Genomic DNA, 101,067 nt, shown 5'->3' with positions numbered 1-101,067 from the left:
AAGATCTCATCTCAACATCCCCTCTGCCAGTTTAGACATCTCACTGTGTTTTCCCCAGCTATTTGCACAGCCAGGCTGCATGTGCAGTTGGCATTTGAAGTTTTCTTTCAACAGGCTAAGGAACAAACCCCAGGCAACTAAGCCCTCCCTTAGCAGAGGGGGTCATGTTGAGGCTATTTTCACTGTTGAAGACTTCAGGTATAGCAGGTAACTTCTGGAAGTTAAGGTGTGCTTATGTTTATACCTTAGCTGCACTTCTGGAAGCAATGTGCACCAGAAATAGTGTCAGTTCGGACTTGCTTACCTGCAAATTGGCAGTAGTGGCTTTATAGCTGATGAAATTGCTTTCAAATCCAAGAGTTGTCTTTTACAAATGGAACATAAACACATCATGCAACTTGGAAGGATGGCTTATGCCACTGGGGAAGGCTGGGAGCTTGAGCTAAGGCCTAAATACTTTTTCTTCTCTTTGATGTATACATTTATAACTTGCGATTGACTTTTTAGACTGTGCTGTGTTGCAGAAGCCTTATCAGAGGTATTGCTGTCTTTACATGTGTGTGGTTGGATGGAATAAGAAAAATAATTACAAAAGTGTTAAGTTTTAATTGTTTTACGAAAGAAGAAGTGGAATTTGGGAAAGAACTGCGATTTGACTGTTACTGTTGTTAAAGAAAAGGTCCTTATGCTCTGTCATCAGCCACAAAACTTGTTTCTCAAAAAGAAGCTTATTGTGCTTACAAAATGCCTTATCTGCACTTGCATTGCTATATTAAATAATTGAAGAACAGGATTAATGTTGTTTGTACTTTGTCTCTTGGTTTCATGCTTCTGTGATAGCACTAGTTTGGAGGTGACACATTTGCTTATGTATTTCTGCTCCCATTCTCTTGATATTGATAGTTTTGCCTAGAAATTGTTTGTGTGTTGGTCTACCCCATGGGGTGTTCTCTCCCCAGTTTGGAGAGAAGATAGTTTTTTTTTATTGCCTTTATTTGAGATGAGGTCAGACTGAAGAGCTTGAAATGGCCATTCTCTATTTTAACAGCTACAGCTGTGCTTCCAGATCAGGTGTGTTGTGCTGTAATTTCTTCACCTGCAGAGCAGACTCACATTAGGCAGGCTTACAAGTTTTGCTTATTTATGTGAAATAAGATATTTGCAACAAACTTTTAATAGTGAAACTCAATTCCTGATTTATTTAAAAGGAGAAAAAAAAAAAAAAGCCTTTCAATGCCTAAATTTTTGTAAAAGTATTTGTTTCGTTTCAGTCAGTTTAAATGAAGCACAAGGCTTGCTGCTGAACCAGTTGAATCCTGTTCTGTATTGATCTGTATTCGACAACATCCCTGGTAATGAGTTTTGAGTCTACCACTTACAGTATCTTCTAAAAGGTGATTGCACCTAAAGATAACCTGAAATATTCTAAAGCAGAAAACTCTCCTGCTATGTGCCAAGGTTTGCCTTTAGTAAATTTAAAATTTTGCTTCATTATATGTTGGTTTTTTTGATTTTAAAAGCAAACCCAAAATAAACCAGAGGCCTGATTGCAGGTGAGGGTCACTGTATTATCTAGCTGGATAAGCAGTTGGAAATGTATATATTCAAATAAAGATGATGGCATGTCAATCTAGACTTGCCCACTGCCATTTCTTATATTGGTGTGGTGTTATATTTCTTTTTCATTTTACTTTATATATTTGGTGATTAAAAAAAAAAAAAAATCTAGCTATTTGATGGTACTTTCTGTGTGCTTGCTGATAATAAAAAGAGTTTAGATAAAATGCCTTCCCTTCTGTAAACATTATTAAAGAACTGTTATAATTTTGTCTATTTGATGTTAGCTGTGTCCTTGATAGAATATCTTTTGCTGTGGGTTTTTTTAGTAATCTTTTTTTAGTGGCAGGAGTAGCAGTATTTAGATTTGCCAGGAGCATTAGAGGAGTTTTAGTTTGGTATTGTAATTTTTAGTATTTACCGCCTACACTACCAGTAGTAGTCTTTGCTACCAGTAGATGTCCCCTTCTGATCAGGGTTTGTAAATATTGTGCTTGAAACGCTTAGGGGCCTGAGAGAGCAGTAAAAGCTTCTGCATACAAATGTCTGCAAATAATCTGGTGTCTGTTAGTCTTAAAATTGGAGGTCATTGTGTTTCCCGTAAAACAGCTGATTGATGTTTTTTAAATTTTGTTCTTATTTTTCTATTTTAAGCGTTCTCCCCAGAGAATGGGGTTCATTAATATTTGATAGGGTTGCTTTGAAATGTGCAAATATATTTCAAATTGTGAAAATTGCAGTAACATCTGACTCCAGTTGGAAAAACAAACTTTTAAAAACTGCTTTACAAAAAGAAACCATTAAAATATCTAACAAATCCAGTGGAAATGGTTGGACAAAAGGAGTGCTTTAAGTGTGACCCAAATGTGAACATACTATGTTAGAACACAAGAGACTAAGGAACCAAGAAATGAAAGCAGAATGACTCTTTCATCTTCTGGCTTTAAGAAAGAAAAAATGTATACCAGTAGCATAAGGTTAGGGTTTACAACTGATCAAATTTGGTAGCAAAACCCTGTGTGAGCTGAACATACATTTGATTGTCATGGCTCTCTGCTGCCAACTGGTGGATAGATCTGAGTGTAGTGTTCATGCTTTGCCGATTGATTTACTTGCACTTGGCCTCGTGGTTGGTTCTTGGTTTGCTTGTGCAGTATAATGGCCTCAATATTGGCAGGGTTTCTCTCAAAGAGGGGGTAAGTTGTTCAGCTCTTCATTGCTGGGGATTGTAAACTACAGTTGGCAGAGTTCTTGTTGTTTTGAATCCTGTTTCCAGCCTAGTCCAGACCCACAGCTGCTGGATAACCTGGCACTGTGGCCAGATGTACAGGGACACTGGCACTTGCCCTCCTCCTGAAGCTGATTTCGCAGAGCAGGCTGGAGCTCAGCATGAGAAGAACCAGACTTGACCTTTACTTTATACCTCCATCTGATGTTCGGAATCATCCTGTGTGTATTAATTTCCCCTTGTCCTTTGATAATGTTGAGCGCCATGAACTGACAGTCTTCAGAAATTATCTTTATAAAGGATCTTATGCATGTTAATCACCAGGCGAAAGTGTGTACATAGCATCGGAAAAATTTTCATAAAAATGGGGAGGGGTTTTTACTGTTTAATATTAGATCTTCTTGTGTTGCTCTAGCATTTGCCACATTTTGAGACTGTCTCATTTGAGCGAATTCCATGAAATTAGGAATGACTGGGGGGATGGGGAGTTGTATGTCAATAGTTCTGCTATTTAAAAAAGTAAACAAACACACACTGTCTCCCACAACCCTTAGCCTTCAAACACGTGAGTTGTCTTTGTAGATTTTTGTTGCTTTGAAGCATTCCCTGTATTGAGTGTTGTGATGTTTCCCACACAGTTCAAGAATGAGTGGGGTATTTTTAACTCATTTAAAATATGAACATAACAATAGAACTATAAGGAAAAATCATTACCTCTGGAAGTGAGGAGTTTATGGAAGAAGCTTGTGTTTCATTAAAAAAAATACAATAAGCTCATTTTCGAGGTATGTTTTTAAGTGAAAGCATACATAAACCCCTAATTTTGACATTAGAAAGTCTAGTTTTAAAATGCTAGGGGGTTTTCTGTATCTTTTTTTCATTCTCCTTATTCCTGTAGGTCTAATGAGTACCTATTTTACTCAGATTTCTGACCCTGCACTAAGAATGTTGAGGTAGCAGAAAGTACAATGGAATGGTGAGAAACAGGAGAGTTTAGAGACAAGGTAGCAAGGTTGAGCTAGTAGCAATAGGATAGACTTATGGGAATGCAGCTCACCTTGGTCAGAGGCCTGGGGACATTCAAGGGGGACCTTTATTGCTTGTAGACCTTAAAGGACATTCCTCCCTTGTTGTTCACAGTTTACTTATTGCTCAACATGTTGCGTCACTTTTATTTTGGGAGTGCAGCTTTTACAATAGACCTGATGAATGTGCAGTTGTTCTGGTTTATATCAGTTTCCTGTAGTGGTCTCTACCTTCTGGCTTGGCTGTGACAATGTTGTAACTTTAGAAAGTTGCTTTGTTATTGCTCTTTGGTTTTAATCATCACCTGTTATCAGCACTTGATTTTCTGCTTGCTGGAGTTTGGGGAAAAGTTAATGTGCTACTGCTATGGCCTGCTTGTGCGTGTAGTTCCTTTTAAAATCACTTAGGATGCTTGAAAATTCATGGGAATGTAGCTTTTAAAATGTGTATTTATATGCAAAAAGCTTACAAAATTTTACTCTGGGCGCTTTTAGAAGAGTAATCTTAAAAGTATGCAAGGGCATGAGAGGTTAAGTGAGGAAAGGGTAGTTTGAGTCTCATCTCGAGTGTAACAGTTGTTGCTACAACTTAATCCCATGAATTCTTCTTTAAGCGTGCTCTGAAAATGTGGGTATCGTTCCCACTGGATTAGGTGTGTCTTTCTTTTGTTTGATGAAATGCAATCCTTGTGCAATCAGGAATTTTACTGTGAAAATCCACACAACTACATGGAATATTAATTGCAGTAACAGTATTAATTTAAAATGCCCTTGAGAAGGTCAGGATGACCTCTTTTGAAAAGCAATGCAGAAACTTAAAAATGTAATCAATTTTGCTTATTTCTTACTGACACTGAAGTAATATATGCCTGATGAATGGAAGCTGTGAGACTGCTTGCAGTGCTGTATGCTTTGTGTGTGGTATTTACCTCTTAAATCCTTCTAAAATGACTTATCAGAAGCCAAGTATGGGATCTGGAGCACAGGTTAGATGATGGTCTGCAGGCCATAAGCAGGTATATCCTAAACAAGAAGTAAGAAGTTTGAATTATGTCTGTAATTGCTCATGTGAATAATAGAACATTTCTCTTGCTTATGAGGAGGAAAAGACTTGCAAGGATGGCAGCTTCCATGTTTTCAGTGAAGTGTGACTTCTTGTCTCAAAATCTAATTTTTTCACTCAGCTAAAACATATTGGTGTCTGAGAGATAATAGCATATCAATGGTTTTATTAGAGTAACCTGAGCTTACTTTGTAAGAAGTGAGGCCCCAGAAAATAAAGGATTCTGAATTTTCAGGTTGTGGGAACAGTTTTGGAGCTGGGTTGGGAAAGAAGGTAAATTATAATGCTATGGACCCAGACACTGATGGTGGCATCACAGAGTCAGTGTGCTACAATAGGGGAAATTGTGAGTGCACTGAAGGCAATATTGAGGGTTTGTTACTTTGGATTTTTTCCTGTTCTCTTCACTGGCACCAGGAGCTCATCCAGTTCTTTTTGAAATATAACCAGCCTGAGGATATAGCACAGTGGTGTTGTAGTGTAGTAACTCACAGCTGAAGTGGGCCTGTAGACTTTCCAACTACAGGGAAAGTTCAATTTTGGGTATTTTGGCTTTCAAAGGGTACTTGGTAATGACTAAACTGTTTTGGCTAGAGGCATAAGGATTAATATTGCTCTTCTAAGGATTTAGTAGGTGGTATGATTTTCTGACTTGTTGCAAACAGGAAAAGCAGGTTGGAAATATGCTGAGGAGGCAGTCTGTGGTATTAACCAGTACTGTGGATAGGATGGAATGAGCTGGATGTAAAGGACATTACTGCTGGCAGACTGTTCTTGGGGTAATTCTGGACAAGCCAGAAATAGAGCAGTGAAAGTGAGAAGGAAGATCAGTCAAAGCATATTGTAGATTTAACTAAACCAGCTTTGAGCTGGGTAGCTTTGGAACTGACATCAACGCAGCCTCACCAGCACTGACTGTAGTTTTGTCAAAAAGCTGGACAAGTAGGGATGCAGCACTGAGGTTGTTCTGTTCCTGTTGCCTGTCTCATGAGCTGCTGTGATCATGAGTCACAACTGATGATAAAATGATGGACTCTAGATTTTTTTTTTTTTTTTTTTTTTTTTTTTTTTTTTTTTTTTGAGACATTAGGATAAACCAAAGTGAGGGAAAGGTAGCTGAATACAGTTGCAGTGTTTGTTGCATGTCTATCATTGAGCATAAACCTAAAGGTTTAGCCTTTTGGTATAGGATAGGAAATTGGATTTGTAATCAGAACGGACAAGGAAGAGCTGCTCTAATGCCATCACCTCAGTTTTCATCCTTGTAAACCAACACTTATTTAGCAAGAGGGAACATGCATGTCACTGTAGAAAGCATTTAACTTTGAGGTATAATTATGGAGCTGGTAATGAAATAGCACCTTTGGATCTTAGAAAGCTTGAGTTTGTAACTGGCATTTTGAGTCAGAAATTCTTCAGAAAAGCTACTGCTGAATTAGGCTAACTTTTGAATTCTATTTAGCAAGCACAGTGCACCTCTTCAGAAATTCTTCTCATTCCTATGTATTACTGATTTCAGAAATATTCCCATTCATATTAGGTATAGATAACATTTGCCAACTATACGGGACAAATCTGTTCGTGTTTAACAGGCTGTACCACTAAAAATTGAACTCTGCAAACTCTTCGTGCAAGAGGACTTGCATTTTTTCCTGAATGCTCAAAACCACTGCCCTCCCCCCCAACTTGAATGTTTTTCTCTATTGTTCAGTGTACCCAGGAAAAATAAGATTCTATGGTTTATAATTAATTTTTATTTTTTACCCACATAAACCATAGGGTGTTTTTTGAATCTCCTTATTAAAAACACTCCATTCTTAGTCCCCCAAATCAACAGTGGGACGCTGATATCTAAAAGGTTTCTTGGTACCTTTCTTGATGCAAGTAACACACAGTGCTTTGCAGATCCATGTTGTTTAGATAGCATGGCTGCTCATGGTACTGTGCAGAATGGTAACTGGTATGACAGTCTGCTTCACTGAAAGATATAATGTGAATACCAGTTACCCTCCCTTCTCTCTTAAATAGGTTCTGCTGACATGCTTTCGGAATTATACAGTAAAGATTCATGCCTTTCAATCACCCAGATTTCACAGATTTACAGCAAGATATTTTTCACGAATGACAAATAAATTCTAGGATCTGAATCTCAACCTTGCAACTTCTTCACCAGTGGCAAGATTTGAAAAATAGGTGACCATGAATAATATGGAGAATAATCCAAATTATTCCCTGTTAGCATAGTGGCTTTGCAGTGCTAAAAGGAATTTGTTTAGTATGAAAATGGAAATGGCAATTTATACCAAGGGTTACATGACAGAATTAGTTGAAAGGAAAGCTTTCGTCCTACCTTGTGATGCTTCTCAAACTGTGCTTCCAGAATGCCCTTGTGGCACTACCTAGACTGTTTTTGATCCAAGAGTCTTGCTTTTCTCTGGCCTGTTCTTTGTATATTCCCTCTTCAGTATATACCCCACTTTGTAACCTCTGCATAGCAAGCCTTTTGCATCGAGGTATCTGTTATGTGATTCTCTTGGACCTTTCTCTGAATGGTTTGCAGAAGTAGCCTAGGCAAGTCATCTGTCAAAAGCAGCAGCCACCACTGACCAGGTTTCCTCTGATGTGCCCTAAGTTGAGACTTACTTTGTGAAAAGAGCCCATCTAGTTTTGGCTACATTTGGGTACATTTGAGGCATGATTTTTACTTAGTTTAAAATTACACCTCCCTTTTCCACATAGTATTGCAACAGTGAATAAGATTGGTAACATTTTTTTGTAAGATTTTTTTTTTTTTTCTGAAATATATCCCCCCATTGTTCAGACTTTCCTTTAGCAGCTCAAAGAAACAAAATAAAAAAAAAATTTCTAGATGAATACAGTAACTGCAGTCCATTTCAGACCAATAGCCCAGCCACACATATAACCTTTTGACTTGAATGTATTAAAATATTGAAGATAATGCCCTATTGATGATGCTTCATGATGGGAAAGCATTCCTTCCTTTCAACAAGTGCCTTTGCATTTATCTTACTGCAGCATTCTCTAAAAGATTGCTAATGCGGAGCTTTATAAATAATCCTTTCTGCACTGCTGTAAGAGTAGTTTAATGGACATTTCTGGGAGGACATGCTGATGGGAAGATATTTATAGGAAGCATCAAGGCGTGCCTGACAAACTGAGGTGCATTGTTTGGCTTTCAAGTGAGGGGTGGGTGCGAGCAGAGAGGAGAGTATTGGTGCTGGTGAACAGACAGTTTGCCGCTGTGCAGCGCGAGCACACTCTGTGCCTACTGTTCCCAGCCCACCCACCATGTTCTGAGAAGAGCTCAGCTCCTCCTCTGTTGTAAACATTGCTCCAGCTGTGTGAAGCCAGTCCAGTGGCTACAGTAGTTGCTGGAAGGCCAACTAAGGCCAGCCTTAATTATGCAGCCTTTTCAGAGAAAATAATTTAAATGTTCCCAACATTGAGCAAACAACAAAGATTTCCTCTTAACCCTGCTGTAGCAGGAAACACTTTTCCTGAAGGACGAGTTTTTTCTTTTCAGAATGTCTTTTTTTCCTGAAAGCCCTCACTGAATCATCAGTCCTACATGGCTGTGCCTCCGAATCCAGCCTCTTTTGCCAAGTATCTTCTGCCTTACAAAGGAAGATTCCTCCATGCAAAATTCTGCACTACTTTTTAGGTAAATAAGGCTGTAGAGTTTTGGTTTTGTTGTTGTCGTTTCTCCTTTTTATTTATTTTCTTTTTTTTCTTTTTTTTTTTTTTTTTTTCCTGAGACATGCACTGTGATGCATTTGGGGACACCAGGAATCTGTTCTGTAAGATTTAATGCTGCCTTTCACCAATGCACATTCATGTGTCCTTTTCTTTAGTTGTGCATTTGTTGTGTGGAAATCACCAGATGTGTAACACTATCTTTCAGGGAGTACCTTTTGTGGAAGGGAGAGACTGAAGGCTTTCTGTGCAGTTGTTTAGCATGGCTGGTATTTGAGGCAATTGTTTCTTGTGGTTTGGATGGTTCTGTACTGTTGTAGGAACAAGAGAGGGACATTGAATTAATTGCTTATATATAAATTATTGATTACTTTTAAATTAATGAAAAGAAGAGAATTACGTGTTAAAAATTTCTAGGGTTCATCAGCCACCATCTGTTACTTAAATGAATTTGATGTTGGGGCATAAATAAGGCATTAGATGAACCTGGGTTTCTTTGAGCAAAAACAGAATTTTGGAGCTGAAAAGGACTGTAAATGCAAGATAATAGCAACCAAATGGAGTGAGGTAACACTGTAGTAAGAAAGCTGACAGGAGTCATGATTGCCATTGTGGACGTATGTTGCAGATAACATAAGCACTTGAATAGTTGTAACATGTCCCTCTCCCCAGGTGTTTGCTGCTTAGCAGCTTGCTTCCTTCACCTGTTGTAAGCCCAGCACTTGAATCTCTCTAATCCTGGCTTTTGAATTTGGGTTCCTAACTGGGAAGGTCAAAGGTGGTCCTCTTCTCCTCCAAAGAGGAATCTGATAGGGGTTAAGTTGCATGGAGGGGGAAAGAGCAATTATACTTCCATTAGCACTTTAAATTTCCTCTGGTTTGGGAATGACTTTAAATGATAACTGTCTCTGGGGGTAGGGAGGGAAATCATTAATAAAGCTACAAATGGTTGAAAGTTTGTGTTACGGGAAGGATCAGTGATGGAATAACTCATGATCAATATGCGGTATGTTGACAAATACTGAGATTAAAAAATGCACATCATAACCGGTAAGACTCTAAAATACTTTATATATGTGACCTGAAATGTCAACCAAAACATATATTGAATTCTGGGAACTGGGGATTGCAATACTTAACAGAGGTTTTATGTTATCTCTGTGGGATGTGATGGAAAATAACTTGATGGAATTCAAATGAAGATTGCTTAAGAAAACATTTACCATAGTGACTTGCACAAACTTGGACAATTATGTAATACCTACTTAAAACTCATCTGTATTTCAGCTATCTGTGATGTTTCTTATTTCTTGACTTCCTGTAATTAATAGTAAACACTTGCTGCATTCCAGATGAGTGGAGGTTGTCTTCTTGGTGAATAACAGAATTTTTTGCATTTATTTGAAATACCTCGTAATGGAAAGTGGATTAAACCCAAAATTATAGCATAAATTCTGTGATACAGCGATACTGAAAAATTAGTGCATCCTGACATCTTTGTCCATTTTGCCAAAGCTCAAGCAGTGCTGTGATATTCTGCTCCCTGAGAGCCTTGGCTATCTGAGCCTATCTGGCTCAGTAGAGTGTCAGCAATACCAAATGAAGATTTGAAGGTACTTGCTTGTTTTGAATGAATTTGAATGAATTTGAGAGCTTTAGGAATGCTTCCAGAACAGCTGAACAAGCAAGCTCCACACATGTCAATAATGCCATTTCTTATGTTTTAACATCACCACTGAGCAATTTTGATGTTGCATGATATCCAGTTCTGATTCTGCTTGCTTGGGTCCATCCGCAGCAAATCTCTACAGTCTGCCAAGTGGCCTTCCTTGATGCATAAGCTACCCAGTGTATCTTGGATGAAAGAAACAGAGTGTAGCTTAAAAACTGTCTTACAATCTGAGTGGAAAGGAAGAATTTAATTGCCATTTTCATTTTCGCTACTTTTTTTACGGAGGAGTCATAGAATCACAGAATGGTTAAGGTTGGAAAGGACCTTAAGATCACCTAGTTCCAACCCCCTGCTATGGGAGGGATGCCTCACACTAGACCATGTCACCCAAGGCTCTGTCCAGCCTGGCCTTGAACACTGCCAGGGATGGAGCATTTACCACTTCTTTGGGCAACTTGAATATTCAATGTCACTCTGTATTATATTATATTTTGGCTGTGTCCTTCTAACCAAATGGTATTTTTTCGTGTTACAATTGATTGAATTTTACTGGGCTAGTCTGAATATTGTTTGAACTGTGAAGAGTTCATATTCTGTTGGAAAAATTCTTGAGCATAATGTAATATATGTACAAGTGATAAAGAGCAACGAAGGCACAGTCTCTGCAGGGGAATGAGGAGTGAGGGCAAAAATGGAAATTGGACAACAGACTCTAGACAATATCTTGTTTAGCCAGTGATATGTTTAACTATTGCTTACCCAAAGGGTGCTTTATACAGCTTAACTGCTATCGAAAAAGAATTGCTAAGGATTTTGTGAGAGGTTTTCTGCTTTCTGCTATGAGGTAGGAGTTGAGGTTAGCCTTTTGTAGTAGTGGAAGACTGCAATTGGAGACAGACGTGCTCAGCAATCAAAATTTTTTTTTTTTTGTGTTTTCTTTTTTCCTTTTTATTCTATATGTTTTGTATTCTTTCTAGCTAAGGAAACCTTATTGGCCTCCAGTGTGGTTTCAGCAGCTGGATTAGTTCCAAAGGGTTTAGGCTCAGACAATCAGCATTTAAGACTCTCATTGGAACTCTGCTGACAGCCACAAAGTGTATGTCTGTCTCTGTCTCTCCAAACCACGATGTCATTCAGCCCAGTATTTGGCCAGTGTTGGATTGCTTGTTTCCTTCATTGTTAGTGCAACTTTTCCATTATAATCTCTGTCAGTGGTGAGGTCAGATGGCAATGATGACATTCTTGGCACAGCTTCTTTTTTCATATCCTTACAAAAAAATAATCCCATAGTAGCACTTAATTCCGTTTCAGTATTGCCTTATTTGTCCTATTGGCTTGATGACTTGTACTGCTCATCCAGCTACTGTGACTACAGCCAGGCAAATGTCACAGGGTGGTATTTGCTGTTACTTGAATAAAGTTATCCTTGACCTCTCATATTTTCTTTCTGTTCAAGACTTTATAAGTAAATTTTTATTCCTGGTAAGGGAAGAACTGATAGGAACATGGAATTGCACAAATTGCACAAATTGCTTACTAGTCAGCAAAATAGTAAGTGTGCCAATTAGTGCAGTAGAGACAGAAACAACTACTACAAGAACTTGATATGATCACACAGCACAGACCTGAACATGAACTGTTGTAAGTAACAACAGCACTTGCCAGGATTAATGTCTTATGAGTGATCAGTGCATGGAAGGACACTGCATGAAAAGCACACAGAGCACATGTTGAATTAATGGCAGTTAAACTGGAAATCTGTACATCTGCTGTGAACCGAAACTGTTTCTGATTTGTAAATGGTTACACCTTTATTATGATGCATTTCTTACAATGCCAGACCTTAAAGCTAAATCATAATTCATTAAATCATAGAAAACCACTGCTTTGGAGCAGGCTGTGTGGCCGCATTTAAGGCATTTGTTCAAATGACAGAAGACTGGAAAAATCCATTCTTACACCACACTCACAGAGAACAACCTTTGCCTACTTGAGAACAGTGACATACTGACTTCTGAAAGTTTGTCTTGACCTTTTCCAGCACATTGTAAGGACTTGGCTCATGGATAGACCAGGGAATTAATGGAATATTTACAAACAGATCATTTTATTGCAGTGGAGAAAAAATCATGATGCATGCAAGAGAACCAGAAGACTCAGCTATTCTGTGTTGTTCTGTGGCGTTGTTGCCATCTTGGCAGAGAAAATCCATCCCACCTTTTGTACCAACTTATATTAAATTTAGGAAGGCAACCCTGACCTTTCATGCCTTGACCTAAAAAGTGCTGAATACCAGGTTAAATCCCAAAAGCTGATGTTGGTGTCAAAGCCAGTGCTGTGCTAGCTTTACTCTTGCTGCTCACAGAACATCTAGCATGTTAAGAAGTTTGGCTTAGGGACTCATGTATTTGATACTAGGTGCTACTGCTGTTAAAGTGTAGAGGTGCTTATTGTTTTTTAAAGCTACCTGTTTTCTAGAAACATTGTCCTCCCAACTGTCAGGTTTTCCAACAGTCCGCTTGTCTTCTCTGATTTTCATTAAAAGAAGGGCCTTTCTGAGTCATCATTTCTTTCTCCTTTCCCAGACATGAAAACTTTTAAAAGTAGTTGCTCCCTTTTCCCTCTTATTCCATGTGATACCACTGATTATCCAACACTGCCTTCCCAAGCAATATTTTCAGGAATGTTGGAGTCCTCTTTAGCTGCATCACTTTTCTTTGAAAATTGACAGCATTAAAAATTACAGAAAAAAACAAACGAATCGTAGTTTTTCTCATATACTAGAAGTGGATAGGGAAGAGTGTGACTGCGTGACAGGAAGGAAGTGCATTGATCCTAGGAACAAAAGTGGAGTCTTATTACTACGACTGGTGGGAAAAAACCCCAAGAGCAAACACCCAACAAACAGCATCTGGGGTTCAAATACTCTCTGTCAATTTTTTGCAATATGAACTATCAGAGTTATCTTTTGGCATTAAACTTCTTGGTGCGAGGGCCAGACCTCTCTGATCAGAACTACTATGTATTATTTTCAGGCTGTCTTGCCTATCCATTTTCTGGCCCTTTAGCCCATGCTCCCTATCTTCTTTTACCTACAGAATCAGTCTGTCCAACCTTCAGGAATTTTCCATGCTATCCATCTTTTTGATTCCTTCTAGACCCGACTCCTTAGACTTTCATTGTTTCTTTATATCTTTATGGATAACCCAGCTCCTACATGCAGCAGTGTTTATCAATCATTAACATATTTGTAGGTTTTATTTGCTTTGTCATAATGAATCTTTCTGTAAGAGAAGCTGAACGGCAACATTGTCTTTTTTGAAATAAATCTGCAAGCGCTGAGGCCCTCAGGCATCAAATCATCCTTTGAGAGATATATAAATGTGTACAGAAAAACTACTTTTAACAGGACTGAGTTGGTGGATTAATGACCTTGCACCAAAACACAGCCTTGCCAACAAAGCAAACGGTGACTTGCTTTATCTTCCCACCCAGTTTTATTACCTTCCTCTTAAGTGCTTGCATTTCATTATCACCATGTATTTGTGACTGGGCTTCTGAGAGATGTTCTGAGTGTTTCTTTATGGAAGGTTTAACTCTTTCTGCAGTGTTTTAAGAGGCCAGGCAGGACTAAGGTAGCTTTCCATGTTAGCAAGCTCTGTTATGCACAGACAGCTCGAGGTGCCTTCTGTTCGTCTCACTTAGGCATGATCTTCAGGAGTTTTCTTCTGTCTACGACTGTAGGCATTTCTCTGTGATATACAACAATTGTGCCAACACTTAACTGGGTATTCCTATGAATAAAGGTGTCAAATGAGAAATGTCGTAGAATGGCTTTTTTGGGGGGCAGGGAGAGCCTTTGTAATGGGAGCAAGCAGGGACTACAAACACACTTCCAGCTCTTACCAGCAGGTGTCACAACGATGACAGCAAGGTTGGTTTGTTGGCTTGGGGTTTTTGTCTGTTTCCGGACAATATTTAAAGATAATAAATGTCAACACTAATAAACCAACAACAACAACAATAAAAAAAAAAAAAAAAAATCACTAAATTTGCAGAAACAGCTCAGATAGATAGATAACTTGTATAGCTTGACAATCTTTTCTAAAACAAAATTCATGGTATATACAAGCCTTTGCAAAGCAAGTATCCTATTTGGATTGCTTCTTAATCTTAAGGTCTGTTCATATTTTTTTCTTCTGTTCTCTTTACATGTAACAGATGTTACTGGTAACAAAGGTAACAGTAGGTTATTGTAAAATAATTTATTTCTTAGAAAATCTTGGCAAACCACAAAGCTTTTTGTGTGCCAACAATGACTGATAAACATTAGCCTTTTTAGTAGGCAGAATAAACTGCCATTATCAGGGAAGTCTATATGCAAAACTATGCGGTAATTTAAATATTACAATCCTTTTTCTCTTCTATGTTGTTCCTCTATGTTATGAGTAAACTTTTAATGGCCTTTCACATACCTAAATACTTTAATCACTATAGCAGTGGCTAGTTCCTGAATGTTCTTCTTGTAAATTAGTTAAAGCCAGAGGCCAAATAAAAAAGGTGGGGGGACCATTTGGAAAAAATCTCAAACCTCTCTAATTGCCTACAGTGGAGCAAGTGCCGGATTTGGAGCATGCAGTGGCATTGCGAGTAGGTAGCACAAGTAAAGCAGTGGAATGTTGTAAGGAAATACTAGCTGCAGTAAGAGAAGTAAAAGGCCTTGATTTCTGCCCGCACTTCTTTTGGATTTGGGTCCTAAATAAAGAGGAACTTCTGGTTACTTTTCTAAAGGAACTGACATTTCTCCTCTCCAATTACTTGAAATTACAAAACAGTGTTCTGTAAGGTAGAAGTGGTATTTCTGCAATGCCTGGAATAAAGTACAGCAGATCCATGTGTCAGTGTGAGTGCTCAGGGTTAGCTACACTCTGCTTTAAATGCCCTGGCGTGACTGCACATCCTATCATCTCTTCTGTCCCATCAATCTTGGTGAATCAGCCTTCAGCCTATTTACATCTGAAAGAAGACTTAAATTGACACTAAAGTATAAGCTGTCAATCCATGGATTATTACTAGTGCTGGTACATGCTAATTATATATTGGATAATCATACTAGAAAACATGTGGAACAGCTTGTGCTATTTTTAGTAAAACAGATATAATTCCTTTGTGTTCATTTACTGGCACTGCAGCCACCCTTTTCTGCTGTATTTATAGATAAGAAACATTGGTGAAGGTAACCAGTTGGGATGTGCACTTTAAATAAGAGGCTAATCCCAAACTGGTCTGTGTTCTCCCTGAGCAATGTGTGTAAATCACTGCGTGATCACTGCTCCTTTTTGCGTTCCCAATCGAAGGCCAGAGCTTCTGCTTCAGTGCTGAGTTTGGAACGCTTGTGTACATTAACATTTACTTCCACAGAGAAGTAAAAGACCCTGTAAACAGAGCTGTAAGGGAGATGATAGAAGTCTTTTCAGTAGCACTAGTATCACTGAGATGAGAGCGAGCTTTTAAGGCCTGACTCAACTGTACCATTCCCAGAGGCATTTCCCTCAGCTCTGTGGGTTCAGCTGAGATTTGGCAAATTATATAGAGCAATAGGAATTTTACATCTATTTCTGAAACAGTTTAACTGCATCATCTTCTCTATGGCACTATCCTTCAGGAATGGCAATTACTGTTTATGATGTGCTCTCCGAATAGTGATTTCTGGAGTAATTTCTCAGAATAACCTTGTGATCATCTAATTGAAACAATGAAACAATGCGAATAGGAGCTCTCCAGTTATGTGCAAACTGGCTTGCTGTCAGCACTGGTGGTTGCTCATTACATGTGTATGGGCTCACTGTTGTGGGTTCCAAGTTGAGCCTCAAACTCTTCTCATACTGCTTTGGAATCACTACTCTTCTAGGGGGAATATTACATGTCCCTCATGTCCTATGGCACAACTGCACATAGCTGTTTACCGCTGCATCGCAAATGGGGCATTTCTTCCCATCATGCATTTGGGTCTGCATTTTAAATAAATGACAATGCATTTGCATTCTTTTTATTTATTTGAACACTATGATTTAAGAGCCTAAATGCGAGTTTTTCCCTTTATTTCTGCAAGTAGCACTGCAATCATAACTTACAAAAATGTTTAAAATACAAAATGTACATGAAATTACAATACAAGGCTCTGTAAACATCTAGTACTTACTTAATCTTTATTGTCCCACATTTTTAAATATAAAACTTCAATTTGAACGGTTTCCGAACCTCAAGGAACGACATCCATGTGAGTATCAAAAATAGAGTTTCAAAGCTTTGTTTGTATAAGAACAAAACTGCGATGTTATTTCCATTCTTTGGTTTAAAAAGGATGGCAGTTCCCCTGATAACATGTAAGTTTTACTACAGAAATTCAGATTGCTAGTTTGTGGTGACCTCAGAAATCACCCCCTATCCCCCCGGATGAATATGTTACCCCCTTAACTTTTTGTTTTTAACGTTGACCTTTGACCCTCCTTATAGAAAAGCTACCTCATCATTAAGGCTTTCCTTCAGGATAATCTAAATTATTACAAACTTTTGGAAAAGTATTCAGGGAGAAGAAAGGACTTAAGGGTAAGGAAGTGGATGCCAACAAAATATCAACAGTTGTCGGGTTCTGTGGTTTAATTCAATTTGCATAGTCCAATAGAGATTGTGTGCTTTTTATATCACTAAAACTATACAAGATTAACAGTCTTTACCTACGTTATCACACAAGCTAAAATAAAATTAAGACCCTTGTATTGAAGCTTTTACAAGGCAAATACAAAACTGCTTTAGTATCCAAAGCTATATTTTTTTTTTTAAATTTCATTTTTAAATAGGAAAGCATCTCTATGTCTACAGGCATCAAGGTATTTAAAGGCATCAGAAAATTTAGTGCATAGCAACTCTGGTTTGTTTGGGCTCCTATATTTTAGGTACAGTGTGAATTCCAGCTACTTGGAGAACTTGCAAGAAGAGTCTGTACCAGCAGGATTAAGGAGCATAAATCCCATACAGTATGAAAAGTTGTTCAGTTAGAATTCTCCTACAAACAACGGTTAATGCAAAAGACCCAATACACGAATGAAAACTGGAACATGCCTTGCCATCAGCACACAGTCTGAAAACAATTACATCGACTACAGTGTTGTGTGGTTTGTTTTGTTTTGAAGGTGTTTGTTAAAAATGTAAGCAGATGTATTTCTGAGCATGTGAATCCTTTTCTAGGATCTTAAACGTAAATGAGTAGAGGACAGAGTAAAGCACCATTGCTGAGGGACAATTAAAATATCACACTTTTCAGACTACAACCCTGCCCATTTTTTTCCTGCAAATTTAAAGATTTGCACCATTGAACAATACATTCACAAAAAGGATGCTCAAGATTCCCAGCACGCACATAGTGGTCTTGCATTAAGTTGTCTGAAATTACTGTGAAACATCAAGATAGTAGCCTTAGGCTGCACTCTTAAAAGAAAGTACATAATAAAGAGTCATAATTTCACTCAATATATGGTCTTCTAAAAAGTTCATGATTCAGGTTATTAGAAAGATGCAGTTACAGCTACTTTAACGGTATTGCTCGGGTGCTGACTTAAATGTAGGTGTAATGTTCTGCCTGCAAAAGGCTCAACGGAAAGTTTTTCCCGTGACCATCTGCCAAAACGCAACAGCAGTAGAATCCGTGTTTGCTCTCACAGGTATTAGAATGCAGTTCTGGTATCCACTTTAAGACCATTTTACTGACATTTTAAGAATCTCTGGAAAATCTTCTACAGAAAGAGTCATGTGCTCCACATGTGTTAAACCCCTAAAATGTCCACAATTGTCTGAACTAGTTTCAATGCAAATACACTTTCTATATTTGGAAATTTTTGAGTGTATTTGGACTTCATTTTCATTAGAGCATCATGGCTCACCCAAATGGGGAACTAGAACTAACACCCTCAGTGTTTTGAAGTTCAGTGTATTTCTAATCTTACTTCACCATGATTGCTGTACCCTGTGTGTTCCATGTCAGGAAGCTCTGTAAACAACAGTGTCTTCTGGGGAATGGAAGCATTTGTGGCCTGCATGGGCAGTTTCAGATCCTCTCCTAGGTTTCTAATCATAGAGGCCTGAGATTTTTAATAACTATGTAAACAGATTGTCTTAAATGTATCAGATTATGCAGGTAAGGGAAATGCACCCTTTGAGCACAGCACAAAGTTTACTGCTGCTATGAATCTTGTGTGTTTCTTTGGTAGCTTCTGCTTCCCACATTCGCAATTAAACACGGGCAAAATTACACTCCCTAATCCCTAATTCACAGTAAATTACTTTTTAGCAAACTGACTTTTATAAACAGCTTAAATTTAAGGAACTGTAACTGTCATCTCCTCAGGACTTCCAAGTGGCATGATCAGGCATACAGCATATAAAAGATAGAGATGTGACTAAGCCATATATTGCATGGAAAACTTGAATGCCACTGAATTGGTGATTTCAAAACTGTATTCTGCAGGGACAACAGGAACACCTAGATCCTCAGCAAATATTGAAATTTCTCCTGTATCATGGCTTTGATGTTGCTGTTCTTTAATCTAAAATCCTACTGCTTAAATTCGATTACAAGTGTTTCTAAGAAAAAGCTATTTCAAGAAGGAGCCTGTGCTAATAAAGGACAGGAAGATTATCCACAGTTATAAAAGTTAAATTTTGGAATGTCGTTTCTATCCCAACACTTTCATGATGGAATGGTCTTTTTGCAGCCTATCAAGTAACATTTTCAGTTTATAAACAAGTGCAGATCTACATTTGGCTTTGCTTCCTATGAATCTAAGAAAGAAAACACTACAGTATTTGTATACACAATGGCTTCCGTGGCATTGGCTTCAGATGACAGGTATGATTTGCCACTGGAAGATTGTAGTAAAAAAAAAAATAAAACAATAGAAGCTTTAAAGGCTTTCAAAAATGACCAAAAGGTGTTACAAATCATCAGTTACAAACTATACTACCTCTAAGGGAAAGCAGCACACTGAAGATGTGTATTAAATCTTTTTCCACATTCAGTACTGTGAATATTATAAGAGCAAACTAACATCTCCACACATCTGAAGCACTTACAATATGAAAGTATTCTACTTAAATGCAAAAAGCAAAGCTTGTTTATAACTTTAAAACAGTTAAAATATCTGGTGTAGATTCTGTGTGTCCATTTTAAGAAGTCTCTTTACAGCATTTGAGGAACTATAATTAAAATGCTCTGTCTCTACATCAAAAATGTAACCCACTAAAAGGGCTTTGCAAGGATCCACTGTTCCAGTTCATAAAGGCCACAGAGTTGGAAGCACAGTAAGTCTAAAGAGGAGAGGACGAAGAAATATTCAGAGAAACTGTAAAGTTTTCATGGACGTTTAGTTGCAAGCTTATCCGTTACTGGATTCCATCAGATATTCTTGCCTCCAGAGATCCAGGACATGTACGTGCAGACTGGCTGGCCGCTGTTGTTCCATGTGACACTGAGATCTGTGACATATCTCTTCCTATGATCTCATTCACTAGAAAAAAAAGGAAAAAAATAAATTCACTATTTTTATGTTTTCCGAAAGGCAGACCTCATCAGTGTATCTATCTCTTTTAAAAAGAAATATTTCAGTGCTAAGCCTTGATGCAGTTAAATAACAGAGGATTAATGAGGAACTTAATTTCAGTAACAGTTGAGCAAGAGAAGGGGAGGAAGTCCTCTTTTCTTAGTATTACACTTTGCACTTAGCATAATCCATGTTGGAGAATCCCTAAAACACTTGACGAACATAAGCACATACATATTTATGACAATGAGATAACTGAAAGGCACAGCACAGGTGTCTCTCCACAGAACTCCTCCCGTTCAAGGGTGTTACAGGCACAACAAATAACTCCAGTAATTCTTGGATTTTTCAACCTACTTACAGAACCTCCTCAGAACTTGGATTTGGGTTACTCGAATACTCTTTTTAACACTAGATACCTATTTAATTGGTCAGTTTTCTGAATACTTCCATCTCTGAAACTGCAGTAATAAAATCTTCCTTAGTCATCAGCCAACTTTTCTCTAGTGAAGAATTAGGATCGACTAATAGCAGGTCACATCAGGTTGTGTGTCACCGTATGTGCATCAAATTCAGCAGAGATCAGTCAACTGTCACTATTTAGAAGTGATGGACAGCTGGTGAATATGACAAAGCAGCTCTTAAGTTATCAACAAAAGGCAGTTTTGAAGTGGTATGCTAAAGCCTGGGTAATTGATTGCAGTCCAATTGACTCTGGAAGATGACAAAAATAATTATTTTAATGCATATGCAGAAATACAGGCATATAAATGTCCATTTTACTAAATGGGCAATGGTAAGTTTAAGAAAAGGGAATAATATTTTAAGTGGAGATGAAAAAAAATCACATTAAATAGTAATGTCAAATTTCAGATAAATATTAGATGATAACCAAAATATAAATTATTTAATAGAAGAGGCAGTCAATCCTGTTGTTTTCCATGATTGCTTGGCAGTAGGTATACAGTATCTCTTATATAGCAGGACTATGAATTGCAGTAATAAAAGAAAACCCCTAATATGAGTTTGTTTGGACCTTCCATAAACAGGCATTTAATGGGATCCTTTTGTTGAGTAAGGACTATTCCTAGTAAAAATAAGAACTTTTGTTTTGCTAGTAAGCTTCTGTTTAAAATCTTAGCAGATTTGGAACCTAGGCTTTCACTCTTATTCTCCATTGGGTAGCCTTACAGAACAATACTGATATACTTCACCATCCTTCTTAATGCTTCCTTCATTTTCCATAGCAGGATTTAGCTTCCTACTAACCACTCCTGCTTGGGAGAAGCATAACAAAATTAATCTAAAGGTAGTGTCAATTGCTCTTAATGTTTATAGAGTGTTCACCAGTCTGAGCTTTGCCTTTTGCTGCAGCACTAGCATAAGTGGGCTTGGAAGAAAAAGCAGCAATACTGTGAATGCTCTGAAGTATGTATAACATACATAAAATCCAACTCTGAAACCAAGTTTTGCCTATATTCTTTTAGTTTACTTAGGAAAGCTTTAAAATCATCTTATGTCATACACCTGCATGTAACCATGGAGGAGGTACTTGTTACCTAAAGGTCAATCAACGGCAATGGTGTTCTCTTGCATGAGTGCAAGGACAGCTTGTTAAAAATACACATTATTGCAGCCCAAAGGCTCAGACGAGCTATGTAGTAACCAAATCCCTCCAGCATCACAAGACTTCAAATCTATTGGGCTTCAAAAAATCTTTCATTCAATGAACTTAATTGTTACTATGATACTGAAAATTGTGTGACTTCAGGTAGGATACTCTTTCAAGTATTTTTATTATGCTAACACAATGCATAAATAAACAGCTGTTAAAAAACGAGACTTTTTTGTTTTTTAAAGAGAATTTAGATGTTCACTTCCAAGAACTATGTTCCACTGGTTTCTGTTGGGCACTCTTAGTTTGCTCTAACCACAGGACCTCTCACAGCTATTGTCTGCTCTATGCGACTGAACAATTGCTTTGTGCAAATCAAATATTGCAGCTGTTCAGTACTACTAAAACTTTGATGAGTGGTACAATAAAAACCAACATTAAATAAAACCACTTTCTATATTTTGTAATTGGATGGTTACTCCCTTTAAGTTTTGATAGATGACATGTATCGGTACTGGCAACGTCAGGGCAAACTGGTCTATACCATTGCAACGCTCTGTAGTTCCCCCAGGCAAAGGTGTTTAACTGATCAGCACGTAGCCATGTGGCAGTAAACACATGGTACATCATGTTACACTGGGAATACAATAGCTGCTCATGTGGTGTTTTATTTGCCAAAGTTCTACATAATCCATTATGTAGAGTATTAAATTAAAATTACAGGTTAGTTTGTGTTGTGTTGTTTTGTTTTTAAAATAATCATCAGTTTGTTCACAAGAAGCTCAGTACAATGGCTCTGTCACACCTTTCCTTTTGCTGTTGGAGAACTTTTTTCTGGCAACATTTTTAGCATGTGGCCAATACAGATTTATTGGGTTTATTTGGATTTACATTAGAAACATCTACCACTTGTAAGGGAAATGCAGTACCTGGTCTTCTTCCCAAAAGAAAATTCTAGTGGAGTATTTACTTGCCACAGTGATTTTGTGAGGATTGCTCATTTATAAACCCAATCAGTATTCCAGTGTGCTTTTTTTTTTTTAAATTATTTTAATGCGTATCTCACTGGCTGTTTGTCAGATCACCATGGAGGCCTAAATAAAAGGCCAGAGTCCTCTTCCTGCTGTGTCTGGCAAAGGTGTTTTTCCTCTTTTCACAGACCACAGCCACCTGCCTAACACACCTCCTTATTGTATACCTTCCAAGTGTGCCCATTTCAGCTGTCTGGAAATCTGTAAGAAACAAATGGATGAGGGAAGCCTGCAGGCTTAGGAAGCTATACGTTGATTTAGATTATGTACAGATGATGGTAAAAGTGCTTCAAAGAAAGCCCTGCCTGCAGAAGGCAGCACCTGAGATCAAAGCACTCCAACGTTCGTGGAGCAGCAGCCTGGCTGCTGGGCAGGGCAGTGCTGGGCGCTGAGGTGACAGGCTGGGGGCAAGGGCCGGCTGCCCAAGAGGATGTGCCCAACAAGCTTGGGAGGTGTGGAAGGGATGAGAGAGAAGCTGTGGAGTCCTGAGCTAGCCTGCAGGCTAGCAGATGGAGAACGGGTGTTTAAACCAGGAGAGCAGCTGTTCCAGAGAAGGGTGGTTTTTACAGGCTGAGAAAAACATTGTAAAGAAGCCATATTGGATATTTACCAAAATTAGGCAGCCTGGAAGTCCTTTGTAACAGCTCTCTGAAGGGCTGTACAACTCAGCTTTAAGGCACCAAATCCTGAGATGCCTCCATGTATCTAACTGGGAAACATTTAGCTTTATATGAAGGACATCCTGTGTTTACCAGCATTGGCATAATTAACTTGTCTTTCTGCCAGTGGAGCAGCATAAATAAAAGAAGTTTAAAATGTAAATCAGATAGTCAGCAAGAAGAGTTAAAATCCTGCATAGCAATGTACAAGACTGGAGATGAAACCATACCTATTGTGTTTTCCTTTTTGTATTAATTTGTAATGGAGAAAAATCACTTTTTTTTAAAGGCTTAGATAAAAATCCAAAGGTTAGCATTTGAATGCAGGATATATTACTTTCTTCCACACAGAACATTTAGAGGTCTGTGATTAAAGCTGAAAACTTAACTTATGAGAATAAACACAGGTTTTCCGTAATATTGTCTAGTAAAATCCAAGTTTTTAGGTGACAAATTGGGAGAGGAAGTCAACTGCAACAGTGCTGAGCAAGGACTCAGGCTATACCAGTGATGTGTTAGAAACAAAATTTCTTTTTTATACTTCCAGAACACTTATCCTACCTTTCCTATTTTTGACTATGGGGTACATGGGCTATGCTGTCTTAGAAATATAGCTAGAAAGATTTCATGTCTTTTTGTTTAACTTTAAAAGCCATCCAGATAGCAACTAGATACTGGGAAACCAAGATGCATGGTGCTTTTAACACATGCCCTTATTTTTTTATAGCATTTCCTTTCTCTCTTCAGCAAAAGTTTCTAGGGGAAAGGCGGCAGAGTTTGTTTGGGATTCAGGAATGCAGATCTCAAGTTTGTTGCTAAAGTTCTGTATGGTCTGTCTGCCAGGTTCATTTGTGTTTGTTGTGTAATTTATACTTCTGTTGCCTCTTCAAAGAGAGCTGATCTCATGGGACTTGAGATGGAGGTGAACAGTTACGTGGGAAGGACCTTGACTCTTCCAGTCTACTGCCTTCTTCCTGCCTCCAGATTAAATTCCTGCCTGTGGGGTATGCTTAGTGCCAGGTGGTCTGACTGCTAACCCCATGTCCTGGAGCTCTACTGCGGAGAGAGGAGGATCCAGAAATATGTTACACACTGGATTTTACACACCTACAATTGTTTTGGATGATCAGTGTAAAGTGAGTAGATAACATCAAAAATGTTATCAAACGTTTTACGTGGTAACAGGCCAGGTTGCTAATCTTTAAATAATGAGTGGATCAAAGCAAGAGACAGAGGGGTGGCACACACCGTACTGCATAGAGATGTGGCAGATACTTCCACTGCAAAAGTGGTAACTGCACTTGGAGAACTTGTTTGTCAGAAATGGCATGGATCAAAGAGCAATACAGGGGTGTTTTACTATTTTATTTATATGAGGCTGTGAAATGCAAATGATTTTAACAGCTTTCTTGTGTCTATTTAACTGACCTCTCTGGCAATTATCCCAAATTTCAGATTTTCAGCTGCTACTTTATTTGCAATAGATTTATCTTTTTCTTCCCAGTGTTTACAGATTGTGTAAGCTGGCTGGCAAGTTTATACCAATAGTTAAAAATAGATTGCACAGAACAGAATTGAACATGGTGGGAAGAAAACCTTCTGCTACAGCCAGATTAGATTTGACCTGTCAATACTAGTGATCCTGTAGTCTTGTATTGGAAAGGGATTTTTTGTGGTGTTTCTCTTTTGTTTTGTTCTTCCTCTTCCGTGCTGTACTGAAAAGCCCTGCAGGTCATCTGCAAGCTCAAGCCCCTATAACCTCTCAAAAAAATGAAGCTGCACACTAACATCAGTACCAGCAGAAGAACAGAGTAAAGATAACTAGCTCTGACTTCCGGACCTGCTGTCAAGCTTGTAAAACCAGAGCAACCACCAATTCTGTTTGACTGGATTGTTCCCACTGTTTTGATTCCACAGTGTTCTGTTTGCTTTTTAAGTCCTTATTGACTGCACACATGCATGACAGCCTAGCTGCAGAGCTTGACAGAAACCTGGGTCACAGCTCCTTGGAGGCCTCCCTCCCTGCCCTTATCCTCAAAGCCAGGGGCTTTGCTTCTTGGTCACTGAAGGCTCGCTTGGGACAGCTGATAGTTGCTGTTCCAGCTGTTTGCTGCATGAACAGCCAGACTGGTCATGAAGATTTCTTAAAACCTGCAATTTGCAATCCAGAGTTTTAAGATAAACTAGAAGTAGGTAGAACAGCTCAGCCATCTGTGCAGTGAGCAACACACAGAGCTAGGGGTAGTGATCTTATCAGCTGTTCTAAGAGAGATGTGTTCTGTGAGCAGCACTGACCAACCTCACCTACAAAAGTTATCCATGTTAGCTGATTTGGACAAAACAAAGCTCTTGTGTTAGGAAGCATGACAATATCATGAAAGCTGGTGCTTTTAATAAGAAGTTGCTGAGTGTTTTGGATATATTCTGCTACCTGCAACATTCTGAGACAGTAAATTCTGAAGTTTAAGTAGGGATTGCTGTAGCAATGCTTTGTACGTGCTGAGCTTGCTGCATGATTAACGTGGTGGACACTTCTATTATTTTCTTTCCCAAGAAGTACTTTCCATTACCTTTTTCCATGCCACCCATTAACTTTATTATACTTGGCATATTCTCATTCATTTTTCTGGCTGCAGGGCCCTAGTGTGTTCAACATTATTTCTGTACCAAATCTTTGGCTGGGCTAGGTGTCCTTAACCAAAGCACCCCACAACAAAACATGTATGCATCTAATGCTTCTGGGACATCAGGGGCAAGATGTGGGCACATACAGAGCTATAGAGTAGCATTTGTTCATTCTCTGCTTCCTAAATATTCCTAGTATTTATTTACCTTTTTGAGGCTGCTTTTAAGACTACTGAGCAAGCTTTCATAAAATTGTGCATTTTAAATTCAAGACAGCTTTAAATGAGAACAGTTCACAGCGCTTGTCACTGTATGTATGGAATTAGGGAAGGGTTTATTCCTTCTCTTACCCTAATTTCCACTCCTTTAACTAACTGATTTTCTTTAATCACGAGGTCTTCCTGTAGAGGTTTCCAGACAGTTTGGGCTTTTTTCACTTGTCTCAATATCTGAGCAAGAGTAGCGTCACATTTACCAACTTCCAGCCCCCCAGCTCCAAATGAGATTTAAGCAAGAGGTTATACATTACAGTTAATAGTTCGACTGTTGCTTACTCAGCTGCTGTCTGGCACATCATCTAGCTGAGAGGAACTGTCACTGTCTGTTGATGTCTTTGTTCTGAAACCTTTTTACTGACATTTAAAGGGTGGCTATAAATGAGATAGAGACTCCTTTTTTTACAGGGAGTCATATGGAAAAGACTAGGGGTAATGGGCACAAGTTACTCCTGGGGACATTCCAACTGGACACAAGAGAAAAATTTTTCACTGAGAACAACCAGCCACTGCAATAATCTCCCCAAGGAAATGGTGGATTCCTCAACATTGGACACTGAAGGTTTGGGCTGGACAGAGTGCTGGAACATACAGTCTAAGTGTCTAGGTCATGCTTTGCCTAGTAAGGATGGACCAGATGATCCTTGCGGTCCCTTCCAACCTGGAATTCTATGACTTCAACTTGACAGATCCTGCAACACATCCCTTTTTCAAAGGACTTTGGCATGAGTATCTCTAGTTCCTCAACTCTGAACATCAATACAAAAACCTTTCTAAGTTCATTTGTCTAATTTTAAGTGAATTCCTGATTTGTCACCTGTTGGCCAAGTTAACCCAACACATTTAACCTAATAATCTCCATGTTCTCTTCTGTTCTCTGCATTTGGAAGCAGTTTGTAGTCTCTCTTACTGCAGAGTAGTTGTACACTTAATCTGAACCCTCATAAATAGTTCTCATACTGCTCACAACTACTTTACCCTTTTGAGCACCTGTTTTTTCTTAAGTTTTATTGCTTTCCTACAGTTCCCCTTCTGAAGTTCATCAGAGCCTGTAATGCTGAAACTGCTACTAAACAAAGAAAGATCTAAAAATTTTATTTCTTTTTTTTTAAGCAGTTCCTGTATGCTCCTTTGGACCAAATAAAGAGATGTTTCCCCTTGTGGGTTCTTCTCATGACTTAGTGCTCCATGAAGCAGTCATCACACTTACCCATTCTATAAAGGATGACTCAAGTATTCCATTAGTGTTTTTCCTGTCTTTGCAGATTGGCTGATCTCCTCTCACACATGATAGTTACAGTTGCTCTCCTGTTCAGCAGTATAATTTAGAAGCTATGCTCTTCCTACTTTAAGCCTGAAAGCTGAATCTGGAAGCATTTCGTACTAGTTGATACAGTCAGCTTGTCTGTTTGTTGCTAAGCATTCTTCAAGGTACAGAACCATTCTACTAACATTCCTGAGTGAACACATCTCTTGCATTAGTACCACACTGACTATCTTGACTATTTTTCTTACATCAAATACCTAAAATATTTTAATAGTGCCATGTGTCTCAACTGTGTTTCTCAGATGCTAGCAGTTGTGTGTAAGCATATTTCTCTCTGGGTCTGATCTTCTGTGTGTGTGCTCTTTTGAAAAGGAACCTGTTGGTGTACGTTTCATAATTCTGAATTTGGGGGTTGCCAACCTGTGTGTCACTCTTTAATTGAGGATACTGGTATTCGGGGGTTATTTTATTGTTTTCATTTTTCAAGAACAACTGGTCTTCAACAGTTATTCTGTATCTACCAGATTCTGAGTTGCACAGGACATAGCCTAGAACACTGAAATAACCTAAGCCATAACCGCTATCTTATTAATTGATTTGCTGTTTCAACATGTAGAAATGTCAACTAGTTTTGCCATTCTGAATAGTAGCTACTTGCCTTACTAGTAACATTTTTATATGTAAGGAAAGCAGAACCATGTCACTTTTTGGAAAGGTGGTAAAAGACCAACATTGTGATTTTAGTTTCATGGGCAAACTTAAGATCAGTCTACACACTCATTATGTGAGAGTTTTATAAAAGCTACACAGAAGCTTGGTCACTTTCCTGGTAACAATCCTGAATCTACTGTACACTTAGAGGTATTCCTGTTTAAAAATCTATGGGGAAAGTAAATTATGTTATATGTTCTTATATGGGGGAAGGGGGGGGAAGGGTCAGTATAGTTCTTTGGCATTTTAGGCATGTTTGTAATAAAGTGAAAAACACTTAAGAAGAATGAATATAAACACAAACACGACCAATATACCATGCATCAATTTCTAATATCATTATTTAAAAGAGACACATTGCATAATTATCTCCTTTATATGTGAAATGTGAAGCTGAAAGCATCTTAAAATAAATCCAAACAATCCTTCCCCTTTCAGTGCACATTCAACTAGAAATCTATTTATGAGTCTGTATTCCAAGTACTTGGATTGACAGTGCACAACACTGTATTCCATCTACTTAAATTGACATTGCTTCCTCTTTTTAATAAAAGGGGAAGCATTCTAGATTTCTCATAGTTAACTGATCTGGCCACTCTACAGCCTGGCGCGTATCTGGCTTAAGATTTTCATATCCTCTTCTGTTGTTGTACTAGATCCTACAGCACTCAGGAAGTTCTGTGGCAGCTACGTATACTGATTATGGCAATAATTAAGTATTACATAGCACTGTTCATCTGTAGATGTTAAGAGTAATAAAACACTTTCCCCTTTCCTTCGTGCTCCAATTTCAAACATTGAAGCATTTCAGTAAGCAGACTCACCCTCTAGATTTTCCACATAGGAGTTGGACATGAGTGCTGAATGTTGAGTCCATTTCTCTGTTGAACCTGATGGCTGGTATTCCAGGTCAGAGATAAAACTGTCTGTGTCAGAGAAGAAGACAGACATAACTACTGACTGGACTAAACCAAGACGTTACAGTTCACTCAACCAGGAAGTGACTTTCAATTTTCTTTTAATAGCACTAACTTTAAATACGCACTTTCATTCACAACTACTACATACGTCGACATAAGTAACTATTTATAAATTATCAGAGTGCCTATTAAAAACAATATCACTTATCTCATGTATTTAGTTACTTTTCAGTTAGCAGCCAGAGCCATAAAGGTAATGGTTAATATTTTTGGATATCTGCCTAGTTGTATCATGATGAATTTTATACTACATAAATTTCATTTTAGTATGTGTGTTAGTTTAGAACATTCCTTCTGTGATTTTCTCAATCTGCTTTACTTACTGTGGTCAAATTAAAAGTGCTTACATCCTTTGACAGCACCTCCACTGAACAAGGCAGGCAAAAGAGTACTAGCAAGTAATACCTTTATTTTTATTTTTCCTACCCTTTCGCCAGAGGAAACCATTGCTACAAACGTTAGCTTTCCCTTTACTTGTCAGGCTGTCTGCATGTTTTGCCCCAGGTACTGATCTGCAGTCAGGCCACACACAGGCTGAAGTGTTGGAAACCTAAGCATGATCTTGGTAGAGGTGGCTCTGGCAGACTAAGGCAATGTGAGAAACCAGGGAGGAAACAGAGAACTGTACTCCCTTCCACTGTTTTTCCTGAAGGAAAAATGCATGTAGAACAGTGTATTTATTACTTTAACCAACAAGTGTGTTTGTTCATTGTGATCAGTGACTATGCAGAGCGTGCAACAGTGTACTGGGTTGGGTTTGAGTTTTTTCCCTCAGCCAAAGAGAGAGCTGCAAGTTTAGTACATCAGGCTTTAATACAATTAACAAAATTACTCTGAAAGCTGGCTAATTTGTGCCTTCTGGGTAGAGCCACACATTTGCTTTGCCGGCACGATTTCTAAGCCCTGCTTACGGGTGACTCCTGAGAGAATGAGAGAGTCTATTCTCACTTCCTCCTGAAATTCAAGCAGTTTAAATTACTTCTTTGGATGACTTCTTATGCTTAATTGTTTAAAGTGTAAAGTTACATGTATTTAAACAGAACTGGAAAGCATTATCTGGGTTTCAATGAAAATGTCCACTGCCACTCTAAAATAAAGCAGCAGATAAAGGACAAATTCTTGTCAAATAATAGGAGATTAAGAAAATAATGTTTTCCCCACCAACTATGATACAACCAGCAAGAAAGTGACATTTAAATAAAGATCTAACGATGATGGGCAGAAAACTATCTTGGGATGAAACAAATGAACTTTTACCAGCAATCCTCTTTAAATCTCAGGCTTTCAAAGGAGTAGACAACAGTGACAAAAAGCCTCTACTGAGGACAGTGGAGCTAATTAGCTCTTGTAAGCAACAACCTCTGCACCATAAAGTCTATATAGCTTAGACGATAAGGATTATCTGTCACTTTAGCAGACAAATATGATTCGAAGCAATTTTTCTAATCAATTTTGTATATAGAGGCACTCTGAGGTTCTTGCATATCCTAATGAAGCTGCTGACAGCACTGAGGTTTTGCTCTTACAAATCCCTGACAAAACGTGTCATGTGTAACACATCTCCAGCCAGCACCTTTTGCAATGAAGCATGCACTTGCCTTGGGCACCAAATATTTGTTGTTTGTGAAACATGGTAAATAAAGCAACAGCCTTTTAAAAGCATGCAATATAGCATAAAGAGTTTGTTCAACACGCAATGAAGTTAATAGAACTTGAGGCACCAGGTAAATATAAATTAAAAATACCTTTCTACCTCATAATTCCATGAACATTTGAGAGAGGTTTTTACTTCCTTAAGCAATACTATGATGTGTTTTGTACCCAAAGAATATAACACTAAAATTAAAGCTATTACATTGAACTAAAAATGAAGAAAACTGACATCCTGTACATCTATCTATTTAACTGGTAAAAAATTCATGCTTTTATGAATCACCTCTTTGTCTTGTTTCCTCCCTTAAGTAAAGAAAGGTTAAGAAAAACTTTAATCTCTCAATTATCTCCAGCAGCTTTGGGTCAAAGCAGTAAGTCTAGTTAAAATTAACAGTTCTATTATGGATACAGTCAGACCAAAAAGCTACTAGAGTTACACCATTTTCAGGATCAATTCCTACAGGAGCCAATTAACTTGTTTGTAGCACTATTTGGATAAAAGTTTAACCTTTCTTTACTGCTACTGAACTGAAGCAGGATGTGTGGGTAATGGGACTTGGCCTAAAAGATGTACTGGTTTTAGAAAAGTAGACCACAAAAATATTCTAGAATGCAAGATTGTTTGCAGTGGCACTAGGGGTTTTTAATATGCTTTGCAAAAATAAGTTTGATATAATTGTATGGCAGATCATATCAACTGTCTGCGTTTCATAGTATTGCTGCATCCACCTTGGAGTTTGTGTGGTTTAGAGGACAGGTGAATGAATTGCTGTATCTACAGGTAATGAGGATCAGTTATCCTCAAAGAACGCCATGGCTAGACTGCAGTGCACACTTCCTTGGGGACAGGCCTTTGTTTGTCAACTCCAGATGGAACTTTATCAGCTGCATTCGTGTGAAGAATCCCTGCAGCTACGTCACAGGGGTTAGGGCAGTATATTTAGCCTGGTTTTGACTCCACATGACCAGCAACAAGTACAGTGTCAACTTTCCCTAAAAAAACCCCCAAAAGGCGCTGCCAGGATATAATTAACCCTCAGTGCTCTCTGCTGTGGAGCAGCCAGCTCATTCTGTTGGTTTGTGATCAAAACCAGTCTTCTGGCAGGCCGTGTTTGCAACAGCAAGCTATTGAGGACATGGTGGGCTGCCTTGCAAGTTACCATCCCAAGCCACAGGACAGGGTTTCTTTGAGAATTTCAGGTTCAACGTCAACTTTACTAAAACGTACTTTTTAGGCTGTTTGAAACATCAGGAAGAGTGTAGTTTTCCTGTATGTATTATATTTATAGCTACATAGACAGGCTGAATGCGCCTGCAGAGTCACAGCACAAGCTCTGCAGTTCATGTCAGTAACAAATATCCCTGTTCATGTCATCATTATGTCGCCACACTGAATTTATGTATCACAGTGAACCACCTCATTTCAGTCATGTATTTACCCTTTCTCTCATGCAAGAAGACAGACAGTCTAACATAGTAATTATAAGGCGTGAACCTTGGAGCTGAAGGACACGTGCTGTGCAGTGGAAAGCAGCAAGAAAGCATTTAAGCGTACTTTAGCTGGTGTCACCAAGGCATGCCTAATGCCTTCCAGTTCTGCTACTATTGGGAGTGTCTGCACCATGATGCAGACGTGCCACCTGCGTTCACAGAGTAAGTTTCTACTCTTATAAGTCTTAAATGGGAATCTTTTTGCAGTGGTGCAACCAATTGAGCTTACTTTGAATCAGTTACGAGGTGTTCTGGGGCTCTTGGGGCAATAGGAAGTTTCATACATTAGCTGCTCATAGATCGCTGAGGATTTATCTGAAGTTCTTTACACATCAGCAGTCTCTAACTGGTCTTACCAGCACTCACCACGTGCCTTGCTGGCACACATATTATGAACACAGTGAATGAATCTACTAAAAGATATGATTGTAGCATCCTTTAACCGCTGTCAGAGGATAACATCATCTTCACCTTTCCTCACTATTTCAACCTTTTCCTTTTAATCTGCTGCTCAGTCTGGATCTCTCCCTGGTTCATTTATGACACCCACCACCCATTTCTAAAAGTAGATTCTCATTCTCTTCCACTATGTTTCAGATTCTGCCTTGTCACCTCACTCAACCTCAACACCTCATGCTTACAACCTTACTAAAGAATTTACACTAGTGTAATTTTTGGGAATGCCTGTTATCAAAAGGAATATCCTGAGGGTTCTGTGTACAATGTAGGCTAGAGTTCTTGTCACACAAATCCTTCCAGGTGTGCTGCAAGATGCAACATTTTGTTCCATGCTTAGGAAACAGTAAAAAGAAAACCTGGTGTTGCAGACAAACATCTTAAGTTGGAGTTGTACTAGCAAGAAGACAGGGTTTTGAGGTGCTCTCCTCCATACTAAGCTAGACTTTAGCATTTGGTATTTTTTGTGTTTCTCTAGACCTTCAATTCTCCATTTGGCAAGATGCTGCTTTAATTAAAAATTACCTGTTAATGCATAAGTTTAAAATATAGAGAGAAATGCACTATACAGTCCTTCTCTAATACTTTCTTGTTAGTTACTACTGTAAATCTCCACAAGGGAAGCTGAAGCTACAGTAAAAATCTACCTGTGAAGACACACAAATTTTCTAGCAAAGAGCAGAATGAACTCTGAGCTTCCCAGCAAGAAAATTCATCAACTGGAGATTTATCACAGAACTATTAAAATGAATCAATGCAAATGGCTTAGAACTCTACATGGAGTATGTCTGACAAAGCAGACTTACTGCTTTATGTACACAAAACTGTTAGAGGATTTCTAGTTATGATTTATAATAAATCCACATACTGGATTTTCTAATCTTCAGCTTTATGTAATGGAGATGCAATGAGTAATAAAATGTAAGAGGATTAGTAGGAGGTCATCCTGATTTGCTGAATACAGCCTAACATAATACCTTAAAAACGGTTAATACAGTTGTACATGTTAGAAATCTCATCACCACAGAAAGCCATGAAATCCAAGGTAAACCCACTCCTAAACTGCAAAACACAAGAGATTAAATTTTAGATCAACAGTATTAGAATAGATTTAAATCTAAAACTTGACAGCATGATAGGTAAACCACCACACAAGGAGCACTCTTCAAAAGCAGAGTGGAGAAATCATGTAACTAGGCTGAGCCTCTTTGACTTGCTTTTTTTTCAAGTGGGGAAGAAAGGGGACCTATCACAGACTCATAGAATGGTTTGGGTTGGAAAGTACCTCAAGATCATCTACTTCCACCCCACCTGCCATAGGCAGGGACGCCTCACACTAGACCATGTCGCTCAAGGCTCTGTCCAACCTGGCCTTGAACACTGCCAGGGATGGAGCATTCACCACTTCTTTGGTGCAACCCATTCCAGTGCTTCACTACCCTCACAGTAAAGAACTTCTTCCTTATATCTAACCTGAACTTCTCCTCTTTAAATTTAAGCCCATTGCCTCTTGTCCTACTGCTATAGTCCCTGATGAAGAGTCTCTCTCCAGCATCCTTGTAGGCCTCCAGACACTGGAAGGCTGCTGTGAGGTCTCCACACAGCTTCTCCTCCAGGCTGAACAGCCTCAACTTTCTCAGCCTGTCTTGATAGAGGAGGTGCTCCAGCCCCTGATCATCCTTGTGGCCTCCCCTGGACTTGCTCCAACAGCTCCATGTCCTTCTTATGTTGAGGACACCAGAACTGTACACAATACTCCAAGTGAGGTCTCATGAGAGTAGAGCAAAGGGGCAGGATCACCTCCTTCGACCTGCTGGTCACACTTCTTTTGATGCAGCCCAGGATATGGTTGGATTCTGGGCTGTGAGCACACACTGAAGCCAGCTCATGTTCAGTTTTTCACCAACCAACACCCCCAAGTCCTTCTCCTCAGGCTGCTTTGAATCACTTCTCTGCCCAACCTGTAGCTGTGCCTGGGATTGCCCTGAGCCAGGCGTATATTAGGGGAACGTACAACAGTAAGGGCACAGAATGGGTGATGGATTTTGGAAAGGACAGAGATCACCAACTGCCTGTCTCTAGTCATTTCAGTTGCCTTGTTTACACTTATTTGCAGCCCTAAATATTCCTGTCCATACAGGGAGCTGTTAGCCTGGGGAGGTGGGCAGAGGGCAGACTTCCTGAAAGATGGTAAGGGAAAAAAAAGGTCCAACACAGGGAGTGCAGGAGGAGGAGGAAAAGCAGAGGGAACAAATAAAGAGCAAGAACTTGCTTTTATGTAGTTCCAGTCCAAAAGTTTACCAGCTTGTGCAGACTGACTACTGCAAAGACCTAAGCAGAAAAAAGTACTGTTTTTCAGAATACCTTATATACAGTATAAATTACTTAGCAATTGTGTTATATTTCAAATGTTTTCTAAAATATCATTGAAATTTCATATTTAGGTGTCCTCATGCATTTTGATCCCTTTTTTCTTCAAGTGAATTAGAAAGTACTTCCTGTAGGAAGCAAGTATGGGAAGAGGGGGAGCCAAACAAAATTCAAGGTGGAGATGAGAAAAGCCTAAAGACATCAATGAGATCCTGTTGAAAAACAAGGGAAGAAAAAGCCACATCAACTTCAGCAAGGGAAAAAAAGGTAAAAAGTGTATTTTGTGCAGATACCCAGGCAGAGGACCTGCCTTTAAATGATGTAACTCTTTTTCACTCCTAGTCTGACCAGGGACCAGCTTGCTCTGACTGAGGAAGGGCAAAGAATACAAAAAGTTATCCCATGCTGGTCACCGGCAAGCATGCCTGGCTCTGCAGAGAGCTGTAAGTGGTGAATCCAGATGTGTTACACCTTCCAGGAGATGCTGGATCAAGACTAATCCAGATGCTCTTGCCTTGAGCACCGATGTATGAAGCAGCTTTGTAGTTCTGCATTAAGTAGTGGATATGAGGGGTTTGGTGTGTTTTGAAGAAAAAAGCCTGAAGAGGCAGTAGGATTCACTTTTAGGAGTCTTGCTTAAAGGGATTTAGGTAACTACTACCCAGAATGTGTTGGTTGGTTGTTTTTTTTAAGAGAATTTTAAATCCTACTCCATTAAGCCATACAGCTTTAATTTGAGGACTAATTTTGGCATGAGGTAGCACTTCCATACTACACTTAAATTTTGTTAAAATGTCTTAAAATATTTTATTTTCTTAACAAATACAATACCTACTATGCTGATTTGGAAATAGTGCATGTTACTTAAAAGAAAAGAAGATTATTTATGCTGGCAGGGGTTTTTTTTTGAGGTTTTTTGTTTACTTTTTTTAAGACTAGTGACTTAAATATTTAAGATCAGTAATCCAGACATGATTTATACAGTTCACAGTTGGCTTTGCCTTAGTATTTTATTTTAAGAGGTTTATTTGCCCGAATTGCTAACTCTTAAAAATCTACTTTCCAACTAAATACAGCTTCAGTTTTGATATATTAGCTGGCAGAACATACTGTATTAACATTCATTTATGTGTGCAATTATGTTTGGATTTTTTCCTTAAGTGTTATACCATTAATGCAGAGTAACTGATTTGCTGTTTGTGTCTAGCTCAATCTGTACAGAAACTAAAATTTGATTACACACAGAAGAAAAATTTTGAAATTATTTTTTAAAGTGCACTAATCACTAGAGACATTATAAAAAAGTTTTCCTGCCCAAATGCAGTTTTTATTTAAAGCTGATTAAGCAGAAGAAGGAGTTACACATGTTGAGAGAACTGAGTAGCCTGTTTCTTGTCACTCTGCCCTTCAAGATTTTTTGAATGGCAGGTTTCAGGCTAAAAAAAAGGTTTAAAACCTTGTTCAGTTTTCCATATAGAAAGTTTAAGAAGGTCTGATAACTGCTGACTAAACTATAAACTTCTATAGCAAGAGTTATTTAAAAAAAGAAATCAGTGAAATTGCAGCCATCTGACTCGTGTGTATTGATTATACTTCTCTAAGCTACTAGGAAGTGGTCATGATCTAAGTATGGCTCTTGCAGATTTTCCCATGATACTATGTCTTTCTCAGCACAGAAACAACTTGGTCATTTCACAGTGTTAAGCAATGGGAATAGTTTCTAAAAGCAACTAGTATTTGTGCTTTGAGGGAAAAAAAAGTGGCTTTCTTTTTACTGTCCATTGATTTTAATTTTTGAACAAGTATAAACAAACTGCCAAGATGCTCATAAATGCCAAACACTTCTGCTTATGTTGTGAAAAGTTTAACTACTGTGTTTAGTTGTATTTTATTTATTTCTACATCTTTTTTTTGTGGGTGTGGAGGGAAGAAAGATGAAAAAAAGGTAGGTTCTAACATGACACTTCTTGAAACATTAGATTTTTCCTCATTCTCTAGCACAGAAGTAGAAAACGCGCTTCTTTTTCCGCTGCATTCTGTTTCACAAAGCCTTGCTCCTCTCCCCTCAGCAAGTCCTTGATAGAATCAGTCTCTTTTTTCTTTTCTACATAAAGTTGACTGATAAACAGTGTTTCTAAAAAGAGAGCTTTTCTTAATTAGGGTGGCCATTTAACTGAAAGTCCAACTATATTAATTTCTCCAATTTTCTTCCTAGTAAGCTGTTCCTTTAAAAGCATTTCTTACTTAATTTTTCTTTTACTGACTGGAGACAACAACAGCAAAGCTCCATTTAAGCAAGAACTGGGACTGACATTTAACAGATGGCCTACGCTTATGTCTTTACACTACTGCTGATGCAATTAAGTAATTACTAGGGATGACTAAAACAAAAAACAAACCCCTAACCCAACAAACCACAACAGTTAAAGCTACTGTAAAAAAGAGCTACTTGTAAGATTCCCACCATCAATACCAAACAGCTTTTACACACCTTTTAAGGCCAGGCCTTCTGTTCTTCCAGTGCTGTTAACATGACATGCTCTTTAAATTGCTTTGCATCTATGCCTCAAACAGTCTGACGTTTAGGATCTGATCTCTCTCTCTTTTTCACTTGGTTGGACATGTTTGTAAGTGAACACTGTCCAAGTATTTGAAGTAGAGAACTTTACGGCCTGGCCTTTAGCATTAGAATGCCCTTGTTCTGTTGGTGTTAAACAAGTAAATTTCTCAAAAGGGTGGCTAGAGTGCTAAGGAGAAAGCAAACAACCACTGTGAGCAGAGGTGCTAAATGATGACAGCACATCTACAGAATGTCCATGAAGAGACTAGGACAGTGACAAAATGACTGTGAAACATTTTCAAAAAACTAGCCTGCCCTTCACAACTGAGACCCCTCCAAGAAACAAGATTCCAAACTACATTTATTGCAACTTCAGATATATTATTATGACTCTCAATGAAACCTACCAACAAGACAATAAAAAAAAAACTTGCTTCAAATTAATTCCCATATGTAAGGTGTCAATGTGTAGGAGTTAATCCTCAAGCCCTGTTTTATGACAAAAACAAAGTCTACGGGCAAATTAGAATGAAGTACTCGGAACTGTGTAACTACAGACTTACAGCAGTTTTAAATAAGTTGTTGCTTTGGACACAAAAATATGATTCCATTTTGATAACACAAATTTACTGCTGTGAAGAGGAGTGTGTTCTAAACAAAACAAAATAACCCTCCCACACCCACTCTGTAGTTTAACGTAGATTATGTTCCAGTATTAAAATATTATATCCACTTACCATCATCTAGTGTGATGTCTTGTAGTCCTATTGTTTGAAAATTCAATTCTCGATCTTCAGGTTCTGCTTTAATGTTAATAGCTGCCCCATCTGGCGAGAATGGAGATGAATCGCATGTGGGGTGGTGCACAAGGGACGACGCTGCATTCAGACTGCCCAGTGCCGGACTGTGTGCTTGAGGGGAGTGCTGTCCCGAGTGACTTACAGCAGCTGGTGGGGAAGACGAGGCAGGTCCTGAGCTAGGAGACTGGTAAGGCATAGGTTGGAGCTGGGGTGAAGAAGGTCCAGACAGCGGTGAGTGGACCAAAGGGTGGGAAGCTGTTGGGGATGGGGATGAAGCAGATGCTGGATTTGTAGAATGATATGGGACTTGCTGCATCTGGGGAGAAGACTGCCCAAGGGAACGACTCATTGCAGATGGGATAGAGCCTTGGCCAGCACTTGGACAGTGGTATCCCATCGATGGCAGGTGAGAAGATGACTGTCCTGAATGAGCTGGGTGTGCTAGTGGGTGTCCTGCTGTACTTGGTGTTGACACAGAAGCTGGGCCTGAAGAATGAAACTGCATTGGTGGTAGGGCTTGGCAGCTAAGATTTATCAAATGAGGTAAAGCTGTGTCTTGCTGAAATGAAATAGCATCGAATTCTTGGCTGGAGGCAGAGTTCATAGGAAGACCAGACTGTCCATTGTATGCATCACTAGACTGCATAGGCTGGTAAGAAGGCCTCACAGGAGGTGCTGATGTTACCTGAAAAGACTGAACCACAGCAGGAGCCAAAACATGACATTCTTCACTTGGACTAAGGTTTCTGCCTTGCATATGTGGCAGGTGGGATACTGCTGAGGTCACCATGGCTGCGTATGGTGGTTGAACAGGACACACGAGGCTCCTGGGTGACGTAGACAGTAAATTGTCATGAGGATGCCCTTGCTCTGGTGAAGGCAATTGAGTTCGGATAGAATGCAGGCCCTGGACATTGCTTGTGTGAGGCAGGGCCAAAGATGGAATGGCAGACAAATCCACCTCATCCCTGTGCTCTTGCTTCATTATAACTACAAAAAGTAAAACACTGTATTACAAACCCAAACCATTTGTACCCTGTGATAAACACACAGAAATTGCTGCCAGGCTTCAAATTCTCCTCAGCCTCAGAGCAAGACAACTGCTGAAGTTTAGCAACACCGTTATGAACTAGCTCAAGTTGTGTGTGTTGTTTTAACTATAGCAGCTTTCAGCAAACTATACCCGATTTCAGTGATGGCAACAATTGTTCTTATAACACAGTTACGAACTGACACACTTCGTTACAGTGGTGGTAGGCTCATGAAGAGATACTGATTTTAAGTACAAATAGCAGAAAAATGCTAACAGTTAACTCCTAATTACTACTTTATAAAATACACTGTTAAATGAACTCTTATATATCTTTATAGATAAAACGTTTAAAACGTTTGTGCAATAATAGCTGCAGTTATAATTAAATTTGCTTTTTATTTAAACAGTGTCATTACTTAATTCCATCATTTAAATAATCTAAATACATAGTTTATATGGAAAATATAGTTTTAAGATGTATTTTGTAACTATCGTAGGAACTGATATTCTTAAGAATGGTTGGAAAAGACCCTATAAAAGACCCAGAGAACACAACATATACTTGGTGTACCAGATACCTCGCTAACATGCTTGAATTACACATGAAGGTAAGTAGGTAATTTTAGAGCACAAGTGAGCAAAACTATTTTAAATTGTGTAAACTAATGGAAGTTGGCTTTACCAGTATACACATTAGCTTTAGGAAGTTTATATTAATATCTGTATCTGTCTTGAAAGACTCCTTCAGATATCTGACTGCACACCCTCCAAGCAGTACTACAGGGTCTAGCCCCATTTATTGGGATCTTGTGAACTCTGACTACTTTAAACAGGTATGAATTTCTGAGAAGAAAGTACATGGCAGGCAAAGGAGCAGGCTTTTTTTTTCTTCCAAATCTTCTTTGTATCTAAACCTGGTTTGGGGTTTTTTTTTTTGACATTTGGGGAGGGAGGGGGGAAATGTGTAAAACCTTTTCTTCTATGATCTCACTGTCCACCATATCATCACTAGGGTTACTTAAAGAGCAGCTTCTGAGATTCATGATCATTCTTAAAAAGTAGAATGCAAATTGTTCTGCAAAAAGCGTTAACAAAAAAATACCTGGCTGTAATCACAGCACTGTAGTTTATTGCTCTGAATTCATGTTTTCAATTAGACAAGCTTAAGTAAGTTGTTTTACAAACAATTCAAAGCTAGTCTTACCTACCTGTCAAAAGTATAAGACTATCTGAATTACTTTCAAATGTCTACTTTAAAACACAAATTAAAATGCAACTTTTTAACTTCTTATTCAATACCTGGTGTATAAGTAAAACGTTGAGACTGGCTTTTTTTCCTCTTGCCATTGCAGAGATAAAACTGCACCTGAACTGCAGCTGTAATGGCTTTGTTATGGTATGGAGGAATTTCAAGTATGATGTTTGCCTGTATGAAAGTTGAAACAGAAACGTTTTACATATCAAATGCAAATGAAACTGCTAATAATTACAGAAAAACTAAAACACTTGTTGCAAAACTAGAGCACACTGATATTCTGAAATTGGTAAACTGCAAGTTCATGTGCATTACACAGTAAAATAGTACTATAAGCAAACTTTTATTTGGAGACTTTTTTTTCTTTTAAACACAAATGTTCTGAAAGTAATACTTTTAATTAAACAGACATATCATCTAAAGGATGCTTTATCTGCCAGAACATAAAAAACTCTAGCAGTCAAAAAAATGCAATTTGGATCATTTAGCTTTTGAGAAAAATTTCAATGCACTAGAAATTATTTGTCATCTTAGCAAAATTATCATCAGTTTTCTTTTCTCAATTTCTTTTTCCACTGCATTCATAACAAGGATGCTATTTCCAGTTCCTTCACAGCATCGCCTTAATGGCTACTTTCTAGTATTAAGCCAATTTGGAAGTCTCCAGTTGTCTGTCTGAAACAGTCAGTGATCTACTTCACTAAATGAACTCTAAATTTCAGAACAACAATGAAGATGTCTAGTTTCTCATTTTAAAACAGAAAGCTTTCTAAAGTAAGAAAAATTGTTTCTCACCCCTTGACACTTTTCCCTCATTATTTTCCCTTCTACCTCCCATTGAGGTCGTCCATCTGTTAAGAGAAATTTACAAGCAATTCAAGCAAAAAGCATTTTCTGAAACACTTACATACTTAAAAATACTTAAATAATTAATACAAATCTGCATTTATTTTTAGTCATAAAGAGGCCATGCAACTGACAGAGATACTGTGCTTTAGGAGTTTCTACAACGTCCACAAGTTGACTGTTGTACAGGATTCTGCATTTGAACAGAAGCTGCTGCTTACGTTCAGTTAGAGTCAATTCCAAAGGAGGCAGTGTGCACCGTAAGTGTACAGAGGGAATTTTTTTTATCCCATTTTTCTAAAAACCTTTTTGAAAAGTAGGTAAGTTACTGCTAACACCTGCGATTATCCAACAAACATGATGACTTCCAAGTCAAGTCACCCTGTGAGAGATAACACAGACCTTCATGTTCATACCTACAGGTTATACATGTAAAATAATAACCCTCCCCTGACCTGAAAGACCCTGTGGTTCAAACATGGGGCAAACAGTCTGTGTTGTGAGGTGTGAGGGAAGTAAACCGCCCAGTGATCCTCTCTCTGCTCTGACATTGCATAATCCCTCAGCCCGAATGTAATGCTCGGCACTCTATTACTGGTTTTTGAACGAGTTTGTCAGGCAAACCTAGCAGGAGTACCTATTTAACAGGCATTCATGTTGTGTGTTCAAATACATTATTACCTAAAACTGCCGGTTACCTTATATTTGCTAATTAAAAAAGATGCAGCTCTTTCACTTAAATATTTCAGGAAACAATGTGGAAGAATTAGACTTGGTTGCCAACTTTTCTTTTTAATAATTTACTTTTGCTACTGTTTTCCCAAAAGTTCAAATCAAGTATTCAAGTCACAGCAATGATAATTTCAGCTGTTCAAATTTTATCCTCTCTATATTAAAGGGACAATCAGGGAAGAAAAGGAACTCTAGGTATTAAGACAGCTAGTCTTAAGTGTTCGACAATTTTGCACGCATTTTAGTCTAAGTAACAAATACTAAAATCAAGTGTATATCCCAGAAGAGCTATAGAACCAGAAGGAATGCTGAATAACTGAACATCTTTTGAGTAACATGTATGTATGTACCCGAGTGTGTGTATAATACAAAACAAAGCTAAGAAAACTTTCAATACATTCATTATATCTGGTTGTAGTAAACTAAAAATGAAAGTATTTAATAGGGTTTTTTGGTGTTAAATTCTCTAGTTTGTGGAGTTGCACCATTATAAAAGTGACAGAAGAAGAACATGGATTTAGGCGGAAAGAAACCTCCAACTTTCAAACCCGTACTTGTATTTAAGGAAAGATGTTTTAGAAATACTCATCCAAAATCTGCAAGTTTCTTGCTTACTTGGAGATTCTGTGGCCTATATGTTAAAGTGAAAAATTTAATATTGGTTTCATTTCATGAGGTCAGCATGAAGCAGTTATAGTTCTCCTGTCACTTTCACTGCATGAAGGACACACTATGTCTTTAGTACACCTGAACTGAAATACAAGCCTGCAATATCATTGTGAACTCTACTATGCTAATACACAAGTGTAACCGCTGCAGTTCTCGCCTATGACTACATGCTGCCTAGAAGACTGAACTTGGATTCTCGAGAATGAGAATCATGTAATAAACTAACTACAACATTTCCGATTTCTTGGCAATTAAATAATTGATGGGTGTCAAACTCACCTGTTTAACACACATACAAGAGGTCACTACTGTTCATACTACTGCTTACTGTCAGTATTTTACCTACATGCACACTTGTCTGTTTGCAAACTGGTCACAGACATAGCTGAAGGATACACTGCACCCCAAATCTGAGCCAAATCTTGAAACTTGTTAATAAATGCAGCCCTGAAGAATAACTTCCATAGAAAATCTTATGCAAAGGAGGCTGGGGGGAGGGGACGGGGCAGAAATCAGTAGTATTTTCTAACTAATGTTTATTACATCAGCTTAGGAGTATGTCAGTTCCTGTGCAATAATTGAGATGTAACATAACATCAATGCCAAACAGTACATTTCCTTTTTTTTTTTTTCAATGAGAAAATACACAGTAAGATCTGCCAACAGCATCTTTCAAATACACACAATTCCAAGTTAGCTAGCCTGTAACTGTCTTCCTGAATCACAAGTAGTACTTCATTAATAATTGCCAACCAGCATACAGATCAATGCCCAACCTGGAGTTTCAGATTACTCCTTGTGACTATTTTTTTTTACTTTTAGAAACATCCTTACTTCCTAAAATCAAGCTCAGGCTTGTGGTTTTGGCTTTGTTTTTAAGCAAAAAAAGTAAGAGTACTTACCTTGTCCTTTTTCAAAAAATATAATTTTGGATTCTGGAAGAAAATTGGATCCTGTCACCACCATTTCATGGCCTCCATTTACTGAGCAACTGTTGATGCTGTACTTCTCAATCTGAGGGAGTTCTTGAGCAGATCGCTGAGCTTTAAAAAAAGACAATTAATGGAAAAATCATTATTCTCAATTTTAAGCACAGTGACATGTCTTTTATGACCCTAACTCGAAGAATCAGGGGTGAAACCAAACTGACCATCTATTTACATATATAAATCATGGTTTTGTATGATTTATCTTTGTTTTAAAATTATGCTGAAATTATATAAATATAGAAAAGAAACAACACGAAGCCATGAATCCCAACAGTCTCTACTGTTACAGCAAATTAAATATCTAGTTTAGGAATATTGGTTTAAAAATTACGTTGGTATTTTATGGAGAAAATTAATTCTAGAAGAAATTCAGGTTAAGGTCACGTTTTGATTCCTCAGTGCCAGCATTAAACACATGAACTCTTTAGAAGTTCAGCTGTGCATTAGATAATACTATATAAAGACTAGTAATGGTATAGACTCTTTAAAATGAAATGGTATTAGTTCTTCCTGAAATTAATATTTATTTTATTATTTTCACTGAGATGTGTCAGCTGCTTCTGCCGATATTCAGGAACCACTGAAGCTGCTAGCTGCATGACTGCAGCATTAGGTTTAAAACCTGTAACACTGGTTTTCCTCCAAACCTTCAGACTGCCACTTAGCGAGTCCTGTCTTTATATAAAGCTGCATTAATTTTTGGTAATTTAGCTCTTTACACACAATGCTTTTTACACACACTTGTTACATATAATTCTGACAATAAATATTGTCAGAATGACAATACTATTAACACATGCAGAAAACACGAGTATAAATGATGTATAGTTTAAAGCAATCTTACAGCATTCAACAGGTATGGAAGCAGTCTGCAGGGATAAGACTTTTCCACTAGGTTGTGGGATGTGAACACGAAACACAAGGCGCACTCTGGTATTCTTTCTTCCAATATCTGTCTCTCCTTTACGGAGCTCTATATCTGAATTGCGAAGTTTCAAAATACCAGCACAATCGATACTGGAGGTAAGTGAAGACAGATGGATCAGAAGAGAAATGGAAGAAAATAAATAAAACTATTGCCAAAGTACACTCTGTAAGCCTTTCTTTTGTTAAAGAATGAACAGCAATCTGTTTTACCCCATGTTATGCTATTTTAAATGTTATTTTAAATGTCCGAGATTAAAAGATCTGCTAGTGTCAAAAACGGCAGCAAGTACTCTGTTGAAACATTTTGCCTTATAAATATCTAGCTGCTGTTTTTTTGAACCTTTGAAAGATTATGCGTTATTGCACACTGTTTAACCTTTGGAGTAAATTAATTAACATAACGAACACCATCAATAATAGGAGCAAGAGGCCTATATTTAGTTCTGCCTTAGGAAGGACTAGAGAATGAGAAAAGTGTAGTTGTCAAATCCCAGTTACCATTCCACATAGCTCTTGGTTATTCATATGACACACACATAGCCTAATCAAGTAACACCCATACATAAACTGGTGAGGAGTGTTCTCTTGCACATCATCGTGGCTTCATAGCCTTCAATGGAAGTAGCATGAAGTCTGCAACTAGGAAAATGTAAACTGGCTTCAGAAGTCTACATAAGAAATATATGTGCTACATAAACAAATAATTGTGCTTTGCTCTGTTCACTGACCCTCCAGATAGAATGGAGCTATTTAATTGTTGGTATAACTTACCATTAAACTATTATTTAGCACATTCGATCTGGCAAGACCTGAAAAGTCAGATGAATGCAACTGCTAAAAATAAAATAATTAAAACAAGGAAAAGGCCTGCTACGATACCACAAGTTAAAAATCGCCACATTCAGTCAAGGAACAAATAAATAAGTTGTATGACTGTATTTTCATAGGAAAAAAAAAAAAAGTCTTCTGTCTTTGTAAAATCAAACAACTTCCACTGCCAGTAAACCACATGCAATGCTACAAATGTGGAGTCATATGTATGTATGGATTGTATGAGGAAAAATAATCCCACTTGGAGATAGCATTCATCTATCTCCTTGTCAATCTTAGGAGCTTCCCTGTCTGTCTCCTCCTTTTGAGCACCTGAACACTGGCATGTTTAAAGAGATGTATCTATCTCAATCATAAGCCATATTTGTGGAAAATATGCTATTCTACAAGATTTTCGTTTACCTTTGCACAAATGAAAAAGGCACATACAACTACCCAGCTAAATTATGCTGTGACATACCTGGCTGACATATTGTTTTCAGGAAGAAGTGGTATTTCCAGAACCTTTGTGCTGGCAATTATTATCTCTTGACTAGCTGTTGCAACTGTTTTTCCAGTGATTCGGTGCACCTGGTAGAAGGCGTGAGGTCTTAAGTACCGATCATCTGCTGTGCCGATGAACATCTGCAGGTTTACTGGCTTTTCGCTGAAGCCCAGGAGCTGGTGAAAAAGTAGGTGTAATATTAAAGTATTAGTTGACTCCTACTGCAGTTGTGTGTGCATAATATAAATACGTAACTAGTACAGATTTCAGAGTCAAAGAGTAGCATTTACTTACAAACTTCAACATCTTCAGAGACCCAAACACAGGCATCTGTCTGTCCTGCACTACAAGTATCAACAACATTTACCACAACAAACTAGTATCAAACTATCTTTTTACTTTTACATCCATCAATCCTTATGTACAGGATTTCTACATCAAAGCTATGCTATGTTATATATGTGTTTTAATAAAAGATAAATTACCAATTGTACTAAGATACACCTAGCTTCTAGAAATACAATAAATATTTTCAAGTTTAGCTTTTCTACTACAGAATGCAGTAATGAGTTTTACTAAAATTAAGAGATCTGGTGAATGCAAATGAATTGTGTTAGGAGATCATGTACGGTTTATTTCTAGCAAATAAGATGTTTTAAAAACCAAAAAGTGATCAATGTTAGTTCAGGCATCTTTCTTTTTCTTAAATATACTAACCACCATTGCACTCAGTTGTCCTAAAACCATCTGTTGCTTGAGCTAAAAATGGTAATTCTAGGCACAAAACACACTGAAACATCAGGAAAAAAATTAACAAACTGTAAAGGAAAATGCTAGTTTTATGACAGTACATAGGCAACAATTATGCAGAAGATTTAAAGAAACAAATTTAACCAACCATAACATGCAATTTTATATCTGAAGCTTATACAATGTCTTACACTTCCATGAAGTCCGCTTCCCCTTCCTGCAGCTGGCAGACTGATGCACACTGCAAGTTATGCAATTTCTAAAAAGCAATGGAGCAGATTTACATTTCATCCACTTGGACATCAACTGATGTTCAAAGGAAGGGAGGGCCAGACAGTCCTTCTTTAAATGTGGCTTTGCCATGTCAATATTTTTGTCTCTAGGGAGAGTTATTTGGTCACACAACAATACTATCCAAGCTCTTTACAGAGCTAACACTTCAAACCCAAACAAAACCATGTCAATTTAACCTACTTAGAAGAATAATTTAACACCGGTAGTCAGCAGAACAAAAAAGCAAAGCACACCCACACCCAGGAATAAGCAGCACCACTGTGGATTTCTTGTACCTTGATGTTTTACTATTGACAGGAAGTTCTACGTACACCAAATGAACGCCTGCTTTCTATACCCAAGTTACCTACCAGTCTTGTCACTTTTATTAGAGCTTTCTCAATCAAGAACACAAATTTGGTTTGCAACACAGTCTGGGACTTTACAGACCCATTCTCAAAGCTTTTAGCCTTACGTGAATAAAGCTTTTAACCTTAGGTCTAAGATACAATACTCCTTAATTAATCCATCTAGATAAAACAGCAAGGTCCTATTTCCTTTCCATCAATTTTAGTTTGTGTTCCTCCCGTTTGCCCAATGAGGTTAAACATGACCAGAAGCAGAATAGCCAAAATCCAGATGAAGATAAATAAAACTGAGCTTACTCAAATAAATCCAAACCAACAACTGTGGCTTGTTCTTTACCTCTTTGAATCTAGTGCACACACATATCTAATAAAATAATTCCGGCCTTCAAGAGGCCAGTCCAGCTCAACTTTTACCATAAAATGTAGACTACATTTGTACTACGTTTTACATAGACTACAAATGAGGTTGCACTAAAGCAGACTGGTTTCTGTCCTTAAACTCAAGGACTTCTCATCTGTCTCCCCACCTGACTCCAGGTACCACTGAGAAGTCATATATGCACAGGCGAGCCCAACAAACCAACTTAATAAATTAAGTCAGAAAGTCACATCTCTTCATGGGTTTAACAGTCTTTAACCTCTTCAGACCCTCATTATAATGATGGAAAAATATGTACCACAAAAAGCCAAGCAATCTAAGTCATGGCAGCTTTTATCACATACAACGTCCTGTCCTATAACTGACATATTTCCATCTATTTTTTTGCATGATCTCATTTATTTGTGATTATATATGTATATCTTATTTGCAGGCTTTTCGTTCTGTCAAATATGTAAAATCTTTTTGTTCTCCCTGGAGCTCTCAGTACAGAGCTAAATGCAACAAAAAACCCTCCACCAAACCAAATGAACCCCTCTGTGGAGACAGTGCAGGTTATCAGCGTTGCTTCCCATGTAAATAAATGTGATACTTGAACATTTACAAATGTCATAATGGAGACAAAGAACACCCTGTGCCCATGAGTGTACTGACAGTTTTCTCCCCCTTCATCTGTCAAAGTCACCTGTAAACTACAGAAACACAGCTGGACCACAATGAACTTTGCTCTTTATCGTCACATTGATAGTGGAACGCAGGGACTCTTACATCAATGTACATCAGATACAAAAATGCGTAACTACATCTTTCAAGAAGTATTTTTTTTTAACGGCAAATGAACATTTTCATATTTTCCATGAGTCTGAATTATTTTAGGAGTCTATAGAAAATTTAAGGACATGGATTAGTTTAGCATTCACAGCAACCATCTTGTTCCAACTTCTCAACATTGACTCTACCAGCCATTTTCCTCAGAGTTAAAATGAAATCTTACCACACTGGAATACACCCTAATAGACGTTCATTAAATGTGTTCACTCTAGTACTGGGCATTATATAAATTACAAGCCAGACCTATTAAAAAATTTGAATAGCTTCCAAATAGGGTCACTGTGACAAAAGCTGATTTCCCATTGAAGCTATCTTCCCCTTCCTTAAGAATGGATGCGTACACGACAGTTCCGAGAGATACGAGTGATATGAGAAAGAGAGGGGTGAGGGGTAGGCTGGTGTGTCTGCAGTCAGTGGAGAAGCTGCCCTCTACACGAGCCCACACACAGCAGGAGTTTAATTTTGTGAAGCAAAATCTACCCCATGCCAGCAGTGGCAATGGTATTGCCTATGGGACTGTATGGCCATATGCTGCATTTGAACTGCTCAAAGGCATGTCTAATGCTAGTTCTGCTTCCATTTTTCCTTGGTGCTCACCCAGATATGCTATAATGGGAGATGTATAGGGCCTGGTATATGCAAAGCACAGTGGGGGGGTGGAAGTCTGACAAAAAATGCCCACCCCACCAGCAGATAAGTTATGTATCAATAGGTTCTGAAGTGCATTTCCTGTACAATGTTCTTGCAATATAAGCTCTTGAGCTTGTTGATTGTCTCAACATCACTGCAGTACATCAGCATACCAAAGATGTAAAACTATGTTACCACAGCTTCAGAAGAAATAGTAACCCCCCACCCTCAACAAGACCCGCACAGTAGCACCACCTTTAGTCACTCTCCTTTGGTTTATGTATCAAATTAAATGAAAACAAACAAGAAATCCAGCACCCCAAGAAAAAAAATATAACAGAAGACATTTTTATAGTAATTTAGAAGAAACCTATGCATGTTATAGTACAGAAGCATAGAAATAAGGCATCTCATAATTAAAAATTATGTGTGATAACATCAGGACAAAAACCTGGAATTTCATATATACTTAAAAGCTGTAACAGTATAAAGCAATCTCCAAACAAAAAAGCCATACTATAGCTTACACTACAGCTGTGTCACAAATGAATTGCTGTAAAGGATCTGCAATGAAGCCTTGTTAAAGGTACTATATTATATGGTGTATATTCCAGTATCTATAAATATGTATATATAATACGGGTAGATAGAGTAGTAACACATCGGCAAGGTAGCAGAGACTTCATAAATTTATACTTTGCATTACAGAGGAGTTATTGCATTTATTCAAGGTTTAAAAATAATAATTTAAAATGCATTCCTTTCAAACACAGTTTTGTTCTAGTTAAAAAACCCCACAACCCATTGACTGTTCTTAGTTCCATTGACATTGGGGTGACACTTTCTTAATACCTCATCTGTTTTATGCACAATTCTCTACGTTGAGCAGCCCAAACATTTAAGTCAGTAAAAAAATAAATTCTAACTCTTCTTCAACGAAAATACCTACATAATTAACTTGAAAGAACCTAATGAAACCATGGTATCTGTAGCTGTAGTTCACCTTCGTAAAGACTACACAGTGTATACAAATAAGAACGTAGTGTCTCCATACAGACCATAGACAGTTAACAGCATTTACAACCTAGTGGTAAGTGCTGCAAAATCACCACAATGCAGATGCATTACAATAAACTGCTGCAATATCAGTGTGCCCAAGAGTCAGTCATGGGTCACAGGAAGACAGCAACTTGAATTACTGGTTGAGCACTAGGTATATTTTCAAGTATACCTTCCAGCACTTACTCTATTAACGTGCAATCCTACAGCTGCACATCAAAAACAACAATAACAAAAAAACCAAACCCCAAACAAACAAACAAACAAAACCCAAAACCCCAAACCCCATAACAAAACTCACTAATTTTACTTCAAAAGATATACCACTTTCCCAGGAGTAACAAACAGCATGCTGCAGACAACTACTAAGTTACTGCACACTGTCACTACTGACCTCTAGAAACCCTTCTCTGTAACAGAACACTGATACACCACCCACTGCTCTGCTAAGGAAACTCAGCCAAGTTGTTTTTGTGTTTCTATATCGTTTCCATAGCAAAGGTCAGTGCATGCGTAAGTTAAACTAAAGCTGGAAGGCTAGAGACTGAAGGTCACCACAGGATAAGCCAGAAGGGCTTCATGCCAAAGCAGTTCCAGCCATGTTACTATACTGCATACAGTAAACTCATGCATGCATGTCAATACTTAGTTTACAAGTTTAACCAAGGAACTACAAAGACAGTAAGTTGGTGAGAGAACTTTTGGATCATCAAGAAACTGTATTTTATATTACAAAAACATTCATACATTCTTATTGCACATATGGAAAATATTAAAAAAATGTGTAACACTTGAGACTATATAGAATAATTCTATCACTGAAGACCATAGCATTTAAACCTGGAACTTTGCAGCAATAGAGAGAACCTCTTCCTTGCTGAGGAAAGCAAATAGGTCACATTAAATGAGAAGCATCAACCTGGAAAAAAGAAGTTAGCATTTTTCCCAACTACATGAAGATTATGGCTCAGATCTCATCAGTTCCATGCTCTGATCTAAATGAAAGCTTGCAACACTCCACAAGCTTGTGAAAAAACTTTTTTTAGTCTCTACTACTTAGAAGTTTCACCTCCCCTGCCTGCCCTTTTTAAAAATTCAGAAGGTTCTGTGTATATTTTCCATTTATTGTTGCAGGCCAAGTATTACCAATCTTGATTCAAATGTAAATGTTCTTTATTCACAACTTATAATTTCTTAAGACATGTAACAAGACTTAGGAAAAATATCCAACAGAAAATACACACTTCACAGTAAAGACGTCCTTAGCAGACAATACTAGTATAACCCAAAGGGGGTATGGGTTTCGAAAACAGACTATTTCAAATAGTCTGTTTTCGAAACCCATACCCCCTTTGCTTATTTAAAAAACCCAATACCTAACAGTGTCACTGAATCCAGAAATGATGTTAAGTCATTAGTTAAGTTTTATGTTCAGCAATCAAGCAATACTATGATACTAATGACATTCAGACAGAGTCAAAACCCAGCTGACTATTTTTAAAGCATTTTTCCTGCAAAACTTTCCACCGTGCTTAATCAAACTTTCACCAGGCTTTATAAAATACTCATGTCTTATCTTCTATGTGCCTTTTCTTTGCTTGCTAGTTGAAGATAAATATTCTATCAACACTTTAGTGCTCCTTCACCTTTGTGCAATTAACTCACTGCTTATGGCATTACTGGATTGGTACAAGAGGCTGATTAGAAAGAAAGCTTTTACATACAAATAGGCCTTCCTAAATATAAGGCATAATCTTGAAATACAAGACATGTCAGGGGAAAAGTTTGAGATAACTTCAGTGAACAAAAGACTTGATAAACAACTCTATCTTCACCAAATGCACCAGTATTTATACAAAAATCCTCAGTCTTCCATGAAGAACATGGAAGGAAACAGCTGTGTAAAGAACTACAAGCTCTTACTAAGCATTTACTTGAGATGGACATTTCCTAGGCTTTTCAATACCTTGACATGAAAAGCACACTGTAACTAGTTATTTCCTCCTTGACAGACTCACGGCAGCTGGATGCATTTCAGTGACTTTTGTATTCCTTAGAACACCCCTAAAGTGACTAGGCAAGGGGGGCAGAAGAGGAGAATGGAGGCCCCTTTATAGGGGGGGAAAGGAAAGATAAAGCTTTCTCTTGAATTAGGTATTTCCACTTTTACTTTGGAAGACTATGAGTAAAGATACGGTTTAACTCACCACAAAACCTAAGCAATCATAATGGAAAAGAACTGCTTAAATTATAGCCCACACTTAAAGTAATATTTTTTTATTTCATTTAAAGATAAAAAAAACCAAAGCATGCCTTTGAAATGTTTGCCCTCTGAGACAACAGAGATGCAATCCACGAGCCTGGAATTTTTTTGGACAGCAATAACAGGGTGCATGGCTTTGAAGAACTGAACCTTTTCCTTCAGACATTTCTCCATCAGAATTTAATTTTCGAGTGATGTGCAGCAACTCTTCCTAAAGACCTGTGAAGGATGCTGGTTTAAACCTGAAGGGCTACTCTGCCAAGCTGAACAACACACCTGCTAGCAGTGACCTGGGAATAAAAGCAAGGGATGACAAAGATCTGAAGGCACAACGATGACATAATTTGAAACGAAAGACACACAATGACTAACACCAGTGGTACAATTTATCACGAATTTATCAACAGTTGCATTTGGAAAAGCTTGAAACAAACCATATATATAAACCCAAGAAATTATGAGTTCAGGGAAGTTATTGGAAGTCAGACTGACCACAGCCATCTCCTGTGGCTCACAGTGGTGCAGGCAGTGCTGACCTATCATCTTCAGTGCACCGTTTAAAAGAAACTGAAGAAATTAATGGAAGAAAACTCCATTCAGATCTACTAGGCAACACCCCAACCTCTGGCCCAGAAAGTCCTAACATGGGAATTTTCTTATTCATTCAGATTCTGCAAAGGTTATAATGTTATATAAAGATAAATGTCCAATTTCAAAGTTAAATATGTTAAACCAAAACAACATCTATTCTCCCTTCCTGACAGGCAGTACTATTTTCTATCACTTAATAATTTAATGTACCTTTCTGAGTACTGAGAAGGAAAAGCATGCTCATCAAAAAAAGCATCTTCCCTCCTCTTTTGCTAAATAACTTACTAAGAAGACTGACTTGAAAAATTTAAAATAGTACAGACATTTGCAATTTTGAAAAGAAGTGAGTCATAAAAGGAACTAACTTTAATAAAAATCATCACAAAAACAAACAGGTCCTGAAAACAAAGTAAAGCAAACAAGCAATTGCAAGTATTAGTGCATATTGGTCACGATACCATAGGTTTACACAATGTACAGAGCATCCTTCAAGGTTTAAAAACTTGGGACTTCTATTTCTGAAATCTCACTTTTACATGCTCACCCCCTGCTTGCAGACAGGATTGAAAGTATTTTAAATACTAATTTCAGGCATATTTTGAAGAGCGTTTTAGCTCAGACTCCTGTCCCATTCTAAACTACCCAAAAAAGGAGATCAATTCATAGCTAAAATAGTATTAGACTAATAGTACCACTTCACACAGTGCAGAACTGCCAGCCACATCTAACTAGCCATCACGATATACTTGCCAGCTGCAGTTTGCTCTACAGTCTTGAAAAAAATGTGCTATTCATGAAATACCAACTCCCAATGCTAAATTATGCTGCCACAGGTTTTTAGACAAGCATTGCTGGGATAGAAATAGGTTATTCCCACATAACCTATAGAAACTCCTTCTCACACTCCCCCCCCGCCCAAAAATCCCCAACAAAAAACCCACCATAAATTGATTACTACATTTTGACATTATAGTAAAGATATGACATAAAAAAACAGATGACCATGTCCCGTCCAGTGTGCCATTTTTAATGTTTTGGGTTTTTTTTTTCATGTTAATTACTGCATTTTCTAGATTAAGTATTCAAACATACAGTAGATGCATCTATATGGCTTTTACTATCTATTTTGGGAATTCTGGAGCAGAAGCTGCCTAAATAGTCATCGAACTGATCTTGAAAGATATGTACTTTTAGAATCTCAACCAAAGGTCAGCGTTTTTCTCAATACAGCCCACTACATGGTTCACACTGGCTGAGACTTACCTTCTGCCTTCCAGATCTGTTTAGAGGTTGTTGTCACCGAACAACAGTAGGCAGTTAGAGCTGGGATACAGCCTGCCTTCTAGTGATGTACAAAATAGGAAAGAATTCAAGAGAAAAATAAAAATTGAAACGTGAAAGGCCAGAAGAATGGGAAGGGTCATGAAACATAGAAAAACTGTGCTGTTTATTGGGTTTAGAGAACAGGAAGAACTCTGATATTATACCTGTTATTCAAGTAGTTACATGAATTTGGCAGACAGAAGACCTGGGAAAAGGTGACAGCCACAGAATTACAGGCCAGGAAACATACACTCATTTAGACAATCCTTCTTTCATTTATTTTCATTGGATCATCTCTGACATTGCTTGGTTAGATCCTCTCTTGTAGAGTACAGTTTCTTCCACTAGAACACAGGCAGAGCTTGACAGACTTTTTGAGAACACATTCCTATTTCAGAATTTTCAAAGTAGTTCAAAATTAGTTTACTTTAGCTTAATTAGTTTACTTTTTCTCCCACTGCAGCTCTTCAGTCATGACTTCCAAGCTCTGCAGTCACTTTAAATAGAGCTGACATTTAAACCCTCTTCCTCAGGTCTCCATTAGACCCCACACAGGAGATTACTGTTTGCTTGTCAGTGACTAGAAGTTTATAACCATTTAAACAAACTCGTTTTTACTTAGTATTTCCTTTATTTTTTATCTTAAGCCTTTCTTCAGCTGTAACACTGCTGAGCTGTCCATACGGATTACATGATGCTTCCCCTCCTCTGTTACTGCAGAATCAACTACAGTAAGAATTTTGCTTATGGCAGAGGAATTCATGAACAATTCTATCCTTAGACCCTTTGTAGCAGGGCAAAAACCCACTTCTGGTACAGGCCAATTCTTAATGGCTACCAGTGCCCCAAATCTGTCTTGCATGCATGGGGCCCAAGTGGCTTCTACACAGTATCTGTTGCAGATACACGACACATTTTAGAATAAATTGCCCTTATGGTAGCTCACATCTACAACCCCTGGCAAATGGCCACAGAACAGAGAAAACTTCTTGCATACAGAACCGTGCTAACAAGTAGCAGTTAGCTCAACAGTCCCTCAGTACATCACGTATGGTTATTGAGTATCATACAGATCACCTTCTTCACTAGTAACAAGACAAAAAAACAAAAATGGAATACTTCTTGTGCACAACACAGCTTACAGAATTTACTATCAGAAGATAACATTAAATTTAAAATACTTGTGAAAACTCAGAAGTCGACATGAATAGCAGGAATACAGCGTACAAAACAAGATTTTTTTCTTTTTAAAACAAAGTCATTTCAGATCAGAAAGCTAAAATACAGAAGAAAAAAAACAAACCCACAATGTATCCCTGAGAGATGCTTATCACGTGCCCACCTGCTCTACAATGCTTGTATGTTTTTGATCGTAAGTATTATCCAAGTGAAATCTCATGAAGAGCCCTAACCATTTTAGATAACAGTAAAACCTCATTCTAACAAATTGTAAGTGTAAGTATTATTTTGTTACATACAGTTTGTCCTATGGGAAAGGTGGCAAATTCAAGCAATGATGATCATTCATTTAGAGTCAGATGAAATGTGGCAGCTATTCATTTAAAAGCTTCGTCGATGGGTAAAGTACTCCAATCTACTGAATTAGAATGGTAAATGTAGACAGTGCTCAGAGGCTATGTCTCCTGACAATGCAATACAAAATTTCCACATAATTTGGATGCCAAAAATTCAACATGCTACCTTTCTCTTTGCTAATCATTCTGTCAAGTTATTTATTCCTTCCCTGTGAAAATTGTCAACGTTATGTTGCAAATTCTCTACAAAGGTAAAAGAAATTGTTCCAGATGACATGGATTAGCTGGAATATACTACCAAGAAAGCAGAGATTAAAATGACAGTTCTCTGCTATTTAGAATATTTTGCATTAAAATAGCCAAACACAAGTGAATTTCATTACAGACTTTGTTCCTTGAAGTCAATGGACTTACAAAGCAAAACACAATGCCCCACACATTTCATTTCCTCACATTTGGAAATAAGCTGATTAAATGTACTCAACAGATGATGCCAAATTTGTCAGAGCTTAGTCTCCTAGCAACAGGTATGGTACAGTATTAGTTTATAGATTAATGACAGGCACTAATAGATTAATGGCTTGAAGCTATGTACTATCTTAAAATCTAGTTTAACAGTTCAGAAATCAAATATTCTAGCTTTCTATAAAATACTGTTCAAGAGCAAAACAAACTGTGCAGGAGACAAAAGCACATAAAGGCCTTCAGGCACCCGAAGATGTGGCAGTTAGACTTGATGTTCGTTTTAGGTCCCTTCCAAACAAAATACTCTATTCACCCACATCCCTTCTTGTCTCTTGTTAACATACAGTTACTTCACACAAGAAAATGCTTAGTACTTTATTGCAATGACCACATACATGGAAGTGAACAGTATAAATGCTAAGAGCACCAAAAAGAAAAGTCAAATCAGAAACAAATAGTAATGTATATCGTAATAGCAACTCGATTTTTGTAATAAGCTTCCAGAAGTGCTGGGAAGATTTCACTTTTGTATTTAAATAAGGTGATTTTCATTTCATTGCTCACAGCAATTTAATATTTACCTTTCACCAAACTTGGCCCTCAGCATACTGCTTTTCCCAGCAGTGAGTAAAAAGCTATTACAAATGGATGGTTTGTTTCCTAACAACTTCCTCTGTCCCATCAAGCACAACAATTCATTTCTAATCCAGCTGGGAGAGTCCAAATTGGAAAATAGAATATTGATTTGCATTTGTACCCATTTAATAGAGAGACATAGCACAATCCATGTGTTTACGCATGAGACTGTCAGACACATAAAGATTATCCCCATTTTTAAAGCAGCATTCTTGTCATAGCAAGGTATTTCACAATTCTAATGCAAATAAATAACTCTCAACATCATTGGTGTAAGCCACATAGATTATAGATCTGTTTTTTTCTAGTAGTGCAGTTTAGAAGCATCTAGTTCTGTAAGCAAAAGAAAGCTTACATGTATGTGTCAAATCTTACAAGCATCAGTTTTGTAAGCTCCCTTAATGCAAACATTAGTGCAAGACACCCAGGGAAAACAAAGAAAATTAAAAAATTGAATGCAATTCACAAAAGCTCAGCAGACACTTATTTTGTCAGCTAGAATCTCTCAAGTTTCTGCCCTCATTAATGATGTGTTTAATTTCAGCACCAGCACCTTGGCACGTGAAAGGTGTGTCTACTTCTCTTCTCCACTGACTAAAGCAACACAATGCTCCACGTGAAGAAACGCACCCAGTCAACTTTCAGATTCCAGCCTAGTCCAGGCATCCTCAATTTTCTCTAGTTTGCAGCACAGACTTCCCTGATAAACACTTGACCTTGCCTCTACTGTGCTACAAAATCTATTAGGGTAGATTTCAATTAGATATTGGGAAAAGATTCTTCACTATGAGGGTGGTGAGGCCCTGGCACAAGTTGCCCAGAGAAGCTCTGGCTGCCCCATCCCTGGCAGTGTTCAAGGCCAGGTTGGATGGGGCTTGGAGCAACCTGCTCTAGTGGAAGGTGGCTCTGCCCGTGGCTGGGGGTTGGAACTGGATGACTTTAAGGTCCCTTCCAACTGAACCATTCTGTGATTGAAACTGTTCTAAGAGACAATAAAGCTTGCATGATTCTGTTAAGACAATGGAAATGACATCCACATACCATTCAACTGCGAGTTAATAATCTTTGGTTCATGTTGAAGAAAGAGTCAAGTTTAATTTACTCCAAATATTTGAGTGAAATTTAACAAAATTTACGGGTACCATTTCACAGAAATAACCTAACAAAACCAGAAACGAGGCATTTATAGGATTCAGAAGCTGTCTCAACACCAGAAGACAGATTATTTCCAATTCAAATGAAGCTGTATCATGTTTCAGTATAGCTCCAACTATTCTAATATTGTGACTTTTCTTACTTTCCCTCATGCATACCCCTTCCTCCTCAAAGTTCATGTTGAACATGTTAATACACTATTGCACAATGAATTCATTCACAAGCACAAAACTACATACAGCATGAAACTGTGATATGCTCTGTAACTGTAGCAAACTGTAATTTTTTAAATATCTAAAACTAATTTTTGTATTGAACAAGTTATATTTAAGGAAGAAAATCTTACCCAGGAAGGACTGTAAGCTTTCATACAAGGTAACAATTCACAGCATTATAAATACCAATAATTGTAGTTAAAAAATTATCTTCTATTCAAGACAGCCAGACTTCCTACCTTCACTACAGGGTGTCCTCCAGTAGACGCTTTTACTGCTCCTCTGCTTCCTTCTGTTTCATAGTGAGCTCTGTGATGAGTCTTAGGCTGGACTTCTATTTTCAGTTCACACTGCCCGTAATGACTTGGTAAAGGCCAGTCGAGAGGTGGCAATGAAGATGTGCTGCAATCAAGATGAGCACACTATGATGAAATGAACTATGCTGCCTGGCCACAGTACAAACAAAGTAACTTCACTGTAAAATACAGGCAATGATGTCACTTTCCTAACAAATGATGACCAAATAAGAATATCTATTAGCCTAAAACTGTTACTTGAACATTCAAAAATTTTGCTGGTGCACTGAAATCTTCAATTAAGTATTTCATTTGGGGATGACAGAGTGGAACTTCTTCCTTCTAATAACCAATTAAAAGAATGGCTCTGTATGATGTTACAGCCCCACATTACCAGTGCTATTCCATAATGGCTTTATACTAATTTTTTTATCCCCATACATATCAGCAAGCAAGTTCAAATGTTATTTAGAGAGAATAGTCTATAATCAACCTACAAGTCATGGAGTTATAATTCTCTGCATTATGATCGTCCAGCTTGTTGGGTTTTGTTTGTCTAAGATTGGTAAGCACTGCACTTTGTTAACTATCATTAAAACGAACCCTATCTGATGATGGAAAATTTTAAAGATAGTAGTCCTATCTAAGCATAAAGGCTTACCACAACAGACAACAAAGCCCCTACAGTACATGCTTAGCTTATCCATAGATTCTGTATACCCTTACACACGGTAGCAGAGTCACTCCAGGGAAGAAGGAGAACAAAATGCAGTAATGGAAGAATCTCAAAGGGAAATAAGTCACATTGTATCACCAGTGTTTTCATACCTACCCTTTTACCTGCATAGATTTATAGACTTTTGATTCTAATAAGATGAACAGTCAGATTCAAGTCAGTAATTACTTGGTAGAGTAAATTAATTTATGAACAGTTAAAAGTGAATGTTTATAGCATTATGTACCAAACAAGAACATTTACAGTAATAATAAGCTTTTATTAAAATAGTTTTGTACCACCTTACTCTGAGCCATGGGGAAAGCAAATGAGGTTTTAAAGAGATGAACAAATATAGTCATTTGAGAAAGCTCAAATCCATTTCTTTCCACTTCAATTGAAGTCCACCACCAATCCCTGCAAATTTCCACAAATATGAATAGCCACAGGTCCAAGAAAGATAAATTGTACCTTCTGGAGAATTTAGCCAAGACCTAAAACACATATCTACAGTCAAGAAAAAAAATAATTTTTGGACTGAATAAAAAAGAGAAGAAAGCTCTGCCTTTACGAAGTATCTGGATGGACTTGGGCTCAGCCTGCAGCACCATGTATCTACCTTTTACTACAAAAATCACTGAGCATGAGAGAGAATAGCAGTATCACTTGCTAGCCTCCTCCTACAGATCAACCTCCAAGCCTGTTGTCCTCCTGCTTCATGGAGAACCTCTTCTGTGCACTTTAGGAGAGAGCTAACATTGTAATAGAAGCCTTCTCTCCTGAAGCACCTTTCTGAGAGCAACGGGAGAACACGAGTATTTCCCTTTCTTTTTACTGAAAGGAAGAAACGTGAATAGCAAATCATCTCCACAAGTATTCAGTGTACAGCAAGGACTCTTCTTCCCCTAGTTAGGGAAGGACTGCTGATGACTGGTCCCTCCACAGCAAGAGTATTTACTGTGTAGGAGAGGACAGGTGACATCAGTAATAGAGAGGAAACTAACAAGAATGCAGTGTAAGCCCAATCCTTTCAGATACTTACCACAGGCCAAGACATACTGCCTAAATGCTACTACTGGCTATCAACTAGACCTCGCCGTTCGCTTTTATAGCTACTGAAGGAGAAGGACTCAAAGACTCTTCAGGCTAAAAACGACAGAAAATGTCAGGATTAGAAGATACTAAAAAAAGTTTAAAAAAAGAAATGTAGCATGCGAGAAATTCTTGTTCAGTATTCCTGGAAACCCCTCCATATAACCATATACTCTATGTCAAAATAGTTGGTATACACATTGAACATATAAAGGTCCCTAAGAGAACTTGGTGTAACATGCACACCACAGACTATGTACAAATTACTGGGAGGTATTACTGAAAGTTTATTATTAAACTCAGTCAAGTAAAAATGTATTTGTTGCTTGTGACCACTGTCCATACAGCCTCTCGAAGAGGTTTACCTCTTCTGCAATTAGCTAATAAAAACGTGGCACAAGCTGTATCAGACTTCCATTATCTCCTGAAAAAATATTTGGAATACTAGAACAAACAGAGAGACAGGAAAATAACTGAGTCTCAAGATTTTGTCATTCTTTGAAAACGAATAGAAAATATCAGCATGAGAGAGCAAGCAAGCACACAGCACATGCACAGATGCCTAAAACATCACAAAACTGGAAAGATTTCAAAACACAGTTCTCCAAATAAACTACACAGCCTTTGGGGCTGTGCTGCATCAAACTGATGTTTTCTAGATGTAGCTGCTTCCCTTTGGAGTTTGATGTTGGATATCCAAACTGTTGTTTCTCTCTGAATATTTTTGTTCTCTTCATCACCCTCAACTTCTCAGCAGCCGTGGAATATTAAAAAGTTTTAGGGTACACTGACATGCACCCTTCTGCTCTGTGAGGATTCCAGTTTAATCTATTTCTGCTTCCATATCACCCTTCCACATCTGTAACAAATGCTGTAGAGATACACATTTATCAGTGATCTAACTTTCGTCATTTTGAAAGGTAAGTTTTTGAATTCTACTAATTTATCAGAGACCCAGTTGTCTTCTTCAAACAGAACCAGTGGGAGGGGGACAGGGCGGAAACTTCCTAGCCAGCACTGTCACTTCTGAAAGTCACATGAACCTGCAAGCTTGAACACTAAATCAAAAAAATAGTCGAATAAAGTCTACAAACTCTTGGAGTTTTTTAATTCTATGTAGAAATCAATATCAAACATGAAAAATCATGTCAGTGTTTGGGGGGCAAGAGGTAACAAGTTTGCATATATTTTGAGCACTTTTCAGTATGAAGCAACACTATTTTTGTACCAGATGCTGAAAAGCTGCTAGCTTTACTGCATTTATGGGACTGTTCTCAAGAAAATACTGTTCAGAGTCTGCTCTATTAGGTGAGGATCAGCAGTAAAATTGCCATACGTTTAACTCACTACAGTTATTTTATCGGTTGTAAACTGTGCATTGAACTCCAATGAGCTCTGATAGCTCAGAACTTACCTAAGTTCAAAGTTTAGTGCTGCATTACTCTTAAAATACCTGGAACATGTTTAAGAATAAGCAGCTCAGCTGCTTCAGAATGCGCAAGAATTTGGCGTTGCAAAAACGTTAAAGGTTTCTGTCTCTCCCTGCTTACACACAGCACAGCAGCATTATTGATAAAGCCATTTAACTTTGTATTCAGAACCCAGAATCCAGATCAGCTGCTGACTGTGGGGCTTTTTTCAAAAGATCAAAAGATTAAAAGAAATAATGCCTGTTATTTAAACCCAAATCACTGTTACAATAGCTTGTGACTTAGTCTTTTACAGACTTTGCTCTAATTTTTTGTTTTCTTTAAATGAGTAAAAACCTTGTTAATAATTCACTAACCTACTAGTAAAATCATGTCAGGAAAATGAAATAATGAGTGACAGTCATCCCAAAACTTTAATTAAATTAAATCTTAGCATGTTGTTGAAACAGCACCAATCTATAAACGTGCAAGTATTTTACCAGTAATACCAAGGAAGTTTTATAATGTGATTAATGCAAGCCTCCAAAAGCTCATACTCCTATCACATCAACATTAAAGGCTTTAGAGAGCAGCAGCTATTAAAGGGAACTTAGAGAAGGAACCCTTCAGCAGAAGCCACTGCATTTAAAATTATCACTTCAATGACAATTTTATCAATATTAATTCAACAGATACCTTCTTCCTCTGCAACCATTATCTCTAAAACAGCAGAAGGACAGCCAAATGCGTGGGCTTCAGTATTCAGACCGGTAGAAGTCAAGGCCCAGCTCATGGGCTGATGATGCTTCCCTCATGCAGGAAGAAACAAACCCCAGAAACAAGATTGCTTGTTTGCATTTCACTGTGGCCCCACAGCAGTACATGTGTGACAGAAGGAAAATCAAAGCCTATGAGAGCCATTAAAAATAACTCAGTTCCAAACTTAAAATACTTACCTTTCATTTGTAGCACTCTTCCTGAGTAATTCATGGGACAAATAGCTGGGGCTCTGTGCAGACCAACTGCTAACACTGATACCTCAGCTGAAGCACACGTGCAATTAGCTCAGTTAGTCTAATGCTCTCCTAGACTCCCTGCTTAGAAAGCTTTTAAACACAGGTAGAACTGATACAAGAATTAATTTTAGACACTCTGTGGCCACAGAACACGTTCCTGCATCTCTGTAGTCACTAACTCTAGTTCTTCTTTCTTTTGCTGGTTGAGATGCACTTCTACAGTGATTCTTTATTATTTCTTAGTTTTAACTAAAGTAACATTTTCCACTTACAGCTCCTCCTAACACATCAAAAGGGGAAAAGCTCACTGACCATACAATGGACATACCACATCTTTTCTTCATCCCAATTTTTTGTAAAGATTAACAGCATATTCTGTGACAAGTCAATGCCGCAACACAGCAAACCCGCAAGAATCTCAAACTGTAACTATGATCCAATACTACTTGAGAATGCCTGTAGAGCCAAAATACTGCTGTGGATGCTCTTTGCTATCTAGAACAAAGCAACTTTTTCCCTGGTGGATTAATTTTGGAGTTAAGAATTTTGGGGTCATTCCAGTTGTCATAGTGGCTTATTAATAGACTTTTTAAACACTGTTTACACTCAAAACATCACCGTTCAGCTTCTAGCAGACCCACAGTTAACTGTGCTTTCCGAGTATTGATACAGTATACTGCCAAGTGAAAAATATATTCTATCATTTCACAACAAAGCAGAGAGCCGAATCACATGTACAGCTCAAAGGTCCCATATTAAACACTGCCTGAATTTCTCTGGACTCATTAATGGAGTGTAAACACTACAGCAGTAGCCTAGCTTATTAAAAATCTAAGAGGTTCAAAGTTCTCTTGTTGTCTCACTTAAGTGGTTCTTTATCTCCAAAGTCAGCGATTTGCAAATATTTTCACTTTAAAGTTTTGCTAATGTAGCATAGCTGGTATTATTTCTATTCATCAAAATAAGTACTTAGCAGACTAAGCTTGCTTATAGTCCACTCACATTGAAAGATTTAGTCTTCATAAAATCAAGACCAAAATCCCGTTATATTAAAAATAGAACCTAATTCTGTTCCTCTCTATTCCCTGACTTCCAAGAGGATTCAGACAAGAGAAGAAACTTTTCCAAGTATTTGACCATCTACCACTGCATCTAAACTCCTTTTTTTCTCTGCCAGAGTAAGCAACATTGCCAGCAATCCTAGTTTCCAGTAGTAACTGCCAGATAATTGCAGGTAACATACTCTCAAGTTGCCATCAAGTATCCATCACTAAAGAAATTCCTGGGCTATGGATACATCTATCAAAGCCTGTTTGTTCATCACCACTGGAACAAAGAAACTGCTTGATATCCCACCACTTCTCAGTGCTCTAGATTAAATTTGTGACACAGCTCTGAAGACAAACATCAGTTTACACAGTAGTTTTTAAATCAATGTGTGTCTAAGAAGTCCATGAGGGAAGACACAGTAAAAGAAATCAGGTTTTATTTCAAGATCTTTTGGCATTACTGAATATTCCCTTGTTATCTACCAGACACAGAAACATCATCTGTTCCCTGCAGGGGTTAAAGAAAGAAAGAAAAAGATGAACAATTTCAATTTACTACCCTGCAAAGTGCCTATTTGCTTGAGACAGAAATTAGATTGTCACTATTTTACAGAACCTGAAACTTACCGTTCCACTAGCCATTCATATTTAAGCTTAAAGCAAAAGAAAACAAACCAACAAAAAGCAAAAAATAACAGATCAAATAATTTTCAACTGCATCATTATTGCCTGTTCTTCTGTCAAAACGCCCCATGTTACCTACATCAGTGCTGGCCAGGTCTGTGACGGTTGTTAACTCCAGAACACCCCAACCATGGTTGTTAACATCATAAATCTTGCTGGTCTCTTAACGAATTGTGCTTTTAGTCACAAGTCCACCAAAGGCATTATATTATATTGATTGCTCAGCACAGGTTTCTGGTCATCCCTATATTCTTTTTATTCACCTTGATCAAGTTTGTAAAAGAGACTTTCTCACAGAAGCTATATATCTTGTAACTGAGAACATTAACTTCTGTAAAACAAATACATATATAACTTCAAAATATTATTTGCTATTCATCTTCCTCATACAGCAGCTTGGACTTGAGGAGGCTGGCTGGAATCTGAACAAGAAAATTTTAATAAAAGGGATCAGTCTTGAAGAGCTTCCCAATATTACATGGGTCCATAAATATTTATGAAATAGCCTCTAAGTAGAGATTTCATAAAGTTTCAAAGACTTAAGGACACACTTAAGATAATTCACATGAGCATACTAACCCCATTCAGATGGTGCCTCTGTGTGAGCCAGTAGATCAAATTTAGGTATTCGAATATGAACAAACTCTAGGAAGAAACACTTTCTCTGGTATTCTTCTAGACTATTTATAACTTAGACATAGTCTATCTAAATAAGAAAGTGAACTTGAAGCATGTTTCCCTTCCAACAGCCAATACAGAATTTGGGAAAAGAGTGAAAGAAAAAGAGAATCCAACTAATAAAAGAATCTGAAATAACCATATGTGAAAGCCCAGAAATGTCTCAAAGATATTTAGTGAGAAACAATAGAAACAATGATTTTTTTCTGCAAGTAAAACTCAAGCTTTAATAGTAGATGTGCAAGAAAAACTTGTAAAATCTGCATCTTTATGAAATGTTAGGGTAATAAGCAAATGGGGAGATCACATCTACCATCATTACATCAATTTACTCAAAAGAAAAGGATTTTCCAAGTGGAGGGGAGGGAAACATGAGACACAGAGATAAAGCCATTTCTCATCCATCATCCTGGGGGGAGGCTGGGGGTGGAAGAAAGAGGTACCTTAAATAACAGTAACAAGAGTAAATATGTAATAAATAAAATTATCAGATAACTTCATTGCTAAATATTCTGCAAAAGGAACAATTTAATCTGCCACCGAAGGAGTGCTCATCTACCCAGGTACTTGATTAACGATATCATCGACAGACACCCTCACTATTCCTAGATACAGGAGACACTACCTAGTTCCTTTCTCCCTATTTGAAAGGAATTGTTGCAGTACTGGTTCTGTCCATCCTCACTTGTCTAAACTTACCTTCGATAAGGGAGCTGAAATGTGACTCGGGGCACAAAATACACACACATTTTTCATACACTACATGCTGTCAGATTATGGGTTTCTGTGACCAAATAACGAGGTGTCATCTAACAAAATTGTCTGGATGGCTCAGAAGCACGTTCCACATTTTTAAATGTTGTTAAGTATTGCACACATACTGGACACAGAACAAAACAGGAAAACAGCGTCAGGACTTGACAGCTCAACTAGCTTACAAATTTACAAAATTTCAGATAGCATTCAAAGAAGAAGGTGCTCTCTGCACACTTCACCCTGTCACATGGCAGGCAAGTTACTCCCACTTCTACCAAGGGTCAGGTTATTGCTGCTGAGTGTGCACACTGCTTGATCAATACTCCAGTTTACTCCATGTACTACTTTGTCCTTGGCAATACAATCAAGACATTTAAAAAATGTATTAAATTTAATATAATGTTGTAATTTATGTAACAATTAATATGCTACTATATAAAATACATAATAAATATATAAATTGCAATTAATATCTAACTCTGTGACAACAGAGGTGCTTACTTTTGGTCACTGCCACAAACTATTTAAGAAACAGTGGATCTCCTTGCATTTAATTTTTCTTCATAAAAGATAAGAGTCAACTTAGCTCCTCTACTTCATAAGCAGCAATGTCATAAAATATTATCTAGCAGAATGAAATGTTTTAACATACTGAAGACGCATACCTTCAGAGCACCTGTGGAACAGGCTCCAACTGCTAAGTAATTCAACTTTTCACTGAGGATACAGCTGCCAGTGCAGCCATTTCCACTAATTCAATAGTCAGACTACATTTTCGGCAGCAAATGTATGCAGTTTAATAGTTCTATTTAGTTTACTTGTGAATAGGTGTAAATCTTTATTGTCTTCTGCCTGTTTGTGCATTTTACATTTAGAGAAGTTCTTCAGTGCCAACTTGTAAGTAAATTCTGATGTTTAAAAAAATATTTTTATTTCTTAAAGAAAACAGTAAAATTGATTTTTATTCAGTTCTGCTCAGTTCTCCCCACTACAAGAGGAAGGAGGTTTAACTGAGTATTTATTTTGGTAACTATTTTGGTCATTCCACAGAAGAACCATAGATCCACACCCCATCTTGCTACATGCCTATATGTTCATGTGCTTTTACCCTTCAGTGCTGCTCACCTTTAACAAACTATGTGTGCTGCCAAAAATGCCAATTCAGACTGCTGAGTACCCTACATGATTATAATATAATTCAAACCCACACAATTAAGAAAAAATAGTTATTGTTGTTTTAGTTAGAATGAAAAGATTCTAGCAACAGACTGAACACCTTTTATTACAGATGAGCAGACTGCAACAGAATTGAAAAAAACCCCAAAACCAACTTCAAGACAGTTAACGTATCTGTCGACACAGTAGTTTCAGATCTGGTAAACAGAATTTTCCACCTAGCAGTTTTGAGTCTTTCATGTTAAATGTCATGTTCATAAACAGGTATGTGGAATGACATTAAAGAAAGAAAATAAACCACTTCTACCCACTAAAATCAATACATTTCTGAGAGATTAAAATACATGATTATACAATTACGCAAAAATGACAAGAATGCTGAACAAGCACCGTTTTAAATATATTTAGATATTAACAATCTAAGACAGTTGACAACTTCCAAAGAATTTATACAAACCAGTCAAAATTCAGAGAAGCTTTGTATTACTAAAATTGAGCCTTCTGTGTGACACTGATCTATCAACACACAGGAATATGTTCAGTGGTAAAACTAAAATGCTCATTGTTAGAACTCAGACAAACATCGAAATCTGTTTGTATGCACTAGAAGCTACCCTTCGGGAAGCTCTTAAAGCTATTATTCACTTATCTTCCATTTGTTTTAAGGATGTTTTACTGTAGCCTGAAAGTCTTGGTTTATATCTCACCCATTTGTGTTCATAACTTCCTTCTCAGATACTCAATAGTAAAAGTCACAACTGAATATTTTGCACTATTTCTCTGCCTAAAGCATGCTTGGAAAGGGTCAGCTATAGCAATCTTTACAAGATGACTGAGTGCTTCTATATTGCACAAGATGGACACCCCTGAGAATATTCATGTACTCAACAGAGAACGGGAGCAGGTATTCCAAAACATTTTTTCGAACAGGCTTGTTCATCTGGAAATAATACAGCAACATGTTAAAATGATGCAAAAATTACATATGAATTTGGAAAAAGCTACTAGAAAGGGAAATTACCAAAAAACTAGCATGTTGCCACAAAAGCCAGCATCCTCTTTTTAACAAGTTGTGCTTTTGAAGGAGGTCCCCCCAAAAAATACTTTTTCAGTAAGCTTGGCTTACCTGGCAGTAGTTAATTCCAGTTCTTCTGCTAAGAATTTAAAACTCTGAGAGCCAGGAAAATAAACAAACATAAAACCCCAACCTCCTGTAGGGCATCTCTGTAGCTTGGTCAGAAACAGCTCTGTATTTTGCTTCACGTACTTTGGGAGAGGAGGTCATAGAGGGGAGGAAAATGTCAAAACCACTAATATTTTCTAAGCCATGCTTTCTAAAATTAAAAATACAGAGTGTGAAAACAAGTGCTTTGCAAAGATGACTTTGCAATGAGAACACTACTATGCCACTGACTTTCAGTATTAAAGCTTTGCCTTTTTCAAACGAAAGCATGTATGTGGAGAATCCCACCCTATTCCCTGCCCCGCACTTTAAGAAAGAGGAATTGCTTCATCCACTACATCCTTGAAGAGCAAATCTTAAGCACTGCCTGTAGACAGAACGATGCTATTTTAATCAAAGTTATTTAAAAATCAATACAGAACAGCATGGAAGCACTGACATTTAAACCTGTAATACAGCTTTTATACAGGTAATTGCACTTTACTGATATTAACTGAATGTACCTTTCTTACAAAATTTCCACACAAAATATGCCAACGACTCCCAGTACCTCCCTACCCCTTATTTTTAAAACCCAGCAGAGCAAGGAAAAGGTTCAGGAATCAAATGGATAACTTGAACGAGTAATCATACTATCTGTCCATCGAGTAGCAATGCTGCTTAAAGAGTTCTCATTTCTAGTCTACCTGCTGCTATATTGTTGGAAAGATCACACACCTGCTCCATCTAAAAGGTAATGGAATGGGAAGGAGGGTGAATTTTTCCCCAAAGTGAACTGGTTCCTTCATCTGAACCTCCACAAACCCTCCTGTAGACAGGACTACAATAGGAAAAGAGCTAGTTAACTTAGCACCACAATGGTGGAAATACCCTTGGAACTACAGCCCAGCAATCAATTCTTTCTGGATGATTTTCAGCACGGCATGCAATTTTTTTTCTCTATTCTATTTCTAGAATTCTAACAGCCCAAAGAAGCAAGTAAAAACAAAAGCAAATAAACGTCCCATTTTTTCTGTGGTCTCAGTTTTACAAACTCATGTAAGTCACATTTCTTTAGCTATATTAACACGTTAACTGCTCAGATGGAGCAAAGTGTGCACAAAATCTGCAGACCTTTCATTCAGCTGGGCTCTGAGCACGTATGCGAACAAACTAACTTTAAATGAAACTAATCTGATGTTACAATGCATTTATTGTATTCTTAAAAGAAGAAAAAGATGCGTGTTTGGTGTCTCAACTTGCTTTTTCCTAATTATATCATCTCCCTGCCTAGAAGTTTTCTTCAAGAAATCTTAATGCATCACTGAAATACAAGCACATTTACATGACTATTTAAGATGCACAGGAGGGGACAAATGGGAGGGAAGGGCTTTGCAATCACTTACCGAAATATAGGAGTATGACCAGGCTTTGGTTTGTTCCAAGTAAAGTGCGAAGGAACAGAAAGAAATTGGTCTCCAGGCAAATCTTTTTTCAAGGTGTGCTGAGATCCAGAGCAGTCATCTACTGCAGTTTCAAGGGATGACGATAAGTTACCCTGTTCTTCAGGACAGATATCTATTTTTCCAGATAAAGTAGCAGTCTGATCCTCTGAGGTCTTTCTTGTTTTTAGAGGAATATCAGTCTCCGTACAACACTGAAATGGTGAAAGGCCAGAATTAAGGCCTTGTACGTTATGGATGGAAGTGTTTAGCCAGGTGTCTTCTGTTATGCTTCCTCTGGGAGAATGGCCAGGTGATGGAGTTGGAGAATGGTGAGGAGAGAGAGAACCAGCATAGCATATCTCAGCACTGGAGTGTCGTCGCTTCCCACAAGGGGATGTAGGTCTTGATGAGGGCCTTGATGTTGGTCTAGGACTTAGCCAATTTTCATCTGTAATACTAGTTCTAGGAGAATGACAGGGAGACTGTCTAGGTGACAATGCATGCCCAAATCCATAAGGCTGCTGCCAAGATTCGTCACTGGGGCCTCTTGGAGAACCACCAGGGGATGCCAAGGGAGAGCCCAGGGTAAATCGAGCAGCTGCTTCATTTAGCTCCGAGTCTACATCATCATACACATGGGAAATGGATTCACAAGAGGAAGCATCTGAAAACCAACTTCTGGATGAAATGCTGCTGGCAGGGCTTGGACTAAGGGATGATTCCCTATATGATGGTTCAAGAGGAAGATAGAGATGGTCCCGTGAAGGCCTTTCCATATATTCATTTTCTGTGCCATTTGTGTGCAATTCACCTTCATTGGCTTCAATCCCTTGATGACAATTAGGTGAAATAGATGTAATTTGAATACTAGGGCACTCAAATGGTTTGGGTCCGCCTAGTGGACTATATTTGGATTCTGGTACCTCACAAGTTCCGTCGTAGTTCTTATGACTCTGAATTCTTGTAGGTGGTGAGAGAGGAGTGGAGTGAGACTGCAATCCATGGCGAGGAATACAAATTGGCTGATTTACAGAGGATGACGGTTGGTCTACATTAAAGATGTATATGGATGCACAGTCATCTGACTCAAGATCTGAAAACAACATTGATGAAAAAAAAGGAAGAGAGTCAGAATGCAATACTTGGAAAAACGTTATAAACAAACCTCTTTGTTTCCCAGGTATGGCCTGCTTTCAACATCCTGGGCATTTCTCATCACACTAGCCATAAAAAATAAAGCTAATTCTTCATTTAAAATTTTCCCCAGCTATATTCACAGCTAAATATGACTATGACATAGTTTTCTGTCATAAATCTTGTTTTCAACCAGATTCCACAGCTTATACACATCTTCAGTGGCTGAAAATATAATACACTCAGAAAATGGGTTTAAAATCTTGAAAGCATCTAAGCTGAAACACTCAATTCAAATTTTCTATATCATAACTACATTCCATTCATAAATAAACATTTTCAATCATAATCTATTAAAAAAATAGTACTTTGGACATGAACAGGACTATGATACTTTCTGCAAGCTCACTAAGCAATACTTAAAAGCACTGGAATACCGCATCCATAATATTTATCTCCTTTAACACCAAAAAGCATCTTATAATGACTCAAACTTCAATAAAGACTACAAACATTCAATCAAAAGAGACCTAACAAAGAACATTATTATAGGTATTATGAAGAATCTTACTCCAAAGATCTTTTTTTGGTTGCTTAGAAACTCTCAAGTGCCCATCCCACAGAATACCTTTTTTCAAGTGCAGTTTCACAAAGTTTGAGCACAAGTTCAGGGGAAAAACAAAACAAAAAAAAAAAAAAAAAAAAAAAAGGCAAACCAAAGTATTCTCAGATCTCACTAACTTATCCAAATTACAGGAAATATTCCAAAAGAAAAACAAGGAATTGAGAGGGAGTGCAAGTCCAGTTAATGTAGTCAGCAGCTTTGTCTCATAGAACCAAAGCAGATTTTCTTGCCCCACTTCTCAATATTGAATTAACTGCCAGTATGAGACATTTCTTTGAAACAAGAGTAGAAAACACAGCCTTTATCTTATTTTGTAACCACTACGCCTCCACTCCTGTTTCTTTCTCCTTGTAAAATAGAGCCTTCCCTCTATAATTACAGAAAGTAAGTATGCAGAAGACCCCTGGTAGTTCACTAGTCTATCATCTCTTAGCAGATGAAATTAAATGTTCTTGGACCATCCCCATTAGACACTGAAACTAGCCTCAAAATCTGGTAACAATATTGTCTCTACAAGTCAAGTAATTTGCTGAATCACACTGAGAAATTTTGATCCATCACTAACATTTAACTTCATCCTTAAAACTACACAGTTTCTAATGTTTTGCATGTGGAGTTTTACTTGTTAAAGTTGGGGTTTTTTTCAGCAGAAGAGGAATATTATGCAGAAGCATAAATGTTTCTGCAAACTAAAATGCTCCTGTGTCAAATATGATGATGAGAAATCATGTTCATACAACTATTTTCTATAAATCCAGAATGAATGGCATTAATTGCATCTCTGGTATTAGCTCTTTTTTTCTTTTTAAAACAGTTATTATCCTGAGTATCTGTAGAATATTTAAAATAAATCTAGTCTCTCTCACAATCAGATAAAATATCCAGACAGGAAGCCATGGATTTTAGGCTTTCCATGGCAAAAAAGAGTATGTTGATGAAATTCTATTATCAGTTTCACTTAATAGCAATCAGCTTAAAATTAACTAAAACAGAAAAAAAGCAAAACAGCATCTCCTCAGAGACAACAAGGGAGCATTTTCAAACGGAGAGAAAGCATATTGTTACCAAGGAATGGACTATGTTCCTCAAATAAAAATTTGATGAAGGTTCATGGGCGGGGAACAGCTCTATTAGTAATCTATCTTCTAAAGGAGGCACAAAATTGCATTCAAGACTAGTAAGTAATTTTACAAGCATTGTGTGATTTTATATATGTTGCATATAGTCATATTTAACAATTATCCATATTATATAATTATATCATTAGCTACTATTATATGTTTTAAGAGCACAGAAAATCAGTACAGGTTAATTTCTAAATACACATACACTAAAAAGATCAGGATACTTAGGAAGGACTCTTTTGTGTATTGTATGATAAATTAACACAAGCTCACTACACTGAACACCACCAAAACTGCATTTCCCTATCCTTTCACTAGGATAACAAACATTTTTTAAAACGTAAATTGGGAGTCTTTCTTTTTGACATTTCCCATCACAAAACATGAAACGCAGATAGTAGTTAGTTACAGGTTTTCCACATCTATCGGTGTATTTGTGTGCAAGATCACAAATGTTTCCTGACTCATTATTAGTATTAGAAGCCTAGGTGAAGAGATGAAAAAGGTAACCCTAATAACAGCAACTATTCAACTACTCCAAACTTAGAAATAAAATGGTTATTGGTACAGAAAATTTGAAATAATACAAAAAATCTGATAGGAAAACAACAGTTGGATGTCTTCAAGTCCTGTGCGTAACCATTAACTGTCATTAATGGCTTCTGGAACAGTAGCAGCACATTGTTTGTGCTTCAACTCTCTCCATTGCAAAGAGTCCTACCTCACTTGCAGCAATATTCAAGAAATCTTAAAATATTTAAGACAATTCATCCACTTTCAACGTCCCTGGGATTTACAAAAAGCAGATGTACATTCAAAATTTAAGTTTCACAGAGCTGAGGTGGAGAGATCAGACTAGCACAGAATTAACACCAGCTGGGAAGAGCTGGGGAAGAGGTGGAGAAGGCAGAAGAGCGCTCCTCTGACTCAGGCTTCTTTGGTCCTTCTCCACGACAAACAATGTCTAATGAGTTTGGCACTGTGCTCTCCCATTACCCTTCCCCAGCAGCATACACGCACACACTGAAAAAACAGGAAGCTAGAGACCTAGAGTAAGAACTATGCATCTAACGAACACCAAATCCCAAAAGCATGTTTAAGACTGTGGAAACAATATATTTGGAAGTCTAAATCATGCAAACCATTTTTAGACACGATCATTAAACAGGTAGATTTATTTCAGTTTGCACACACAAATCCTCCCTCTTACAGTCATGTGTTAAAATAACTTGTTAGTTGGTCGTACAAAGGACAACACCAACTACTATGACCTTTACAGTTTGTGTCATTAATTCTATTAGACCATTTACCAATCATTATTTTTGCCCTTTTAAAGACTGCAGAGAGAATCCAGTCTGGAAGAGCCCTCCAAGCAATTTGAAGGAACTAGTAAACATACAAAGATGAATATAAGTTGGGTGAAAGAAATGGAAGAAAGAAAAAAAAAAAACCACAAACCAAACCAAACCCAAACTAACTGATAACCCTTAAAATGGAAAGGAGTGAGAGTAGCTCAAAAAAATCCAACACAGGTATTCAAGAAACCAGAGAGTAAACAAATTCAGGCAAGTCTCACAATAGGCAAGGGCAAGGCAAAAAAAGAGTTATGAAGAAGCTCAAGGGAAAAAATGGAGTTATGGAACTCTGGTTACTGAGCAGGATGGCCATTACATCCAAATAATCCTACTGGGTGAATGAAGGCAGTAAAGAAGTCAAGTTGGACAAGTCATGAGGCCTTCAATGACCATAAAATGAAAGTGTTCAAGAAACTGAAACTAGGTCAGATTACTAAAGTAGAGCATAAAAACTACCACAAGCACATGGGGCAAGATGCTAGACAGGATAGACACAGCAAAATACAAAGACCAAGACAAGCAGTACCATTCAACATCAAAAGCCTGCCATGACCCTGAAAAGGCAGGTGTGTTAAATGCTTTTTCTTTAGTAAAGTCAACTGAGTAAACTGCTTACAAAGTTAATAGCAATGCAGAGTCAAGAAAACTGGAATAAATAAAAGGTTAAAAAGTACTGAAAAATTATGGGCCAGTAAGCTTAACTTCAGGTTTAGAAGTAGTATTAATAGTCTACTTGTTCCAGTAAGCATTTAAAAGGAGACAGAGAAACAAAACAAGGCAATGTTTGCTAAGAACAAAACCATGTCAAACAAATTTTGTTTTACTATCAAAGGAGGTCTTCTGGATAGCTAGCACAGAAAGAAACTCAAGCTTTGTTTTAACTTCGGACTTTTAACAGTACCATGCATGGAGAAACCACTGAGTCTTCAGAAATTTAGTGAAGCCTTCTTCCCCATTCTGCTGAGACCAGGTTTACTGCTGAGGGGTCACGAAAGTGAGCAGATGCTCTATGTTCACATAGTACCTTTAAGCTACACAAAGCTGCAGACCTCCAACCTTACGTCAGGCATCTCTGTCATCCTTAATCCATGAAAACCAGGAGGTCTGTCATTTTGAATGTACTTTTACTACAAAGAGACTAGTTTACAGAAGCTTCTGTTCAGTATTAAAACAACCCTGGCTCATCCCTTACTAAGCTGCTAACTATGCTTCAACATAAGCTGTCTAACTGGAGAATATAATTAAATAATATCCAGAACAACTGCTCCTAAAGTACATTTTTCTCACTATTTGCAGTATCAGACTGCACATTCAGGACTTATAATGTTTGCCCACCAGTTGTTCACTCCTCTGCGATGTACTAGCACATGTGTATGTGCAGCTGTGCAGCGAGCCAGGCTTCTCCACAGAAGGAAGGTCAATTACTATCAAATGTCTGAATAGGAGCCCTGTGCCAAAATTATCCAAACCACTTTATTATTCTAGGTTTGTAAGCCCATAAACAAACAGATTCAGACAACAGGAGATGTTACAAGGTACTAAGAAAGTGCAACACGACCTAGGTCTTATAAAAATACTACTGTGAAAACAGGATCATCAATCAAGTCCTTTAAATAGCATGAGGAAAGACTTGAGCATTGCCACAGACATCATGTGTGTTCTCAGGCAAGTCATATAATCCCAAATTTTAAAAAGAACGACAACCTCTTCTGTTTTTCAGTTGCCATGACAGTTACCATGATCTCTTTCTGAACACAACGGTATTATTACGAATGCCACAGAAGTACTGTAAATAAGAACAAAAAGCATATGCAACTCCATTTTTTTATTTCAGTATCCTATTGATTTGCAGCAGTTCATATACTTCTACGGATGGAAGAGGAGTCTAAATCTTCACAAAGAACCCAAAATACCAAATAGTCATAGTTTTCCTTTTCTGCATTTAAAAAGACAAGTGATCACAGTTCTTACTGGTACGCTATCCCATTAAAGCTCTCTAACCTCATATTTAACTCCAGTTTTCCACTGCAAGCTGTAAGTTCTCCAGAAACACTTCCTACAAGCTTAAACAGCAACATAAAAATTATATATATAAAGAAATAAAACCACAGCAATGCATTAGTTTGTAAGAGTATAACTGGCTAGTAAACCACCAAATATGGTACTGAAAAAGTGTAAATTGTGAAAAAAAAAATTAGGTAGCATTGCAAGGTGGAGCAGGAAGACACATCCTTACAGACCAAGTTTAGCAACACACAAAACAGCAGTGCAAGTTCATGCTTTCAGAAAAGGATGAGTTAGAACAACTGCCATTTTATGAAGCAGTTCTCTCTCTTCAACGATTTTGTGCTCTGTTTCATGGGCATATCAGATTACTCAGAAACGACAAAAATAAATTTTACTTCTGTCAATCACGTACACAAGGGGCAGCTCTGTCGTGCCCATCAGAACTTCACTCATTTTCTTGTGTTAAGGAAGAATACTGAAAATGTACAAGAAAAACAATCTTCTCAACAGTGGGAGCTCATCAATAAATCTTTTCCAAATTCTAGTCTGGATGAGAATTCATTGTCCTTGGTAGAAATGCATAAGAATAATGAAGCTGTGCTAGTTTAAGCAAGTGAATAATGCAGCATAAAAAATGTTTACAACTGACAGGGAATAAAATAAGAACATACTAGCTCTCAGGGTGTAACTACGTGTTACTTTTTTTTCAGCAGCAACTACCCTCCCACACACACACTTGACACAAACGGTGAGGGGAAACGAGAAGGGAGGTATTTTTAACCCAGATGATTTTGGCAATCTGATCTGCAGTGCACTAACGTAAACACCTGTATATATACAACTGACAGAATGGCAAGCTTTGGGACATGAGGAGAAACCAACCAGGCCAGGAACTGCAGGTGTTTTCACTATCAAATAAAAACCTAACATGCAACTAACCCTTAGACCATGGCCTGGTATGCATTTAAACTAGAATGGCTGCAGTGTACATCCAGCTTTGTGCTGAAGTAATGGAATTGAGTTCCAAATAGGGAAGTAACAGTCATGAAATTTTATTTGGTGTATAAGAAAAACAGACTAAATATACATGAAAAATCAAATGCATCTGCTTAAGCCATAAAGCATGTTTCAGAAAATTATGAATTTTTGTTGCAGCAAATGGGAGTTACTCAGTTGAGGTTTATTCCTTTTTTTAAAAAAAGTAAGTACTCATAATCTTTCATAGCAGAGTGCTTGAGATACATTGATAAAAAGTGACGTACAAAGTAGGTAAAAAAATCCAGCTTGTAACTGTACAGTTCAACAAGAATTAGTCATTCTAAGTTCAGTTACAAGAACAGAAAATAGCAAGTGGAAGTGCTAAGCAGTGTTTATACCTGTGCCTTCCCCAGCTATCCTGGTGTTTTAGCTTGATTATGAAGCACGTCTTTAAATGAAAACTTTACAGAGCTTGTGGTTCAGTATTTAAGGATTAATCCTTAATACTCCTAACAGGTTAAAAAAGAAAAATACTCACTTCCTGCATTAAAATCTCTAAGTTCTACAGGCTTGTCTTTGCCTCCTTTTTTGCTCTGTGGATATGTCATTCAAAAGGGCACATTATTTCACTGCATAATACCCTTGTAGACAAAAGGGAAGCTGGTGCCCTCCAGTTTGATAAAGCCCCATGTGTCATTCAGTGTTAGATAGATACTCAGCTTAACATGACCCTAGCAATTCAGAGATATTAAGAAAGACACTACAGCATTTCGGGACATTCTTAAAATGACGTAAGACATCTGTGCAGTGCTTACTAACACACAGTATTAACAGCCTATTTGTCACTGCTGTTCCACAGATGAAGTACATTATTCTACACGATCAATTGTTAGAATCTGTGAAAAGGACTGCAGCCCTGCAATCCCAGAGCATCTGGTATGTATAGACATGGGAACTGAAAGAAGACTGAGCACTTCAAAACAACTGGCATGTTGTGCCTGACCCACAGGAAGAAGGCTGATCATGAAGGTAAGTGAGGAGATTAGGCAAATACGGGTTGACGAGAATAAGGGAATTACATGCTGTAGTTGCCAGCCAAAGGTTTGTCTAGATTCTCGGTACTGCAGGCCAGTTTATCATCCACAAACTAACTCGTCCTTTGTGAGGGCAAAACCAACAGACTCCATAAAAGGCTTTCCAGTTATTTAAAGTTCTGGTTTATGCTGTACCTATAAACTGCAATCCTCACCTAACTACCTACATGAATGCCTTTGCTACGGATCAACTTCTAACACCAACACGCTTGCTGATGTAACCTATGGCTCTATAGAGACACCTCCAGGTTTACAGTCTGCCCCAGTCCTGAACTAAGCACTAAGCAGAACTCAAGTTTCCAAGACTGGAATGTGTAAGAAGGGCCATAGCAAACAGGACACAGGAGTGTGCAAGAAAGTGCGTGTTTTAGTTTATAGGAGAGTGTGGTGACATAGGCATGGCTCTTTGTGAAAACTGGTAGACAAAGAATGCAATAAGCCAAGGCACAGAGTTTGAGTGGGGAGATGCTTACACAATAAGCAGAGGGGAGACTGAAATGGAGGCATGCCTCTCTCTGTTTACCAAACAGAGCATGACACAGAGGCTGAGAACTGGTGTTGATAGCATCTGAACAAACTAGTGGGGGACCACTTCACACCTTAGCAAAATTACACTGTACTTCTGCCACTATCTTACAACATGACAAAGGGCAAATAATTCCACAGCAGGCAATTCTACCATATAGTTAACTCAGTACTTCAAATCGTTAATATTACACCTTTCACCAACATATGTCATAATACAGCTTTAATGTAGACTTCAGGTGCATGAAACTCAAAGGTTCTCTGTACATCAAAGGACTGAAATGAGCCAGGATGATAATCTGAAACTTTCCTGTTTTCCCAGCTGCTCACATCAGTGTAGAATCAGAAACACCTTGAATTCACTTTGCTAAGATCGACACAGTAAGCGTAACAGGGAGAAACAGGAATCAAACAGCCAAATGAGAAAGGGGAAGCTGAGCACTAACACCATGTTTTCAGCTACTTCCAGAATGATCCTCCAAAGTATAAAGACCACCACATTAGCATGCCTCACAACTATGCCACATGCAAGCCCTGAAACTTTGCATCTTTTCACAAAGTCCTAAATAGCTTGAGTTTATTCCAGCAGGATTGGAGGTATCACCACATACTGTACCTAAGCAGCCTAATCCCCTACCCCCAACCAGAAAAGCTAGGCAGTTTGAAAGACAGTAGCATTTGCTCTCAAATGCATAAATTTGAAAATTATAATGACAAAACACAGACACTGACCTAATTTAAAGAAGCTATGCAACATACAAAATGTTGTCAGATTTTCTTAGTGGTTCTTCAGATTAAACCACACATTCTCTTGTGCCCTTGTCACTTGAGTACAGCTATCCCAAATGACACTGTTAAAGTCTTTTGTAATCATAGAGTTACTCCATCTCATCAACTTTGTGTTTCTGATGCAGGGAATAACTACTAGAGAGCACCTAAGATAAACGTGAGTAGTTATAGATCATTGTAGACGTTATTTCAGTCCATTATGTAGCTATCAAAAGCACTGAATCATTGTCACTAATGACAATGGTTAATAAACAGTTAAAATGGTTAATAAATGCACCGTAACTGTGTTATCAGCTTCTCATTCTGTTTTTAGTGTATGCTTGCTTTCATTTTGGGTATGAAGGGTTACTCTGCAAAGCAACTTCAGTTAGAAGGTAACAGTCTGTGCGCTATCCCAACTACAGTCACAATTCCATTCTCTTCCAGCACAGTACAAATGCTGCCTATCACTCAATTTAAGCGGTCTTCCCATTTATTCTATTTACCAAAGCCATTTAAAAAAATTAACACCTGGGATTAAAAAAATACTTCTCCAAGCACTTGTTCCCAAAAAGCAAAGTTACCAGCCACTAAAACATGAAGACTCTCATTAAGCAGTTAATTGAAAATTATCTGCTTCCTGCAATCTTGAAAAACCTCATAAAGAAAATAGAAAGATAACAGTTTGAAAAGACCTATAAATTAAGTCCAAAGAGGAATATTTGTGAGATTTCAAAAACAACTCTCTCCACCAACCTGTTAAAAAGAACACAGAACAATTCAACGCCATCCAGTGATTTTGCTATATTAAAAATATTTCTCATTTTTAAGAGTGATGACTAATCTTCAAAATGCAGTCTGGGAGCTGTTTTTTAAACAAGCAATTCCTATTAATCTAAATATTAATATGACTAATATAATTCTAAATTTTTGGGAGTAATAAATTAGCTGTAAGTATCTGCTCACATTTCTACCTACAAACATCTTTTATGCAGCTTCAAATGAAGTTTGTTTCTGCTTAAAAAAAAAAACAAAAAAACCCAAAAACAAAGCAAAACAAAGAAACAAAAAATCCTAAAGAAACGAAAATCCAAACAGCCAAAACAGAAACACAACACAAACCCAAACTAAACCCAGAGCTCTATTTTCATGAATTTATTGCTGTTAGATCATGGTTTTGTGGTTGGATCCCCAGAAAGTTGATTCTTCTCTCTTTCCCCCAGGTACATAAAAATGAGGACTGGGCCTCCCAAAGAAACCCAACAAAAGTATCTTCTCTTTTATCACCCCTATCATCCTTTGTCTGAAAAGTAACCATAAGCATTCAGTGCCATCAAGACACTTAATCAGAAGAGCCACGTAAATGATTAAGTTCAGCTGTTCGGTTAACTCATGAGATGTGCAGGCCACAACCCAGCCCAAACGCTTGCTTATCAACCAGTTCTGCAGTTCTTCACATTTAAACTGATCTTCCCTGAATGACTTTGAACAGTTCCACAATTTTCTAAATGTTCTATTTTGCCAGTATTTCACAAGAATACTCACAGATGGGTGTACTAAAGGTAGAAGAGAATGTTGTCTTGTTAATAATCTTGGTCCTGCCTTGCAATTTTCCTGAGCCTTACTGATCACTTCACTCATCTAAATTCCACTGTCATTCGAACCCCTCATGGCATGCCTGGACAAATGCAAGAACTTGGATGTTGTTTTACAGGCTGGGCTTCCTGCCAAGTCTGCTCCATGTACTTCCCTGGCCCACTAGGGCAGCTTTAGGCAACAACTCCCATATTTATATTATTGCTGTGAACAGCCAAACTGCTGCTTACCATTGACCCAGGCCCATTCTGCTCTCACCTCTCACTCATTCACAGCAACATGACTTATTTGGCCAGTCTTTGGGTGGGACACGATAAACTGCTTTCAGTTGTACAATACAAAAGGAAAAAGACCATCAAGCTTTAAGCAGAGGGCTACCCTGAAGAAAGAAAGATCTTATTTCTAATTTTCACAAGTATGTAAGAGAAAAGCACTAGCACAAATGCTTTTGCGTCCTGCCCATTTCCCACATCCCAACTCAGGATTCATTTGCACTGTGCCCATAATTCACATGGGAGAGAAGGGGACAGAGGGTGAGGTGCGACTATAAATTTAAACATAAAATAAGGGAAATTTTGTTAAACTAGATATCATTTTCAAATTCCTGCACTACATAGACGCTCACTACATAGTGATTCTCAAGGCACTATGTAGTGACCCCAGAACCCTTTGCCAAACCACAGAAGTTATTAAATTAGGTCTGGTGCAACTGCAACTGCTTCACAAGATCACACAAGTGAACTTGGTATTTTCCCAAATGGTCTCATACTGGTCAAGCTTTATTCAAACAGGCAAAACTTCATTTAGTGTAAAAACCCACAACATATTCAAACACATCAGCTTCCTAGAGTCACACCTTAATCTGCTACCCCCAATGGCCAGGCAACTGACTCCACTGACACCAGATTTTACTTCAACACGTTTTCTCCCTCAGCGACTGTCCAAGCTACCCTGAATTCACAAGGTTCTTGTCACAGACACTCGATTTTTGGTCAGATGCAGCTGTTTGGTTTCGCCTCCTCCCTCCATCAGCAGACTATATAACCACACTCCAATGCTGATTTGCATTGTGTCAATCTTTTACATGCACAGACACCAGCATCCGCTAGCTTGCAAAATAAAATGATAGCAACTAAATTTCCCTCACGTGGTGGTTCCTATCTCAATATCTAAATAATAAACAAACCTTTCTCTTAAAAAGTATCATTTATATCTAAGGGAGAAAGAAAAGAAACTAACTCAAGCAACTTGTCTGTTTATTCCTTTCTTATAGTTGCATCAGTTGATCCCAGTCTTCATCCACACAAGCACTCTTTGTACAGCAAAGGTTTACAGACCAGCACGGACAGCTCTATTTGCATGGATGGCTCAAATTATACATATTAACCACAGAGTTACCATTTTGTGTAAAGACTTTGTCTCCTACCCATTTATATAGGCAACCGAATCAGAACAGAATAAAAAGCCTTGAAAATAGGAATAAAACTCCAGGTGAACCACGTGAGTGTGCGAAGTGGTCTATTAAAGAGACTTCGGAAGAACACATCTCACAAGCTTTTCTTGCTCAGTTAAGGAAAGCAAACTTTATAGCAGTTCTGGATCAGAAGTATGTGATCACAAAAATGAATTTCACCAAGAGCAACCCTAAGTCAGCTCACACCTCAAGTCCACAATTACTGCCAGCATCCAGCCCTTAATTTTCCATTCAGTCTAATTATGAGCCTCTTCTCTTTCCTACCACAACTTGGCTTTCTTAGTATTGCTTACCTAAATCACCATCTTAGGGACAACAACAGAAAGTTCAAGCATACTGCAAACTTCTGTAAACAGCTTAGACTGTTTTTTATTCTCTACCAGCAATCCCCGCCAGCAATACCTGTCATGAATACACATTTTAAAAACTGAAGAATACTCTACATATTAACAATCAAGGCAAATCTGTAAAGACTAGTTTCGCGATGGTATTTCAGGACAAATCATTGAGTTTAAGACTTTTACTACATATCTAAATTAAATGACATATTAAATGCTAGCTTTTGCTACAGAGATCTCTGCCTAGCTACTACGAAAAAGAATCAGTGCTCATTATCACTTCAGAGCGCTTAACACATGGGCAGGAGGCAACTGCTGAGCAGCCCAACAGTTCACAGATGCTCACAGAGAAAGAAGGTCAGACATGGAAACCTCCAAAAGAAAAGATCAGATATTATTTTGACAGTCACATCAGCCAAATGTGTATTTCAATCCTGATATTCAGTAACAGCCTCCAACCAATAAGCTAACAGCTCTAAGCTAGAAAGCAAAAAAAAAAAAAAAAAAAAAGGGACACCCCCACCCCCCAAAAAAAAAAACCCAAACAACCCAGAAAAAAAAAATATCAAAGGGGAACAAGAGTGTAGTTTTCAAATAAACTAAAGATCCAAAGCCAGGAATACTGTCCTTAACGAGAGTGCGGCTCCAGATCACAAAGATGTTTTGAACTGTCACTAAATTTATCACAGAATGAGCATATTCTTAATACTTTTCATACCGCACTGTTCAGGAGAAAAAGTAAGAGAGACTGTAAGACTCATCTGTAACAAGATTACTAAATAGTATTACTTAAGCATATATTAAGTCACAGGAAATATGCAGAACCCCTTTTTCAGCTTCTTTCACAGTTTCCAAGAAAATAAACCAGACATGATGAACCAGAAGTCCAACGAGGGTACTTTTCTTAGTATTTTTAAAGCACTCATGTAATGGAAAAACAAATAAACAAAATAAATCATGGATAATTACTTACATTAAAAGATAATATGAATTTCTCCTCCTCTACTCCACAAGAACAAAAGGGTGAAATTCCATACAGAACTCTTGTTTTACTGTCTTTCGCTCTTAAAAGACTTCATCAGAAATAATAAGGCACATTTTAGACAGGATTCTTAACAGCAGTATCAATAATGCATCAGTCAGAATTTCCCATTAAATAATTAGTTTTCTGAATATTGAAGAGTTTGCAGCCTCTCACTTTAAGTCAGTCTCCATTTTACGCACCACAAAAATTGTATTTTGGATGTTACAGAACCTTATAAGATCCTGAAATCCTAGCTTAGTACTACATATTCCAAGTTCTTTAAAGGCCCTTATCTTGTAAAAATTCATTTGCTGAATTAGAAGATGAAACCTTAAAATAAAAATTCAGCTAAAGAAACAACCGCAGCAACTTGTATTTGCTCCTCTTTTGCACAGGTATTAAACAGTGATGGCATCTTCAGCAGTTTTTAACAGTATGTGTGAAGACCTTAATGCGGTTTGCTTAATGCTTAAATCCTAGGCAAACTTCCCAAAATTCTATTGTACAGTATTGTAAAACCGGGTGCGAAGGGAATGGGGGCAGCATTCAAGTTAAATTATTCCATTGTCACATATTACATCCCCAAAATCTCTTCATTAAAGAGGCCAAACTTGGTGGCATCTCAAATACATTTTATCTTTGGGCACTGGGGGCCTGAATTATTTTGTCAGAAAAAGATCAAGCTCATTGTACCTAGAACTGTACCTTCTGTTTTGAGTGCTGAACACCACAAAAATCAAAGTGACAATTTCTTTCTTCCTTAGGACAATGACACTAAACTATCAGAGAAAAAGAGAGCAAGATTTTGCAGAAGGTGCTTAGTATCTAACTTCCACTTAAAAGTAGCTGAAGATCTTTTGACAAGCTCTTATTTAGCAACCACCTGAGCAAATTTCTCCTTTAGCTCACAAGCTGTATGAAATGGCTTATCCCTTTGATTACAAGTGAAGGGTCGTGCAAAGATTGCAATATTAAAGTATACACTTTCAACATCCTTAAAACCACTTTTCATGCATTCCTCTCTGCAGCACAAGCTACAACTTTCAGACCAAGCACACAAGCACTACTGCAGAACAGTCACCATTCCTGCCATTCAGCACAAAACTAAGTACGTTAGTTCTGCTATCCTACAACCCTCTGAAATTGTCCTGCCATAATAACTCAGAATCCCAGTTGATTTAATTTCTCTTATTATTAATATCATAAAAAGGGTAATCTATCGTCTAGGACTAGCATTTTCTTAGTAGTTCAGAAATCAAAAGTATAGTAAAGGAAATGAAAGAATAGCTCAGTTTTTCTTGCTTTTGATTAAAAATTCGTTAAAGATAAAATATATAAGTATATATCATATATGTTCATACAAAAAAGAATAAAATTCTCAGAACATTATGGTAGTCTCAGCATAAAAGAAAACATTAATGTAGATTTCTGTGTTATTTACACAAGAACTTTGCACTAGACACTTCTTCAACAAGGATGCCAATCCCAAACTTCTAGAGACACAGCATGAAACATGAGAAAGTGTCAAGTGTTCTCCATGATCATGGACAATTCAGTAATTTTAGTATTATTTATTTCAAATTCAGCAACTTCCCCTGTGACCTGCATGTGTTATTATTAGCATACATTAGAAAAACAAAACGCCCTTATGCTTACTTTGCTGCACAACAGACATCATCACTGAAGCGAGTGATAGGGGATTATTCAATATATGCTTTAGGGAGATGCAGGAACTTTTGTTCATCTAACTAATATGCTTGAAAGAGGGGGAGGTCCTTTCTTATATGCAGTCTAGCTCTTAATATGTAAAATACATGGGCAGAATCAACAGCTAAACTCTGGCAATCTCTTTAATAGGATACTTGAAGGCAGAGATCTATTCTAACCCTTGCCCCTGAAGGCCACATCTGTGCACAGCACGTGAGACCATCTCCAGTATTCTGCAAAGCAGTGGAATTAATGAGTTAGAGACACAGATGACAGATTTTTTACTGAAAGCTCCAGCAAACACATCATTCATGGTCTGAATATCACAGTTTCAAATTTGCTTTAAAAATGGTTTTAACTTATCAAGTTAAATTCTCTATATTCAGAGTAGTAGCTGAACTGCTCATTAAGGAATGCTACCAAAATACAAATATTAAAGAAGTACCACTAGTATTTCCAGTTTTCTAAGCAACTTGTTTTCTCACTCTCATCTATCATTGACAGAGAAGCACAGCTCAGACCACTAATTTTATATGAAAAGAATAGTAATAGGGGTGTCATAATTACTTTTGTTGTAATTTATTAACATGCTTCATTGTTTTCCTGCAGTCCAGTAACGCATTTATTTAGCCAGCAGAACTCCAGCCCTCTTCCCAACAGCACCATCTACTAAGTTGGAAAACAGGCAAAGAAAATCTCTCCTTATCTGAAGGAATCTGTAAACTACATCACAGCATCAAGTCAGTTAGAGATTTTGTAAGAAATCCATCCAATGAGTCTTCACATTGGATTACACACAGACTGTATCAAACTAATCTGTTTTCCAACCAACTTGTGCAGACAACCAAGTCAGAGAACAAAACAACATGGCTGCAACACTTAGCCTGAATAGCCGTGTTTCAGAGCTACCTTATCATCTATCCAGTTAGACTTAAGATAGTGCATTACCGATTAATACCTATTTCAAGTAGGTCAGAAAAACCAGCACACAGCCATCGAGGTCTGGTACAGCTACACACGGCACAGCTGGCTCTTATTGATTCTCTACATCATGATTCACTGGGAATACTTTATTTTCTGTGGTTTAAAGAAATAGGAGTTATTTTAAACGGGATTTTCAGGCTTCAGTGCTACAAAACAGAGTAAATGGAAACCCTCTGAAAAATGTGTGCATATACCTGTCTATATGGACCCAACAGCCATCACAGCTCACTCGCTGTGTTTTACCCACCCACACGTACATACACGCACGTACACAAAGTTTGTAAGAACACACTGGAGTAACTACGATGCTTTTCGTACGGGGAACAGCTCGGTCAAAACTTTCCATCTCAGGTCCCCGACAAGTCTCTAGTGCAGCCCCATTAGTTCTGTCGCTCCGTGCACTGCGCCAAGCTTAACGGCACGCTCCCCAAACCCTGCGGGGCCACCGGCGCCGGTACCCAGGGCGATCGCGGGCGGGCCCCCACCGCTACCTGCGCCGGGACGAGAGGCCGCCTGTGTGCGGGCCGGGGGCCAGGCCCACTCGATCCAACACGCCCCCCGCCAAGGCACCGCGCCTGGGGAGACTCCTTCGGCGCGACGGCCGCTCTAGGGTCTCTCTTCCCACAGAAAGTTCCACCGACGGCGGGCGGCCCGCGGAGCCCAAGCCCCTCCGCTGTCCCCAGTCCCGCGGGCGAGGGGCGGGGAGCGGCGCCGTGAGGCGGCCGAAGCCTGAGGAATGACGATGCCGCTGTCGCCCCCTCCCGCTCCGGTCTCCCGCATCCCGCAGCAGCGGGACAGGCGGCAGCCCCCTCCCTCGCCCTGAGGAAACAGGAAACCGAAAGCCGACCTCCCCGCCGGCCCGGCGGGAGGAGAGCGGCAGCGACCCAGCTGCAGATGAAGAGCGCACCTGCAGGCCCCAGCGGCGGCCCGGGGCCCGGCTGCCCGTCCTCCCCGAAGATCAGCCTGAAGTCGAACTCGTCGGCGGCGCCGCAGTTTGCCGTAGTCATGGGTTTGGCCGGCGAGGCGAACCGACACGCCGTCACCCTGCCGGGCCACGCCGGGCTGCGCTGGCCGCCGCCGCCCCTCAGGGCCGCCTCATAACACCGGATGGCGCCGCGGCCTGAGGGGACGGACAGGGAGGCGGGAGCGGGGGCGCGGGCAGCGGCGGGAGCGGGGGCGCGGGCAGCGGCGCGAGCAGCGGCTCGGGCCCCACCGCAAGCTCCCGTGCCCGGACACCTTCTGTCACTCAGCGGGGACGGCGCCTGCTACAGGCCGCCGCTGGCCCCGCCCCGCCCCGCCCCGCGCGCCGGCCCCGCCCCCGCGCCGTGCCGTGCCGTGCCGTGCCCCCGGGCAGCTCCCGTCCCCCGCCGTGCCCCGCCCCGCGCCGGCGTTTCCCACAGTCGGTCTCTCCCCTCCCCACCCCCCGCGCCCTCGCACGGTGACGTCGGCGGCACCGGCGGCGCCTCGTGACCCGCGCCGACGCCGCGGAGGGAGTGTGGGGCGCGGCGAGCCGCGGCGGCCGCCGGGGGCTGTAGTTGGTTGGTTGTAGTCGGTTCTGGTTGGCTGTAATTGGTTGTAGCTGGTTGGCCGGGCTGGAACAGGCGGCCAATCCGCGGGAGCCAGCTGACAGAAAGGGGAGGGGCAGCGGAGCGGGGTGCGGGTGCCACGTGTCACCGCGCCGCCGCCGCGCTCCAGGATGTGCCGGGGCGGCGTTCGGAGGGGCGGCTACGCTGCCTGCGCTGCCTCCGCTGCCTCGGGATCCCGTGCGTGAGCGCTCCCGCAAGACGCAAAGTGCCTCCTGAGAGAGCCAAGAAACGCGGGTTTCGTGTTAGTCTGCTAAAGCATCGCGTGTGAATAGGCGGTGCTCTTGGCACCAGTTAACGACTCGGGTAATTAGGGAGGTTGGCGTGAGCTGAGGAATGCAGCTTGGATAACAAATACTGGCTGAAGGACCCTGAGCTGTTAGCTGCTTACCTTCCAGGCTCCTTGGAAGCAGCAGCGATGAAGCAACTGCGAGGAGACGAATTACAATACTACTTAGAAACTTGTGGCATCAGGAGTTGCCACAAGCGCCACAAAGGGAGCCACGGAGGCATTAGGAAGGGCACACGTGTTTCAGAATACTCTGCCTGTGCAATAACATACCATCACCTTCTCTTTTGCCTCCTATTAAGGTTGAAAAATAAAGGGGGAAGGCGGGGGGCGGGGGGGGGGGGTGGGGAGAGAAGCGACAAAAAGTAGACTTCAAGTTGCTTTTCTAGCAGGAGCGTCTGTACCCAGAGCGCATGGTGGTGCAGAAACCATGACTGGCCTGATGTGCCTGGAATTCACAGTCTAAGAAATCGCAGAGCAACCTAGTGAAACCATCAGTGAGTGCTGTGGAATTAAGTAAAAGATTAATCCTCAGCTACGTAGTTTAGGGAGATTTTAGGTTTCTGCTGAAAGCTGGGCATTGATAGGAATTAAGCTACTCGCAGTCAGTCACATTTGCTTATAGATAGTTACGTGATATTCACAGTTTAATTTATTTTACAGAATGAAAGTTGTACTAACCAAAGATTCGTTGCTGTATCCTTTAAACATCAAAGGATGAGGTTTAATTACTTGGCTAAATAATTAACTGGAGTATGGGCATGTGGAAATTGTAGATTTATCTGTTAATATTGAGTCATAAATAACTAATGCAAATTGTTTCTGTGCACAGGGTCTTTTTGCGTTTGTTGTTGTTTAGGCATATCATAATCCCATGCATGGATTTGTATCCAGATGCTCTTTTTACAGACTGAACAAAAGTGAGAAAAGAAGGCTCACATGAAGAGAAATTGGCTACGGTGCAGGCTTTTACAAGAGCTCAGTTAATTCTAACTGTGTACTCCTTGAGGAAGATGGGTAATCTATGCTGAAGAAAGCAAGCCTAAATGAAAAGCTACTTTGTGACCCTGCAAATTCTGGTGGAAATAGAAAGCATCATATTAAAGAATATTGTGTAGAACCTGGGACAGGAGGAGCTTGCTCAAGTGAAAACGGGAAGCTGCTTCTAGTGCCCAGAATACAAAGCAGCCATTTGTTTATCTTTTACCTAATCTTCTAACACACCATCCTTTCTACTGTCACTTCCCTCACACCACTAGCTATTTCTTTACCTAAAACACATGCGAAACTACAGCTACTGTTCCTATGATACATAAAGGTTGATGCTCTCGTTAGGGTAGCCAACTCCCTCTCCTGAAGGAAGCCCGTTGGCCCAAAGCCTCTTTTCACCTCTAAATCCAAGGTCATGTAGCAAGAGAAGCTGGAAAAGAATATGTAATTGGATTAACTGTGGTTAAGAAAAACCCCTATGCATTCTTGAATGAAAACAGGTCTACAATGAACAATTCAGTCAAATACACTGTATATAAAATGGCTCTTAGCAGCTTATTTTTGCCTAGAAACTTTTGGTTAATCTTTCACATTTTCAAAGCAGATACATTAGAATTTGTCTATTGTTAAATAATTGTTGTGTCAGATTACATCAGGTGGAGTAACCATAGCAATTTCCTGTTCTGCTATACCAGTAGATCGGTCGTTATGCCTGAGAAAAATACAACCAAACTTGTTCTCTCCATAATGGGAAATGTGAACACAAATGTTCTTTGGTACGATGCTCTGAGTATATTTCTAAACAGTAGGCTACATGAAAAATATGTATATTATTGTCTTGTGCCTTTCCCTTAACTCTAAAACAAATGTTCTCTCCCCTGTTTGAGATGGTATTCATTCATTCAGAAACTATGCTACATGCAGGTCATGAGGCATTGTTTTTGTGCTACCCACTGTTGTTAATTAAAAAGGACTATACATCCTAAAATAGAGTAATCAATTATGGCATGACCATCTAACAAGAATTTACAGAATATGTGTAAGTTAAGGTGGCGTGAGCAATTAAGTTATTCAGTCATCTTCATTCAGCTTTTTACATTGAAATCAGATATATCTGTCTGTGTTCAGAACTTCCATTTCTTGCCAGCAATATCCTTTCTTTTTGTTGTCTTTACCCTATATTTCATTTTGGTGTCTCTGTCCCACTGCACCAAAATGTGCATACTTCCCGTTTCAATTTGTAAAAAAAAAAAAAAAAAACCCCCTTCAATCTCTTTCTATACAGCTAAAGAGCAATTGGGGCATGACTGAGAGTGAGTTGGCAGAAGCTCTAAAACGACTGACGTGAGCTTACATCAATTTCCAGGGACTTATGTCAAGCTCTGTGCTTGAGGTCTATGCCATGGATGGCTGATTTGGCTTTTGCTTGCTATTGAGAGGTGAAACAGTGGCAGTTACGAGGGCAACTTTATTTCACTTGTGGTTTTGTAAGCAGGGTTTCTTTTACTGATTCATGTATTCAATATGCATAGGTGGTTTCTGTCCTAGCTGCTTTTAGGCTGCGTTATTGCATCCAGATGGGGATACACCTTGATCTGGTCAGAAGCTGGAGTTATTGCATGTGCCTCGAGAAGGAAGGAACGTGCTTCCTGTGGTATTTGAATCCGTTCCAAACTGGGGCTATTTTCTAGGCGTGTTGTGACTTTCTGCTCCAAAAACCTGAGGGCTGCATTGTGCAGTATTTTATTTTCCACACATCATCCTATGCTGGATAGCTAGGAATTCTGGATCTGCAGCCACATCCCAGATCTGTATTTGTCTTGGAGTAATACGGATTCCTCCCCCCTTCCTATGGGCAGCAAATCAAACCCAGCTGTGCAATTGTAGCCAGAGTAGGCTTTGGAAGAAGCATGGTCAGGCATTCGTTCCGCATGATTCAATAAACCAAACAGCCTCAAATTAAGAATATAACGCATAAGGTTGTGTTTCATGTGCTTGATCTCATTCCCGTTTGTGGTTGAATCTGGACCAGTTTAGAAGCCACACACACCAGCGTGGCATAGAAAGGGCAGATGAGAAAGCATAAAGAAAGACTCCTGGAATCAGCAGATAGTGTTCCTTGGCTGTGTCTGTGGTCATGCCTTTTACAGCTGCTATTGAAGAAAGCACAAGTACAACACGGGAAATTTTTTGACCAGTGTGGATACTTACACACTTAAACTCATTTGCAAATGGCATACAAACAAAATATCACTGCCTTTATGTCTCTTACAACTAATAAGGCACATCCATTCTTTATGCTTGCAGAATGGTGTTATGTGGGAGAACAACACTACTTCCATATAGAGCCTACGTTCAAGAAAGTTAAATTGAGCAGTCATATAGGAAATGCGCTTGCTTTTTGCACACAGGGTCATAGGTTATTTATATTTAATATGTGACATCTGGCATTTTAAATAATTTCTTTGGCTAATTACCAGTGCCTGGGTGAAATATGAAACTTCTGCCATTGGGGAATTAAAAGGAAAACAAAAACAAAAGTAGATTGCATAGCATTGGAAAGTTCTGTAGGAAAATTAGTTGTCGTCCTAATTCACGCATTAGAATACATGGTAACAGAATATAGAGTAAAAGGGAGTAATGTGACAGAACATGGATGAATTTTAAGTTTCCAGGGAAAATCTGCAGTCATCCTTTTCAGACTTTCTGAGCCATGACTGTTAATTACAACACTCCTATCTACATCTTGTGCTCAGTGTTTGATCAATGGGGCATTTGTAATAGCAAGATTACAAAGTTTAAAAGAGAAAAAGAAAGATGCCTACAAGGTGTGTGTTGACAAAACCATACCTACATAAAAACTTCATGAGGTCACACTCACAGTCTCATTTAACCATTTTACAGTTTTCCCCAAGAAGTTTCATCGCTCTCCTAAACTTAACTGCAGTCATATTAGTAGACTTTAATATTCTTTTCTTCAATATATTTGTACATTAAACAATCATTGCTTTGCTTTATTGTTTGTTTAACATTCTTCCATGTAAAGCAGACATTACTTCATAAAGTTTGCTGCTGCTTTATATTCTTATAGTTTTACAGAGCAGGTTGGAATCCCCCCATCACACATGTTAAAAAGACTAAAGGGTCTAGAAATCTGGCACTTACCTCAATGGCTCTCTTCACAAACTTACATTCATAGTATTTTGCTGTCAGATCATCAAGTAAAAGCAAAGTAATCAGCTACATTATTACTAATACCAATACATAAGGACTCTCCAGGCATGAGTATTTGCTTCTGAAATGATTGCTTTTACAGATACCTTAGAGTCTTATTACAAAGCCTAAAGTGGTTTGTGAGTGAAATCAGATGACAACCAAGATTGCTACCAGAACAAGAACAAACTCCTCTAATGCACAGTGATGTTTGCATAAGATAAATATTTGTGGAAACTCAAATGAAGTTTCATAAAAGCTCTTAGGCTTGATACAAAGACTAAGGCAGCATTTTACTTACTTTTCCATATTTTAACTTCTTTTTTTGACTGCTCATTAGCCAGCAGACAGTCCTCTGGTACAGGACTGGGATATAGAAAATACAGATTCTGTTCCAAGCTTTTAATTTCTTGTAGTCTAATTTTCAGACATTCTCAAAGCAGCACAAATAACTTGCTATTTATATAGACTCTGAAAACACTGCTTTTGTTTCCCTTTAAGGTGAAGGTAATAAAACTTCTGTTGTTCCTCTTTTCACTTAGATTGGAAATGCCTCGAAGTAAGGACTCTCAAGTCTGGAACACTTCATATACACTGTGTTTGAAGAGTTAAGCAGCCTGGCTAGATGATCTGGGCTAATATTTCTCTTCGCACTGGAAAAGGAGAAGCATCACACAACTGTTAGAGCAAAATGGAACCCCAGTCTCTGAGCCTTTAGCTATTCTATTGTAGGATCTCTACATACTGTGATACTCCTGTGATATGGTTTTGTTTTGTTGAAGTGTAATGTCTGTGCAGTTTAAGGTGCACCAGTTTTTCTGTATTCCAGATATACATTTGATGTTCTTTGATTAGCTTAGAGATAACCACAATCTCATGTGCTTAAGTCATTCCTCCTTTCAAATCGTAATTTAATAAATGATACATAGCCTTTGCTTATCAGTAAATTAAGATTTCTTTATCAGCGTATTAGTTGTTTTCAGGGGTAGCAAAAGAACATTTTCCCTCATTACAGCTTTTCACCATAATTCATAATAAGCAACCAAAATAAATTTATTACTAATCTTTTCTTGATAGGCATATTTCCAGGTTTCTGTACAAAGCCTGATGGGGTCACTGTTCAGTGAGGAGGTCTGTCAGCCTTGTGCAAGTCACTCTTTCGTCCTTTGACTCAGATCAGACTAAACCATAAAACAATAGCTTTTAATGCTTCTGAAAACTTTAAAGGTTCCCAGGTAGCTTGGATCTTGGACATCTACTTTTTCTTCATGGAACTGGATCCATTTTGTAGTCATTAGATCACATATGCTCGCACCACTTGCCTGATGAGCTTTCTGACCCAAATTCTTAATTTGGATACAAGAGGTTTCAGCTGAGAGGCAAGAGGTGTTGAGCAGGATTGCCATATCCCAGCTGCGGCAGGTGCTTGTGTGCCTTTTTTGCTGTGATCCATTCCAATATAAAGCCAAACGGACTAGCCAGGTGGTTTGCATTTATTTTTCCCTTTGCATTGGAACAGGGGCAGTAGTCTTCATTAGCAGCTCGTGCCTCTCAGTTGTTTAGTTGATTGAGTTTCTGCCTGGCTTGTGGTCCAGATTGCGTGTAAGGACGTTGATTCTTCTTTGACAGAGCAAAGGCTGGGAGGTTTAATTCAGTCACAGAATCAATCCTCATTACAGTGTGTCATCTGATATTATGCTGCTGGTCTGGGCCCGTATCTTTCTGCCCTAACCCCTTCCCAGGAATGGGCTTAGCTGCATCTTCTGGGTCCTTGTGTGTCAGACTGGATTGGGATAAAGGTACTGCTATATATTATAAATGTATGGAAAGTAGAAAAGACAAAACACAGAAAGGAATAACTAAGTATTCTTCCAAGCTGGAGAATGAGCTATTCGATTAATGAAGTGATCACAGCAAGCTGTGGAAGAATATCACTCAGTAAAGTTTCACCCATTTAAAATTAATTTATTTTTGCTGTATTTGCAGATCCTGTATATCAATTCACCAGAGATGTATAAACAATGATCAAGCTGTTAACTTATATTGAACAAAATAGCAGAGTTTCAGTGAATGTTCACATAAGGCTTCTATTTCAAACACATGTTAAAAATCCATTTTATCCCAAGGATTCATATCACTTAGTCGGTGAGCAAAACCAAACCATACAGTCAGTCCTTTTGCTTTCATTATAAAAAAGGCCACAAATGTCTGAATATGCACAAATGGTCTGCCTACAAATGCAAAATGAAATGTTTGACCTGCTGCTTACTCCTTTAGAGATCAAGGCTTGCTACTCCCATATGTTAAAAAGAAGTAATACCAATAAGCCACAAAGCGGTAATTAATGATAAGCTACAGAACAAATATTTTCAGACTAAGAAAAGCGTAAGAAAAGGCTAAACTTGGTTGAATTCAACATTATGACATTATTTGATCAGTGAATAATTCTCTGAGGACCTTACCAAACTTAAATAGATTATCTTCCTATTATAAAATGAAGTTTGTCTGAAACAATTGTATAAGCCATGACATTAACAGTGATTCATGTTAAGATAAAGAATACATCCATTCTAAAGCATGACACAGACTTTTGACAGTTGAAATTCTTTTTTTTTTCTCATGTACTTCACTGTATCATGTCCTTTTGAGGCATTAAAATTGCTTGGGATTGACAGACTGAAGATATGATTAAGTGTACAATATGTTGTGTGCCTTTATCACTTAAAATGTTGTCCACTTTACATTTAAAGTGTTCGAGACTACACTGGTTACTGGTAAAAAAATTAACTATTTATTTTTATTCTTACTCAGTTTGATCTTTTTTATAAAGCATTTGCTGACACCAAGGCTCACAATCTGTTGACTGATCAAAACCCAGCCTACAATTGCAAAATGTATCATTGGAAATTGCTCAGCATGCAGGCCACTCTCTAATCCTGTCAATTACATCTAGTTTCTGTCCTTGTTAGGCAAAAATGGCATGGCAGTTACATCCAGAATGGTAGTAACAACTGGGAGGGAAAGAATATAAGGTAATGGAAACTGGTCATCTCCATGATAAAGGTAAGTGATTGGTAATAAGTAGTTTAATATCCCTAAATGAAAGGCATTACATCAAAGCTAAAAGCTATTTATGGAGAAAGTAGAATGGAAGATGAAAAGTATCTTCAAAAATCTCTATATTCTATATATGTAATATCCATGAGGTTATAGAAACACAGAAAAATGATGTTTCCTCCTTGAAAAATTAAGTTCCTTAAACAAACAAACAAAAAATCCCAAGAAGGAGACAAGGTTTGTGAAAGACGCTGAGTTGAGAACTCCAAAGAAAAGTAATTAGCACAAAACCTGGTTTATGCAGCAAATTATAAACGAACTGGTGCCCTACATTGTGAACTCCAATGAGTACACTCCAGTGATCTTTGGTCCATAGCAGGAATAATGAATTTGCAATAATGATACCAGAGACGTAGAGAGGGAGGTGTCTGTGGTATATTGCAATCTGCAGACTGTATCAAACACCGCTAAACTATTGGTTGGAAATAGATTCATGTCAGAACTGATTTGGTATGGCTTCAACTGGTAGCCTGAAAATTAAAAGATGCCACAGGCTTCTGCAAACCATCTTCAAGGCCTTTTCCACAGATGTAAGACTAAAACAACTCAGAGTTTTAGCAATGACTGCTATGAAACAAGTATCTGGATGAAAAAGAATGCAAAACCCCTGAAGATCAGGAGTTCTGAAACCAGAACTATTGCATGACACAGAGTAAAATATTCTTTCATGGGGACATAATGAGATTTTAAAGATAAGTTTTTCATAAAGATAACACAATGGGGGAAAAATCACAAGAAGAGAGAGTTTGATGACCATTTGAGAAAGAAAAAAAAAAAAAGGCAAGGAACAGCAAGAAAGATCCTCCAACTGGGAATTCATGTAATTACAAGAGAAAAAAAGCTTGAAGACTATTGTTTTGCCTATTCTGTCTCCCTTTACTCTTCCTATTTTCATAGACTAAAAGTCAAGCACAACATTCTCCAAAAGATGGATAATTTTCCAGGTAAAATATCTACTGCTGCTATGACATCTAACTTTTATCATATTATAAAATACAATTCTATGATTATAAACAAAGAAAATAGGCAGATTGTAGATATAGGGGGGTTAATGTAAACATCTAGAAGAGGAAAATGTTATAAGAGGAGAGTAATGTAAAAAGATGAGTAAATACACTTGCATGTAATCAGCACTGACAGCGCCCTCCACAGAACCACAGCAAATAAACTAAAGGAAATAGGTGCCTTATATACAGGCTCTTACCTGATCAGACACTGAGACAGCAGGAATTGAGGGTACCGGACTGAGATCAAGAAAGAAAAGACACATTTTCAAAAGCTTTCAGTAGTATGTCTGCAACACTGTCACTGTAAATAGATGCTCGTGGCACACTAGCTGGTGATAATAGATATCAGGATGATATCAGCCTACTTGCTGTTTAAATAAAACTGTACATGCCTCTTCTCCAAGTCTTGTTCAGTCTGCAACTGAACAGCCCCAAATGTTTTCTGAAACATGTAAAGAAAAATATTTTAACCAAGGAGAGCATCCTGAGGAATAATGTGTTTTAGCAATAGTGTGTATGGTAGCAATATGCATTTGGTTAAGTTCCTCTTAAAGCAGGACGTTATGAGTAGAAGTAGTTAAAGTGAAAATACCTAATACAGCAGGAAAAAAAGGAATTAATTAATTAATTAATTAACCCATTAATTAACCAAAATGACAGGTTTCTAAACAAAATGATGGAACTAATTTTTTTTTCTTAAATATTTTAATATTTATAAATGAACATAAAATTAAAATGCAGGGAGGTGCTCTTACTTTCATGAAAATTTCTCCATTAATTTAATAAGCCCCTTTGCTGAACTAAAGGTACTCACAGACAAGAAAAGGCGAGGTCTCTGGAATCTGCTATTTAGTTTTCCATCTGAATTAAAACATATACATCTTCTCCAGTTTTGCTCAATTAAAAAAGAAGTAACAATCAATCAGCCATGAAGTGGTTTCTGCTGGGCAGGGATTCAGCAGGAAGTAGTCAGCAGGACTGTATGTACCCACAATCACCATAACGCATGACTTTTTTAGCATGTAGTGGCATTAAGCTGTCCTGATGGCTTTGACATGCTTTTGCTCAGCAGAAAAATGCTGAAGAGAACAACAGCTGCCCTTCTTGGTGCTTTCCTGCAGGCAGACTAATCCTCTGGGTTTACACAGTTGTTCAAGAAACATTAAGAGGAAAAGCCTACTAAAGCACCAGAGGCACCAAATGGGAAACTGCTTGCTCAAAGTTTTACCGATATTAAGAAAAAGTGTGGCTTATGCTTTTAAAACCTTTACAGTAGCACCTTCCAAAACCAGTCCATATATTAAAGATCCATATCACAGAATAATGCTTCATATTTATTATCACAAAGGGAGGGGTGTGTCTGCTACAGTATGACCATAAACTGGAAATGAATCTTTTCCAGTCAAGACAGTACATGTAAGTTATTCGTCTAACAGCTTCCAAAGTTGTAAACCCAGTTCAACTGGCTATCAGGCTCTGACACTGCTTGGTACAAAACAATTGGTATGTACCAGTGAATCAGACAAAAATTCAAACTAAAAACAGTTTCAACATTCATATTTATATACTTTTTAGAGTATTAAAAACAGTCTTACTGGATTTCTTGGACTTTTCCTCATTGGGAATGCCCTAACAAATTATACTGAGGCTGTTATAAAATTGATTGCAAGAGTTTAAAATTAAGCTTTAAAATTAAAGTAGAAACAATTGTAAGCCAAGAAATGTTCAAGTAAAACTTGAAAGAAATCCAAACTTGTTAAGGCATAGAGCTTCATAAAGTATTTTCAAGCAATGTTAACTCTTTCCTGTAGCAGTCCTCTAGTTGGAAAATTGATCCATTTTTAGTATTATTTTAATCTGGGATTACAATCTTTTAGTACAGTAAATGATGTCAAACATTTGGTATTAATGTACAGTGTTCCTGCTGTCAATAACTTTGTGAAATATCTAGAACTCTTCTGTTAATTAAATGTAATATTCACTGTGTGAGGCTTCATTTTAGGAAACAGCAATATAAACCACATATAGCTACTATGAGAATCACAAATAAGAAAGATCCTAAAAGGAAAGGAATGGTTGCCAGTACAAGACCAAAGGTTAAGTAACTCTCAGAACATGAGGTTATGGGTCAAAGTAGTTAATGGGAAAATATCCCAGAAATACGTTTCAGAAAATGAACTAATTAACCCATAACATCACCAGAATGACAGGTATTTAAACAGAAGGGTGGGAATAATTCCTTTTTGGGAATTATTGCCTACTTCAATATTTATAACATAACTGGCCCAAATATGACTCAAAAATTAACTATGAATGGTGTAGGATTCCTTAATATCTCTACATTTCTCAGTAGTGGCTCAATCACTCAAGAAAAAAAGTATTCTTAAAAGAAAATTTTTGTATTTTGTCTGCTTCAGTTTAGGGTGTATTTCTGTAACACCTTAAGGCAACCTAATTTACAATTGCCATAGTCTGGCCCTCCACCCTTAGCTGTTCAGTGATTTGTGCTGATGTGAGCACTGTGCAGTAAGTAAGCTCACGGATTTGAGCCAGTTAAGAACTAGCTCTCCAAAGAAAGCAACGTTCTGTCTCAGTTCCCTGAACTGGCTCATTATATGGTAGCATGAGTGGCACCAGGGAGGGACCTCAGCAAGCTCAGTTTCATGCATATTTGATATAAGGTCCTCAAGAACCCCTGAGACCATCAGCTGTCCAACAGTCAGTGGTTAACCATCTTTATATGAGCCCCATAGCTCACAGCCTAAATAGTGACTTGAACTGTAATTAGCTCCAGGTTCCACTAACACGGCAGCTAGTAAATTAAACAGATGAAACTTCACTAAACCTGGTACTTCTGACAAGGGAACAGTAACATCTTTCAGCAGAAAGCCACAAATCACCCAGCATGACTTGTTAAAATTGTTAGCTAGAAGCAATGGAGGAAATGTGCAGTGAGATAGCTGAACCAGATCTCACGCTTCCCCGTTACAGAAAGGAGGGTTTCTGCATGTTTCCTCTCATATGACCCTCAGAGAACTGACTTAACTCACCAAACCAGATGGAAACATCTCACTCACTTTTGCTCTGTTAATTCTCTGCCTGGGGCAGTATATAGTGGGAATGGAATCACCTTCTTTCAGAAGCAGGAGTTATTTTCAGCTTAGCTCAGCCTGCCACCTTTGCATCCGAGGGTATGGATGCCCATCCTGGTCTGGCTGCTGCTGGGATCGGTGAACAGGTTACCTCTGCCAGCCACCTAGACAGCGATGTATTGAACACTCCCTTTTCAGTGACAGTTAAAATGAGCCACATTAGCCTATACAGTTTAACCAGCAGATCTTCCTTAACTGCCTTTGAAAATCAGGGTGGAACCTGTATATTGGTCATAATTTTATCACCTTAGTTTTCTTCACCAATAACTCACCTGCCTATGCCGCAGAGCCAGTTCTCTGAGGTATTTTATGGGTGTGTACCAGAGCTCTCTCATTATGCACCTATTTTGCAATGAGGCCACAAGAGACATGCGAAAGACAGAGCTTTGCATATAGTCCTTTCCTGTTCCTCCGCTGTCGTGCCTGCTACACACCTTCTCCATAAATAGAATACTTTGTACAGAATACTTTGTACCAACTGAACACTTTTTTTTTTTTAAAAAATAAGGTACTGATAAGGATGAATTTTCTGCCTCAACATAAATTGTCCATTGCCTGCCTTGTGCTAAAGTGTAGAGAGAAGGAAAAAAAAAAGCTTTTAAAACATGGGATATCTGCAGGTTGGATCAAAGAGCAATCTATGGAGAATGAATGCAGGGCAGCAAATGCACAATCCCAGGTTTCTGACGTGCAAGACTTGCAGGAAAAGCCAGCCCAAGCCAGGTACAGTACAGAAGTCACTGGAATTAGTTCAACTTGACTGAATGCCAGAGCACATGCTAATCTAGGGAACAGAGCCAGACCTGACCCCACTTGCAGGACCTTTGCTGCTGTTTTAAACATGTAACTTTACTCTGCCAGATAACAGACCAAAGATGATATTAACTTAGCAATTAAAAAATAATTAGCAAAAGAAGC

The 101,067-nt window shown here is 38.4% G+C and overlaps 1 protein-coding gene across 3 annotated transcripts; it reads right to left on the bottom strand.

Moving 5' to 3' along the window:
* Window positions 1–16,329: 16,329 nt before the first annotated feature.
* NFATC3 (nuclear factor of activated T cells 3) lies at window positions 16,330–88,322 on the bottom strand. 3 transcript variants are annotated; one of them, XM_030470996.1, is made up of 11 exons: window positions 87,706–88,322; window positions 70,027–71,158; window positions 58,827–58,989; window positions 46,091–46,290; window positions 44,717–44,889; window positions 43,786–43,926; window positions 41,432–41,487; window positions 40,681–40,807; window positions 38,286–39,338; window positions 28,863–28,964; window positions 16,330–19,822 (listed from the first exon to the last, which is right to left on the bottom strand). In XM_030470996.1, the coding sequence occupies exons 1-11, from the start codon at window positions 87,803–87,805 to the stop codon at window positions 19,698–19,700; spliced, it is 3,372 nt and encodes a 1,123-aa protein (XP_030326856.1). In that variant the 5' UTR covers window positions 87,806–88,322; the 3' UTR covers window positions 16,330–19,697. The 3 variants fall into 3 exon arrangements, with proteins under 3 accessions (XP_030326856.1, XP_030326858.1, XP_030326857.1); XM_030470997.1 differs by lacking the exon at window positions 16,330–19,822 and adding an exon at window positions 19,853–20,569; XM_030470998.1 differs by lacking the exon at window positions 28,863–28,964.
* Between the last annotated feature and the right edge of the window lie 12,745 nt (window positions 88,323–101,067).

Source organism: Strigops habroptila, chromosome Z (genome assembly GCF_004027225.2).
Source record: "Strigops habroptila isolate Jane chromosome Z, bStrHab1.2.pri, whole genome shotgun sequence".
Classification (NCBI taxonomy): Eukaryota; Metazoa; Chordata; class Aves; order Psittaciformes; family Psittacidae; genus Strigops; species Strigops habroptila.
This window is presented reverse-complemented; position numbering and strand designations above follow the sequence as displayed.

Bases quoted from the DNA above. Each gene is read 5' to 3' on its own strand.
- NFATC3 (XM_030470996.1), bottom strand. From the start codon at position 87,805: ATGACTACGGCAAACTGCGGCGCCGCCGACGAGTTCGACTTCAGGCTG. The intron at 71,159-87,705 runs GTGCGCTCTTCA...TGTTGTTTTCAG, and splicing joins GCCGCCGCTGGGGCCTGCAG to ATCTTGAGTCAGATGACTGT. The intron at 46,291-58,826 runs GTAGGAAGTCTG...CTTTTTCACCAG, and splicing joins GAGGACACCCTGTAGTGAAG to CTCCTGGGCTTCAGCGAAAA.